The following is a 123056-nucleotide window of genomic DNA, read 5'->3' as shown; positions in this document are numbered from 1 at the left end:
ATTCCCATAACATTTGTGCCACAATTGCACCAGTGGGCATATCTTTCAGGCCGGTCCTTATTGTAGCTAATGTCATTCACAGCTGGGTGACACTGTTAATTCCTTTTCTAATCCAGTATTGTGTATAGCTCCTTCTATTACTGTGAACACTATTCTATAACATGATGTTTTTACAATATGAAGATAGATATATTAATGAAGGAGGATTAAAAACAAAAATTATTGATTTTTATTGAGATCTACATTTTTCTCTGCTCCCCTCCCAGCCTCTCCACTCCCCTTCAACCCTCTCCCAAGTTCCGCATGCTACGTATTACTCAGGAGACCTGTCTTTTTCTACTTCCCATGCAGATTAGATGTATGTATGTCTCTCTTAGGGTCATCATTGTTGTCTAGGTTCTCTGGGATTGTGAATTGCTTTGCTTTATATTTTCTTTTGCTTTATGTTTAAAAAATACTTAAGACTCGAATCCCCTAAACTTTCTGGCCATTCAGCAGGGGCTTCTCTCCTGGCTACTGCCTTTCTGTTCTTATCCAATCCCCGATTGCCCTCAGGCACCCCTTTCCATCTGTGGGGTCATAGAATCCCCCAACTCAACATACTTCAGGGCTGAGAGTATGGAGACAAATTGGTGAGTGCAACTGCTGCATGAGTTTCTTTGTTCCACTGAGCCTGCACCCAGTCCTTTTGTCTGCGAGGTCCCTAGAGAGCAAGTGGCCCTAATCCTGTACTAGAAGATCCCTCCAGAGGGCCTACTTCAGGGGGGAGAGAATCCAAGAGTCAACTCCAGTGCTGAGAGGACCTAAGAGAGGGCAGACCAAGAAAACCCCCCAATTACACAGGTATCCACAGCAAAGATCGGACCAAGCCGCCAAGACTCTCCTAACAGCATTTGAAGGAAGAGATGGGCAGGAGTCAATGCAAAAATTCCTCTAAGAATCTGAAAAGCAACATGATAACACCAGAATCCAGTGAACATACAATAGGAAGACTTGAACACTCTAATCCAGAAGAGGTAGAAGAAATAGACTTTAGATGTAAATTATGAAAATGTTAGAGACCATTAAACAGGATGTGAAAAACTCCTTTAAAGAAATTGATAAGAAGACTAACAAAAAGTTGGAAGAAATGAATAAATCCTTTAAAGATACCCCAAAAAACCAAGAAAAAGCAACCAAACAGGTAAGGGAAATAGTTCAAGACTTGAAAACTGAAATGACGACAATGAAGAAAACACAAATCAAGAAATGGCAGGACATGGAAAATTGGGATAAATGAACAGACACTACAGAGATAAGTAAAACCATCAGAATACAAGAGATAGAAGAAATAATCTTAGATTCTGAAAATACTATAGAGGAAATAAAAACAAAGATTAAGAAAACAGCATATCCAACAAATTCTTACTACAAAACATCCAGGAAATCTGGGCACCATAAAAAGACCAAACCTAAGAATAATAGGGGTAGAAGAAGGAGAAGAATTACAGCTCAAAGGCCCAGAAAATATATTCAACAAGATTATAGAAGAAAACTTTCCCAACCTAACGAAGGATATTCTTATGAAGGTATAAGAAGCATACAGAACACCAAATAGAATGGATCAAAAAAAAAAAAACCATCCAGTCGTCATATAATAATCAAAACACAAAACATACAGAATAAAGAACGAATATTAAGAGCTGCAAAGGAAAAGGGTCAAGTAACTTATAAAGGTAAACTACACCTGACTTCTCTATGGAAACCATGAAACCTAGAAGATCTTGGATAGATGTGCTGTAGAAACTAAGAGACCATGGATGCAAGCCCAGACTACTATACACAGCCAATCATTCTTTCACCATCATTGGAGAAAACAAGAAATTCCAAGATAAAAACAAATTTAAACCATACGTAGTCACAAACCTTCTTACAGAAAGTAATAGAAGGAAAATCACAACCCAAGGAACCCAACAACACCCACAATAAGACAAGCATCTGACAACCCTCCACCAGCACAACTCAAAGAAGGGAAACACAAACTCTACCACCAAAATAAATAAACAAATAAATAAATAAATAAATAAATAAATGAATAAATGAATAAATAAATAACCAGAGTTAACAGCCATTGGTCATTAACATCACTTAATATCAATGGACTCAATTCACATATAAAATGGCACAGGTTAAGAGATTGGATGCAAAAACATGAGCAACATTCTGTTGTTTACAAGAAACATACCTCAAGCACAAAGACAGACATTTACTCAGAGTAAAGGGTTGGGAAAAAGTTTTTCAATCAAACGGACCTAAGAAACAGGCAGTCATGGCTATACTAATATCTAACAAAAGTGACTTCAAACTAAAATCAATCAGAAGACATGGAGATGGACACTTTATACTCATAACAGGAACAATTCATCAGGATGAAGTCTCAATCCTGAATATTGATGCCCCTAATATAAAAGCACCCACTTATGTAAAAGAAACATTACTAGAACTCAAGGGAGACATCAAAACCCACACACTAATAGTAGGATTGATGTGGGAGTGTCATATATCAATCTGTTGATTTCATTGGCTAATTAATAAAGAAACTGCTTGGCCTGATAGGTTAGAATATAGGTGGGTGGAGTAAACAGAACAGAATGCTGGGAAGAAGGGCTCTCCGGGTTAGACATGATGAAGATCCAGCCCAAGATGGATGTCCGTTAGAATCTTCCTGGTAAGACACCACTTCATGGTGCTACACACATTATTAGAAATGGGTTAGTCAAGATGTGAGAGTTAGCCAGTAAGAGGCTAGAGCTAATGGGCCAAGTAGTGTTTAAATGAATACAAATTGTGTGTTGTTATTTAGGGGCATAAGCTAGCCAGGCGGCTGGGAGCCGGGCAGTAGAACACAGCCCGCAGCTCCTTCTACATAGGATACTTCAACACTCCTCTCTCACCAATGGACAGGTCAACCAGACAGAAATCTAACAGAAAAATAAGAGAACTAATGGAAGTAATGAATCAAATGGATTTAATAGACATCTATAGAACATTCCACCCAAATAGGAAAGAATATAACTTCATCTCAGCATCTCATGGAACCTTCTCAAAAATTAAACACATACTTGGTAACAAAGCAAACTTCCACGGATACAAAAAAATTTTAGTAACCACCTGTGTCTTATCGGATCACTATGGAATAAAATTAGAATTTAACAACAATTCTACCCTGAGAAAGCCTACAAACTCATGGAAACTGAACACTCAACAGAACCACCCCTGGGTCAGGGAAGAAATAAAGAAAGAAATTGAAGTCTTCCTTGAATTCAATTAAAATAAAGACACAACATACAAAAACTTATGGGACACTATGAAAGCAGTTCTAAGAGGAAAGTTCATAGCTCTAAGTGCCCACATTAAAAACACGGAGAAAGCTCACATTAGAGACTTAACAGCACAGCTGAAAGCTCTAAAAAAAAAAAAGAAGCAGATTCACCCAGGAGGAGTAGAAGACTGGAAATAATCAGACTGAGGGCTGAAATAAACAAAATAGAAACACAGAAAAGAATGAATGAATCAAAGAACTGGTTTTTTTCAGAAAGTCAACCAGATTGACAAACCCTTATCCAAACTAATCAAAAGGCAGAGAGAGAACACACAAATTAAGAAGATCAGAAATGAAAAGGGGGATATAACAACAGACACTGAGGAAATTCAGAGAATCATTAGGTCTTACTACAAAAGCCTGTATGCCACAAAGTTGGAAAATGTAAAAGAAATGTTTTTAGATAAATACAATATATCGAAATTAAATCAAGACCAGGTGAACAATTTAAATACACCTGTAAGTCGTGAGAAAATAAAAGTTGTCATAAAAAACCTCCAAAAAAACCAAAAAAAAAAACCCCACAAGACCAGATGGTTTTAATGCAGAATTCTACCAGAAATTCCATGAAGAGCTGATACCTATACTCCTTAAGGTGTTTCATATAATAGAAACTGAAGAGTCATTGTCAAACACTTTTTATGAAGCAACAGTTACCCTGATACCAAAACCACACAAAGATTCAACCAAGATAGAGAATTACCGACCAATCTTGCTCATGAACATCAATGCAAAAATTCTCAATAAAATACTGGCAAACCGAATCCAAGAACACATCAAAAAAAATCACGCATTATGACCAAGTAGGCTTCATCCCAGAGATTCAGGGTTGGTTCAACATACGAAAATCTATCAGTGTAATCCAGCATATAAATAAACTGAAAGAAAAAACCATATGATCATTTCATTAGATGTGGAAAAGCATTTGACAAATTTCAACACCCATTTATGATAAAGGTCTTGGAGAGGGTAGGGATACAAGGATCATATCTAAATATAATAAAAGCAATATACAGCAAACCAACAGCTAATATTAAATTAAATGGATAAAAAAAAACCAAAGCCATTCCACTAAAATCAGGAACAAGACAAGGCTGTCCACTCTCTCCATATCTCCAACATAGTACTTGAAGTTCTAGCAATAGTAATAAGACAACATAAGGAGATCAAGAAATTTTCGAATTGGAAAGGAAGAAGTCAAACTTTCATTATTTGCAGACGATATGATAGTGTACATCAGTGACCCCAAAAACTCTACCAAAGAACTCCCACAGCTGATAAAAACCTTTCGTAATAAGGCAAGATACAAGATCAACTCAAAAAAATCTATAGCCCTCCTAAACACAAAGGATAAAGAAGCAAAAAGGGAAATCAGAGTAGCATCACCTTTCACGATAGCCACAAATAGCATAAAATATCTTGGGGTAACACTAACCAAGGATGTGAAAGATCTGTTTGACAGAAACTTTAAAGCTCTGAAGAAGGAAATTGAAGAGAACACCAGAAAATGGAAGGATCTCCCATGCTCTTGGATGGGTAGGATCAATATAGTAAAAATGGCAATTCTAGTAAAGGCAATCTGTAAATTCAATGCAATCCCTTTTAAAATCCCAAAAACATTCTTCACAACCTTGAGAGAACAATAATCAACTTTATGTGGAAAAACAAAAATCTCAGGATAGCCAAAACAATCCTATACAATAAAGAAGCTCCCAGAGGCATTACCATCCCTGACTTCAAACTCTATTATAGAGCTACAATAATGAAATCAGCTTGGTATTCACATAAAACAGAGATATTGACCAATGGAATCAAAAGAAGACCCGGATATTAACCCACAACCCTATAAACAACTGATTTTTGACAAAGGAACTAGAAGTATACAATGGAAGAAATGAAAATAGATCCATATCTATCACCATGCACAAAAGTCAAGTCCAGATGGATTAAAGACTTCAATATAAATCTGACCACACTGAACCTGATAGAAGAGAAAGTGGGAAGTAGACTGCAACACACGGGCACAGGAGACCACTTCTTACATATAACCCCAGTAGCACAGGCAATAAGAGCAACAGTGAATAAATGGGACCTCCTGAAACTGAGAAGCTTCTGTAAAGCAAAGACAAAATTTCTTAAGACACAAAGGCATCCTACTGAATGAGAAGATCTTCACCAACCCCACATCAGACAAAGGGCTTATCTCCAAAATATATAAGGAACTCAAGAAACTAGACATTAAAATTTTAATTATCCCAATTAAAAAATGAGGTACTGAACTGAACAGAGAATTCTCCACAGAAGAAATTCAAATGGCCAAAAGACATTCAAGGTCGTATTCAATCTCCTTAGCGTTCAGGGAAATGCAAATTAAAACAACTCTGAGGTACTATCTTATGCCTGTCAGAATGGCTAAAATCAAAAACACCAATGATAGCCTTTGCTGGAGAGGATGTGGAGTAAAGGGAATACTCATCCATTGCTGGTGGGAATGCAAACTTGTACAACCTCTTTGGAAATCAGTATGGCAGTTTCTAAGAAAATTGGGAATCAATCTACCTCAGGATCCAGCAATACCACTCTTAGGAATATACCCAAGAGATGCCCAACCATACTACAAAATTATTTGTTCATCTATGTTCATAGCAGCATTATTTGTAATAGCCAAAACCTGGAAACAACCTAGATGCCCCTCAATGGAAGAATGGATAAAGAAAGTGTGGAATATATACGCATTAGAGTACTAATCCGCGGTAAAAAACAATGACATCTTGAATTTTGCATGCAAATGGGTGGAAATAGAAAACACTATCCTGAGTGAGAAAATTCAGACCCAAAATGATGAACATGGTATGTACTCACACATTAATGGAATATAGCTATGAACAAAGGACATTAAGCCTATAGTTCACAAGCCTAGAGAAGCTAAGTAATAAGGTGAACCCAAAGAAAAACATATATAGATCCTCCTGGAAATTGGAAGCAAACAAGATTGCCAGGCAGAAGTTGGGAGCATGGGGGTGGGGTAAGGGGTGGAGGTGAGATTGGGGAAAAGGGAGAGGGGGAGAGAGAAGGGAGAAGATAAAGACTGGGGAGAGCTTGGGGGAATGGAAGGGTGGAGATGGAGGAAGGGCTGATATAGGAGCAGGGAAAAAGATATCTACATTAAGGGAGTCATTTTTGAGTTGGCAAGAGACTTGGCTCTATAGGGGAGCCCAGGTGTCAATGGGGTTGTTCCTAGCTAGGTCCTTGGGCAGCAGAGGATAGGGTGCCTGAACTGTCCTTGCCCCACTAACACACTGATGATTATCTCGAATATCACCATAGAATCTTCGCTGGCAATGGATGGAGATAGTGACAGAGACCCTCATCAGAGCAAGGACTGAGCTCCCAAGGTCCAGCTGAAGGGCAGAAAAAGGGAGAAGAGGAGCAAGGAAGTCAGGACCGAGGGGTTGGTCCACCCACTGAGGCAGTGTGCATGTTCTAATGGGAGCTCACCAAATACAGCTGTACCGGGACTGAACGAGCATGTGATCAAACTGGACTCTCTGATTGTGGCTGACAATGGGGGCTGACTGAGAAGCCATTGATAAAGGCACTGTGACTTGTTTTTATTGCATGTACTGGCTTTTTGGGAATGTAGTCATTTGGATGCACAGCTTCCTAGGCCTGGATGTAGGGGGGAGGGCCTTAAACTTCCCACATGGCAGGGTTCTCTGACCTTTCTCAAGTGAATGAGGGAGTGGGAAGAGAATGAGAGGAGGCGAGGAAGTATAAACTTTTTAATGGAAAAATAAAAATTAAAAAAAAACACTTAAGAGTGAATAATGTGGTAATTGTCTTTCTGTGTGGTTTACTTCATTCAAAATGATAAAACAAAATACTTTTTAAAATATAATTAAATATTAGACTATAAGGAATTTCATGCATACATACAATATATTTTGTTCATATACATTCTCTACTCCCCCATTCAAATTCATTTGGAAGCTTCTTTTCTGTTTATAACCTGCTAAGTTGGCACAGACCTTTAATCCCAGCACTTGGGAGACAGAGACAGGTAGGCCTCTGAGTTAAAGACCAGTCTTGTCAACAGAGTGAATTCTAGGACAGCCAAGGATATATAAACATTCATATATATTAAATAAAAATTTTAAAATATTAAAAGTTTTTAAAATTTTTATTTATTTCTCTATTTCTCTCTGTGAATGTGCATGAATACCATGCTTTGTCTGTGGAGGTCAGAGGACAACTTGTGGGCATCGGTTCTATTTTTCCTCTTTGTGGGTTATCGGGGATAAGCTCAGATCATCAGACTCAGCATCAAGCTCCTTTACCCACTGATCCATCTCTATGGACCATAAACTAGATATTTGAGATCCAAGAAGGAAACATTATTTTCCTATAGACAGAAATATTCTGCCCTGTAGGCCAGAGCCAGAGACCACTGCAGGTCCGGGCATGAATCTGGGAACTTTGAGGGAGTAATCCTGAGCCAGGAACTCTAAGGGTCTGGGCATGAGTGTGGGACCTCTGAGGGAATAGGCAGAAACCAGAGATCTCAGGAGTAGATCAAAGTCAGAGGGACCAACTCTAAGCCAGGGACTTCTGCTGGAGTGGATCCAGACTAGGGGCATTCATAGAAAGAGGTCTAAGCCAAAAACCTACACTAGAGTAGGCCTGAGACAGCAAACTCCACAGGAGAGGAGCAAAGCCTGGGAGTGCAACCTCCAGGAACAGAGTGTTCGATGGGGTAACTAGAACTGTGGCACTGACTGTATCATGAAGGACAACCATCTGAGCTTTGGATTCACTGGAAACTAGAAGGTTAATAACCAGAATAACAAACAGCCTCAACTAAACCAATTAGAGGAAAAGATGAGTAGACAAGGTAAGAACACACACCACACCACAAAGAACAACACAACCTAACATAAAGACCCTACAACAGCAAGACTTGAACAACCAAATACAGATGAAGCAAAGGAAAATGACCTAAAAAATAACTTCAGGAAGCTGGGCAGTGGTGGCACACGCCTTTAATCCCAGCACTCGGGAGGTAGAGGCAGGCGAATCTCTCTGAGTTCGAGGTCAGCCTGGTCTACAAGAGCTAGTTCCAGGACAGGAACCAAAAGGCTACGGAGAAACCCTGTTTCAAAAAAAAAAAAAACTTCAGGAAAATGTTTGAAACTCTTAAAGAGAAAATGAGAAATTCCCTCAAAGAAATGGAGGAAAAGACAAAGGAAAAATTGGGAGACTTCAGAAAATCCCTTAAAGAAAACCAAGAAAAAGCATTCAAACATATGAATGAAACTATTCAAGACTTGAAAACTGAAATATAGACAATAAAGAAAACACAAGCTGAGGGTATTACAAAAACAAAAATCATGAGAAAATGACCAGGAACCACAAATACAAATATAAACAGCCAAATAAAAGATATGGTAGAGAGAATCTCAAGTGCTGAAGATACAGTAGAGGAAATAGACTCATCAGTCAAAGAAAACATTAAATATAACAAAAGCTTAACACAAAATATGAAGGAAATATGGGATGCCACGAAAAGACTAAACCTAAGAATAATAGGTATAGAAAAAGGAGAAAAAGAGATGGCTCAGTGGTTAAGAGCACTGCTTGCTCTTCCACAGGTCCTGAGTTCAATTCCCAGCAACCACATGGTGGCTCACAACCATCTGTAAGGAGGTCTGGTGCTCTCTTCTGACCTGCAGACATGCACACAGACAGAATATTGTATACATAATAAATAAATAAATAAGTATTAAAAAAAACACAGAAAATATATGTAACAAAATCACAGAAGAAAACTTTCCTGACCTAAAAAAAGATATGGCTATGAAGATATAAAAAGCTTACAGAATACCAAATAGACTGGATCAAAAAAAAGTACTCTTGCTACATAATAATCAAAATACTAAACATACAGAATAAAGAAAAATATTAAGAATTGCAAAAGAAAAAGGCCAAGAAACATATAAAGGCAGACCTATCAGAATTACATCTGACTTTTTTTTATTCTTTTTTAATTAATATTTCCACCTGCTCCCCGTTTCCCATTTCCCTCCCCTCCTCCCAAATATTGCCCCCTCCCCCCACTCCCCTCCCCGTATCCCCACTCCTCTTCTCCATCCCCCACACTATTCCCCCTCCCTTTTGATACTGAAGAGCAGTCCAAATTCTCTGCCCTGCGGGAAGACGAAGGTCTTCTATCTACGTCCAGGAAGGTGAGCATCTAAACAGGCTAAGCTCCCACAAAGCCAGTTCATGTATTAGGATCGAAACCTAGTGCCATTGTCCTTGGCTTCTCATCAGCCTTCATTGTCCACCATGCTCAGAGAGTCCAGTTTCAACCCATGCTTATTCAGTCCCAGACGAGCTGGCCTTGGTGGGCTCCCAATAAATCAGATCCACTGTCACAGTGGGTGGGTGCATCCCTCGCGGTCCTGATTTCCTTGCTCATGTTCTCCCTCCTTCTGCTCCTCATTTGGACCTTAAGAGCTCAGACCGTTGCTCCAAATTGAGTCTCTGTCTCTACCTCGATCCATCGCCAGATGAAGGTTCTAAGGTGATATGTAAGACATTCATCAGTATAGGATAGGGTCATTTCAGGTTCCCTCTCCTCAGTTGCCCAAGGTACCAGCTGGGGACATCTCCCTGGACACCTGCAAACCCCTCTAGAGTCAAGTCTCTTGCCAACGCTAAGATGGCTCCCTTAGTTAGGATATATACTTTGCTGCTCCCGTATCCACCCTTCCTATATCCCAACCATCCCAATACCCCGAGCTCCTCCCATCCACCCCTTCTCATGTTTCTCATCCCATTTCCCCTTTGCCCCATGCCACCTCACCGCAAGTTCCCAGTTTTTGCCCTGCAATCTTGTCTACTTCCCCTCTCCAGGCGGATGATTATACGATTTTTTTTGGGTTCACTTTCTTATTTAGCTTCTCTAGGATCACAAATTATATGTTCAATATCCTTTCTTTATGGCTAGAAACCGATTATGAGTGAGTACATCCCATGTTCCTCTTTTTGGGTCTGGCTCACCTCACTCAGGATAGTGTTTTCTATTTCCATCCATTTGCATGCAAAATTCGAGAAGTCATTGTTTTTTACCGCTGAGTAGTACTCTAATATGTATATATTCCACATTCTTCATCCATTCCTCCATTGAAGGGCATCTAGTTTGTTTCCAGGTTTTGGCTATTACAAACAATGCTGCTATGAACATAGTTGAACAGATACTTTTGTCATTTGACGGGGCATGTCTTGGGTATATTCCCAATAGTGGTATTACTGGATCTTGGGGTAGGTTGATCCCAAATTTCCTGAGAAATCGCCACACTGATTTCCAAAGTGGTTGCACAAGTGTGCATTCCCACCAGCAATGAATGAGTGTGCCCCTTTCTCCACAACCTCTCCAGCAAAGGTTATCATTGGTGTTTTTGATTTTGCCATTCTGACAGGTGTAAGATGGTATCTCAAAGTTGTTTTAATTTGCATTTCCCTTATTGCTAAGGAGGTTGAGCATGACCTTAAGTGTCTTTTGGCCATTTGAATTTCTTCTGTTGAGAATTCTCTGTTCAGTTCAGTGCCCCATTTTTTATTGGGTTAATTAGCATTTTAAAGTCTAGTTTCTTGAGTTCTTTATATATTTTGGAGATCAGACCTTTGTCTGTTGCAGGATTGGTGAAGATCTTCTCCCAGTCAGTGGGTTGCCTTTTTGTCTTAGTGACAGTGTCCTTTGCTTTACAGAAGCTTCTCAGTCTCAGGAGGTCCCATTTATTCAATGTTGTCCTTAATGTCTGTGCTGCTGGGGATAAACGTAGGAAGTGATCTCCTGTACCCATATGTTGTAGAGTACTTCCCACTTTTTCTTCTATCAGGTTCAGTGTGTTCAGACTAATATTGAGGTCTTTAATCCATTTGGACTTGAGTTTTGTGCATGGTGATAGATATGGATCTATTTTCATTCTTCTACAGGTTGACAACCAGTTCTGCCAGAACCATTTGTTGAAGATGCTCTCTTTTTTCCATTGAATACTTTTAGCTCCTTTATCAAAAATTAGGTGTTCATATGTTTGTGGGTTAAAATCAGGGTCTTCTACTCGGTTCCATTGATCGACTTCTCTGTTTTTATGCCAATACCAAGCTGTTTTCAATACTGAGGCTCTGTAATAGAGTTTGAGGTCAGGGATGGTAATGCCTCCAGACGATCCTTTATTATATAAGAATGTTTTGGCTGTCCTGGGTTTTTTGTTTCTCCATAAAAAGTTGATGATTGTCCTCTCAAGTTCTGTGAAGAATTTTGATGGGATTTTAATGGGGATTGCATTGAATCTATAAATTGCCCTTGGTAGAATTGCCATTTTTACTATGTTGATCCTCCCAATCCAAGAGCAAGGGAGATCCTTCCATTTTCTGGTATCCTCCTCAATTTCTTTCTTCATAGACTTAAAGTTCTTGTCAAATAGATCCTTCACTTCCTTGGTTAGAGTTACCCCAAGATATTTTATGCTATTTGTGGCTATCGTGAAGGGTGATGCTTCTCTGATTTCCATCTCTGCTTCCTTATCCTTTGTGTATAGGAGGGCAACTGATTTTTTGGAATTGATCTTGTATCCTGCAACGCTACTAAAGGTGTTTATCAGCTGAAGGAGTTCTTTGCTGGAGTTTTTGGGGTCGCTTATGTACACTAACATATCATCTGCAAATAATGAAAGTTTAACGTCTTCCTTTCCAATTTGAATCCCTTTGATCCCTTTATGTTGTCTTATTGCTATTGCTAGAATTTCAAGCACTATATTAAAGAGGTATGGAGAGAGTGGACAACCTTGTCGTGTTCCTGATTTTAGTGGAATAGCTTTGAGTTTCTCTCCATTTAATTTGATGTTAGCTGATGGCTTGCTATAAATAGCTTTTATTATACTTAGGTACGACCCTTGTATTCCTAATCTCTCTAAGACCTTTATCATAAAGGGATGTTGAATTTTGTCAAATCATTTTTCAGCATCTAATGAAATGATCATATGGTTTTTTCTTTCAGTTTATTTATATGATGGATTACATTGATAGATTTTCGTATGTTGAACCACCCCTGCATCTCTGGGATGAAGCCTACTTGATCATAATGGATAATTTTTCTAATGTGTTCTTGGATACGGTTTGCCAGTATTTTATTGAGTATTTTTGCGTCGATGTTCATGAGTGAGATTGGCCTGTAGTTCTCTTTCTTGGTTGTGTCTTTGTGTGGTTTTGGTATCAGAGTAACTGCAGCTTCATAAAAGGAATTTGGCAATGACTTCTCTGTTTCTATATTGTGAAATACATTAAGGAGTATAGGTATTAGGTCTTCTTGGAAGTTCTGGTAGAATTCTGCATTGAAGCCGTCTGGACCTGGGCTTTTTTTGGTGGGGAGGTTTTTTATAACAACTTCTAATTCTTTGCGACTAACAGGTCTATTTCGATTGTTCACCTGGTCCTGGTTTAACTTTGGTATATGGTACTTATCTAAAAAGTGTCCATTTCTTTTACATTTTCCAGTTTTGTGGCATACAGGTTTTTGTAGTAAGATCTAATGATTCTCTGAATTTCCTCTGTGTCTGGTTATGTCTCCCTTTTCGTTTCTGATTTTGTTAATTTGCGTATTCTCTCTCCGCCGTTTGATTAGTTTGGATAGGGGTTTATCAATCTTATTGATTTTCTCCAAGAACCAGCTTTTTGTTTCATTGATTCTTTGGATTGTTTTCTGTGTTTCTATTTTGTTGATTTCAGCCCTCAATTTGATTATTTCCAGTCTTCTACTTCTCCTAGGTGAGTCTGCTTCTTTTTTTTCTAAAGCTTTCAGGTGGGCCTTTAAGTCTCCAATGTGTGCTTTCTCCGTTTTCTTTAAGTGGGCACTTAATGCTATGAACTTTCCTCTTAGCACTGCTTTCATAGTGTCCCATAGGTTTGAGTATGTTGAGTCTTCGTTTTCATTGAATTCAAGAAAGACTTTAATTTCTTTCTTTATTTCTTCCTTGATCCAGGTGTGGTTCAGTAGTTGACACACCAGTTTCCATGAGTTCATAGGCTTTCTGGGGATAGCATTGTTGTTGAATTCTAACTTTAATCCATGGTGATCTGATAAGACACAGGTGGTTACCGATATTTTTTTGTAGCTGTGTAAGTTTGCTTTGTTACCTACCGAGTATGTGGTCTATTTTCAGGAAGGTTCCATGAGCTGCAGAGAAGAAGGTATATTCTTACTTATTTGAGTGGAATGTTCTATAGATGTCTGTTAAGTCCATTTGATTCATTACCTCCCTTAATCCTCTTATTTCTCTGTTAGGTTTCTGTCTGATTGACCTGTCCATTGTTGAGAGGAGTGTTGAAATCTCCTACTATTAGTGTGTGTGGTTTGATGACTGCCTTGAGTTTTAGTAACGTTTCTTTTACATAAGTGGGTGCTTTTATATTAGGGGCATATATATTCAGGATTGAGACTTCATCCTGGTGAATTGTTCCTGTTATGAGTAAAAAATGTCCCTCTCCATCTCTTTTGATTGATTTTAGTTTGAAGTCAACTTTCTTAGAAATTAGTATGGCCACACCTGCTTGTTTTTTAGGTCCGTTTGCTTGATAAACCTTTTCCCAGCCCTTTACTCTGAGTAGATGTCTGTCTTTGTGGTTGAGGTGTGTTTCTTGTAAGCAACAGATTGTTGGATCCTGTTTTCGTATCCAATCTCTTAGCCTGTGCCTCTTTATAGGTGAGTTGAGTCCATTGATATTAAGTGATATTAATGACCAGTGGTTGTTAACTCCGGTCATTTTTCCTTTCTTTCTTTCTTTCTTTTGGTAGTAGAGTTTGTGTGTTTCCCTTCTTCAAGTTGTGCTGGTGAAGGGTCATTAGATGTCTGAGTTATTGTGGGCATTGTTGGACTCCTTGGTTTGTGATTTTCCTTCTATTACTTTCTGTAAGGCTGGATTTGTGGCTACGTATTGTTTAAATTTGTTTTTATCCTGGAAAATTTTGTTTTCTCCATTTATAGTGAACGAAAGCTTGGCTGGGTATAGTAGTCTGGGCTTGCATCCATGGTCTCTTAGTTTCTGCAGTACATCTATCCAGGACCTTCTGGCTTTCAAGGTTTCCATAGAGAAATCAGGTGTAAGTCTGATAGGTTTACCTTTATAGGTAACTTGACCTTTTTCCTTTGCAGCTCTTAATATTTGTTCTTTATTCTGTATGTTTTGTGTTTTGATTATTATATGACGAGGAGATGTTTTTTTTTGATCCAATCGATTCGGTGTTCTGTATGCTTCTTGGACCTTCAAAGGAATATCTTTCTTAAGGTTGGGAAAGTTTTCTTCTATAATTTTATTAAATATATTTTCTGGACCATTGAGCTGTACTTCTCCTTCTTCTATCCCTATTATTCTTAGGTTTGGTCTTTTTATTGTGTCCCAGATTTCCTGAATGTTTTGTGTTGAGAATTTGTTGGTTATGCTGTTTTCTTTGATCAGAGTGTTTATTTTCTCTATGGTATCTTCAGTGTCTGAGATTCTTTCTTCTATCTCTTGTAATCTGTTGGTGGTACTTTTCTCTGTAGTTCCTGTTTGTTTATCCAAATTTTCCATCTCCATCCTTCCCTCGGTTTGTGTTTTCTTTATTACTTCCACTTCATTTCAAGTCTTGAACCGTTTCCCTTACCTGTTTGATTACTTTTTCTTGTTTCTCTTGGTTTTCTTGGGTATCTTTGAGAGATTTATTCATTTCCTCTATCTTTTTGTTTGTAATCTCTAATTGATTATGGCAGTTTTCACCTCCTGTTTAAGGTCCTCTATTATTTCATATAATTCACTTTTGAGTCGAATTCTTCTAATTCTTCTGGATTAGGGTGTACACTTCATATTTCGGGATTCCTGGATTCTGGTGATGTCACATTGCCTTTCAAGTTGTTGGGGGAATTCTTGCATTGGCGCCTGCCCATCTCTTCCTTCAAATGGAGCCAGGAGAGGCCTGGTGTCTTGGACCAGTCTTTGCTGTGACTAACTCTCTGGGTGTATCTCCTCAGTGTAGGGGCAGGAACCGTTCCCTACCAGATGAACTCCTCAACACCAAAACAGGGATGCCTGGTATTCCAATGACCTGCGGAAAGAAGGGCAAATGCAGGGGGTAGGGCGGGGTCGAGTAGAACACAGGCGACTCTGCAGTAGAAGCTGGAGGTGCCTGCGCTCCCTTTCGGGGGTTGCTGAGGCCTGCCCGCTAGGCAGGCACTCACTGCTCTGGTTGGGTAGCCTTAGTGTAGGGGGGTTTGTGCTCTCTACCGGGACAGTCCGCCCCAGGATAGCACACACTCACCTGTCCAGATGGAGCTTCTCAGCACCTACACAGGGACTCCTGGTAGCCCCAATGAGCCAGGGATCAAGGGAAGTAGGGCGCAGGCAGAGCTGCAGCAGGAGCTGGGGGAGGGGCGTTTGTGCTCTCTACCGGGACTGTCCGCCCCAGGATAGCACACACTCACCCATCCAGATGGAACTTCTCAGCACCTACACAGGGACTCCTGGTAGCCCCAATGGGCCAGGGCAAGAACTTTAAGTCTTTTTTTTTTTTTTTTTTTTTTTTTTTTTTTTTTTTCCCGTTATTTTTTTATTATTATTATTTTTATTCTTTTTTAATTAAAATTTCCACCTGCTCCCCGTTTCCCATTTCCCTCCCCTCCTCCCAAATATTGCCCCCTCCCCCCACTCCCCTCCCCCTATCCTCACTCCTCTTCTCCTCCCCCCACACCATTCCCCCTCCCTCTCGATACTGAAGAGCAGTCCAAATTCTCTGCCCTGCGGGAAGACGAAGGTCTTCTATCTATGTCCAGGAAGGTGAGCGTCTAAACAGGCTAAGCACCCACAAAGCCAGTTCATGTATTAGGATCGAAACCTAGTGCCATTGTCCTTGGCTTCTCATCAGCCTTCATTGTCCGCCATGCTCAGAGAGTCCAGTTTCAACCCATGCTTATTCAGTCCCAGACCAGCTGGCCTTGGTGGGCTCACAATAAATCAGTTCCACTGTCACAGTGGGTGGGTGCATCCCTCGTGGTCCTGGTTTCCTTGCTCATGTTCTCCCTCCTTCTGCTCCTCATTTGGACCTTAAGAGCTCAGACCGTTGTTCCAAATTGAGACTCTGTCTGTACCTCGAACCATCGCCAGATGAAGGTTCTAAGGTGATATGCAAGATATTCATCAGTATAGGATAGGGTCATTTCAGGTTCCCTCTCCTTAGTTGCCCAAGGTACCATTAATGGTTCACATGAGCATTGTTCAACTTCCATTTGTTTGTGGGCTTTCTGGAATTGACAATGCTGTTGAATTCTTTTTTTTTTTTTTTTTTATTCTTTTTTAATTAAAATTTCCACCTGCTCCCCGTTTCCCATTTCCCTCCCCTCCTCCCAAATATTGCCCCCTCCCCCCACTCCCCTCCCCCTATCCCCACTCCTCTTCTCCTCCCCCCACACCATTCCCCCTCCCTCTCGATACTGAAGAGCAGTCCAAATTCTCTGCCCTGCGGGAAGACGAAGGTCTTCTATCTACGTCCAGGAAGGTGAGCTTCTAAACAGGCTAAGCTCCCACAAAGCCAGTTCATGTATTAGGATTGAAACCTAGTGCCATTGTCCTTGGCTTCTCATCAGTCTTCATTGACCGCCATGCTCAGAGAGTCCGGAATCAACCCATGCTTATTCAGTCCCAGACCAGCTGGCCTTGGTGGGCTCCTAATAAATCAGTTCCACTGTCACAGTGGGTGGGTGCATCCCTCGTGGTCCTGATTTTTTGCTCTTGTTCTCCCTCCTTCTGCTCCTCATTTGGACCTTAAGAGCTCAGACCGTTGCTCCAAATTGAGAATCTGTCTCTACCTCGATCCATCGCCAGATGAAGGTTCTAAGGTGATATGCAAGAAATTCATCAGTATAGGATAGGGTCATTTCAGGTTCCCTCTCCTTAGTTGCCCAAGGTACCAGCTGGGGACATATTCCTGGACACCTGCGAACCCCTCTAGAGTCAAGTCTCTTGCCAGCCCTAAGATGGCTCCCTTAGATAGGATATATACTTCGCTGCTCCCGTATCCATCCTTCCTATATCCCAACCATCCCAATCCCCCGAGCTCCTCCCATCCTCCCCTTCTCATATTTCTCATCCCATTTCCCCTTTGCCCCGTGCCACCTCACCCGCAAGTTCCCAGTTTTTGCCCTGCAATCTTGTCTACTTCCCCCTCTCCATGCGGATGACTATATGATTTTCTTTGGGTTCACTTTCTTATTTAACTTCTATAGGATCACACATTATATGCTTAATGTCTTTTATTTATGGCTAGAAACCGATTATGAGTGAGTACATCCCATGTTCCTCTTTTTGGGTCTGGGATACCTCACTCAGGATAGTGTTTTCTATTTCCATCCATTTGCACGCAAAATTCGAGAAGTCATTGTTTTTTACTGCTGAGTAGTACTCTAATATGTATATATTCCACACTTTCTTTATCCATTCCTCCATTGAAGGGCATCTAGGTTGTTTCCAGGTTTTGGCTATTACAAACAATGCTGCTATGAACATAGTTGAACAGATACTTTTGTCATTTGATGTGGCATCTCTTGGGTATATTCCCAATAGTGGTATTACTGGATCTTGGGGTAGGTTGATCCCAAATTTCCTGAGAAATCGCCACACTGATTTCCAAAGTGGTTGCACAAGTTTGCATTCCCACCAGCAATGAATGAGTGTGCCTCGTTCTCCACAACCTCTCCAGCAAAGGCTATCATTGGTGTTCTTGATTTTAGCCATTCTGACAGGTGTAAGATGGTATCTCAAAGTTGTTTTAATTTGCATTTCCCTTATCGCTAAGGAGGTTGAGCATGACCTTAGGTGTCTTTTGGCCATTTGAATTTCTTCTGTTGAGAATTCTCTGTTCAGATCAGTGCCCCATTTTTTTATTGGGTTCATTAGCATTTTAAAGTTTAGTTTCTTGAGTTCTTTATATATTTTGGTGATCAGACCTTTGTCTGTTGCTGGGTTGGTGAAGATCTTCTCCCAGTCAGTGGGTTGCCTTTTTGTCTTAGTGACAGTGTCCTTTGCTTTACAGAAGCTACTCAGTTTCAGGAGGTCCCATTTATTCAATGTTGCCCTTAATGTCTGTGCTGCTGGGGATAAACGTAGGAAGTGATCTCCTGTACCCATATGTTGTAGAGTACTTCCAACTTTTTCTTCTATCAGGTTCAGTGTGTTCAGACTAATATTGAGGTCTTTAATCCATTTGGACTTGAGTTTTGTGCATGGTGATAGATATGGATCTATTTTCATTCTTCTACACGTTGACAACCAGTTCTGCCAGCACCATTTGTTGAAGATGCTCTCTTTTTTCCATTGAATACTTTTAGCTCCTTTATCAAAAATTAGGTGTTCATAAGTTTGTGGGTTGAAATCAGGGTCTTCTACTCGGTTCCATTGATCAACTTCTCTGTTTTTATACCAATACCAAGCTGTTTTCAATACTGAGGCTCTGTAATAGAGTTTGAGGTCAGGGATGGTAATGCCTCCAGACGATCCTTTATTATATAAGATTGTTTTGGCTATCCTGGGTTTTTTGTTTCTCCATATAAAGTTGATTATTGTCCTCTCAAGATCTGTGAAGAATTTTGATGGGATTTTAATGGGGATTGCATTGAATCTATAAATTGCCCTTGGTAGAATTGCCATTTTTACTATGTTGATCCTCCCTATCCAAGAGCAAGGGAGATCCTTCCATTTTCTGGTATCCTCCTCAATTTCTTTCTTCATTGACTTAAAGTTCTTGTCAAATAGATCCTTTACTTCCTTGGTTAGGGTTACCCCAAGATATTTTATGCTATTTGTGGCTATCGTGAAGGGTGATGCTTCTCTGATTTCCATCTCTGCTTCCTTATCCTTTGTGTATAGGAGGGCAACTGATTTTTTGGAATTGATCTTGTATCCTGCAACGCTACTAAAGGTGTTTATCAGCTGAAGGAGTTCTTTGCTGGAGTTTTTGGGGTCGCTTATGTACACTATCATATCGTCTGCAAATAATGAAAGTTTAACTTCTTCCTTTCCGATTTGAATCCCTTTGATCCCCTTATGTTGTCTTATTGCTATTGCTAGAATTTCAAGCACTATATTAAAGAGGTATGGAGAGAGTGGACAACCTTGTCGTGTTCCTGATTTTAGTGGAATAGCTTTGAGTTTCTCTCCATTTAATTTGATGTTAGCTGACGGCTTGCTATAAATTGCTTTTATTATATTTAGGAACGACCCTTGTATTCCTAATCTCTCTAAGACCTTTATCATAAAGGGATGTTGAATTTTGTCGAATGCTTTTTCCGCATCTAATGAAATGATCATATGGTTTTTTTCTTTCAGATTATTTATATGATGGATTACATTGATAGATTTTCGTATGTTGAACCAGCCCTGCATCTCTGGGATGAAGCCTACTTGATCATAATGGATAATTTTTCTAATGTGTTCTTGGATTCGGTTTGCCAGTATTTTATTGAGTATTTTTGCGTCGATGTTCATGAGTGAGATTGGCCTGTAGTTCTCTTTCTTGGTTGTGTCTTTGTGTGGTTTTGGTATCAGAGTAACTTCAGCTTCATAAAAGGAATTTGGCAATGACTTCTCTGTTTCAATATTGTGAAATACATTAAGGAGTATAGGTATTAGGTCTTCTTGGAAGTTCTGGTAGAATTCTGCATTAAAGCCGTCTGGACCTGGGCTTTTTTTGGTGGGAAGGTTTTTTATAACAACTTCTAATTCTTCGCGACTAACAGGTCTATTTAGATTGTTCACCTGGTCCTGGTTTAACTTTGGTATATGGTACTTATCTAAAAAAGTGTCCATTTCTTTTACATTTTCCAATTTTGTGGCATACAGGTTTTTGTAGTAAGATCTAATGATTCTCTGAATTTCGTCTGTGTCTGTGGTTATGTCTCCCTTTTCGTTTCTGATTTTGTTAATTTGCGTATTCTCTCTCCGCCGTTTGATTAGTTTGGATAGGGGTTTATCAATCTTATTGATTTTCTCCAAGAACCAGCTTTTTGTTTCATTGATTCTTTGGATTGTTTTCTGTGTTTCTATTTTGTTGATTTCAGCCCTCAATTTGATTATTTCCAGTCTTCTACTTCTCCTAGGTGAGTCTGCTTCTTTTCTTTCTAAAGCTTTAAGGTGGGCTATTAGGTCTCCAATGTGTGCTTTCTCCGTTTTCTTTATGTGGGCACTTAATGCTATGAACTTTCCTCTTAGCACTGCTTTCATAGTGTCCCATAGGTTTGAGTATGTTGAGTCTTCGTTTTCATTGAATTCAAGAAAGACTTTAATTTCTTTCTTTATTTCTTCCTTGATCCAGGTGTGGTTCAGTAGTTGACTGTCCAATTTCCATGAGTTCATAGGCTTTCTGGGGATAGCATTGTTGTTGAATTCTAACTTTAATCCATGGTGATCTGATAAGACACAGGTGGTTACCGATATTTTTTTGTAACTGTGTAAGTTTGCTTTGTTGCCGAGTATGTGGTCTATTTTCGAGAAGGTTCCATGAGCTGCAGAGAAGAAGGTATATTCTTTCTTATTTGAGTGGAATGTTCTATAGATGTCTGTTAAGTCCATTTGATTCATTACCTCCCTTAATCCTCTTATTTCTCTGTTAGGTTTCTGTCTGATTGACCTGTCCATTGGTGAGAGAGGAGTGTTGAAATCTCCTACTATTAGTGTGTGTGGTTTGATGACTGCCTTGAGTTTTAGTAACGTTTCTTTTACATAAGTGGGTGCTTTTATATTAGGGGCATAGATATTCAGGATTGAGACTTCATCCTGGTGAATTGTTCCTGTTATGAGTAAAAAATGTCCATCTCCATCTCTTTTGATTGATTTTAGTTTGAAGTCAACTTTCTTAGAAATTAGTATGGCCACACCTGCTTGTTTCTTAGGTCCATTTGCTTGATAAACCTTTTCCCAGCCCTTTACTTTGAGTAGATGTCTGTCTTTGTGGTTGAGGTGTGTTTCTTGTAAGCAACAGAATGTTGGATCCTGTTTTCGTATCCAATCTCTTAGCCTGTGCCTCTTTATAGGTGAGTTGAGTCCATTGATATTAAGTGATATTAATGACCAGTGGTTGTTAACTCCGGTCATTTTTCCTTTCTTTCTTTCTTTCCTTCTTTTTGTAGTAGAGTTTGTGTGTTTCCCTTCTTCAAGTTGTGCTGGTGAAGGGTCATTAGATGTCTGAGTTATTGTGGGCATTGTTGGACTCCTTGGTTTGTGATTTTCCTTCAATTACTTTCTGAAGGGCTGGATTTGTGGCTACGTATTGTTTAAATTTGTTTTTATCCTGGAAAATTTTGTTTTCTCCATTTATAGTGAATGAAAGCTTGGCTGGGTATAGTAGTCTGGGCTTGCATCCATGGTCTCGTAGTTTCTGCAGTATATCTATCCAGGACCTTCTGGCTTTCATGGTTTCCATAGAGAAATCAGGTGTAAGTCTGATAGGTTTACCTTTATAGGTAACTTGACCTTTTTCCTTTGCAGCTCTTAATATTCTTTCTTTATTCTGTATGTTTTGTGTTTTGATTATTATATGACGAGGAGATGTTTTTTTTTGATCCAGTCGATTTGGTGTTCTGTATGCTTCTTGGACCTTCAAAGGAATATCTTTCTTAAGGTTGGGAAAGTTTTCTTCTATAATTTTATTAAATATATTTTCTGGACCATTGAGCTGTACTTCTTCTCCTTCTTCTATCCCTATTATTCTTAGGTTTGGTCTTTTTATTGTGTCCCAGATTTCCTGAATGTTTTGTGATGAGAATTTGTTGGTTATGCTGTTTTCTTTGATGAGAGTGTTTATTTTCTCTATGGTATCTTCAGTGTCTGAGATTCTTTCTTCTATCTCTTGTAATCTGTTGGTGGTACTTGTCTCTGTAGTTCCTGTTCGTTTATTCAAATTTTCCATCTCCATCCTTCCCTCGGTTTGTGTTTTCTTTATTACTTCCACTTCATTCTTCAAGTCTTGAACCGTTTCCCTTACCTGTTTGATTACTTTTTCTTGTTTCTCTTGGTTTTCTTGGGTATCTTTGAGAGATTTATTCATTTCCTCTACCTTTTTGTTTGTAATCTCTAATTGGTTGTGGCAGTTTTTCACCTCCTGTTTAAGGTCCTCTATTATTTTCATAAAATTCACTTTTGAGTCGAATTCTTCTAATTCTTCTGGATTAGGGTGTACACTTCTCATTTCGGGATTCCTGGATCCTGGTGATGTCACGTTGCCTTTCAAGTTGTTGGGGGAATTCTTGCATTGGCGCCTGCCCATCTTTTCCTTCAAATGGAGCCAGGAGAGGCCTGATGTCTTGGACCAGTCTTTGCTGTGACTAACTCTCTAGGTGTATCTCCTCAGTGTAGGGGCAGGAACCGTTCCCTTCCAGATGAACTCCTCAACACCAAAACATGGATGCGTGGTATTCCAATGACCCGCGTAAAGAAGGCCGAATGCAAGGGGTCGGGCGGGGTCGAGTAGAACACAGGCGACACTGCAGTACAAGCTGGAGGTGCCTGCACTCCCTTTCGGGGGTTGCTGAGGCCTGCCCGCTAGGCAGGCACTCACTGCTCTGGTTGGGTAGCCTTAGTGTAGGGGCGTTTGTGCTCTCTACCGGGACCGTCCGCCCCAGGATAGTACACACTCACCCGTCCCGATGAAACTTCTCGGCACCTACACAGGAACTCCTGGATGCCACAATGAGCCCGGGACCAAGGGAAATAGGGGGCAGGGAGAGCAGGTCCAGGAGATCACAAGCAGAGACTGCAACCCCAGCAGCAGGGGCCCGCTTCCCCTGGTGGGGACCTTGAGGCCTGCCCTCTAGTCAGGCACTCACTGGTCTGGGCTGGTAGCCTTAGTGAAAGGGCAGGAAACTGTTCCACAGCTAAGGACCTTGCAGACAAGGCAGGCTTGGGGGTGGGGGTGGGGGCGGGTGTGTAGGAGAGAAAGCCCTGCAGCAGGAGCTGGGGGAGGGGCGTTTGTGCTCTCTACCGGGACCGTCCGCCCCAGGATAGCACACACTCACCCGTCCTGATGAAACTACTCGGCACCTACACAGGAACTCCTGGATGCCCCAATGAGCCAGGGACAAAGGGAAGTAGGGCGCAGGCAGAGCAGGTCCAGGAGATCACAGCAGAGACTGCAGCCCCAGCAGCGGGGGCCCGCTTTCCCTGGCGGGGACCTTGAGGCCTGCCCTCTAGTCAGGCCCTCACTGCTCTGGGTTGGTAGCCTTAGTGAAAGGGCAGGAAACTGTTCCACAGCTAAGGACCTTGCAGACAAGGCAGGCTTGGGGGTGGGGGTGGGGGGCGGGTGTGTAGGAAAGAAAGCCTTGCAGCAGGAGCTGGGGGAGGGGGGCGTTTGTGCTCTCTACCGGGACAGTGCGCCCCAGGATAGCACACACTCACCCATCCAGATGGGACTTCTCAGCACCTATGCAGGGATTCCTGGTGGCCCCAATGAGCCCGGGACCAAGGGAAATAGGGGGCAGGGAGAGCAGGTCCAGGAGATCACAAGCAGAGACTGCAACCCCAGCAGCAGGGGCCCGCTTCCCCTGGTGGGGACCTTGAGGCCTGCCCTCTAGTCAGGCACTCACTGGTCTGGGCTGGTAGCCTTAGTGAAAGGGCAGGAAACTGTTCCACAGCTAAGGACCTTGCAGACAAGGCAGGCTTGGGGGTGGGGGTGGGGGGCGGGTGTGTAGGAAAGAAAGCCTTGCAGCAGGAGCTGGGGGAGGGGCGTTTGTGCTCTCTACCTGGACAGTGCGCCCCAGGATAGCACACACTCACCCATCCAGATGGGACTTCTCAGCACCTATGCAGGGATTCCTGGTGGCCCCAATGAGCCCGGGACCAAGGGAAATAGGGGGCAGGGAGAGCAGGTCCAGGAGATCACAAGCAGAGACTGCAACCCCAGCAGCAGGGGCCCGCTTCCCCTGGTGGGGACCTTGAGGCCTGCCCTCTAGTCAGGCACTCACTGGTCTAGGCTGGTAGCCTTAGTGAAAGGGCAGGAAACTGTTCCACAGCTAAGGACCTTGCAGACAAGGCAGGCTTGGGGGTGGGGGTGGGGGCGGGTGTGTAGGAGAGAAAGCCCTGCAGCAGGAGCTGGGGGAGGGGCGTTTGTGCTCTCTACCGGGACCGTCCGCCCCAGGATAGCACACACTCACCCGTCCTGATGAAACTTCTCGGCACCTACACAGGAACTCCTGGATGCCCCAATGAGCCAGGGACAAAGGGAAGTAGGGCGCAGGCAGAGCAGGTCCAGGAGATCACAGCAGAGACTGCAGCCCCAGCAGCGGGGGCCCGCTTTCCCTGGCGGGGACCTTGAGGCCTGCCCTCTAGTCAGGCCCTCACTGCTCTGGGTTGGTAGCCTTAGTGAAAGGGCAGGAAACTGTTCCACAGCTAAGGACCTTGCAGACAAGGCAGGCTTGGGGGTGGGGGTGGGGGGCGGGTGTGTAGGAAAGAAAGCCTTGCAGCAGGAGCTGGGGGGCGGGGGGGGGCGTTTGTGCTCTCTACCGGGACAGTGCGCCCCAGGATAGCACACACTCACCCATCCAGATGGGACTTCTCAGCACCTATGCAGGGATTCCTGGTGGCCCCAATGAGCCCGGGACCAAGGGAAATAGGGGGCAGGGAGAGCAGGTCCAGGAGATCACAAGCAGAGACTGCAACCCCAGCAGCAGGGGCCTGCTTCCCCTGGTGGGGACCTTGAGGCCTGCCCTCTAGTCAGGCACTCACTGGTCTGGGCTGGTAGCCTTAGTGAAAGGGCAGGAAACTGTTCCACAGCTAAGGACCTTGCAGACAAGGCAGGCTTGGGGGTGGGGGTGGGGGCGGGTGTGTAGGAGAGAAAGCCCTGCAGCAGGAGCTGGGGGAGGGGCGTTTGTGCTCTCTACCGGGACCGTCCGCCCCAGGATAGCACACACTCACCCGTCCTGATGAAACTACTCGGCACCTACACAGGAACTCCTGGATGCCCCAATGAGCCAGGGACAAAGGGAAGTAGGGCGCAGGCAGAGCAGGTCCAGGAGATCACAGCAGAGACTGCAGCCCCAGCAGCGGGGGCCCGCTTTCCCTGGCGGGGACCTTGAGGCCTGCCCTCTAGTCAGGCCCTCACTGCTCTGGGTTGGTAGCCTTAGTGAAAGGGCAGGAAACTGTTCCACAGCTAAGGACCTTGCAGACAAGGCAGGCTTGGGGGTGGGGCGAACTTTAAGTCTTTGAAGAAAGAAATCGATGAGGACACCAGAAAATGAAAGGATCTCCCTTGCTCTTGGATTGGGAGGATCAACATAGTAAAAATGGCAATTCTACCAAAAGCAGTCTATAGATTCAACACAATCCCCATCAAAATCCCATCAAAATTCTTCACAGATCTGGAAAAGACAATAATCAACTTTATATGGAAAAACAAAAAACCCAGGATAGCCAAAACAATCTTATACAATAAAGGATCATCTGGAGGCATTACCATCCCTGACCTCAAACTCTATTACAGAGTCTCAGTATTGAAAACAGCTTGGTATTGGCATAGAAACAGAGAAGTCGACCAATGGAATCGAATAGAAGACCCTGGCTTTAACCCACAAACCTATGAACACCTGATTTTTGATAAAGGAGCTAAAAGTATACAATGGAAAAAAGAGAGCATCTTTAACAAATGGTGCTGGCAAAACTGGATGTCAGCCTGTAGAAGAATGAAAATAGATCCATATCTATCACCATGCTCAAAACTCAAGTTCAAATGGATTGAAGAACTCAATATTAGTCTGAACACACTGAACCTGATTGAAGAGAAAGTGGGAAGTACTCTACAACACATGGGCACAGGAGAACACTTCCTACGTACAACCCCAGCAGCACAGACATTAAAGGCATCATTGAATAAATGGGACCTCCTGAGACTGAGAAGCTTCTGTAAAGCAAAGGACACTGTCATTAAGACAAAAAGGCAACCCACTGACTGGGAGAGATCTTCATCAACCCCACAACAGACAAAGGTCTGATCTCCAAAATATATAGAGAACTCAAGAAAGTAGACCGTAAAGGGCTAATCAACCCAATTAAAAAATGGGGCACTGAGCTGAACAGAGAATTCTCAACAGAAGAAGTTCGAATCCCCATTATTTAAGGTCATGCTCAACTTCCCTAGCGATCAGGGAAATGCAAATCAAGACAACTTTAAGATACCATCTTACACCTGTCAGAGTGGCTAAAATCAAAAACACCAATGATAGCCTTGCTGGAGAGGTTGTGGAGAAAGGGGTACACTCATCCATTGCTGGTGGGAATGCAAACTTTTGCAACCACTTTGGAAAACAGTGTGGAGGTTTCTCAGGAATTTCGGGATCCACCTACCCCTGGACCCAGCAATACCACTCTTGGGAATATACCCAAGAAATGCCCTATTATACAACAAAAGTATATGCTCAACTATGTTCATAGCAGCATTGTTTGTAATAGCCAGAACCTGGAAACAACCTAGATGCCCTTCAATGGGAGAATGGATGAAGAAAGTATGGAATATATACATATTAGAGTACTACTCGGCAGTAAAAAACAATGACTTCCTGAATTTTGCAGGCAAATGGACGGAAATAGAAAACACTATCCTGAGTGAGGTGAGCCAGACCCAAAAAGAGGAACATGGGATGTACTCACTCATATTTGGTTTCTAGCCATGAATAGGGGACGTTGAGCCTATTATGTGTGGTCCTAGAGAAGCTAATTAAGAAGGTGAACCCAAAGAAAAACATTTAGCGATGAAAGGAGACAGAGACAAAGACCCACATTGGAGCACCGGACTGAAATCTCAAGGTCCAAATCAAGAGCAGGAGACAGAGCACGAGCAAGGAACTCAGGACCGCGAGGGGTGCACCCACACACTGAGACAATGGGGATGTTCTATCAGGAACTCACCAAGGCCAGCTGGCCTGGGTCTGAAAAAGCATGGGATAAAACTGGACTTGCTGAAAATAATGGACAATGAGGACTACTGAGAACTCAATAACAATGGCAATGGGTTTTTGATCCTACTGCACATACTGGCTTTGTGGGAGCCTAGGCAGTTTGGATGCTCACCTTACTAGACCTGGATGGAGGTGGGTGGTCCTTGGACTTCCCACAGGGCAGGGAACCTGGATTACTCTTAGGGATGACGAGGGAGGGGGACTTTATGGGGGAGGTGGAGGGAAATGGGAGGTGGTGGCGGGGAGAAGGCAGCAATCTTTAATAAATAAATAAACAATAAAAAAATAAAGTTCTTGTCATACAAGTCTTCCACTATTTTGATTAGAGTTACTCAGAGATATTTTATGCTATTTGTGACTATTGTGGAGGGTGTTGATTCTCTGATTTCTTCCAAAGCCCTTTTATTATCTGTGTGCAGGAGGGCTACTGATTTTTTTTGAGTTAATCTTGTATCCTGCTACATTGCTGAAAGTGTTTATGAGTTGTAGAAGAATTTTTGGGATCACTTATGTAAACTAGCATATCATCAGCAAACAGTGAGAGTTTGATGTTTTTTCCAATTTGTATCCCCTTGATCTCCCTTTGGTGTCTTATTTCTCTAGCTAGGACCTTAAGACCTATATTGAATAGATATGGAGAGAGTGGACAACCTTGTCTTGTTCCTGATTTCAGTGGAATTGCTGGGAGTTTCTCTCCATTTAGTTTGATGTTGGCTGTTGGCTTGCTGTATATTGCCTTAATTATGTTTAGGTATGTTCCTTGTATCCCAGCTCTCTCCAAGACCTTTATCATGAAGGGATGTTTTATTTTGTCAAATGCTTTTTTGACATCTAATGAGATGATCATGTGGTTTTTATTTTTCAGCTTGTTTATATAGTGGTTTATGTTGACAGATTTTCGTATGTTGAACCATCCCTGCATCTGTGGGTTGAAGTCGACTTGGTCATGGTGGATGATGGTTCTGATGTGTTCTTGGATTGATTTGCTAGTATTTTTGCATCAATGTTCATGAGTGAGATTGGTCTGTAATTCCCTTTCTTAGTATTGTCTTTCTGTGGTTTGGGTATCAGGGTATTTGTAGCCTCATAAAAATAGTTTGGTAATGTTCCCTCTTTGTATTGTGTGGAATAATTTTTTTTAAACATTTTTATTTTTTGTTTTTTTTTTAAAGGATTTACTTATTTATTATATATGCAGTATCTGCCTGTAGGCCAGAAGAAGATGCCAGATCTCATTATGGATGGTTGTGAGTCACCATGTGGTTGCCAGGAATTGAACTCAGGACCTTTGGAAGAACAACCAGTGCTCTTAACCACTGAGCTGTCTCTCCAACCTCCCGTGTGGAATAATTTGAGGAGTATTGGTATTAGTTCTTCTTTGAAAGTCTTGTAGAATTCTGAGCTGAAACCATCTGGTCCTGGGCTTTTTTTGGTTGAGAGACTTTTGATGACTGTTTCTATTTCTTCAGCAGTTATAGGTTTGTTTAATTTGCTTATTTGATCTTGATTTAATTTTGGTAAGTGGTATTTATCCAAAAAGTTGTCCATTTCCTTTAAGTTTTTCAATTTTGTGGAGTACAGGTTTTCAAAATATAGCCTGATGATCCTCTGTATTTCTTCCATGTCTGTTGTTATGTCCCCATGTTCATTTCTGATTTTGTTAATTTGGATATTCTGACTCTGCCTTTTGGTTAGTATGGATAAAGGTTTTTCTATTTTATTGATTTTCTTGAAGAACCAACTCTTTGTCTCATTGTTTCTTTGTATTGGTTTCTTTGTTTCTATTTTGTTTATTTCAGCTCTCAATTTGATTATTTTCTGCCATCTGATTCTCTTAGGTGAGTTTGCTTCTTTTTGTTCTAAAGTTTTCAAATGTTCTGTTAATTCACTAGTTTGGGATTTTTCCAGCTTCTTTACGAACTTGTCTCTTAACACTGCTTCCATTGTGTCCCCTAAATTTGGGTATGTTGTGTTGTCATTTTCATTGAATTTTAGGAAATGTTTAATTTCTCCCTTTATTTCTTCTTTGACCCTTTGATGATTCAGGTGAGCGTTGTTTAATTTCCGTGTGTTTGTGGGTTTTCTGGAATTAGTACTGCTGTTTACTTCTAGTTTTAAAGCATGATGGTCTGATAAGGTACTTTTTTTTTTGTATTTGTTGAGGTTTGTTTTGTTACTGAGTATGCAGTCAATATATGAGAAGGTTCCAGGAGGTGCTGAGAAGAAGGTATATTCTTTTTTGTTTGGATGGAATATTCTATAGATGTCTGTTAAGTCCATTTGAGCATAACATCTGTTAGTTCTCTTATTTCTCTGTTCATTTTTTGTCTGATTGACCTGTCCATTGGTGAGAGGGGAGTGTTGAAGTCTCCCATTAGTGTTTGATGATGGAGGTGGGTCATCTTTCTATCTGTTGTTTCATTGGTTAAATAATAAAGAAACTGCCTAGGCCCATTTATAGGCCAGCCCTTAGGTGGGTGGAGTAAACAGAACAGAATGCTGGGAGAAAGAAGCCGAGTAAGTGAGTCGCCATGATTCTCCCACTCCAGGCAGACGCAGGTTAAGATCTTTCCTGGTAAGCCAGCTCGTGGTACTACACAGAATATTAGAAATGGGTTAGATCAATATGTAAGAGCTAGCCAATAAGAGGCTGGAACTAATGGGCCAGGCAGTGATTAAAAGAATACAGATTCCGGTGTAATTATTTCTGGGCATAAGCTAGCCATGCGGGCGGCCGGGTGCCGGGGACACAGCCCTGCCGCTCCATATTACAACAGTTTGAGTTTTAATATATGATTTAAGCTTTAGAAGTATTTCTTTGACATATGAGGGTGCCCTTGTATTTGGGGCATAGATGTTCAGTATTGAAATTTCCTCATGATGGATTTTTCCTGTGATTAATATGAAATGTCCTTCTTTGTCTCTTTTGACTGATTTTAGCTTGAAGTCAATTTTGTTAAATATTAGGATAGCTACACCTGCTTGTTTCTTAGGTCCATTTGATTGGTATATATTTTCCCCAAACTTTTACTCTGAGATGATGTCTGTCTTTGAGGTTGAGATGCATTTCTTGTATGCAGAAGAGGGATGGATTCTGTTTTCATATCCAATCTGTGCCTTTTTATGGTTGAGTTGAGTCCATTTACATTAAGAGGTATTAATGACCAGTGGTTGCTATCTCCTATTAATTTAGTTTCCGTCATTGGTGATGTTAATTTGTGCGTTTTTTTCTTCTTCGGGATTTTCTGTAATGAGATCATCAATTGTTTGTGTTTTTGTTGGTGTAGCCATCTTCCTTGGGTTGGAGTTTTCCTCGTAGTATTTTATGTACGAATGGGTTTGTGGCTAGATATTGGTGAAATCTAGATTTGTCATGGAATATCTTGTTTTGTCCTACTATACCCAGACCGTTTTGCTGGGTACAGTAGTCTGGGCTGGCATCCGTGATCGCTTAATGTCTGCATAATGCTTGACCATGACCTTTTGGCTTTCATTGTCTCCACTGAGAAGTCAGGTGTAATTCTGATAGGTCTGCCTTTATATGTTACTTTGCCTTTTTCCTTTGCAGCTTTTAATATTCTTTCTTCACTCTGTATGTTTAGTGTTTTGATTATTATGTGACGAGAGGACTTTTTTTTGGATCTAGTATATTTGGTGTTCTGTAAGCTTCTTGTATCTTCATAAGCATATCTTTGTTTTGGTAGGGAAAGTTTTATTCTATGATTTTGTTAAATAAATTTTCTGTGCCTTTGAGTTGAACTTCTTCTCCTTCTTCTATACTTATTATTCTAAGATTTGGCCTTTTTATGGTGTCCCAATTTCTTCAAAGACTCAAAGTTCTTGTTATACAGATCTTTCACTTGTTTGGTTAGAGTTACCCCAAGATATTTTATGTTGTTGTGGCTATTGCAAAGGGTGATGTTTCTTTGATTTCTTTTTCAGCCTATTTATCATCTGCATGTAGGAGGGCTACTGACTTTATTTATTTACTTAAAAATTCCCACCTTTTCTCTTCCTTCCATTTCTCTCCCCCTCCTGCCCTCCCCCTCCCCTTCCTTCTCCCTCTCCAGTCCAAAGAGCAGTCAGGGTTCCCTGCCCTGTGGGAAGTCCAAGGTCCTCCCCCCTCCATCCAGGTCTAGGAAGGTGAGCATCCAAATAGACTAGGCTCCCACAAAGCCAGTACATGCAGTAGGATCAAAACCCAGTGCCATTGTCCTTGGCTTCTCCTTGTCCGACACGTTCTGAGAGTCTGGTTTGATCATATGCTCCATCAGTCCCAGTCCAGCTTGCTTTGGTGAGCTCCCATTAGATCAGCCCCACCGTCTCAGTGGGTGGGCACACTCTTTGCGGTTCTGACTTCCTTGCTCATGTTCTCCCTCCTTCTGCTCCTCATTTGGACCTTGGGAGCTCAGCTACTGACTTTTTCAAGTTAATCTTATATCTTGCCACATTTTTTGTCAGCTATAGGAGTTTGTCAGCTATAGGAGTTCCTTTGTAGAAATTTTGGGGTCACTTATGTATACTATAATATCATCAGCAAATAACAAAATTTTGTTTCTTCCTTTCCAATTTGTATCCGTTGATCTCCTTTTGTTTGTTGTCTTATTGCCCTAGCTAGACTTCCAGTTCTACAGAGAATAGATATATAGAGAGTAGACAGCCTTGTATTTTTTATGATTTTAGTGGAATAGCTTTGAGATTCTCTCCATTTAGTTTGATATTGACTGTTGGCTTACTGCATATTGCCTTTAACATATTTTGTAGTGTTTCTTGTATCCCTGATCTCTTCAAGACCTTTATCAAAAAGGGGTGTTGGATTTTGTCAAAGGCTTTTTCAGCATCTAATGGGATAATCATGTGGGTTTTTTTCAGTTTTTTTTTAATATTGTGGGTTATGTTGACAAATTTTCATTTGTTGAACCATCTCTACATCTATGGGATGAAGCCTACTTGATCATGGTGGATATGTTATTGAATTCAGTTTGCTAGTATTTTATTGAGTATTTTTACATCAATGTTCATGAGGGATATTAGTCTGTAATTCTCTTTCTTAGTTGCATCTTTGTGTGGTTTGGGTATCAGGGCAACTGTAGCCTCATAAAAGAGTTTGGCAATGTTTCTTCTATTTCTATTGCGTGGAACAATTTTTAGGAGTATTGTTTGAAATTCTGGTAGAATTATGTGCTGAAACCATCTGGCTTTGAGATATTTTTTTGGTTTGAGAAGCTTTTGGTGACTATTTATCTTTCTTTATGGGTTATAGGTCTATTTAGTTTGATTATTTAGTCTTGATTTACTTTTGGTATGTGGTACTCATCTAGAAAATTGTCCATTTGTTTTAAACTTTCCAATTTTGTGGAGTATAGGTTTTTGAAGTATGACCTGATGATTCTCTGGACTTCCTCAGAGTCTGGTGTTATGTCCTCCTTTTCATTTCTGATTTTGTTAATTTAGATATTTTCTCTCTTCTTTGGTTAGTTTGGATAAAGGTTTGTCAATCATGTTGATTTTCTCAAAGAATCAACTCTGTCTCATTGATTCATTATATTTTTTTCTTTGTTTCAATTTTATTGATTTAAGCCCTCAATTTGATTATTTCCCAACATCTACTCCTTCTGGGTGAGTTTGCTTCTTTTTGTTCTAGAACTTTCAGGTGTTTTGTTAATTCGCTAGTGTGGGATTATTCCAGCTTCTTTATGTAGGCATTTAGTGCAATGAACTTTCCTATTTGCACTGCTTTAATTATGTCCCATAAATTTGGCATATGCTGTGCAGTCATTTTCATTGAATTTTAGGAACTATTTAATTTCTTTCTTTTTTCCTTGACCCAGGTGTGATTCAGATGAGTATTGTTCAATTGCCATGTGTTTGTAGGGTTTCTGATATTAGTGTTGCTGTTGAATTCTAACTTTAAAACATGGTGATTTGATAAGATACATGGGGTTATTCCAATCTTTTGTATCTGTTGAGGTTTGCTTTGTTATTCAGTTTGGGGTCAGTTTTTAAGAAGGTCCCTTGAGGTGCTGAGAAGAAAGTAATTCTTTGTGTTTGGGTGGAATGTCTGTTAAGTCCCTTTGAGTCATCACATCTGTTAAGTCCTTTATTTTTCTGTTAAGTTTCTGTCTGGCAGTCCTTTCCAATCATGAGAGTGGGATGTTAGTCTCCCACTATTAATGTGTGGGGCTTAATGTATGAGTTAAGCTTTAGTAATTTCTTTTTTCAAATGTGTGTGCCCTTGCATTTGGGGAATAGATGTTCAGAATTGAGACTTCATCTTGAGGGATTTTTTTCCTGTGACGAATATGAAATGTCCTTCTTCATTTCTTTTGATTGATTTTAGTTTGAAGTCTGTTTTGGTAGATACTTGGATGGTTACACCAGCTTGTTTCTTAGGTCCATTTGATTGGAGAATTTTTTTCCTAACCCTTTACTGTGAGGTCATGTGTATCTTTGATGTTGAGGTGCGCTTTTTGTATGTAGCAGAAGGATGGATTCTGTTTTTGTATCCAATCTGTTAGTCTGTGTCTTTTTACAGGTAATGAATTGAGTCCATTTATTTTTTTCCTTTAGTCATTTTTATTGTACTATACATTTTTCTCTGTTCCCCTCCCTGTTTCTCCCTTCCCTTCCAACCCTCTCCCAAGGTCCCCAAACTCCCAATTTACTCAGGATATCTTGACTTTTTCTACTTCCCATATAGATTAGATCTATATATTTCTCTCTTAGGGTCCTCATTGTTGTCTAGGTTCTCTGGGAGAGTCCATTTATATGAAGAGATATGAATAACTGCAGTGTTGGCATATCCAGTCGGTACAATAAATAACCAGACCAGCTTAAGAACAACAGTTATGCCGAGCGATGGTGGTGCACGCCTTTAATCCCAGTACTCGGGAGGCAGAGTTCGAGGCCAGCCTGGTCTACAAAAGCTAGTTCCAGGACAGGAACTAAAAGCTACGGAGAAACCCTGTCTCAGCCGGGCGGTGGTGGCGCACGCCTTTAATCCCAGCACTCAGGAGGCAGAGGCAGGCGGATCTCTGTGAGTTCGAGACCAGCCTGGTCTACAAGAGCTAGTTCCAGGACAGGCTCCGAAAAAAAAAAAAAAAACCGAAAAACTAAAAAACAACAACAACAAAAACCCAAACAAACAAAAAACAACAGTTATATTTTTAATATTGAAAAAGGGGGAAACTCACGCTACTAGAGTGGGAGGTCCGAAATCCGAAATGGTCCGAAGAGCACAACGTGGAGAGCACGAGTACCTATCTACCCGTTTTTCTACCTGGGCTCTAGGCAGCCACACCCTAGCCAGATGTGATTGGCTGATCTTCCCCATCAAATAACCCTTAATTATTAAGGGATATTAATAACCCTTAATTATTAGGGGATATTAATAACCTTTAGTTATTAAGGGATAGTAATAGCCCTTAATTACTGTTTCCTGTTATTTTTGTTTTTGTTGTAATGATGGTGGCATTGTTTGTGTTTCCCTTCTTTGGGATTTTCTGCTGTAATAGTATCTATTACATGTGTTTTTGTGGATGTAGCTAACTTCCTTGGGTTGGAGTCTTCTTTGTGCTAACTTCTGCAGGACTGGATTTGTGGATAAGCATTGTTTAATCTGGTTTTGTCATGGAATATCTTGTTTTCTCTATCTATGGTGATCGAAAGTTTTGCTGGGTAGAGTAGTCTTGACTGGCATCCATAGTCTTTTAGTGTCTACATAACACTTGTCCATGTCATGTGTATTATTTATTTATTTATCTATTTATCTATCTATTTATTTATTTATTTATTTATTTATCATGTGTATTTTTATAGGTTTGCTTTTATTTGTTACTTGGCCTTTTTCGTTTGCAGCTCTTAAAATTCTTTCATTATTCTGTATGTTTATGTTTAGTGTTTGATTATGTGGTGAGGGGTAAGGAGGCTTTTTTTTTGGTGCAGTCTATTTGGTGTTCTGTATGCTTCATGTATTTTCATAGGCATGTCCTTCCATAGGTTGGGAAAGTTTTCTTTTATGATTTTGTTGAATATACTTTCTGTGCCTTTGAGTTGTACTTCTTCTCTTTATTCTATCCCTATTATTCTTAGTTCAGGTTCTCTATCCCCCTTCTAAATGAAAAAACAGCAATATCAGCAGTGGCCTCAGCAGGTGCATAGCAACTGGTGTCCTGGATTGGATTCTTCATTTTATCTCATAATTACTGTATACAGATTTTATATATCAATAAAAAGTAATATGATCCCCTGATTTCTCCTTTTCACCATAAAAAAATAAATAAAAAGAACTTCACACCAATAGAAGATAAATATAGATAAATAAATAAATAAATAGAGATTATATCTTCCTGATCACTCTGTAAGAAAACGAAGAAAACCCAAGTTTGGGTGGCATATGCTGTAAATCCCAGCACTGTAGTGATATTTTATTTGTGTTCTAACAAGTAAAGCTTGCCTGAAGATCAGCATGTAGAGTTAAGTTACTAGAGGTTAAGCAGTGGTGGCATACACCTTTAATATAAAAACTTAGGTGATTAGTTCAACACCATTCTGGTCTACACAAAAATGATCCATCCGGTCTAGAAGAGAAACTGAATTCACACAAAGGTGATCCCAACACTTGGAATCACACACTTTTAATCCCAGCATGATGGAGGTGAAGACAGGAGTGATGTGGCTGGGCAGAGAGAGAATATAAAAGAAGACAAGACAGGAGCTGAGTGTAGTCTGAGGGACAGTGCAGTCTGGAGCAGGCAGTCTGAGGGCAGCATCACCCTTTTAGTCTGAACATTGGTAGAGGTAAGAACTTTTTTGTGGCTGGCTGCTGTGCTTTTCTGATCTTCATTATTAACCGGTATATCTGACTCTGGATTTTTATTATTAATACCAATTAGAATTTGTGCTACACAGCATACAGGAGGCAAAGGCAGGTGAATATTTGTGAATTCAAGGCCAACCTGGTCTACATAGCAAGTTCCAGGCCAGCCATGAACACAATGAGAGACAGAGTGAGAGAGAAAGAGAGAGACACACATGAACAGAGAGACAGACAGAGACAAAGAGAGATGGAGCAAGGCAGAGAGAAAGGTGGGTGTGTAGTGTTTAGAGGCCATTCTCTGTCCTCAGTCAGCATTCCTAGCATTCTTGCAGAGTTTGTAAAACAAAGAGCCTCACTTGCACATCTCTGAGTCACTGGACTCTTACTAAGAAGTGAGGATCATTGTTTTTCATGTGCACTAAAAGCTTCTGAGGGTTTATTAGGAAAAAGAAATTATATATTGAAATTGAAAATGCTGTGTTTTGGTTCTACTTCGTCCCATGAGATTGGTATATTGGCACTTTTGTTCCAAATCTGATGATATTAAGAGATAGTGAGGCATTGAAAGAGGTGAAGCCTAAGGAGAAACCATTCCTGGGTGTCCCTGAGCTGTGATCTCCTGTTTTACCCAAGGGACACCTGGAGATTCAGGTCCCTAACTTCCCATCTCATCAATATTGACTTAAGTGTAGTTGGTGTGGATGGCGGATAGAGGTGTCTACATGGTATTGGATCTGTCAAAATTACAGACTGCAAGAACATTAGAGTCATGTGGGCTTCCACTTAAATTCCTTTTTTTTTCTTATTTTCTTTTACCTTTTCCTCCACTTTTAATTCTATTTAAAAAAACTATCTTATCTCATTTTACATGCCAGTTCCATTTTCCACTATATCTCCTCCTCCTGCTCCCTCCACCCTTTCCCTCCCATCCTCTCCTCAGAGAGGCTAAGTTTTCCTATGGGGAGTCAACAAAATCTAGCACATTTCTTTGAGTCAGGAAAAAAGCCCTCCCCACTATGTCTAGGTGAGCAAGGTATCCCTGCAGAGAGAATGGGTTTCAAAAGCCAGAACAAGCAATAGGGTAAATCCTGGTCTGCTGCCAGTGGCCCCACAGTCTGCCCCAGTCATAGAACTGTTATCCCCATTCTGAGGGCCTAGTTTGGTCCTAGGCTGGTTCCCTCACTGTCAGGCTGGAGTTGGAAGGTTTCCATTAGCTCAGGTAAGCTGTTTCAGTGGGTATCCCCATCATGGTCTTAACCTCTTTGCTTGTATTCTCGTTCCTCCCTCTCTTCGACTGGACTTTAAAAGCTCAGACCAATGCTCCTCTGTGGTTCTCTGCATCTGCTTCCATCAGTTGCTGAATGTAGGTTCTATGATGACATTTAAGATAGTCACCAATCTGACTATAGAGCAAGGCCAGTTCAGACACCCTCTCCTCTATTGCTTAGGGTCTCAGCTGGGCTCATCCTTGTGGATTCCTGGGAATTTCTCTAGTGCTAGGTTTCTTTCTAGCCACATAATGGCTCCCTTAATCAAGATATCTCTTTCCTTGCTCTTTGTCCTCCTCCCATCTCGACCCACCATTCCTTCTCATTCTCTTCCCCCTCCCCTTCTTCCCTCTTCCTCCCCCTCTGTCTTCTCTTCTCCCCCCACCCCCACACTCCCAATTTTCTCATGAGGTCTTGTCTATTTCCCCTTCCTAGGGGTACTCAGAAATCTGAAATGCCCTGTGACTCAGATTTGCTTTGGCATTTGTTTTCTTTGAGAAGCCTTAGCTAAGAGGTATTATGTGGAGATTGACTTGCTAAGGTACAAGTTGTATAACAATAGAAAAGGACTTTTGTGAGGCAACAGTCAGTCAGTCAGGTCCCCAGCATCTGGCTCCCCTGCTGCTTCAAAAGCAAAAATTCTTCACAGAGTGACCCTCTTCCTTCCATGGATCCACATAAAACTGAACATTAACAATTCCCTAAGGTGCTATTAGCAGTTAAAGATGTCTAGAGGAGTATTTTATCCAGTGTGTAGTAACTGGTCGGTTGCCCATGCCTACTTTCCCAGGAAATAGCATTCCACTCACACTTAGGCTAGAAACTCTAAATAAACTCAGTGGGTTGCACTCACAAAAACAGACAGGGAAGTGGGAATTGGCTAGGGAGGAAGAAGAGCCTCAGCAGGAGATGGTGAAAGAGGGGAATTGGAGAGAGAAATGATCAAAATTCTTTATATGCAATGTAAGAAATAATCAAAGAAAGCAGTATGGATAGATACTATTTGTAAAATATTGTGTTTATCTTAATAGTCACACATGCATATTTTATTATTTATTATTATTTTTATTTTTTGGCAATTTCATACCTGAGTATTGTATTCACATTATTCCCAACTCCTCCTCTTTTTTGTCTTTTTTAAAATTTATTTTTATTGAGCTCAACATTTTTCTTTGCTCCCCTCCTTGTTTCTCCCCTCCCCTTTGGCCCTCTCCCATGGTCCCTATGCTCTTAATTTACTGAGGAGATCTTGTCTTTTTCTTCTTCCCATGTAGATTAGATCCATGTATCTCTCTTAGAGTCCTCATTGTAGTCTAGGTTTTCTGGGATTGTTATTTATAGGCTGGTTTTCTTTGCTTTATGGTTAAAAACCACTTATGAGTGAGTACATGTGATAATTGTCTTTCTGGGTCTGGGTTACCTCATTCAATATGATGTTTTCTAGCTCCATCCATTTTCCTGTAAATATCAAGATGTCATTATTTTTTTTTCTGCTGTGTAGTTCTCCATTGTGTAAATATGCTACATTTTCCTTATCCATTCTTCAGTTGAGGGCATTTAGGTTGTTTCCAGGTTCTGGCTATGACAAACAATACTGCTAAGAACATAGTTGAGCACATGTCCTTGTGGCACGGTTGAGTATCCTTTGGGTATATACCCAAAAGTGATATTGCTGGGTCTTGAGGAAGGCTGTTTCCTAATTTTCTGAGATATTGCCACACTGACATCCAAAGGGGTTGTACCAGCTTGCATTCCCACCAGCAAAGCAGAAGTGTTCCTTTTACCCTACAACCTCTCCAGCATAAGTTGTCATCAGTGATTTTGATCTTGGCTATTCTTTCAGGTTTAAGATGGAATCTCAGAGTTGTTTTGATTTGCACTTCTCTGATGACTAAGGATGTTGAACATTTCGTTTAGTGTCTTTCAGAACTTTGAGATTCTTCTGTTGAGAGTTCTCTGTTCAGGTCTGTATTCCATTTTTTTATTGGGTTATTTGTTCTTTTGATGACCAATTTCTTGAGTTCTTTGTGTATTTTGGAGATCAACCCTCTATCTGATGTGGGGTTAGTAAAGATCTTTTCCCATTCTGTAGGCTGTTGTTTTGTCTTGTTGACTGTGTTCTTTGCTTTACAGAAGCTTCTCAGGTTCAGGAAAGTCCACTTATTAATTGTTTCTCTCAGTGTCTGTGCTACTGGGGTTATATTTAGGAAGTGGTTTCCTGTGCCAATGTGTTCAAGAAAATAAAAAAAAAATAGTATGGATAGATTCTATTTGTAAAATATGGTATTTAACTTAATATTCACACATGCATTTTTTTGCTTAGTTTTTACTTTTTGGTAATTACATACCTGAGTACTGTATTCACATCACTTCCAGATCCTCCTCTACACCCCTACTCTTTCTATGTCCCCACCACTCCCTCTCATGTTCATGACCTCTTCCTCTATACTCACTGTTGTTTTGCAGACATGCGCACACACACACACACACACACACACACACACACACACACACACACGTACATAAATCCTAGTAAGTCCATTTAGAGTTGCTGGTTTGCATACATATTTATGACTGACAAATTCTGATTGGACGACCTATCAGGGGGCTTAACCCTTGAGAAGACTGATTTTTCCCTCTCAGCAGCTACTGATAGCTACCTGTAGCTCTTCATCTAGCGTGTACAATCTTCCCCCATCCACAAGGGATGTTAGATGATGTTGTTGTTATTCAGATCTTGTTAAGGAAGCTTCATGGTTGAGGTTTCATAGGTACAGCATCCCTGTCATGTCTAGAAGAAACTATGTAGCGTCAGTCGTCCTGGTCCTCTGGCTCTTACATTCTTTCTGCCTCTTTTACTGTGATGCTTCTTGGACCCCAGATGTAGAAGTTGCAATAAATGTAATATAAGTATAAAATATAAAACCAACTTGGGATGGGCACCCTATGGTCACTTACTCTGCATTTAACATGTTGTGCATTTCTGTAGTAGTGCCCATCTGCTGCAAAAGAAGCTTTTTCTGATGAGGGGAGAAAGCTACACTTAGCAGTGGGTGTAAGCACTGTTAACCCATGAGCCTTCTCTCCAGTCCAAGTTTATGCTATTTAATGTAATTTGTAATGCCAGCTTTAGAATATCAACTGCACTGTGAAGGGAAAAGATTGGGAGGACAAACAGCTTCCATTTCCCTGGGTGGCCTGCTGAACTTCCTGCTATGTTTAAGTTGTAAGGTAATGAGGGCTTTTAAGACCATGGCTTTTCAGCTCAAAAGAAGTCAATGTTGTAAACACAGAAGATTAAGGTGGAAATATGAGGGGGGGTAGAGCAGCCATAGGTCAGATAAATGGTATGGTGACTCATGGATGATATGAGCAAAACAAAGAAAGGGAGGCAGGAAAGTGTTCAGGGCATGAGACATCTGGGAAGGAACAAAATTTTGCATCTGGCAGCTTTCTCCCATGTACCTGCTGTTCCCTAATCCTGCCATGTGAATGCATTAGTGCAAAGGGAACACCTGACACAGAAACTCAGGGCAGAATATTTCTGTCTATAGAAAAATAGTGTTTCCTTCTTGTATCTGAAATAATCTAGTTTATGGGCCAGAGAGATGGCGCAGTGGGAGCTTGCTGCTGAGTCTCATGACCTGAGTTCAATCCCTGATAAAACACATAGAGGGAAGATAGAACCGATGCCCACAAGTTGTCCTCTGACCTCCACAGACACAGCATGGTATTCATGTGTATTCACAGAGAGAAATAAAGAAATTAATAAAAATTTAAAAACATTTTTAATATTTAAAAATTTTATTTGATATGTATGAATGTTTGTATAGCCTTGACTGTTCTAGAATTCACTCTGTTGACAAGACTGGTCTTTAACTCAGAGGCCCACCTACCTATGTCTCCCAAGTGCTGGGATTAAAGGCTTGTTCCACCACCACCCAGCCAATTTATCAGGTTATAAACAGAAAAGAAGACATGAAGTTGGCAGGGAATTGTGGGAGGGTATCCAAAGGAATTTGAGTGGGGCAGTAGAGGAAGTATATGAACAAAATATATTGTGTGTATGCATGAAATTTCCCATAGCCTAAGATTTAATTATATTTTTAAAATATTTTGTTTTGAATCCTCCTTCATTAAGATATCTATCTTCCCTTTTAGTACATATAAAAACATCATGTTATACGGTAGTGATTCCAGTACTAGAAGGAGCTATACACAATACTTGATTAGAAAAGAAATTAAGAGTTTCACTCAGCTGTGAACCATGTTAGCTACAATAAGGACCTTCCTGAAAGATATACCCATTGGTGCAATTGTGGCACAAATGCTATGGGAGTAACTAACCTATTTTAAAATTGTATTTTAGGCCCATTCAATGAGATGGACCCCATAACCAACACAGAGTTCAATGTGGCCAAGAACCTGAGACTAGAGGAAAATGAGTTTTAAGAGAATACCTACTACTAGTAATCTATTAAATGAATATAGCAATAAAAAGATTCCTAATGACATAGTGGTATATCAATAGAATATGGCATTAATTGATAGTATTAATATCATGATAGGCAAAATTGACTCCATATTTAAGGGTACTAGAAAATTGCTCAACCCTCATTAGAAACTCTTCTTCCTGTAGTAGACTGTAACTAACAAGAAAACCTACCACTTGTCAACATGAAGTGAGAAAGAGACTTTGGCATGCTCGGCTCTGCCCAGGATGTCTATGTCACACCTCACTCCTCAAGGCTCAAGGATCCATGTGGAATAGAAGGTAGAAAGAGTCTAAGAGCCAGAGGTAGTGGATGACTTCAAGGAAACAGCATTTTCCAGATGCAGCATGGCAGATGCACATATGAACTCCCAGAGACTGTGACAGAATTCACAAGATCTGCGTGAGCGCAAACTAGACAAAAACTGAGTGTAGAGACGCTCAGAATCCTCCCCCTAGCCAAGGAGATATTGTCAATCAATAGGTCCTGAGAGAAGGTAAGCCAGTTTTCATCAATGGGGTGACACTGGGTTTGTCAACTGCATTGTAGGGCAGGAATTGTTATCTACTTGAACTGGATTCCATAGTTCGTTTTGTTTAGATTAGTTTTGAAACAATGAGAGATAATATAGAGCTGGATAAAAAGGGAGATGGGGAAAGATCTGGAGAAGTTACAGAAAAGGAATTAAATGACCAACATATATTGTATGAAACACTCAAAGAATATAAAATATGTTTAAATAGGACTTTTAAAAAAAGATTTTTATATTTTCAGTGTAATATTGTAGAAGATTGGAGGCACAACATATTATACTAATTTTACAATTAGTGTTGTTGCAATAATTCACATTTTCATCAAAAATTTAATGATCAATTCTAGAGACATGGTTACTCTCCAAAAACCTCAATCTAATTGATGGAGACAGCAAGAATTGGATGGAGATGATCCCATGAGGACCAGAGCAGATGAATTTCTCATTCTCTTAGCTTCCTTAGCCATTTCCTTTACATTAGATGATACTCTATTTTGGTGCTGCGGGAGCTCCTTCTGTTCCTTCAGTCAATAGCCTTTAAGATATCAGCCCAGTTGGGCATGGTCTCTTTGGCTTGAAAAAGCAGTGGTATCTGTGTGCTCCCTCTCTTGCTTTAGACTCCACTTCCAGCTACCAGACTCTTTTCCTGGTCATGCAGAGGGCTGTTGTCTTGGACAGTGATCTGTAAGTTTTTCCTTTTAAATAAATAGCCCTTTTAAAATCATAATTCCAAACTGCTGTGGGATTGTTTTGTGACTTATTCCTTTACCTGGCACCCAACATTTGGTTTTAGAACCGCTCCCCCACCCTCCCCACCCCTCCATCGGCACCCCCTATCTCCCCCCACCCCCTTATGCCCCGGCTTGGCTGCCTGCCAAGCGCTGCTTGGCTTAAACCCTCCCTCAGTCATAGACTGGTGGAGCCATCAGTTCAATATAGAATCTCGCGCATTGGCTCTTCTTGCTGCAATTCTTTACATGCCTCAGATTGGCTTCAAGTCCCCATGTGCCCTATCATTTGCCTTCCAACATGGATTTAAACTCCATGTCTCCCGGAATCCATGGGCCTGGACAGTCTCTGCCTACCTGATTTGATCTTTTCTGAGCTGTTTTTAAATCCCCCCTTGCAGTGCAGCACTTAGGTAGCACGAGTCAGAGTGCAAGCTCAAGTGGTTGCTGAATGTTGCTAACCCCTTGGGGCAAAAACTCCCTGTGAAGTCCCTGCAGCTTAAATAGACATGCTGTTTGAACTCCCCACCACAACTGAGTGGAGTGCTGCCACAGCAGCATTTGCAGCATGACCTTTTGTCCCAGCATAGGATGGAGCAGCAGGGTAGGCTCCTGGGACAAGCTGTGCTGTTTATCCGCTGCTAGAAACTCCCTGGGTTTTTGTGCCCTGTGCCTGAACTCTGGGTTTTCTCCCTTTGTATACTACATCTAACCTCTTGAATGACTCATTTTCCCCAATATTTAAAGAAATATCAGGGCAGATTTTAAAACAGGATTTGTCCTGACACTGTTGTATTGGTTACAGTCATAACTCGGAAACAGCGCCATCTGCTGGTTAACAGGTAAAATGGCAGGTTTCGTTTTTTTTTTTTTTTTTTTTTTTTTTCAAGGTCTGATCATTTATTTGTTACCCTTACAGACTTATTTTTGACTGGACTCAGACTTAGAAGTAGAAGCTCTCAGCGAGGACAGTCTTCGCCTCTTGGCAATCTGTTCCTGGCGCTTTTCTTTGGCTTCCTTCATTCTCTTGGCCAAAAGTTTAGCATATTCTGCAGCCTCCTCCTTGTTTTTCTTTGTTCGTTGCTTCTTCAGAGCAATATGCCGGCGTTTGTGTTGCAGGACACGTGGAGTCACAAGACGCTGAATCTTGGGTGCCTTGGTCCTGGGCTTCTTACCTTCTTTGTTTAAAGGCTTTCTGACAACGTACTGGCGGACATCATCTTCTTTAGAAAGATTAAAAAGCTTTCGGATTCTGCTAGCTCTTTTAGGTCCCAACCGACGAGGCACAGTAGTATCTGTCAGCCCAGGAATATCCTTCTCTCCTTTTTTTACAATAACCAAGTTGAGAACACTCAGATTGGCATCCACAATGCATCCTCGGACAGATTTGCGCTTCCTCTCTCCGGTTCTCCTTGGTCTATAACAAGAATGCCCTTTACTCAACAGCAGGCGCACTCTGCCATGGGTCAGGACACCTTGTTTCATGGGAAAACCTTGTTTGTCATTGCCGCCACTGATTCGGACCACGTACCCCTTCCACTCTTCACCCAGGGCATCGGAAGCCACTTCCGTGGCCATGCGCTTCTCATAGAAGGTCCGAAGCTTGCGTTCATCATCCACTTCGATGAGTTTCTGGCAGCCGGTGGCAGGGAAGGAGATATTCAGCTTCATCTTCGCACAGCCGACCGCCTAGGAGGCGCCACGAAAAAAAAACCAGGTTTCGTTTTTAAATGGAACTCTTGCGGTGGTTTTTGCTGCCACCACGGAAGAAATCACGAGAGGCCTGTATGCCTATGGAGATACCTCAATTTACTGGTTATTAGGTTTCAGTTTTCTTCTTCATATTATATCATTATGGAAGTATATGGCATTAATTGATAGTATTAATATCATGATAGGCAAAATTGACTCCATATTTAAGGGTACTAGGTACTTACCTGAGAGGGTCTAGGCTGTTGAATTTGACATTCAGAAATTATCACAGAGTTTTGATAAGGTAACAGACAGAATATACCTCCAGAATGGCAATTTGCACGATGTTTAAGAGTGTTTCAAGGAGGAGATGTTATCTTTGAAAGGAAACATTAAGACCTTGGAATCACAGGTGCAGAATGGGGACCAGAAAATTGATACCATAGGGAAATCACTAGAAACATTTGCAGGTCAGGAGATTCAGGCTTTATGAGAGATTATGATTAAGAGATTTGAAATGATTGAGGAAATTATTGGAGCTGATGATCAGGGTGAGAAGACACAAGGGAAGGATACACTGTCACCACCAGTTGTCAGATCTGGTCTACCCAGGATTTTAGTGGCATACCCTGTAATTTACTCTGACAAAGCATCAATTCTAAAGGACCAAAGGGAGCCAAAGAAGGTAGATGGACGCCGATAGGGATGAATGATCTGAAGGAAATTAAGCACGCCATCGTTACTTATGGCTTGCACTCTACGTTTGTTAAGGAAATGATAAACACTTGGGCTTCTAATGTCAGGGCTATACCCCATGATTTATCCCAGTTAGCATCTGTGGTGTTGGACCTTCCTTGTTGTTTGAAATTCATTTCAGAGAAGAATCCAAACATATGGAACAGCAAGGGAGAGCAAAGGGTGTGGAGGTTTCCCAGGATTCTTGGTGTAGGAGCATATACTGATCCACAGGTCCAAGCTCTTTATGACAAAGAAGTATTGTCCCTACGCCAAAAGCAGCCTTGAATGCTTGGGATAGAATACTAGAATCAGGGAAAAGGATCGAGTCATATACCAGGGTTAGGCAGGGACAGGGAGAACCCTCTACTGACTTTTTGCAAAGATTAGTTAAGTCTCTGAACATAGGAGTAACAGACCCAGAAGTTATATGTATAGTTCTTGAATTGCTGGCTTTTGAAAATGCAAACTTAGAATGCAAAAAGATAAGTGGGCCTTTAAGGTCTAGATTAATGGATTCAGCATACCATGAATTTTCAGACATTTAACTATGATGATGAATTTTGGTTAGGGGAAGCGATTTCCAAAGCAATGAGGGGACATCAACCTGCCAAATGTTTTAATTGTGGTAAATTAGGACATCTGAAAATGGGTTGCAGGCAAGGAATTTCTAGGAATAATACCTCATCTGGGAATGGCAAGAATAGGAAACCTTGGCCTTCTGGTATATGTAGGAGGTGTGGTAAAGGATGACATTGGACCAATAAATGCAGATCAACAACAGACAGACAAGGCAACCCGATACCATCGGGAAACTCCCTGATGGGCCTCTCACAGGCCCCCAAGCCAAAAATGGCCCAGTCATTCTTAGTAATCATGGAGGACATGTCATACCAAGAAAATTGAAAACTCTAGAACCTTCTGTGCAAGACTATAAGGTTCTAAATGATTGTTCAAATTTGGAGGATAAGTCAGAAATTCAAATAGGAAATAAGAAGCATATATTTTGGCAAACCTCTATAAATGATCAGAGACCAAACCTGAGAGTACGTATAAATGGAATTGTGATTGTTGAGTGGATGTGAGTATCATCACTCCAAAATCTTGGCATCCAAATTGGCCTCTTCAAGAGGCAGATGTTTAATTACTAGGAATTGGAACCATATCTCAAGTTAAACAAAGCACGAGATGGGTTGACTGTATTGGGCCAGAAGATCAAAGAGGAAAGCTAATATGTAGCTGATGTTGCAATATATTTATGGGGCCATGACCTGCTACAGCAATGGAATACCCAGATTAACATTCCTGCAATACCAGGAACTCATAATTCTGGGAAGGATGTAATAAGGTACTATGCACAAAGTTCACCAGCCATCCAGGCTGTACAAGAACATAAAGCAACTAACAAACCTTTAGAGGTACCAACAACCCTACTTTTAAGATGGCTAACTGAGAAGTCAATATGGGTAAAGCAATGGCCTCTAGCTGAAGATAAATTGCAGGCTTTAGAACAATTGGTACAGGGGCAATTAGATGCTCGACATATTGAGGAGTCAACTAGGCCTTAGAATTCTCCTGTGTTTGTTGTAAAAATGAAATCTGGTAAATGGGGAATGATGACAGATCTAAGGGTTGTCAACAAGGTAACTCAACCGATGGGCCCTCTACAGTCTAGAATTCCTCTGCCTTCTCTGTTACCAAAAGGATGGTCTCTTTTAGTTATTGATTTAAAGGATTGCTTCTTCACTATATCTTTACAAGAAAAGGATAGAGAAAAATTTGCCTTCACAGTGCCTACTTACAATAACGCTCAGCCTACTAGGAGATACCAGTGGACTATCCTCCCACAGGGGATGCTCAATAGCCCAACCCTGTGTTAATACTTTGTGAGTCAGCTGTTGGAAATAATACGTAGGCAATTTCCTAAGTCCATAATTTACCATTACATTGATGACATTTTGCTATCTGATTCAAGCATAGATACTTTAGAAAGAATATTTGAGGAAATAAATATAGCTTTGCCTAAAAGGGGATTAAAAATTGCTCTTGAAAAGATTCAAAGAGGAGATTTTGTTAATTACCTAGGTTACAGAACAGGTTTACAGACAATTAGAACATAAAAGGTACAAATTAGGAGAGACTGATTATAGACTTTTAATGACTTTCAAAGATTGTTAGGAGACATTTCCAGTCTATGACCAGCTGTTGGAATAACACCTGATTTAATAATTTACTTAAACAAAACCTTAGATGGTGATAAAGATTTGAATCATCCCAGAGAATTAACAGCTAAAACAGAAAAGGAATTGACAATGGTTGAGGAAAAATTACAGGAGGAACATGTGGATAGGGTGAATCTAAATCTTAGTTGTATTCTAGTCATATTGCCTTCCAGAATTTCTCTTACAGGAATTTTAATGCAGAGGGAAGATATTTTAGATGGATCTTTTTACCACAGAAACCAAGTAAAAAATTAAAACGTTATGTGGAAAAGGTCTCTGAATAAATTATAAAAGGTAAACTGAGGCTTAATCAACTAGCAGGTATAGATCCAGCAGAAATTATAGTGCCTTTCACTACTGGTGAAATAAAAAAGTTAATTTTAAAGAACCTCTTGATATAGTTACTGATTCACAATATGCAGAAAGAGTTATCTTGTATATTGAAACCACTGAATTTATACAAGATAATACAGAATTGATTTCATTGTTTATCCAGGTACAAGACATAATCAGAAGTAGGCTTTGTCCTATATACATAACACACATCTGATCCCATATGAGTATGCCAGGTCCTCTAGCACAAGGTAATGCAGAAATTGATTAATTATTGATTGGAAGCATGTTGCAGGCCTCAGAATTTCACAAAAAATCACATCAGTAGCAAAGTTTTAAAGAAAGAGTTTTGTATTACATGGCAACAAGCTAAGTAGACTATAAAGAGATGCCCTACTTCCTCTTTCTATAACCAAACACCACTAAATGCAGGGACTTACTCGAAGGGTACTCAAAGAAATGAAATTTGGCAGATGAATGTCTTCCACTATGCAGAATTTGGAAAACTAAAATATGTACATCACACCCTTGATACTTATTCAGGCTTTCAATGGGCAACTGCTTTAAGCTCAGAAAAAGCTGATTCAGTAATCACAAATTTATTAGAAGTTATGGCCATCATGGGTATACCTGCACAAATTAAAACAAATAATGGTCCAGCTTATGTCTTTAGGAAAATGAAATGGTTTTTTGCTTAAATATTAAGCATTTTACAGGTATACCACACAATCTTACAGGTCAAGCAGTCATAAAAAGATTAAGTTGAACTATAAAGGATATGTTAAACAAACAGAAAGGGGTGGAAAATGCCCCCAGAAATAGATTACATAATGCCTTATTAACCTTGAATTTTCTTAACGCTAATAAGGAAGAAACAACAGCAGGAGAAAGACATTGGATAATGGAAAAGTCCGCTGAACTAAATCAACCAGTTTATTTGAAGGATGTGCTGACCTCACAATGGAGGCCAGGAGATGTGTTGTGTTGGGGAAGGGTTTTTGCTCTTATTTCCAAAGAAGAATAAAAATTGTGGATATCATCAAAATTAATAAAGGTTTGGTTTGAAGAGGAGAAACCTCTTAGAAGGAGAAATGACAACTCATCCACAATGATGATATTCCTACAGGTGGTAAGAAAACATATAGAAGGGGGGCAGGGTCCTGTTCTTATCCCTGCAGGAAAACACTCATCTTCAAAATATTCAAGGGACCCTGTATATTTGAATACTGACAGATGGGAAAAATTACTACCCAATATTGATCACCAAGAAAATCTAATAGGTTCCATAAGTAACAATGTGTGTGTGTGTGTGTACATATATATACCTTTTTATTTATATTCATAAGTATATAGATCTGGTTTTGGAGTTGAAAATCTGATTCAGTCCCTCTCTAATTCCAAGCCTGTTGTTAAGAGAAAAACCCAGAGTTTCTGTCTCATGTCAAGAGCCATGATATAGGACGGAAGGCAAAAAGAATTTAGAAAACACCTTTACTTTTCTTCATATCTATCATGCCTTTCATTGAATATATATGTCTGTTTATGCCTATATAATTAATGTTCAAGTTTTCCACAATGAATAATGAATTTTCCTGCAGTAATCTTTGAAGTTTCCAGGAAGAAGATGGGGACCCATAACAACAACTCCACCTGGTTGATATGATGTCATGATACTGATAGCGCCGCTACAAGACCTGTTTTGAGTACCAGCTGCACAAGACGGTTCTTACTTGGTTAGCTGACATGGTGCACATCTTTCACAACATTCTGGACAGACCTCCACAAAATACTCAGAGACTATTTGCAGTCCTACCAGACATGAATCTTGAAATTTAATCATCATTTTGCTTTCACAGGATCCCCTAGAAAGAACATTGCCTCCATGACAACTAGAAGTAATTTTAGAGGACAATGTCCCCTCTCCCAGCAAAGTTTGTCAGGTTTAGGGACATCATTTAGGGGTTGATTATAATTGATATATGGTTGAGAGTTGGGGGAGGAATTTTATTAGCTCAGGGATCTTTTTAAAAAAAAAGAGGGAAAATTGGATAATGGGATAATAGATTGGTATTTGTGCGTTATTATTTATAGACAATTACATTGGCATAGATTCTTGTATATAAATACAAAGTTAAATTATATTGAATATTGTATCTATACATGCTTTTACCTCTGTTTAAAACATTTATATATATATATTTACCATATTCAGTGTACATTTCTACCTCTGATCAAGATATTTGTACATTGTTTACATTTGGAGGTCATTGTCCTCATTTATTGCATAGTTGTTTACTGTCTTAGTCTTTAAGTTAGATAGGTATTATGAATTATAGAGCAATAGTCATCTATGTTTGTCATATTTATAGTTATACTAATCAGGTTTTTTTAGATACATAAAGATTATATTCCATATAAATAGATAATCTTCAGCCTCTTCAAAGAGCTGTAGAAAATGGCATATAATATAACTTAGAGTTATGTGGTAGTGAGACACAATCACTCCTGGCAACACCAATCTATTCCCAAGAGACTGTTGAGGACCCCAGATATTCCACTTGGAGCTTGTCTTCTTCTTGGCAAAACCAGCCTCTGGGCAAGAAACTGCCCATACCTCAACTACTGACAAAATACATAGTATCTGGAAATGCATAAGCAGAACTGTCAAATCTTGCTAAGACAGGGTAAGATGGTTTTGAAAAAAATCTTACCTTTAAAAATAATCTGTCAGTTATTCTAGGCCTTAGCCAAAGTTGGTTGTCTCAACGCTGCAAATGTGACTTTGGGTGATTGCCCAGGTAGCCAGTTGTCTCTGTGATTTGTTGCATGTTTTGGAAGTTGTTTGATTGCACTTCCTAATTTCTCAAATAACATTGTTTCCCTTCTCAGAACTTCGATGGGTAGAAGACTAGATAAATGTAGTTACTTTCCTCTCATGACTTGTCCAAGTTGTTTATTATACAAGACTTAAGCTAGTTAGAATAGGATATTTGCTCTTATTGTATATAATTTTGTAGTAGGTTTGGAACTCTCTTACTTAAACAAAAGAGGGAGGTGCTGCAGGAACTCCTTCTGCTCCTTTAGCCAATAGCCTTTAAGATACTAGCCCACTTGGGCGTGGTCTCTTTGGCTTGAAAAAGCAGTGGTAGCCATGTGCTCTCTCTCTTGCTTCAGACTCCACTTCTGACTACCAGACTCTTTTCCTGGTCATGCAGGGGGCTGAGGTCCAGGATGGTAATCTGTAAGTTTTCCCCTTTAAATAAATTACCCTTCTATTAATCATAATTCCAAAGTGGTGTGGGATTGTTTTGTGACTTTCTCCTTTATTTTGACAATGAGAAAGCTCAATGGATGTACTGAATCCTTAACCATGTACCAAGTCCAGTTGATTAATCCTCATCTTCATCTGTATTTTATTCATGAAGTAAATTAAAGATTCCAATGTTCTTGGACACCACCTGAAGAGGAACACTGCAGACTCCTTGAGGGGAAGTCACGCTCCAGTTATGAGCACATCCCGTGGTACAACCTTTAGAACAATGAGTTTTTCTGGTTTAAGAAGTGGTTTTCTGTGTAATTTCAAGGGAATCTGCAACCATGGAAAAAATATTGAGAATCAATGAGTGAGCCAACAACAATCCATATTGAAAAGTAAGAACCATTCCGAATGATGTTTTGAAGGTACATCTAAGCTGCATTTGAGGTCATATGCTTGGACTTCCTTATCTCCAAGCTGTGTCCATTAGATGGTGAAAAACATGCTTCCAAATATGCATAAGGCAATATATTTATTGAGACTCTATGGTAGACAGGGACTGAGATGAAGCCATGCTTATTTATGTTATTTCAGTTCTATACTACTTTAGAGTAAAACTGTTAAAATTTTTAAACTTTAATCTTTGCTTTGTTTTATTTTTTTCAAAACAGGGTATCACTCTGTACCCGAGTCTGCCCTGCATCTCATTATATAGACCAGGCAGGCCTTGAAGTCACAGAAATGAGTTCTGCCCGTGAGTGCTGGTATTAAATACATGAGCCACTAAGCCTGGCCAATTTTACATATTTGAGCCTGATTCTTAGTTACTATGTCATATTGTTTTTTTTAAGTCCTGAAAAGTTTTTTTTTGTTTGTTGACATTTGCAAACTAACCCTGAGAGGATACATTTCCACTCTATGAACAGTCCTCACAGCCTAGATCATATGTCACTAGTACAGTTGTGTCCATTCAGGTAAGTCTTTAAGAGGACAGATATTTGCTTGCTTTCCTAGCATCTATTACGGCTTTCAAAGATGGGGTAAATGAAGAATTCTGAGTCCTCCTGTGTTTTCAGTGGTGCTTTGGTCCTATGCTATTCAGAGACAGAGGGAAGCAGTGGAATAATGTTTTGTTTACAAGAGAAGGGAGGGGAACAAAGTTGTCATGGAGATAGAGATGAGTCAAATTTAAGATGACTGGAGCTTGCCAGAGCATCTGCCTTTAAAGATGTTCCATTGGCTCCCAAAACTTGAACTTTGCTTTGTCTGTCTATATCTCTGTACATGCTTATGATTTAAATGCTTTAGGGAGAAAGTAGTAAAATAAGTGAGGTTGTGGGTTGATAAATCTACATAACTTCCTTAAACCACAAATCAAAGAACAAATATTTCCATCCCTCTATTCATTCAATAAAACTAATTGACAAAGAGAAGCCACATTTCAAATACACAAATCTCTTAAGTTTTGACCATACCTTTGCATGAAACAGGAAGAAATTGTTCAGGAAAATGCAAATGCTTTCTCTAAATGTCCTATCACATTCTTTTAAAATTTTAAGTAGTATACATATGTTTTCCATGGAGGAATAAAAAAGATATGTGCATAAAACTTATACACAGTGTTATCTGTTATTTTAAAATTAGTTTTGATGTTTTTATGAAAGAATATTAAAATTGTAAGCTCTACTTCAAAACATTTAGTAAACGCTTTCAATGCACACATTCTCCACAAAGGATCATTGGAGTTTGTGGAAGGAATGATATGAGGTGGTATAGGAAAGATACAGAATATCCTTCAATACTGAGAGAAAAAGCACAACCAAACTGGAGGCTTTAATGACAAAGTATTAGCACAGGTGATAAATACAGCCTACAGAAGTCAAAAGTAGAATATAAAGCACATGAGGAAATACATCCAAGAAGAAGATTCATTTGCAGAATTAACAAGAACTTGAATATGAGAGAAGAATATGGAGGAAAAAAGAATACATTGCTTATGGAAACATGGCAGATGTTTGTTTCTGGTGCAGAGTTCCTGAGAAGTGAGGCAGAACCAGCAATATGTCCCATAAGGTTGAAAATCATCCATAACCATCAACTTTGTTAAGATTTATTTTTTATTGTATGTGTAGGAATGTTTTACCTGCACGTGTGTTTGTATACCACATATGTGCAGTCTCAGTGGAAGCCAGAAAAGAACACAAGCAGCCATGGAAGTGGATTTACAAATGGTTGTTAGCCAACTTGTGTGTACTGGGAAGTGAACTCAGGTACTTTGTAAGAGCAGCTAGTACTCTTAACCACTGAGCCATCACTTGAGCCCTATCATTTATGTTTACAATAATGAGTCTCAATTTAGCATCACATGGAAAGCCAGAGATGGGCTTTTAAAGCCATGCTCTGGTAAATTATTTTAGGATTTCAGACATGATCTCCAGGAATCATGAATTTCTGTTTTTGCTTTTGATATGGGGTATTCTGTAGCTCCTGCTGGCTTCAAATTCACTATGTAGCCAAGGATTACTTGAATTTTTGATCATCTTGCCTTGTCCTTTTGAGTACAGGGATTTCAGGTAAGTATGCTTCCCCAGAGCTGCTTCATGCATTTCTGGGGATGGGAACCAGGGCTTTGTGCATACTAGGTAAGTACTTTGCCATTTGAGAAACACATATGAGTTGTAAAGCTCCTCAGTGATTCTAATGCAAGCCAGTAGATGACAGGACTGTCAGAGAAGAGCTTCTGTGAGTTCTGGAAGAATAGTGCATCACTCAACAAACATGAAGTTATGATCACTGAATTGCTTTATAGTACATGGCATACCAATTTTCAGTGGACATGACTGGATCTACAAATAGAATGCACATAATCCTGTCGTACTGCCTGCACTAACTCTTCATAATGCTACAGCTGTACTCTATACTGACATAGCACCAGAGGCCCCTCAATTCTTCCCTGGATACAAATAACTCATTAGGCCATAAAAAGAGTTAGCAAACATCAAACTAGCAGATTCGATTTTATACACAGAAACTTCGATTGAAAAATGTCTTCCATAAAACATTATTTACAGAGATAGTTTTTTCCCTCACCTGTGTTTCCTTACAAGGCTGGAAGGAGAAATTCTGCAGTTTAGTGAGAGCAAGTTTCATGTTCATGAGAGCAAACCTCATACCAATGCAGTTCCTGGGTCCATACCCAAAGGGCATGTATACATAAGGATTGATCCTGCCCTTGTTCTCCTTGCTGAACCTGGAGACACACAGTAATGAAAAGTTAGCAAAGGATAGAAGCATAAGATCTACATACATGAATTTACCTTTAGACATCTAACCAGACATACAGGTAGATTAGGAAGGTTTCACTGAACTGATTCCAGGTATTTGGCTCTGAGAATTGTACACTAAAAGTCCTTTCTGTCCCCCTTGCCCTAAAAAAGTTTCCGTATCTGAGATAAGACAAAAGCTTTAGACAGAAAATGTATCCTATGTGCCCACTAGTGTTATGTGGTAGGGATAATGAACCACTGTCTGATTGGATCAGAGTTCCAATTTCCAGTGGTATTTAATGCCTGATACTGTAAATCTAGAGGTTATATGCACTAGGGTTGAATGTACTACTGTTCTTTTGCTAAGTGGACATGTATCAAACTGTCTTCTGAATATTCATGTTTATACACAAGAACTAGTGCTGCTATTAGTCTTGGTCAGAGAAGCTTCTGATTGCAGTGGAGACAGTTAACACATAGACTCATAACTGCTCAAAATGCTGAGAATGAGTGATGGTGGAGTGCTCAGTGTTTAATGGGACATCTGTATCATCCCCTCCAAGGCTCAAGAACATCTCAGAAGACAGGACAGAATGACATAAGAGCCAGGGAATTAAAGGGGTGCTGTGAAACACTATCTTCTGGACCTGACACAGCCATTGCACTCACGAATTCGCAACAACTGTGGTTGTTTACACAAGGCTAGACCATGTTGACACACTCCATCAAGGATTGGGGAGGGAACTGGTGAAACATCACCTCTGTGAAGAGCTGTTGACAACTAATGGTTCCTGGGGTAAGGGGATATTCTTTTTTATGGTGTAGCCTTGGTGATTTGTCCGTTCTGCAGTAAATTACTCCTAGACCTGCACTTATGCAAGCAACCCTAATTAAAATCACGATTCACAAGACAACAGGATGACATGAATAGAGGAGGAAGACTTGATGGGGACAAGCAGGGATTCAACAAGTGTGCAAGGGAGAAGTGATAGGAGGCGAAATGACAAAAATACCTTATACATACATGCAATTGTCAAAGAATAAAAAAATAACCAAAATACTCTTTACATACATGCTATTGTCAAAGAATAAAAGCAAATGGGGGAATACATGTCTTAAAAGTCTCTTCAAGATAATGCTGGGTTCCATCTCTGAAAAGCATGTGTCAGTTAGACTGAAGGAAAGCGGGTTCCTGCCTCACACTTAAGTTGGTCATTTGTTACTTGATGAAGGAGGATGAAAACACTGTATTTAAATTCTCATTTTTTCCGCCCATCTCTCTTCCCCTTTCCCTTTTCCCCTTTCTCTGTCATCCTCTTTACAGAATGCAAATGGATACTAAATCCCATTTAGATCATCTTTTCATAAGAGACACTATAGTATATACAGCCCAGCACAGTTAATAGTGGGTTCCCACTATTGGAATTCTAGTACCTTTCAGGGCGGAATTCTTCAGGCTCTGGCCAGTACTGTGGGTCACGGTGAAGAGAAAAAATTGGTACCATCACTACTGACCCCTTGGGAATAAACACACCACCCATTTCCATATCTTGTTTACAGACTCTCTCAAGTCTGTCAGAAATTGTGTATAATCTGAGCGTTTCACTCAGCACCATGTCGAGGTATTCCATCTCCATCACTTTATCATAACTGGGAGGTGCCTGAGAAGAAAGAAAAAAGGTTTGTTCTGGGATTTTAGATTACCTTTCAATCGATCTGTATTGTACTCTTGAGTTCTCAGTAGTCCAAAGTTGAGCCAAGCATTGCAAAGGTCATAGGCACTTATAATACATTTTAAAGGATTTTAAAATTGTTTTATTTTATGAGTGTAGCTGTTTTGTCTACATATGTGTATGTGTGCCACATAAGCACAATGTCCACAGAAGTCAGGAGAGGGCATTAGGTCCCTTGTGACTGACATTATATATAGTCAAGGATTGCCATTTGGATACTGGGAATTAAACCTAGATGGATTTTCTGAAAGAACAGCCAACGCTCTTAACCATTGAGCTAGCTATCCAGTCTCTTACAGAATCGTTAGAATAACTATCACTTGAGCTTTAAAGATATCTCAATTTATGAACTGTCTAGTATGCAATCCTGAGTTCAGATACATGTCATTGATAAAGCCAGACATAATGGCTAACATCTATAATCCCAGCAGGGTAGGGGAAGGGGCAGAGACAGGGCATGCCTGGTGATCCTTTTCCAGACTGCCTAACCAATTTGATGATCTCCAGATTTGGTGAGAATAACTGTGTCAAAAACCATGGTGGAGAGCGATTTAGAAAAATATCCAGTGCAGGTCTATGATCTATGCATACACACACACCACACACACACACACACGCACACGCACACACACATACAGAAGTTTTTGTGAAAAGAAGGTATGTCTTTTTCCCTTCTATTCCAAGCACCATCCATTCACCTTATTGGGCAGAGCCACATCGATCTCCTCCTGCAGTTTCTTCTGGATATCAGGGTGAGTATCCAGTAAATACAGGGCAAAGGCAAGGGTGCTGCTGGTGGTTTCATAGCCACCAAAAATAAAGATAATTGACTGGGCCATGATTTCTGTGTCAGACAGAACTGAAAGTAAGAAAACATTTCAGGAAAGTCAGCTCAGGGTGTACCAACACAGAAGAGATAAGGAGATAATCAAATAAGGCTCCTGTTTCGCTAGAGAGAAGTATGGAAAAGTCACCAGTCACCCTGGGACCGTTATCACTTTGACATCTATGTGACAGCCTGAGAAGAAAAAGATTGGTTTAGTCAGGATGTCCCAAGGTTTATGCTATGTTTCTCCTCATCATCAGTGGGCAGTTCCAAGACATGTAGCATATTCTGTTTTTAGGATTTATTTTTATTTTTTATTTATATATATTTATGTCTGTCTGGGAGTTTTGTTTGACTTTCAACTGAGTCTTTATTGTACTCTTGAGTAGTCAGTAGATGCAAAGTTGAACTTAGCATAACAAAGGATCTAGGCATTTGCAACACATTTTAATGAATTTTTAAGTTGTTTTAGTTTATGTGTGGAGGTGTTTTGCCTACATATATGTTTGTGTATGTGTATTTGTGTCTGTGGATGGGTGCCATGTGTGTGTTTGGTGTGGCTATGGTGTCCAGGAGAGAGCATCTGATTCCCTAGACATGGAGTTTTAGAAAATTGTGAGCTTTCAGAGGCAGGTGCTGGGAACTGAACTTCAGTCCTTTGCCAGAGGTTAAGAATTTTAATTAATTAATTAATTAAACATTTCCACCTCCTCCCATTTCCCTCCCACTCCCCCTACTCCCCCTTACCTCCCTCTACAGTTCTAAAAGAAGTCAAGGTGTCCTGCCCTGTGGGAAGTCCAAGGCCCTCCCACCTCCATCCAGGTCTAGGAAGGTATGTATCCAAACAGACTAGGCTCCCCAAAAGCCAATACATGCAGTAGAATCAAAACCTGGTGTCATTGGCTTCTCAGTCAGCCCTCATTGCCAGCCACATTCAGAGAGTCCGGTTTGATCACATTCTTGTTCAGTCCCAGTCCAGCTGGCCTTGATGAACTCCCATTAGATCAGTCCCACCATATCCGTGGGTGGACACACCCCTCACGGTCCTGACTTCTTTGCTCCTATTCTTCCTCCTTCTGCTCAACTAGACCTTGGGAGCTCAGTCCAATGCTCCATTGTGGGTCTCTGTCTCTATCTCTATCCATCACCAGATGAAGGTTCTATGGTGATATGTAAGATATTCATCAGTGTGGCTATGGGAGAAGGCCAGTTTAGGCACCCTCTCCACTGCTGCCCAAGGACCTAGCTGGGGAAATCCCCTTGGACACCTGGGAACCCCTCTAGAGCCAAGTCTCTTGCCAACCCTACAATGGCTCCCTTAATTAAGATATCTTCTCCCCTGCTCCCATATCTACCCTTCCTCCATATCAACCATCCCATTCCCCTAAGCTCTCCCAAATCCTCCCCTTCTCCCTTCTCTCTCCCCATCTCTTTTTCCCCCAACCCACCTTCACCCCCATGCTCCCAACTTCTGCCCAGCGATCTTGTCTACTTCCAATATCCAGGAAGATAAATGTATGTTTTTCTTTGGGTTTACCTTCTTATTTGGCTTCTCTAGGATCACGAGTTAAAGGCTCAATGTCCTTTATTTATGGCCTGAATCCACTTATGAGTGAGTACATACCATATTTATCTTTTTGGGTCTGGGTTATCTCACTCAGTAAAGTGTTTTCTATTTCCATCCATTTCCATGCAAAATTCAAGATGTCATTGTTTTTTACCTCTGAGTAGAACTCTAAAGTGTATATGTGCCACATCTTCTTTATCCATTCTTCCATTGAGGGACACCTAGGTTGTTTCCAGGTTCTGGCTATTACAAATAGTGCTGGTATGAACATAGTTGAACAAATGCTTTTGTAGTATGATTGGGCATCTCTTGGGTATAATCCCAAGAGTGGAATTGCTGGATCCTGAGGTAGGTTGACTCCCAGTTTCCTGAGAAACTGCCACACTGATTTCTAAAGTGGTTGCACAAGTTTGCATTCCCACCAGCAATGGATGAGTGTTCCCCGTACTCCACATCCTCTCCAGCATTGGCTATCATTGGTGTTTTTGATTTTAGCCATTCTGACAGGTGTAAGATGCTATGTCAAAGTTGTTTTCATTTGCATTTCCCCGATCGCTAAGGTAATTTTAATTCTTAACCTTTGGTAGGGGTTAAGAGTTTTTTTTTTTTTCATTTTTTTATTCTTTTTTAATTAAAATTTCCAACTGCTCCCCGTTTCCCATTTCCCTCCCCTCCTCCCACACATTGCCCCCTCCCCCCACTCCCCTCCCCCATCCCCACTCCTCTTCTCCTCCCCCCAGTCCATTCCCCCTCCCTCTCGATACTGAAGAGCAGTCCAAATTCCCTGCCCTACAGGAAGACCAAGGTCCTCCCACTTCCATCCAGGCCCAGGAAGGTGAGCATCCAAACAGGCTAAGCTCCCACAAAGCCAGTTCATGTATTAGGATCGAAACCTAGTGCCATTGTCCTTGGCTTCTCATCAGCCTTCATTGTCCGCCATGTTCAGAGAGTCCAGTTTCAACCCATGCTTATTCAGTCCCAGTCCAGCTGGCCTTGAAGAGCTCCCAATAGATCAGTTCCACTGTCACAGTGGGTGGGTGCACGCCTCGTGGTCCTGATTTCCTTGCTCATGTTCTCCCTCCTTCTGCTCCTCATTTGGACCTTAAGAGCTCAGACCATTGCTCCAATTTGGGTCTCTGTCTCTCTCTCGATCTATCGCCAGTTGAAAGTTCCTGTGCCATTCTCCTTGGCCTCTCGTCAGCTCTCATTGTCCGCCACATTCCGAGAGTCCGGTTTTATCCCATGTTTTTTCAGTAGCAGTCCAGCTGACCTTGGTGAGCTCCCAATAGATCGGCCCCACTGTCTCAGTGGTTGGGTGCACCCCTCATGGTCCTGACTTCCTTGTTCATGTTCTCTCTCCTTCTGCTCCTCATTATAACCTTGGGAGCTCAGTCCGGTGCTCCAGTGTGGGTCTCTGGCTCTATCTCCATCCATCGCTAGATGAAGGTTCTATGGCGATATGCAAGATATTCATCAGTATGATTATAGGATAGGTTCATTTCGGGTTCCCTATCCTCAGGTGCCCCAATGAACTAACTGGGGACATTGCCCTGGGCATCTGGTAGCCATTCCAAGTTCAAGTCTCTTGCCACCCCTTAGGTGGCTCCCTTACCTAAGGTATGAGTTTCCCTGCTCCCCTATCCAACCTTCCTTTATCCCCAATCACCCCGATTCCCCCAGTTCCCCTCATCCTCTCCTTCACACTTTTCTCTCCCCATCACCCCTCATCCCCATCACACCCCACCCCCAAGATTCCAATTTTTTGCTCATCAGTCATGTCTATTTCCCATAGCTGGGAGGATATCTATATGTTTTTCCTTGGGTTTACCCTCTTGTTTAGCTTCTTTAGGATCACAAATTATAGACTCAGTGGCCCCTATCCATGGCTAGAAACCAATTATGAGTGAGTACATCCCATGTTCTTCTTTTTGGGTCTGGGTTACCTCACTAAGGATCGTATTTTCTATTTCCATCCATTTGCATGGAAAATTCGAGAAGTCATTGTTTTTTTACCGCAGAGTAGTACTCTAATGTGTATATATTCCACACTTTCTTCATCCATTCTTCCATTGAAGGGCATCTAGGTTGCTTCCAGGTTCTGGCTATTACAAATAATGCTGCTATGAACATAGTTGGACAAATGCTTTTGTCATATGATAGGGCATCTCTTGGGTATATTCCCAAGAGTGGTATTGCTGGGTCCAGGGGTAGGTTGATCCCAATTTTTCTGAGAAACCGCCACACTGATTTCCAAAGTGGTTGCACAAGTTTGCAGTCCCACCAGCAATGGATGAGGGTACCCCTTTCTCCACAACCTCTCCAGCAAAGGCTATCCTTGGTGTTTTTGATTTTAGCCATTCTGACAGGTGTAAGATGATATCTCAAAGTTGTTTTGATTTGCATTTCTCTGATCGCTAAGGAGGTTGAGCATGACCTTAAGTATCTTTTGGCCATTTTAACTTCTTCTGTTGAGAATTCTCTGTTCAGTTCAGTGCCCCATTTTTTAATTGGGTTAATTATCCTTTTAAAGTCTAGTTTCTTGAGTTCTTTATATATTTTGGAGATCAGACCTTTGTCTGTTGCGGGGTTGGTGAAGATCTTCTCCCAGTCAGTAGGATGCCTTTTTGTCTTAATGAGAGTGTCCTTTGCTTTACAGAAGCTTCTCAGTTTCAGGAGGTCCCATTTATTCAATGTTGCCCTTAATGTCTGTGCTGCTGGGGTTATACATAGGAAGCGATCTCCGGTGCCCATATGTTGTAGGGTACTTCCCATTTTCTCTTCTATCAGGTTCAGTGTGTTCAGATTGATATTGAGGTCTTTGATCCATTTGGACTTGAGTTTTGTGCATGGTGATAGATATGGGTCTATTTTCATTCTTCTAAGGTTGACATCCAGTTGTGCCAGCACCATTTGTTGAAGATGCTTTCTTTCTTCCATTGTACACTTTTAGCTCCTTTATCGAAAATGAGGTGTTCATAAGTTTGTGGGTTAAAATCCGGGTCTTCTATATGATTCCATTGGTCGACATCTCTGTTTTTGTGCCAGTACCACGCTGTTTTCATTACTGTAGCTATGTAATAGAGTTTGAAGTCAGGGATGGTAATGCCTCCAGAAGTTTCTTTATTGTGTAAGATTGTTTTGGCTATCCTGGGCTTTTTGTTTTTCCATATAAAGTTGATTATTGTCCTCTCAAGATATGTGAAGAATTTTGATGGAACCTTGATGGGGATTGCATTGAATCTATAGATTGCCTTTGGTAGAATTGCCATTTTTACTATGTTGATCCTCCCAATCCAAGAGCAAGGGAGATCCTTCCATTTTCTGGTATCCTCTTCAATTTCTTTCTTCAAAGAATTAAAGTTCTTGTCAAATAGATCTTTCACTTCTTTGGTTAGAGTTACCCCAAGATATTTTATGCTATTTGTGGCTATCGTGAAAGGTGATGATTCTCTTATTTCCCTCTCTGCTTCCATATCCTTTGTGTATAAGAGGGCGACTGATTTTTTGGAGTTGATCTTGTATCCTGCCACATTACTAAAGGTATTTATCAGCTGTTGAAGTTCTTTGGTGGAGTTTTGGGGGTCGCTTAAGTACACTATCATATCATCTGCAAATAACGCAAGTTTAACTTCTTCCTTTCCAATTCGAATCCCCTTGATCCCCTTATGTTGTCTTATTGCTATTGCTAAGACTTCAAGAACTATATTGAAGAGGTATGGGGAGAGTGGACAGCCTTGGCGTATTCCTGATTTTAGTGGGATGGCTTTAAGTTTCTCTCCTTTTAATTTGATGTTAGCTGTCGGCTTGCTGTAAAGAGCTTTAATTATATTTAGGTATGACCCTTGTATCCCTAATCTCTCCAAGACTTTTATCATAAAGGGATGTTGAATTTTGTCAAATGCTTTTTCAGCATCTAATGAAACTATCATGTGGTTTTTTCTTTCAGTTTATTTATATGCTGAATTACATTGATAGATTTGCGTATGTTAAACCAGCCCTGCATCTCTGGGATGAAGCCTACTTGATCATAATGGATAATTTTTCTAATGTGGTCTTGGATTCGGTTTGCCAGAATTTTGTTGAGGATTTTTGCGTCGATGTTCATGAGTGAGATTGGCCTGTAATTCTCTTTCTTGGTTGGGTCTTTGTGTGGTTTTGGTATCAGAGTTACTGTAGCTTCATAAAAGGAATTTGGCAATGACTCTTCTGTTTCTATATTGTGAAATACATTAAGGAGAATAAGTATTAGGTCTTCTTGGAAGTTCTGGTAGAATTCCGCATTGAAACCATCTGGTCCTGGACTTTTTTTGGAAGGGAGGTTTTTGATAACAGCTTCTAATTCTTCACGACTAACAGGTCTGTTTAGGTTGTTCACCTGGTCCTGGTTTAACTTTGGTAAATGGTATTTATCTAAAAAAGCGTCCATTTCTTTTACATTTTCCAGTTTTGTGGCATACAGGCTTTTGTAGTAAGATCTAATGATTCTCTGAATTTCCTCTGTGTCTGTGGTTATGTCTCCCTTTTCATTTCTGATCTTATTAGTTTGCAAATTCTCTCTCTGCCGTTTGATTAGTTTGGATAGGGGTTTATCAATCTTGTTGATTTTCTCCAGGAACCAGCTTTTTGATTCATTGATTCTTTCAATTGTTTTCTGTGTTTCTATTTTGTTGATTTCAGCCCTCAGTTTGATTATTTCCAGTCTTCTACCCCTTCTAGGTGAGTCTGCTTCTTTTTTTTCTAGAGCTTTCAGGTGGGCTGTTAAGTCTCCAATGTGTGCTTTCTCTGTTTTCTTTAAGTGGGCAGTTAGTGCTATGAACTTTCCTCTCAGAACTGCTTTCATAGTGTCCCATAGGTTTGAGTATGTTGTTTCTTTATTTTCATTGTCTTCAAGGAAGAGTTTAATTTCTTTCTTTATTTCTTCCTTAATCCAGGTATGGTTCAGTAGTTGACTATTCAGTTTCCATGAGTTTGTAGGCTTTCTGGGGGTAGCATTGTTGCTGAATTCTAGCTTTAATCCATGGTGATCTGATAAGATACAGGTGGTTATTAATATTTTTTTGTAACTGTGGATGTTTGCTTTGTTACCGAGTATGTGGTCGATTTTTGAGAAGGTTCCATGAGCTGCAGAGAAGAAGGTATATTCTTTCCTATTTGGGTGGAATATTCTATAGATGTCTGTTAAGTCCATTTGATTCATTACCTCCATTAATTCTCTTATTTCTCTGTTAGGTTTCTGTCTACTTGACCTGTCCATTGGTGAGAGAGGAGTATTAAAGTCTCCTACTATCAATGTGTGCGGTTTGATGGCTGCCTTGAGTTTTAACAATGTTTCTTTTACGTACGTGGGTGCTTTTATATTAGGGGCATAGATATTCAGGATTGAGACTTCATCCTGATGAATTGTTCCTGTTATGAGTAGAAAATGTCCCTCTCCATTTCTCCTGATTGATTTAAGTTTGAAGTCAACTTTGTTAGAAATTAGTATGGCCACCCCTGCTTGTTTCTTAGGTCCATTTACTTGATAAGCCTTATCCCAACCCTTTACTCTGAGTAAGTGCCTGTCTTTGTGGTTGAGGTGGTTGTGGTTGTGGATGATTTTAATGCAGAATTTTTTCAGAACTTCCAAGAAGAGCTGATACTCCTTAATGTGTTTTACGTATTAGACACAGAAGAGTCATTTTCAAACTCTTTTTATGAAGCGACAGTCACCCTGATTCCAAAACCACACAAACAGCGAACCAAGAAAGAGAATTACAGACCAATCTCACCCATGAACATTGATGCAAAAATTCTCAATAAAATTCTGGCAAACAGAATCCAAGAACATATCAAAAAATTATCCATTACTATCAAGTAGGCTTCATCCCAGAGATGCAGGGTTGGTTCAATATAAGAAAATATATCAATGGAATCCATCATATAAATAAACTGAAAGAAAAAACCATATGATCATTTCGTTAGATGCTGAAAAAGCATTTGACAAAGTTCAACACCCCTTTATAACATAGGTCTTGGAGAGGTTAGGGATACAAGGTTCATGCCTATATATAATAAAAGCAATATATAGCAAGCCAACAGGTAATATCAAATTAAATGGAGAAAAACTCAAAGCCATTCCACTAAAATCAGGAATAAGGCAAGGCTGTCCACTCTCACCATTTCTCTTCAACATAGTGCTTGACGTTCTAGCAATAGCAATAAGACAACATAAGAAGATCAAGGGATTTGAATCAGAAAGGAAGAAGTCAAACTTTTGTTATTTGCAGATGATATGATAGTATACATTAGTGACCCCCAAAACTCTGCCAAAGAACTCCTACAGCTGATAAATACCGGCAGGTTACAAGATCAACTCCAAAAAAATCAGTTGCCCTCCTATACACAAAGAATAGAGAAGCAGAGAGGGAAATCAGAGGAACTTCACTTTTTATGATAGTCACAAATAGCAAGTATCTTGGGTAATTTTAACCAAGAAAGTGAAAGATCTATTTGACCAGAACTTTAAGGCTTTGAAGAAAGAAATTGAAGAGGATACCAGAAAATGGAGGGATCTCCCATGCTCTTGGATGGGTAGGATCAACATAGTAAAAATGGCAATTCTACCAAAGGCAATCTATAAATTCAATGCAATTCCCATCAAAATCCCAATAAAATTCTTCACAGACCTTGAGAGAACAATAATCAACTTTATATGGAAAAACAAAAAACCCAGGATAGCCAAAACAATCCTATACAATAAAGAAACTTCTGGAGGCATTACCACCCCTGACTTTAAACTCTATTACAGAGCTACAGTAATGAAAACAGCTTGGTATTGTCATAAAAACAGAGAAGTCGACCAATGGAATTGTATAGAGACCTGATTATTAACCAACAAACCCATGAACACCTGATTTTTGACAAAGGAGCTAAAAGTATACAATGGAAGAAAGAAAGCATCTTCAACAAATGGTGCTGGTATAACTGGATGTCAACCTGTAGAAGAATGAAAATAGACCCATACCTATCACCATGTACAAAACTCAAGTCCAAATGGATTAAAGACCTTAATGTAAATCCGACCACACTGAACCTGATAGAAGAGAAAGTGGGAAGTAGACTGCAACACATGGGCACAGGAGAACACTTCCTACATATAACCCCAGTAGCACAGACAATAAGGGCAACATTGAATAAATGGGACCTGCTGAAACTGAGAAGCTTCTGTAAAGCAAAGGACACTGTCATTAAGACAAAAAAGGCATCCTACTGAATGGGAGAAGATCTTCACCAATCCTGCATCGGACAAAAGCCTGCTCTCCAAAATATATAAATAACTCAAGAAATTGGACTTTAAAATTCTAATTAACTCAATTAAAAATGGGGAAGTGAACTGAACAGAGAATTCTCAACAGAAGAATTTCAAATGGCCAAGAGACACTTAAGGTCATGCTGCAACTCTTTACTCGCCTCAGATTGGCTTCAAGTCCCCACATACCCTATCATTTGCCTTCCAACGTGGATTTAAACTCCACACCTCCTGGAATCCATCGGCCCTGACTGTCTCTGCCTGCTTGGTTTGATCTTTTCCGAGATTTTTTTTTAATTTTATTTTTCCATTCAAATATTTACACTTCCTTCCCTCCTTCCAATCCCCTCCTGCTCCCCCCCCTCTGCTCTTCCCCCTCCCTCACTGCTTGAGAAATGGCAGGGAACCCTGCCCTGTGGGAAGTCCAAGGCCCTCCCCCCTACATCCAGGCCTAGGAATGCATCCATATAAGGATGGCATGTTTGAGCTGTTTTTAAACCTTCCGTGCAGTGTCACACTTAGGCAGCGCAAGTCAGAGTGCAAGCGTAAGCATTTGCTGACCGCTGCTAACCTCTTGGGGCAAAAATTCCTGTGAAGTTTCTGCAGCTCAAATAGACACACTGTTTGAAATCCTCACCGCAACTGAGTGGAGCACTGCCACAGTGGCATTTGCAGCGTGACCTTTTGTCCCAGCATAGGACGCTGGGTGCGCAGTAGCCGGCTCTAGCAGAGGCTGTGTCACAACCCACTATGGAGCAGCAGCGTGTGTTCCAGGGACAAGCTGTGCTGTTTATCAGCCACTAGAAGCTCCCTGGGTTTTTGCGCCCTGTGCCAGGATTCTGGGTTTTCTCCCTCTGTCTACTACATCTAACCTCTCGAGTGACTCATTTTTCCCCAGGTTTTAAATAAATATCAGGGCAGATATTAAAACAGGATTTGTCGTGACACTGTTGCATTGGTTCCAGTCATGACTCAGAAACAGCGCCGTCTGCTCATTAACAGGTAAAATGGCAGGTTTCGTTTCTTATGGGACTTTTGCCATGGTTTTTGCTGCCACTATGGAAGAAATCACAAGAGGCCTACATGCCTATGGAGATACCTCAATTTACTGGTTATTAGGTTTTCTTCTTCATATTATATCATTATGGAAGTATATGGCATTAATTGATAGGAGTAATACCATGATAAGCAAAATTGACTCCATATCTAATAGTACTAGGAACTTACCTGAGAGGGACCAGGCTGTTGAATTTGACATTCAGAAGTTATCACAGAGTTTTGATAAGGTAACCGACAGAATATACCTCCAGAATGGCAATTTACATGATGTTCAGGAGCATTTCAAGGAGGAAATGTTATCTTTGAAAGGAAACATTAAGACCTTGGAATCCCAGGTGCAGAATGGGGACCAGAAAATTGATACCATAGGGAAATCACTAGAAACATTTGCAGGTCAGGAGATTCAGGCTTTATGAAAGATTATGATTAAGAGATTTGAAATGATTGAGGAAATTATTGGAGCTGATGATCAGGGTGAGAAGATGATGGAGAAAGGTCATTGGTTAAATAATAAAGAAACTGCTTGGCTCTCATAGGTTAGAACATAGGTGGGTGGAGTAAACAGAACAGAATGCTGGGAGGAAGAGGAAGTGAGCTCAGACTCGACAGCTCTGCTCTCTGGAGCAGACGCCATGCTTCTGCTCTCCAGGGCAGACACCATGAAGCAAGCCGCCAGGTCAGACATGCTGAATCTTTCCTGGTAAGACTGGTGCTACACAGATTATTAGAGATGAGTTGATCGGGATATGAGAATTAGCCAGTAAGGGCTAGAGCTAATGGGCCAAGCAGTGTTTAAAAGAATACAGTTTCTGTGTAATTATTTCGGGTATAAAGCTAGCCGTGTAGGCGGCCAGGAGCCGGGCAGGATGAAAAGCAGGCCCACAGCCCCACACAACAAGAAGACACAAGGGCAGGATACACTGTCAACACCGGCTGTCAGAACTGGTATACCCAGGATTTTAGCTACATATACTGTAATTTACTCTGACAAAGCATCAACTTCTAAAGGTCCAAAGGAAGCCAAAGATGGTAGATAGATGCTGATAGGGATGAATGACCTGAAGGAAATTAAGTACCCCATTGTTATTTTTACTTAATAAATTTTGTTGTCTGACAACCTGTATATAATGAATTCTGGCTAATTTTCCCCACTCTCACTTATTTCCCTCCCAACCTTGTCAATCTTCCTTCCTCCCTGCAAATCTCTTTCCCATATTCATGATTTCTTCTGATCCTACAGGCTTTAACTAGTGCCATCAGTGTGTCCGTGGTTTTAGAACTGTCCATTAGAGCCTGTGGACTCACCACTCACCAGTGGGCTAACACACAAATGCATACAATGCCTCCCTCTCACCCAGGACCTGTTAGGTGTCAACAGTATTATGGATTTGCTGCGGGTCCCGGCAGCTTGCTGCAGAGTCGAGACCAGCGGCAGGTCAACAAACAAAGGTGGCTGGTCCCCTGGACGTCCCCAGCGGCTGACTAGCCATGTGGGTGGCAGGTGGGCAAGGGACAGACAGATAGGCACACCATGCAGATGGGTTTCCTAAAAGCTGCTGGGATCCTCAAAGCGGCCAGTTCCAAGCAGGGATGGCACAAGAGACCACGTGGCAGGTCTCCATGTGACTGTGGCAGTTGGGCGAGAGAGACAGATAAACATACCATACAGAGTAAAGTTAAAGTTAGATATTTATTAGGTGGATTATGGAGGGGAAGGAATAAGGGGAGGGAGGAGAGAGAGAGAGAGAGAGAGAGAGAGAGAGAGAGAGAGAGAGAGAGAGAGAGACTGCCTCTCCAAGAGAGGAGACAGGAAGAAGAAAAAGTGGGGCTCTGAGATTGCAAGCAGGAAGGGAGTGGGCTTGTCTTGTCTCTTAAAGAGACCGAACAATCATTACAAACAGTTCAGCAGGAAGTGGTAAGGTCTGTCTCATCTCACAATGACCACTAGCATGGAGCAGCAGATACTGAATTTTGGTATGTTGAAGGAGTCGAAGAATTTGGTTTTGTTGGTGGTTTGTGTTCCCTAAGACAGGGTGTCATGTGCCCCAGGCTGGTCTCAAACTTCTTATGCAGCTTTCAATTTCCTCTTTGAATTGGGGTCCCCCTGCCTCTACTCCCTGAGTTCTGGGATTACATAAGTGCACCAGCAATTATGTGGTGCTGGGGATGGAGCCAGGGCTTTGTGACTGCTGAGCTGTCACTCTCCCAGCTGATTCTTATAACTACTCCTGGATTTTCTTCTTATCAAACAAACAAATATCATTGGTCTCAAATAAAAATAAAAATTTAAGCAATACATCAGATTTAAGCAATTCATCAGAATATGAATACACACATATTCATACACTGCATGATTTATCCATTCACAGAGTAATTTTCAATGTTTTACATGTGGTTCTATGTGGTTATACAAGCTACACAGGCAGTGAGTTTTAGAACATTCTCATCACTCAAAAAAAGGTCTCCTAACGTTTACTAGAAACTAATCAAAGACATTTTAACACATATTTGGAACCTGCTCGACCCAACACCTCTCCCTGCTCAAGTTGACAGGACTGAGTTACCACTCTATTACATATTGGGTGACTGCTGCCAGAATATTCTCACAATCTAGTAAAGTTTCTGTACGGGAAGACCCTCAGTGCTAGGCTAGAGGGAAGGAGATGCATGTGAAGGAGACATACCTCAGGAGAAGTGGTTGTATTTCTTAGGGGCACAGGTTAGGACAGATTCAAAGAGACTATTTTTTTTCTAAGTTGAGTTCTGAAAAATAACGAAGTATCTTACAGGGAAGGAGAAAGACATTCTCTAAAGATCTGTACACAGATAGAACAATTTTGGCTTTATATCATGTGTTTTTGAAATAAACGGTCCTTGATGAAAGGGAATTTCATGTCAATAAATTTGCTTGAATTTTTGATTTAAAAAAATAACCTTTGGTCTTCCTGAAATGACAACATTGTGTATTGACTACACACAGAATGTTAACTCACAGAAGATCAAAATAGGATATGATGAACTTCATGATCTATCCAGGAGACCAAAGTCCCGGCCATTCAAAGACCTGGACCGCATCTTCTCAGAGTATAAATACCCCAGGCTGGGCACACTTCAGCACCATTAGTGGAAGAGAGGCCCTGCAAAGGGTAGCACACAGCTAGAGGGAGAAAACAGAGGGGCACATTGCTGACACCAAGCAACGATGGACCTGACTTCAATTCTCTCACTGGAAACCTGGGTGCTCCTGGTAATCAGCCTGGTGCTCCTATACCGGTGAGTAACCACCAAAGTTCCTCTTCCACCGTGTCCTCTGGTTGGGGTTGTATTCAGACCTGTATTCTGGTACTGAGTGCAAGGTCAAAAGTGACAAGGAAAGCAGGGGCTGGAGAGATGGCTCAGTGGTTAAGAGCACTGATTGCTCTTCTAGACGACCCAGGCTAGAATCCTGCTATCCACATGTGGCTCACTTCATCTGTAACTACAGTCCCAGGGGACCTAATGCCTTCCACAGGCACCAGAATACAATTATAAAACATGATAACAGAAGTTAAAATTAACTCTTGTAAAAAAACTTTGAAATTACATGCTTTTAATTATTGAGAAAAGAGGCAGCACATGAGACGTGTGTGTGTGTGTATGTGTGTGTGTGTCTCTGTGTGTGTGTGTATGTTATAGAAAATTTTGGGGAGTCTTTTCTTTCCTACTATGTGGATCCTGAGGGTCAAACTAAGGTTGTCAACTTTGGCAGCCAGTGCCTTTACCTGTGCAGTCATCTTGAAGGCTTGAGATGAAATAATTGTGTTCATTTTGCATTTTCATTTTTGGCAGAAAGAGGTCTCAAACCAGAGCCTATATGTGCTAGTCAAGCACTCTACTACTGTACTAAAGCCCCAGTGACACTAACTATTAAAGTTCATATTTATGTTATGCAGATCTGCTGGGCACACATACACACTTTCAACTCCCTCTTGCTGAGCTGAGGGGGTTTCTGATAAGATTTAGTCTTGGTCTGACCTGGGTGACTTTCAGGTTACACCTAGAGCCACCAGAACTCAGTAGGAGTGTATACAAACCATGGGCTGCCATGTACACTGGACTCCTCACCCCGTCCCTAAGCTCTGGGATCTGAAGGGACAGCCAAGTTGTTGGTATGTTTCATGATGGCTTTGGTCATGTTTATCTCCTCTCTGCTGTATGTGTGGTCACAAGACTTTCTGTTTCACTCCATAGATACGGGACCCGTAACCATGATGTTTTTAAGAAACAGGGAATTCCTGGACCCAAACCTCTGCCATTTTTAGGAACTCTGATGAATTACTACGAGGTAAGTGTTGATTCCCGTTGGACAAAAATGGTTTAGTTCTGTTAAATGCTCCTTAATAGGAAATAATAACATGATTTCAGGCCCTCATACTGTGTATTCTTATGATACTAGAGAATGTTCAGTGATTTTTTTAGGGCTCTATTGCCAACTTAAAACTATCAAATGTTTGTGTGTGTGTTTATAGTGTGTATGCCTGTATTTACATGTGCATGAGTGCCCATATGTGTTCAGGTCCCTATGCATGGATATACGTGTGCATGTAGAGGCCAGAGGCTGTACTGGATGTCTTCTTGATTGCTCTTCACTTTATACTTTAAGGCAGGGTCTCTCACAAACCCAATTCTCTCTGACTTGACTAGTTTAGGTGGCCAGCTTGCTCCAGGGATCCCTTGTCTTGGCCTCGTGCAAGTGGGGATACTGGAGGACTTTAACCCTGATTTGTCGTTTATGCAGATATTGGGGATTCAACCTCTCTGGCTTTTATGGTGTGCTCTTCCCACTGAACCATTTCCACAGCCCCCATTGTCAACTTTCTCCCATATTTATTAATTTTGGGGTGAATGTGTATTGCCACAGCATGCATTTGTAGGTCAAGGGACAATTTGTGGGAGTCAGTTTTCTCTTTCCAGCATCTGAGTCCTAGGGATGAATCTCAGGTTGTCAGGGTTGGTGGCTAGTGCCTTCTCATCGGAGCCATCTCACTGGCCCTGATGTCAGTTTTTGAGCCTCAGGTTTGTCTTTGGTGAAATGCAAAGATCTCCAACCCATTTAATCTTGATATTCATGAGCTCAGACATTGTGAGCAGGAAAAGAAGTTTATTTCTTACCCAGGGCAGGTTCCAGGAAGGCACTTTTGTATTTATTTGAAGAAAATCTTGAGGGAGTTTCCAGTTTCTAGGACATCAACCTGTATGAACTAAATAAAATTCTCTTTGTATCCAACTCATGGGCATCATTTTCTCCTTTTGCTGAATAGTTCTGAAGCATCAGGTTATCAGAGACATAAATACACACCTTTGGGGGACAATTCGTGTACTTGGGTTCTCTGGTAATTATTGAACCCCTAAAACAACTTCTATACCTCTAGTCTCACCATTTACTCTTCACGACATGGTGGTGGTTCTTGAGTCTAGCGTATTTTGCTTTCGTCTCTTTTGTAAGAACTAGGGTCCAGGTTAGTGATTGTTTCTTTTAGAAAGAAGATTTTATACATATCCACGTGGGTTTATGCACATAAGTGAAGTATGTACAGAGGCCAAAAGAGGACACTGGATTCCCTGGTGCCAGAGAAACAGATGAATGTGAGGTGTTGGGTGTGAGTTCTGTGGACAGAACTTGTACCCTCGGGAAGATCAGCAAGTGCTCATAACTGCGGTGTCATGTCTCCAGCCCTAAAGACAGGTTTTCTGTCCTGTTTCGATTTTGTGGTGCTGAGAATGGGATCCAGGGATATAGACATGCCAGCAAGTGATTTAACACAGATGTGAACCTACCTTCTCTTCCTTTAAAGGCAGCAGTCTGTGCATGAGTTTGAGCAGCAAGTGTGTAACCTGAGACAGGATGATGGCTGTCTCACAGTATGTTACCTCACATACTGGACTGCACAATATACTTTGTATTTTCATTTAAAGATATTAAAGGCAAAACTACTGGGAAAAGTAAGATTCAACAAAACAAGTGAAGTTAGAAACTTCAATAATAAGCATGTCATGTGCCACATTTAAATCTATTTGTGATGAACCTGCTTTGACACCTGGCCTATGGTCAGTCCACAACAGACATTCCCAAGCTCACGTTCAGAGGGCTAGTGGCAAAGCTCACACTGCCATCAGCTCAGATTTTTTTGTCGATGTTCTATGTTTTGATTGCAAATTCTGCGAAACAATTTCATTATTCTTATTAAGATTATTATTATTATTTTGTGTGTATCTGCTGCTGTGCACATGTGTATGACTATGACTGTGCATGCAGAGTCCACAGGAAGGTGTCAGATGTTCTGCACTGTCACTCAGCCTTCTCCCACTGAAACATCTTGCTGGTGCCACTAAATATTACTGAAGAACTTTTCCCTGTCAGAAACAGTAAACTTCATTTCATGGGATTTGAGGGTTTGGTTCCCTGGCTACAGAAGGGTTGGTACATACAGGACAATAATGGATTTCTTGCTATTTCTCATTCCAGGGTATATGGAAATTTGATGCTATGTGCTATAAAAAATATGGAAAAATGTGGGGGTGAGTATTCTGGAAAGTCCCATGGAGTTGACTCTTTTTAGGGGGATGTACTCTACTTGTGCAGGACAACGCTAGCCCAGAACTGTAGTAATGGCCCTGCTGTTGTTAAGGTGATGCCATATGTCATGAAGTGCCATGGTTCACAGGACTAATTATCTTGAGAACATTGTATATTGTGGCCTTTTAAAAGGCTTTGATGTTCCATGGACTCTGGACTTCGTGTTTTTGTTATTTTGTTTTGTTACATTTTTGAGATGGGGTTCTCTGTGTAACAGTCCTGGCTGTCCTGGAAGTCACTCTGTAGACCAAACTGATCTCAAACTCACAGAGATGCACCTGTCTCTTGTTCCTGAGTTCTGGAATTGCAGGCATGCACCATCACCATCTGCTGCCAAGACTTTTGATAGAAGTGTATATCATTGTGTACTGTCTTGTTGAAATGACTTTGGAGATTCAATGTATTTAAAAACCAAAATGAGGCGGGCAGTGGTGGCATATACATTTAATCCCAGCACTCGGGAGACAGAGGCAGGCAGATCTCTGTGAGTTCGAGGCCAGCCTGGTCTACTAGGGAAAAAAAAAGAATTACAACTTTTCTCAAAGCATCTATTTCATTGAATACCTTTTATCTATTTTATTTTGCTAAGTCCAAAGTTCTGCAGCATGTTTATGCCACACTTTAATCAATTCAGCAGTCTGAATTACCTCATGAAGGGCTAGTCCAGGCAGGACAACAGTTACAATCAATACAATAATTTCCATACCACAGCAACCATCAATCCAATCATCCTATGAGTTCTTCTTAATATTCTTTGAGAGAGTTTCTGGACTGGAATCATCATAGGTGAGCTTGCAATGGTGTCAACAACTCATTGGCATCCAAACCATTGGCCTTGCTCTAAAAATAAAGACTGTCAGAAATGGCATCTAAATGACATCTCTTTTAAAGTGTGATTAGAACTTCCAACAATTGTTTGTCCAGGTGTATGTGCTATCCCCGTATTGTGTTTAGTTATAATTACACAAGATGTTTCATTTTACTGAAAATGTAAAAAGGTGCTTATGTTTAATTTGCATTGATTTCCCCTTTATAGTCATTGTTTCTAATAAAGGAATAATTACAGAATCAGCCTTTTAAGAACTTGGGCAGATACTCATTGAAATCCTGAGTATGTATCAATAGTATGATGTATATATTTTAGTTTTTACAAATTCTGTTAAGTGAAATATATAAAATTTCCAAATTTCATTTCTTTGATTATCCTTCAGACTACTTCTTACAGGTAAAGGAATTGAACTATACCAAAAAAAGTAGGATAATTTTTTATACTTTCTTTTGCTTATCACCAGGTAATATAAATTTTTACTTTATACCTTTACTAGTAACATGATGTTTTATGAAAATCAGAAGATTATAAAATAATTTCTATTAATATTTTATCAATTTCTTCTCTGGGCATAGGAATGTAACTTATTCATTTTTTGCTTTATGTCTAATATCCACTTATATGTGACTATTTATCGTGTTGGTTTTCTGTGTCTGGGTTAACTAACTCAGGATGCTTTTTTTCTAGTTCATCCATATGCCTGCAAATTTCAAGATGTCATTGTTTTTTACTGTTTAATAGTTCTTCACTGTGTAAATGTACCACATTTTCTTTATTCACTTTTCAGTCGAGGGGCCTCAAGGGTTTTCCATGTTCTAGCTATTATAAATAATGCTGCTATGAACATAGTGGAGCAAATACCCTTATGGTATGATTGTTCATCCTTTGGGTATATGACTAAGAGTGGTATGGTATGGTCTTGAGGTAGGTTGATTCTGAATTTTCTGAGAAACTGCCATACTGATTTCAAAAGTGGCTGCATGAGTTTGCATTCCCACCAGCAATGGAGGAGTTTCCACTTACATCCTCTCCAGTATAAGCTGTCAACAGTATTTTTGATCTTAGCTATTCTGACAGGGTTAAGATGGTATCTCAGAGTTGTTTTGATTTGCTTTTTTGTGATAACTAAGGATGTTAAAAAATCTTTAAGTGTCTTTCAGTCATTTTAGATTCTTCTGTTGGGAATACTATCTTTAGATCCATACACCAGTTTTCAATTAGATTACTTACTATTTTGATATCTAGTTTCTTCAGTTCTTTATAAATTTTGGAAATCAGTCCTCTCCAATGTGGGGTTGATGAAGATCTTTCCCCATTTTATAGGCTACCATTTTGTCTTTTTGGCCATGTCCTTTGCCTTACAGAAGCTTCTCAGTTTCAAAAGGTCCCATTTATCAATTGTTCCTATGAGTGTCTCATCTTTGTTACCTTGACCCTCCTCACTTTCTTCTTTCTCTGAAACAACATTCCCGTCTTTCTGTGAGGAAACATCCTCCTCTGCTGACTGACAATTGCTAGCCTGAATGTTTTCCTTTTTACTTTCCTGTTCAAATTCAGATGGACCTTTCTGTGATTCCTCACTCTGCCTGCATCCAGAGTGTTTGAGGTCAAATTACATAAAGAGCAAATCTTGACTCCTCTCTGGGATATATAGGCTCCTCTCTCACATGAGTTCATTAGGTTCTCAACACTCGCTTCCGTACCCCAAGTTTTCATTGAAGGGAGTTGCATGAGACCAATAACAATGTCTGGTAACTATTACCAACAGTTCTGTAAGCTGTTTTCTCTCACATTCACTCCATTTCCTTTTAACAAACACTAAGTAACCAGCGTATTGCTGCACCTGAGATGGGGAAATCCCCAAGTCCTGATCCTATACTGGAGAACTGCCTGCTCTGAGCATCCTCTATCACCAGTACCTGGAGTATCGAGACCTCTCTCATCTCTGAATTCATGACACTGGGCACCAAATGTCTGGTGCTTTCTGTTGTGTGGGATGTTCAAAGGAAAGAAATTCCAGAATTTAATTTTAGGCTCACTTGCAACAGGGAGGAACAGTTTTTGTGAACTAAACCTCAAATCTCGGTTAAGAAATGTATTTATTGATACTACACAAAGGTTGTGTTTGGGGTACAACAAGTTTCTCATGCCAAAGCTGCTTTGATTTATTCTATATTTTCTATGAAAGAAATAATCACACCCCTGCAATTCCAGTCCCTATTGTGCATTGTTGCAGTAGCCAATATTCAAGCCCTCCAAGCGTGCCTGGTAGTACTGTGACAAAAGACATGCAATGAATGGAAATCCCATAGAGAAAACAACTATAACTCATAGAAAACAATCACTGTTCCCGACTATGATTTCTTCAAGGTCTTGGAGCCTTGAACAAGAAACTAATATATTCTGCCATTATCATACATACAGTGAGAAACAACTTTTTCATCCTAATGTTTACCCAAGATACAATGACTCTACGAGATTCCCACTACAAATTGTTTTGTCTTTAAGTGACTCGTTGTGTCTTCAATGACATCACCTGTCACTTTACAAAGACTCCATGGGTCTGTGGTCAGACTCCCTAAGCTGGACTTGGAATTAGTGTGACAACATGTTGTATAACCAGAGTGAGGGTCATGTAACATTGGAATCAAAGTGAGGATTTGGGGTTCCCACTTCAGAAACTGGCTTCAGTTAATCAGCTGTGTTCTTTGCACAGGTTACATGATGGTCAAACACCTGTATTAGTTATCATGGACACAGAGATGATCAAAAATGTACTAGTGAAGGACTGCTATTCTGTGTTCACAAACCGACGGGTAGGTAACTTTTTTAATTTAAAAAATTTAAAGACTTGTTTTTGCTATTTTTATTTATATGTATATATGTATGTCTGTTGACAGAGGTTCTATCCTGCCCGGTCCTATAGCTGCACAGTCCCAAAGAAACACACAGAGGCTTACATTAATTATAAACTGGTTGACATATTATCTCAGGCTTCCTTGTTAACTAATTCTTACACCTTACAGTAATCCATAATTCTTGTCTGTGCTAGTCACATGGCTTGGTAACTTCTATTAGTAAGGCAGTCTCATCCTGCTACCTCTGTGTCTGGGTGAGGAATGCAGACTGAGTCTTTCCTCTTCCCAGAATTCTCCTCTTCTTGTCACCCCACCTCTACTTACTGGCTGGTTGCTACCACTATACTTTCTACCTGACTACTGACCAATCAGCATTTTATTAAACCAGTACAACTGACAACCTTTAAAGAGTACAAGACCATTGTCCCACTGCATGTGTCTATAAAAGTAAATGCCATACATGTGTAGGTTCCTGTGGAGGCCAAAAAGGTGGAGATCCATTAAAGCTAGTGTTCCAAGCAGTTGGAGGGGCCTGTCATGGGTGCTGGGACCTGGCTCTTCCTGAAGACCAGCAAGCACTCTTAACTGTGGAACCATTACCCAAGACTCTCCCTTTTAAGAATTCAAACCTTTAATTTTTCCTATTTAAATTTTTTTGTTTGTTTTCTTTGGTTTTTTAGAGACAGTGTATCTCTGTGTAGCTCTGACTAATCTGGAACTTACTCTGTCGGTGTAATGATGTAAATGAATGCAGGCAGATTATAAAAATATATACATCTTTAATGGGGAAATAGACTTACAGGACCACAGGTTCCCGTGGAGAACAGGAAAGCAGAAAAAAGGGAGCTACTGGGATGATGCCCTGCAGACTTATCAGTAAACATTAGCCCGAGGCGAACACGCCCCCTAATGGGTGGGGCTTATCCCTACATCTCCCCCTTTTGTCTAAATAAGACAGAACTAAACCAAATACAACTATATACAATAATAACAAATAATAAATATAACAAACAATATTGAGAACAAAACTTTTGCTAAACATTCTATCTCAAGGAGTCTAAATAACATAGAGGGTAACTACAATTATATAATCTTCAACTCCATCAAAGATCTGAGAAGGGAATAAATATTATTTAACAAACGAGAGATATCCAAATTGTGCAACGATTGACAGAGACAACTGACTACCTGGGCAATCACCCAAAGTCTTGTTTGCAAAGTTGAGTCAACCAACTTTGGCTAAGGCCTAACATAACTAACATACCATTCTTAGAACTATCCTACCCTGTCTTTGCAGGGTAAGACAATCCTGTTTCATCCACTTAGGGATATTCTGTATCTTTGTCAGTGAGGTATGGGCTTTTCTTTTTCTTTTTTTATTCTTTTTTAATTAAAATTTCCACCTTCTCCCCGTTTCCCATTTCCCTCCTCCCAAATATTGCCCCCTCCCCCACTCCCCTCCCCCTATCCCCACTCCTCTTCTCCTCCTCCCACACCATTCCCCCTCCCTCTCGATACTGAAGAGCAGTCCAAATTCTCTGCCCTGCGGGAAGACGAAGGTCTTCTATCTATGTCCAGGAAGGTGAGCGTCTAAACAGGCTAAGCACCCACAAAGCCAGTTCATGTATTAGGATCGAAACCTAGTGCCATTGTCCTTGGCTTCTCATCAGCCTTCATTGTCCGCCATGCTCAGAGAGTCCAGTTTCAACCCATGCTTATTCAGACCCAGACCAGCTGGCCTTGGTGGGCTCACAATAAATCAGTTCCACTGTCATAGTGGGTGGGTGCATCCCTCGTGGTCCTGGTTTCCTTGCTCATGTTCTCCCTCCTTCTGCTCCTCATTTGGACCTTAAGAGCTCAGACCGTTGCTACAAACTGAGACTCTGTCTCTACCTCGATCCATCGCCAGATGAAGGTTCTAAGGTGATATGCAAGATATTCATCAGTATAGGATAGGGTCATTTCAGGTTCCCTCTCCTTAGTTGCCCAAGGTACCAGCTGGGGACATCTCCCTGGACACCTGCTAACCCCTCTAGAGTCAAGTTTCTTGCCAACCCTAAGATGGCTCTCTTAGTTAGGATATATACTTCGCTGCTCCCGTATCCTCCCTTCCTATATCCCAACCATCCTAATCCCCCGAGCTCCTCCCATCCTCCCCTTCTCATGTTTCTCATCCCATTTCCCCTTTGCCCCTTGCCACCTCACCCGCAAGTTCCCAGTTTTTGCCCTGCAATCTTGTCTACTTCCCCTCTCCAGGCGGATGACTATATGATTTTCTTTGGGTTCACTTTCTTATTTAGCTTCTCTAGGATCACAAATTATATGCTCAATGTCCTTTATTTATGGCTAGAAACCGATTATGAGTGAGTACATCCCATGTTCCTCTTTTTGGGTCTGGGATACCTCACTCAGGATAGTGTTTTCTATTTCCATCCATTTGCATGCAAAATTCGAGAAGTCATTGTTTTTTACCGCTGAGTAGTACTCTAATATGTATATATTCCACACTTTCTTCATCCATTCCTCCATTGAAGGGCATCTAGGTTGTTTCCAGGTTTTGGCTATTACAAACAATGCTGCTATGAACATAGTTGAACAGATACTTTTGTCATTTGATGGGGCATCTCTTGGGTATATTCCCAATAGTGGTATTACTGGATCTTGGGGTAGGTTGATCCCAAATTTCCTGAGAAATCGCCACACTGATTTCCAAAGTGGTTGCACAAGTTTGCATTCCCACCAGCAATGAATGAGTGTGCCCCTTTCTCCACACCCTCTCCAGCAAAGGCTATCATTGCTGTTTTTGATTTTAGCCATTCTGACAGGTGTAAGATGGTATCTCAAAGTTGTTTTAATTTGCATTTCCCTTATCGCTAAGGAGGTTGAGCATGACCTTAAGTGTCTTTTGGCCATTTGAATTTCTTCTGTTGAGAATTCTCTGTTCAGATCAGTGCCCCATTTTTTTATTGGGTTCATTAGCATTTTAAAGTCTAGTTTCTTGAGTTCTTTATATATTTTGGAGATCAGACCCTTGTCTCTTGCAGGGTTGGTGAAGATCTTCTCCCAGTGAGTGGGTTGCCTTTTTGTCTTAGTGACAGTGTCCTTTGCTTTACAGAAGCTACTCAGTTTCAGGAGGTCCCATTTATTCAATGTTGTCCTTAATGTCTGTGCTGCTGGGGATAAACGAAGGAAGTGATCTCCGGTACCCATATGTTGTAGAGTACTTCGGTATGGGCTTTTCTTAACCCAAAGGCCAGTTCTGCCAAGAAGACAAGCTCCCAGTGGAGTGTCTTTAGTGCTCAATGTTCTCTCGGAAGTAGAGTGGCATTGCCAGGAGTAATTGTGTCTCGTTGGACAGAATTTTAGGTTAGATTAAAGGCCATTTTCTACAGCTCTTCGAAGAGGCTGAAGATCATACTATCTATACTAAATATAATCTCTATGTATCTAAAAGACCTGATTAACCTAAAAATAAATATGACAAACATATAATTCTCAATACCTATCTAACTTGAAGACTAAAAGAATAAACAGCTGTGCAATATATGAAGACAATGATCTTCAACTGTAAACAATGTCATTATATAAATAGTATCAGAGGTAGAAATGTACATTGTAATATGGTAGATGTATCAATACAATATAGACAAAGTTATAAGCATACTCATACAAAAATAGAGGTAGGAACAGTCACATTCAATATTCAATATATCAATATACAAGAAACAGTACCAATACTATTTTCTATAAACAGTAATTCACAAATACCAATCATCTCATAAAACCAGTTAATCCCCCTTCTTTTGTTTAAATACCCCTAATTCCATAAAATATCACCCCATTCCCTCAACCCTAAACCAACCACTAAAGATGTCCCTAACCCTGAGGGCAAACTCTGTTGGGAGAGGGGATGTCGTCCTCTAAGATTGCTTCTAGCTGACATGGGGGCAATGTTCTTCTTAGGGGTTCCTGTGAAAGCAAATGATGGTAAAATTACCAAATTAACCTTTGACCTAAGAAAATTGTAACTAGTCTCTGAGCATTTTGAGAAGGTCTGGCCAGAGTGTTGTCAAAAATGTGCACCATTCGAAATTGTCTTGTGTAGTTGGTACCAAAAAACAGATCTAATATTAGCGCTTTAAAAAAAATTCATGACGTCATAAAAACCAGATTGAGTTGATGTCATGGGGCCCCATCTTCATCCTGGAAATTTCAAAGATTACTGTAGGAAAATTTGTTGCTTGTTATGGGAAATTTAAACATTAACAACAAGGACATATACTGACATATAAAGAAAGACACAGATATGAGGAAAGACAAAGAAAGGTTAAAACATATATATATATATATATATATATATATATATATATATATATATAAATTAATACTTACAGAACATGTCCCTCCATCAGTAATTAAATATTCAGGGTCCTTTAAATTCTTTGAAGATGAGTATTTTCCTGTGGAGATAAGAAGAGAACCCTGCCCCCAACCTATCTGTATTACTTACCATCAGTATGATCGCCACCCATGTGATTGAATTGTTATTTATCTCTTCCAAGAGGTTTCTCTTCATCAAAACGAACCTTTATTAATTTTGATGGTATCCACAATTTTTCCTCACCTGTGGAGACAAGAGCAAATCTCCTTCCCCAACACAGCACATCTCCTGGCTTCCATTGTGAGGTCAGCACATCCTTGAAATAAACTGGTTGATTTAGTTCAGTAGACTTTTCCATTATCCAATGTTTTTCTGCAGTCGATGTTCCCTTCTCATTAGCGTTGAGAAAATTCAAGGTTAACAAAGCATTATGTAACCTATTTCTAAGACTGTTTTCCACCCCTTTCTGTTTGTTCAACATATCCTTTATAGTTCAATTTGATCTTTATATGACTGCTTGACCTGTAGGATTGTATGGTATACCTGTAACATGCTTGATATTGTAATAGTCAAAAAACCGTTTCATTTTCCTAGAGACATAAGCAGGACCATTATCTGTCTTTATTTGTGTAGGTATACCCATGATAGCCATGACTTCTAATAAATGAGTGATTACTGAATCAGCTTTTTCTGAACTTAAAGCCGGTGCCCACTGAAAGCCTGAATATGTGTCAGTGGTGTGATGAACATATTTTAATTTGCCAAATTCTGCAAAGTGGAGCACATCCATCTGCCAGATTTCATTCCTTTGGGTGCCCTTTGGATTAGCCCCTGCAGGCAGTGGCGTTTGGTTATAGAAAGAGCAAGTAGGGCATTTCTTTACAATCTCCTTAGCTTGTTACCATGTAATAGAAAACTCTTTCTTCAAGCGTTTGCTATTAACATGATGTTTTTATGAAATTCAGAGGCTTGTAGCACACTACCAATCAATAATTGATCAATTTCTGCATTACCTTGTGCTAGAGGACCTGGCAGACAGATGTGTGTTATGTACATAGGGCAAAGCCTGTTCCTAATCAAATCTTGTACCTGGATAAACAATGAGGTTAGTTCTGTATCATCAGGTATAAATTCAGCAGTTTCAATATGTAAAATAACTCTTTCTGTGTATTGTGAATCAGTAACTATATTAATAGGTTCTTTAAAATCCCTTAGCACCACAAGAATGGCATATAATTCTGCCTTCTGGACAGAATCATAAGGACTTTGTTCCACCTTACCCAAGTCTTCTGATTTGTAACCCGCCTTCCCTGATTTATTGGCATCGGTATAGAATGTATGAGCTCCAGTTATTGGAACATCACGGACGATTCGAGGAAGGATCCAAGAAGTTCTCTTTATAAAGTTAAACCTCTTGCTTTTTGGATAGTTGTTATTAATGTCTCCCAAAAAATTAGCACAAGCTCTTTGCCATGGTTCATTATCTTCCCATAATTTCTTTAGTTCATCAGCAGTGAAAGGCACTATAATTTCTGCTGGGTCTATGCCTGCTAGTTGACAAAGTCTCAACTTGCCTTTTATAATTAACTCAGAGACTTTTTGTCATAAGTTTTCAGTTTCTTACTTGGTTTATGTGGTAAAAAGATCCATTCCAAGATAATGTCATCTCTCTGCATTAAAATTCCTGTAGGGGAAATTTTTGATGGTAGTATGATGAGAATACAATCGAGCTCTGGATTTACCCTGTCCACATGTGCCTGTTGTAATTTTTCCTCAATCATCGTCAGTTCCTTTTCTGCTTCAGCTGTTAATTCTCTGGGACTGTTTAAATCTTTTTCACCATCCAAGGTTTTGTTCAAATGAATTATTAGATCAGGTGTTATTCCAATAGCTGGTCATAGACTGGAAATGTCCCCTAACAGTCTTTGAAAGTCATTAAGAGTCCGTAGGCGATCTCTCCTAATTTGTGCCCTTTGTGTCTTAATTTTTTGCAAACCTATTTTATAACCTAAATAATTAACAGAATCTCCCTTCTGAATCTTTTCAGGAGCATTTTGAAATCCCCATTTAGGTAAAAGTATCTTCATTTCTTCAAACAGTCTGTTCAAGGTATCCATGTTTGAATCGGATAACAAAATGTCGTCCATGCAATGATATACTATCGATTTTGGAAATTTCTTGCATATTATTTCCAATGGTTGACTCACAAAATATTGGCACAGGGAGGGGCTATTTAACATACCCTGGGGGAGGACGGCCCAGTGGTACCTCCTCGAAGGTTGAGAATTATTATAAGTAGGCACTGTGAAGGCAAATTTTTCTCTATCTTCTTTTTGTAAAGGTATAGTGAAAAAATAATCTTTTAAATCAATAACTACGAGAGGCCATCCTTTTGGCAATAAAGAGGGCAAAGGAATTCCAGATTGCAGAGGGCCCATAGGTTGAATAACCTTGTTGATAGCCATGAGATCTGTCACCATTCTCCATTTACCTGATTTTTTCTTAACCACAAATACAGGAGAATTCCAAGGGCAGGTAGATTCTTCTATATGTCCAGCTCTTGTACCAGCTGTTCTAAAGCCTGTAACTTTTCCTCAGCTAAAGGCCCATTGCTTTGTCCATATTGGTTTCTCAGTCAACCATTTTAGAGGCAAGGCTGTTGGTATCTCTGAAGGGACATCAATTGCTTGTTCTTGTAAAGCCCGAATGGCCGGTTTTCTATGTTTGTAATATCTTTCAATATTATTCTCAGAAATATAGGCTCTAGAAGTAGCAGGAATGTTAATTTAGGTATTCCATTGTTGTAATAGGTCACGACCCTATAAATTCATTGCAATATTGGCTACATATGGCCTTAATTTTCCTATTTGTCCCTCTGGTCCTATACATTCAACCCATCTCATGCTCTGCCTTACTCGAGATAGGGTTTCAGTTCCCAGGAACTGAACATTTACATTCTGAAGAGGCCAATACGGATGCCAAGATTCTGGGGTAATGATACTTACATCTGTACCTGTGTCCAGCAGACCAGTAATAAAAATGTCATTTACACACACTCTTAGCTTTGGTCTTTGATCATTTATAGAAGTTTGCCAAAACACACGGAATTCATCTTTCTGATCATTATTACTTGTAACAGTAGGCATGGGGCTTCCTAATTGTCCTGACGAGGCAGATTCTCTGCAGTAACTGGAAATGACTGAACCATGTTTGCCATGGGGGCCTGTGAGGCCCGTCCTCTCACATTTCCGGTCTGTATCAGAATGCCTTGTCTATCTCTTGTAGACCTGCATTCATTCGTCCAATGTCTGCCTTTTTCACATCTTCTACATAAACCTGAAGGCTGAGTCCTCCTTTTTCTGTTATTTCTAAAAGATGCATTATTATTATTTCTGAAAATCCGTTGTCTACAATTCCTTTTCATATGACCCATTTTGCCACAATTAAAACATTTGGTATTCTGATGTCTCCTTTTACCATTGGAAATTGCTTCTTCTACCCATGCTTCAGTGCCATAGTCAAATGTATCAACATTCAGTGTATTCAAGACCCATTCTTCTAATGGCGCTGATCTGAGCTTTAAAGGTCCCAAAACCCTTTTGCATTCCACATTCGCATTTTCATAAGCCAAAGACTCGATTATTATACATCTTGCTTCTGGGTCAGATATCCCTATTTGTACAGTTTTAGTTAGTCTTTGTAAAAAGTCACTAAAGGGTTCTCTCTGACCCTGTTTAACTCTGACAAATGATTCCATTCTCTGTCCTGGGTCTTGCACCCTGTCCCAAGCCCTTAAGGCTGCTGTAGTACACATGGAGTGTGTGTTTTCATCCAAATTAGCTTGTTACTGAGGGTTGGAAAAGACCCCCTCTCCTAGAATTTGATCTAGGGAAATCTCAATTCCCTTTGCTCTTTCCTGCTGTTCTAAAAGTCTAGCCTCTTGCCTGAATAAGCATTTCCATTTCAATTGCAGTCCACTCTCAAGTACAGCAGAACTCAGCTGTAACCTGTGTGAGGGAGTTGCTTTTCTTGTCGTGGCCCAAGATTTTAGCATCTCTTTAACAAAAGAGGCATGCATCCCAAAAGTCATTACAGCCTGTTTAATTTCTTTGAGATCACTCATACGGACAGGTTCCCATGTATCTTCCTTGATGACCCTAGGGTTTCTGGAACCAACTACTTTCTCTGTTGTCACTACTGGAAAGGCAGGTAGAACTGTAGGTAGAGCTTTGTGGGAATTGTCCCAGAGAGATTTACCCACAGATGTAGTTAAAATTTGCCTTTCTACCCCTTGCTCTTCTTCATCAGAATTTAGAAATTCCTCAATCTTTTCAATTCTATTCACCATTGCCTTCTGCAATGTCTGAATCTCCTGTCCAGAATTATGTTCCAAAGCCTTCATTGAGGATTCTAAAGTATGAAGTTTGTCCATTAGAGATAGCATCTCATCTTTGGGCGTAATTTTTATAGCATAAACCGTGCCTTCTTGTATTGACAATCTTTCCGCCAATCTGTCATAAGCTTTAGACAAAATCTGATTGTCACATTCAGCAGTTTTGATTCTCTCAGTTAATGTTTCAGTTCCTACTGAAAGGGACTGAAGCTTACGATTCAAATCAGCTGTTCCCTCTTCCATAGTAATGAATTTCTCCTTAATATCAGCCGTTAATGTTTCAGTTCTTACAGAAAGGGACTGAAACTTACAATACAAATCAGCTGTTCCCTCTTCCATAGTAATGAATTTCTCCTTAATATCAGCCTGTACCTCTTCTAAATTTTGTTCAGTTTGTCGAGTTGTGTTAAACAAAGATCTGTTCTCTGCCTGGAGAACTTCAAACTGATTCTTGAGAAGATTGTTGTCATTCTCAATTTTTTTTATGTGTTCAACCTTGTCTAGTAAAGAATTTATCATATTTCTATTATCAAACCATATAGTACCAAAGAAAACTACGAATCCCAGAAAGATCCATATTTGTGGGTTGACAGACACTTTTTGTTAAATCTCCCACATGGTACAATCGAAAAGGCTGTTAAAGTCTTGAATGGTAATGTTTTCAGACATTTTTCTTATTCATAAAAGAAAATTATTTACCTGTAATGATGTTTTCCTGCCAGTGGTGGCTAAAGAAATGCACCTGAGTCCACGTGGTCTAAGCCGGAGCTGGTCTGAAACAATTAACTCAAAACGAAAATTATTGTACTGCCTGAGAAGTTAGATTGGTCGCGGAAGGGGTCACTTTGTCTGCTGCTGTGGCGGTTTTTGCTTCAAATCCGCAGGTCCTTCCGTTAATTCAGGCAGTGGGGCTTAGCCAAAGTAGGCAGAGAGCTTTTAATGTGCTCTGGCCCCAGTAAGTCTGAAAGAAGGGGCAGGCCCACAGGCTAGGCATAAGGGGCCAAGTGGGGGTCGCTGCTCTGTGACTGGTATTGTGGCTTGGAGTGGGGGAAGGGAAAGCGAGCCGGGAGCGTGCTGTGAAAGCTAGCAGGCTATGCTTGCCCAATCGTACTTCCTGAGCTCCGGTAGATAACTTGCTCACAAAGGCTGAGAAAGAGCGAGCTGGCGCCCCCCTCCCCCGTGCCGGGGTGGGGACAAAATAGCCCGACGTTGGATGCCAAATGTAACGACATAAATGAATGCAGACAGATTATAAAAATATATACAGCTTTAATGGGGAAATAGACTTACAGGACCACAGGTTCTTGTGGAGAACAGGAAAGCAGAAAAAAAGGGGCTGCTGGGATCAAGCCTGGCAGATTTATCAGTAAACATTAGCCTGAGGCGAACACGCCCCCTAATGGGTGGGGCTTATCCCTACATGTAGGCCAGGCTGTCTTGAACTCATAGAGATCTGCCTGTCTCTGCCTCCTGATTGCTGGGTATAAGAGTATGCACTGCTACCTCTTTGGCTACTTAGTGAATTTAAAAAAGAAATAAATGTTGATTCACAGTGGTTTCCACAATAATATACAAGCAGGGTCTGGGTATTCATTTTACTAGTGAGGAAGTATAAATGTACTATATTATTGTATTCTACTTGTAGATGTACACTGTTGTCACCTAGATTGTGTTTACATTTTCTATTTCATGGGTCCTTTCTTATGTCTGTGTGGTACAGTGCAGTTTTTCACAGATCTAGATTCGTGCAGTGGCAAACACACAGAATAGAGTGTGGCTCCTTGCCCTCCATGTACAGCCTGCCTTCTTCTCTCATTTTGTATCCATTTTCCTTCTCAGTGTATTGTGTGGACAGTGTCAAGTTGATGACTAGTCACCTGGCCCTTTTGTGTGGATTTTCTTGTGTAAAAAAATATCATTTTGAGATTAGCTCTTAAATCTATGATTTTATTTATGGTAAATTTTCATGAGGTATGACACTTAGTTCAATGTTCTCTCTTTTTAAATCATGGCTATCCCACTGTTCTCTCTGGAGAAACCTTGTGTTTCCCTCTTTCTACCCCCTGCATCCTGGGGAATGAACTCAGGTTGTTGGGCTTGGCAGCAAGCACATTTACCTACTGAGTTATCTCTCTGGTCCTCATTCAGCTTTTGGTCATGTGGTGGAGTTGGCTGAAGGCCTAGTTTACAGCTGCCCTTCATCAAGGGAAGCCGGTTCCACTTATTCCTGTTGTGCTGAGGGCTTTGATATGACAGCAGTTGTGAAGCTCCACATTAATATATAGTATAAATGTGGAAAATAGAACAAAGTTCTCACCAGGGAAATAGAATTATATTTTCCCTTTTACCATTGAAGAAAAAAATTAAGGAAAAATGATTCCTACAACACTATTCCTAAACAAACAACCCCAAACCAATAAACCAGGGTCTAGAGAGATGACATAGTGGCTGAAAGTTTTAGAAGAGGATGGGGGATTGGTTGCCTACATCCACATCCAGCAGCTCAAATCACCTGTAACTCCTGCTTTAGGCGATCCAACTTACTCCTCTGACCTCTGATTACACTGCATACATATGTACATACATTCATACACACATGCATACATACATACAAACAATACTAAAATAAATGTAGAAAAAACCCAAAGATCAAATCTTTAAATTGTCTCAGGCTAGGGAAATGGCTCTATTGGTAAAGGACCTGAGTGTAGATCCCCAGCATCCATATAAAACCTGGGTGGAGCAGCATGTGTGTGTTTTTTCTGAGCAGTATTTAGAAATAGGTGGGTCCTAGGGACTTGCTGAATGGCTACTCTAGGCAACCCAGACCCTTCTGTATTCATTGAGACACCCTGCCTAAAAAGTACAGTAGAAGTATGCAGGAAGATGTCAGACCTCTGTTCTCCAAATGAGAATGCACACCAGTGTTGTACTCTACACACACACACACATACAGACACAGACAAACACATACATGAGCATGCATACACGATAACACACCATATCAAGGCATCAATTTTCACATTGTCTATGTTGTAAATATGGAGTTGGAGAAATAGTGTGATACAAAGTCTAATTTCTATTTATCCCCAAGTCATTTGCCATCTACATAACTCTGGAGAATCTACTATGTTTTGTTCCTGTCTTCTCTACCCCCTCCCCAACCCTGAAACTAATTTTTAAACCACAGGGAGACTTAAATTTACAAGGATCATGGAATAAAAATGTTTAAAAGTTCAACAGGCAGCCCAGTGAGCACCTGATGTCTTAAAGGTTGTGAAGAAATTCTGACCACTTTTGTCTCTAGGATGAGGCTTGATCCATAGTAAACAGTCACAATCAAACTGTTATACATCAATATTTACCTAGCACTTTGCAACTATGGAAAGGTCTGTACTTACAGAGAACAATATTTATATTTTTTGATTCTAGAGTTTTGGCCCAGGGGGGATAATGTGTAAAGCTGTCACATCAGCTAAGGATGAGGAGTGGAAGAGAATTCGAGCCTTGCTGTCTCCCAACTTCACCAGTGGAAAACTCAAAGAGGTGACTAAAAGGACTGTTAGTTGAAATGTTTGTGTGACTTGAGTCTTCACACCTAACAACCATGGGTGCCTCTGTGTTTTGTGCTTAGATGTTCCCCATCATTGAACACTATGGAGATATTTTGGTAAAATACTTGAGAAGAGAGGCAGAGAAAGGCAAGCCTCTTATCTTGAAAGAGTGAGTAGTGGTACATTCACTGTGGTTCTGGGAGAGGAAGGGCAGCAGGGGCAGAAGGGTCATTTTTCTGTGTGTTCCACATGTCCATCTACTCCTTCTTCCTCTTTTAGACACTAGTTGACAAAATGTACAATTGAGAAAGAAATGTAACAGTATCAAGTTCACAAGGGTAAAGGGTGGGTAGTAGGGGAAGATGCTTGGCCAACTGAGGTGGTTTCACCAGTCTTGCCAAAGAATATAAATTATTTAAGGCTTCTTGCTGAATGTGGTAAATTCCTACATCTTTATCTCCTCAGAGTGTTAGGGGCCTACAGCTTGGATGTCATTACAAGCACAGCATTTGGTGTGAACGTCGATTCCCTCAACAACCCAAATGATCCTTTTATGGAAAAGACCAAGAAGCTGTTAAATTTAGATTTTTTTGAGCCATTATTTATGTCAATAGGTATGTATGATGGTTCTTCTGCCTTTTGACCCAGTGCACTTGTCTGTAGCAATGTTTGAAGTTCTTTCTTTCTCTTCCACACTTACCAAAGCTAACAGCTCTATTGGTGTATAATTCACCTGACATGTAATTCACAAGCTTATCATGTTGTGTACATAAAGGCACAATAATATTCAAGGCAGTAAGACATGTATATCCTTACTTTGGTTTTTGAACTTAATTTTCTTTTAGAGAGAGTCTCAATGTGTAGTTCAACTTGTCTGGAAGTTGCCGTGTAGACCAGGTTGGCCTTGAAATCACAGTGATCCCATTACTTCTACCTCCTGAGTGCTGGGATTAAAGGCTTAACACACTACTCCTCTCTATTTTTTTTTTTTATTTATTTTTTAACCTTTTCAGGATGATCTTTTATTTCTTTGGTGAGAAATGAAATAAAACAAGAGGAATGATTACATTACTAAAATTCAATTTAATCAAAGACATACAACCAAAGAACAAAGTCATAGTTGATTCAGTGATTCTCCTTTGCATTAAAGGTACATCCACTTTGAAAAAGATTTAAATTGCTTTAGTTTTATATAAAGGAAATAGCTGGTACCAATTCTATGTTTTATTGTTTGCTTGTATTTCTATGTTAAATATTTCTATAAGCTAAACTCTAGTCAAACTCAAAAGATTTAGGATTCCTTTAGTATTAGGAGCTCACTTTTTATTTCTTTTTTTTTTATTTATTTATTAAAGATTTCTGCCTTCTCCCCGCCACTGCCTTCCATTTCCCTCCCCCTCCCCCAGTCAAGTCCCCCTCCCTCATCATCCCTAAGAGCAATGAGGGTTCCCTGCCCTGTGGGAAGTCCAAGGACCACCCACCTCCATCCAGGTCTAGTAAGGTGAGCATCCAAACTGCCTAGGCTCCCACAGAGCCAGTACGTGCAGTAGGATCAAAAACCCATTGCCATAGTTCTTGAGTTCTCAGTAGTCAGCATTGTCCGTTATGCTCAGCGAGTCGGGTTTTATCCCATGCTTTTTCAGACCCAGTCCAGCTGTCCTTGGTGAGTTCCTGATAGAACATCCCCATTGTCTCAGTGTGTGGGTGCACCCCTCACGGTCCTGAGTTCCTTGCTCGTGCTCTCTCTCCTTCTGCTCCTGATTTGGACCTTGAGATTTCAGTCTGGTGCTCCAATGTGGGTCTCTGTCTCTGTCTCCTTTCATCGCCTGATGAAGTTTAATATTCAGGAGGATGCCTATATGTTTTTCTTTGGGTTCACCTTCTTATTTAGCTTCTCTAGGATCACGTATTATAGGCTCAATGTCCTTTATTTATGGCTAGAAACCAAATATGAGTGAGTATATCCCCTGTTCCTCTTTTTGGGTCTGGCTCACCTCACTCAGGATAGTGTTTTCTATTTCCGTCCATTTGCCTGCAAAATTCAGGAAGTCATTGTTTTTTACTGCCGAGTAGTACTCTAATATGTATATATTCCATACTTTCTTCATCCATTCTTCCATTGAAGGGCATCTAGGTTGTTTCCAGGTTCTGGCTATTACAAACAATGCTGCTATGAACATAGTTGAGCATATACTTTTGTTGTATGATAGGGCATTTCTTGGGTGTATTCCCAAGAGTGGTATTGCTGGGTCCAGGGGTAGGTTGATCCCGAATTTCCTGAGAAACCACCACACTGTTTTCCAAAGTGGTTGCACAAGTTTGCATTCCCACCAGCAATGGATGAGTGTACCCCTTTCTCCACAACCTCTCCAGCAAAGGCTATCATTGGTGTTTTTGATTTTAGCCATTCTGACAGGTGTAAGATGGTATCTTAAAGTTGACTCGATTTGCATTTCCCTGATCGCTAAGAAAGTTGAGCATGACCTTAAATGTCTTTTCGCCATTCCAACTTCTTTTGTTGAGAATTCTCTGTTAAGCTCAGTGCCCCATTTTTTAATTGGGTTGATTAGCCCTTTACGGTCTAGTTTCTTGAGTTCTTTATATATTTTGGAGATCAGACCTTTGTCAGTTGTGGGGTTGGAGAAGATCTTCTCCCAGTCAGTGGGTTGCCTTTTTGTCTTAGTGGCAGTGTCCTTTGCTTTACAGAAGCTTCTCAGTCTCAGGAGGTCCCATTTATTCAATGATGCCTTTAATGTCTGTGCTGCTGGGGTTATACGTAGGAAGTTTTCCTCTGTGCCCATGTGTTGTAGAGTACTTCCCACTTTCTCTTCGATCACGTTCAGTATGTTCGGACTGATATTGAGGTCTTTAATCCATTTGGACTTGAGTTTTGAGCATGATGATAAATATGGATCTATTTTCATTCTTCTACAGATTGACATCCAGTTTTGCCAGCACCATTTGTTGACGATGCTCTCTTTTTTCCATTGTATACTTTTAGCTCCTTTATCAAAAATCAGGTGTTCATAGGTTTGTGGGTTAAAGCCAGGGTCTTCTATTCGATTCCATTGGTCAACTTCTCTGTTTCTATGCTAATACCAAGCTGTTTTCAATACTGTAGCTCTGTAATAGAGTTTGAAGTCAGGGATGGTAATGCCTCCAGAAGTTCCTTTATTGTATAAGATTGTTTTGGCTATCCTGGGTTTTTTGTTTTTCCATATAAAGTTGATTATTGTCTTTTCCAGATCTGTGAAGAATTTTGATGGGATTTTGATGGGGATTGCATTGAATCTATAGATTGCTTTTGGTAGAATTGCCATTATTAGTATGTTGATCCTCCCAATCCAAGAGCAAGGGGGATCCTTCCATTTTCTGGTGTCCTCATCGATTTCTTTCTTCAAAGACTTAAAGTTCTTGTCAAATAGATCTTTCACTTCCCTGGTCAGAGTACCCCAAGATATTTTATGCTATTTGTGGCTATCGTGAAAGGTGATGTTTCTCTGATTTCCTACTCTGCTTCCTTATCCTTAGTGTATAGGAAGGCAACTGACTTTTTTGGAGTTGATCTTGTATCCTGCCACATTCCCAAAGTGTTTATCAGCTGTAGGAGTTCTTTGGTAGAGTTTTTTGGGTCGCTTATGTATACGATCATATCATCTGCAAATAATGAAAGCTTAACTTTTTCCTTTCCAATACGAATCCCCTTGATCCCCTTATGTTGTGTTATCGCTATTGCTAGAACTTCAAGCACTATATTGAAGAGGTATGGAGAGAGTGGACAACCTTGTTGTGTTCCTGATTTTAGTGGGATGGCTTTGAGTTTTTCTCTGTTTAATTTAATGTTGGCTGTTGGCTTGCTGTAAATAGCTTTTATTATATTTAGGTATGATCCTTTATCCCTAATCTCTCCAAGACCTTCATCATAACGGGGTGTTGAATTTTGTTGAATGCTTTTTCAGCATCTAATGAAATGATCATATGTTTTTTTTCTTTCAGTTTATTTAGATGTTGGATTACATTGATAGATTTGCGTATGTTGAACCAGCCCTGCATCTCTGGGATGAAGCCTACTTGATCATAATGGATAATTTTTCTAATGTGTTCTTGGATTCAGTTTGCCAGTATTTTATTGAGAATTTTTGCATCAATGTTCATGAGTGAGATAGGCCTGTAATTCTCTTTCTTGGTTGAGTCTTTGTGTGGTTTTGGTATCAGGGTAACTGTAGCTTCATAAAAGGAATTTGGCAATGACTCTTCTGTTTCTATATTGTGAAATACATTAAGAAGTATAGGATTAGCTCTTCTTCGAAGTTCTGGTAGAATTCTGCATTGAAACCATCTTGTCCTGGGCTTTTTTTGGAAGAGAGATTTTTGATAACCGTTTCTAATTATCGTGACTAATCTGTCTATTTAAGTCATTCACCTGTTCGTGGTTTAGCTTTGGTATATGGTACTTATCCAAAAAATGTCCATTTCTTTTGCATTTCCCAGTTTTGTGGCATACAGGCTTTTGTAGTAAGATCTAATGATTCTCTGAATTTCCTCTGTGTCTGTGATTATGTCCCCCTTTTCATTTCTGATCTTATTTATTTGTGTGTTCTCTCTCTGTCGTTTAATTAGTTTGGATAGGGGTTTGTCGATCTTGTTGATTTTCTCCAAGAACCAACTTTTTGTTTCATTGATTCTTTGGACTGTTTTCTGTGTTTCTATTTTGTTGATTTCTGCCCTCAGTTTGATTATTTCCAGTCTTCTATTCCTCCTGGGTGTTTCTGCTTCTTTTTTTCTAGAGTTTTCAGGCGTGCTGTTAAGTCCCCAATGTATGCTTTCTCCGTTTTCTTTAAGTGGGCACTTAGTGCTATGAACTTTCCTCTGAGCATTGCTTTCATCGTGTCCCATAGGTTTGAGTATGTTGTCTCTTTATTTTCATTAAATTCAAGGAAGACTTTAATTTCTTTCTTAATTTCTTCCTTGACCCATGTGTGGTTCAGTAGTTGACTGTTCAGTTTCCATGAGTTTGTCGGCTTTCTGGGGGTAGCATTGTTGTTGCCTTCTAACTTTAATCCGTGGTGATCTGATAAGACACAGGTGGACACTGATTTTTTTTTCCGTATCTGTGGAGGTTTCCTTTGTTTCCGAGTATGTGGTCAATTTTCGAGAAGGTTCCATGAGCTGCAGAGAAGAAGGTATATTCTTTCCTATTTGGGTGGAGTGTTCTATAGATGTCTGTTAAGTCCATTTGCTTCATTACCTCCAACAATTCTCTTAATTCTCTATTAGGTTTCTGTCTGTTTGACTGTCCACTGGTGAGAGAGGTGTGTTGAAGTCTCCTACTACTAGTGTGTGTGGTTTGATATCTGCCTTGAGTTTTAGTAATATTTCTTTTACATAATGTGTGCTTTTATATTATGGGCCATAGATTTTCAGAATTGAGACTTCATCCTGATGAATTATTCCTGTTATGAGTAGAAAATGTCCCTCTTCATCTCTTCTGATTGATTTTAGTTTGAAGTCCGTTTTGTTAGAAATTAGTATGGTCACACCTGCTTTTTTCTTAGGACCATTTGCTTGAAAAACCTTTTCCTAACCCTTTACTCTGAGTAGATGCCTGTCTTTGTGGTTGAGATGTGTTTCTTGCAAACAGCAGAATGTTGGATCCAATCTTTTAGTCTGTGCCTTTTTATAGGTGAATTGAGACCATTAATATTAAGTGATATTAATGACCAGTGGTTGTTTACTCCGGTTATTACTATTGTTTTTGGTAGTAGAGTTTGTGTGTCTCCCTTCTTTGAGTTGTTCTGGTGAAGGGTCACTAGATGCCTGAGTTATTGTAGGCAGTGTTGGCTACGTTGATTCCTTGTGTTGTGATTCACTTCTATTACTTTCTGTAGGGCTGGATTTGTGGCTACGTATTGTTTAAATTTGTTCTTATCCTGGAATGTCTTGTTTTCTCCATTGATAGTGAACGATAGCTTGGCTGGGTATAGTAGTTTGGGTTTGCATCCATGATCTCTTAGTTTCTGCAGTTTTATCCAGGACCTTCTGGCTTTCATGGTTTCCATAGAGAAGTCAGGTCTAAGTCTAATCAGTTTACCTTTATAAGTAACTTGCCCTTTTTCCTTTGCAGCTCTTAATATTCTTTTTTTAATCTGTATATTTTGTGTTTTGATTATAGTATGGTGAGGGAATGTTTTTTTTGATCCAGTCTGTTTGGTGTTCTATATGCTTCTTGAATATTCAAAGGAATATCTTTCTTTATGTTGGGAAAGTTTTCTCTATAATTTTGTTAAAAATATTTCCTGGGCCTTTGAGTTGTGACTCTTCTCCTTCTTGTATCCCTATTATTCTTAGGTTTGGTCTTTTTATTGTGTCCCATATTTCCTGAATGTTTTGTGATGAAAATTTGTTGGCTTTGCTGTTTTCTTTGATCAGTGCATTTATTTTCTCTATGTTGTCTTCAGAATCTGAGATTCTTCTATCTCTTGTATTCTATTGATTATGCTTGTTTCTGTAGCCTCTGCTCGTTGACCTAGATTTTCCATATCCAGCTGGTCCTCATTTTGTGTTTTCTTCCTTGCTTTGATTTCCGTTTTCAATTCTTGAACTGTTTCTATTACCTGTTTTATTGTTTTTTCTTGGTTTCCCAGGGTATCATTTATGTATTTACTTATTTCTTCAAGCTTTTTGTTATCCTTCTCATCCATTTCTATAAGGGTGTTTTTTACATGTTGTTTAGGGGACTCTATTGCTTTCATAAAGTCAATTTTTTCCACTTCTTCTGTGATACGGTGCTCAAGTCCTTCTGTTGTAAGATCATTGGGTTCTGGTGTTTTCATGTTGTTTTTCAGATTGTTGGGTGAATTCTTGCCTTGGCACCTGCCCATCTCCTCCTATCAATGCTATCTAATGGGTCTTTTAAGTCAGGAACAGGTTTCCCTGCTGGCCAAGAGCCCCGCTTACAAAGTGTTCTCGCTCTGTTTCCTGGCTCCCACCGTGGGCCAAGATCTCTCTCACCACTCAGAAGGATCTTCAGGACCAGGACCAGGCTCCCCCATTCGCTAGGGAACTCGTCCACAAAAGGTCTACCCCTCTGTAGGCCATCCACCAAAACAGAGAAACTCCTGCTGCCCTCTGCCCCGAGCTCCTGACCCAGTGCCCAAACAGGCTATACTGGGTGATCCCGCGGCCTGCAGAAGGGAGGGGCAGTGAAGGAGGGCCCTGGGCACAAGCTGGGATGTGCCAGAAATAGAGAGGTCACAGCAGAGGAGGAGCAGCCCCAGTAGAGGGTATCAGCCCTCACAGGCTAACGGGGGGGGGTGAAGGGGGTCTGGTAATGCTCCTGCTCCGTTTCCTGTGTCCTGGCATCGGCCTAGAACACTCTCCCCACTCAGGAGGGTCTTCAGGGACAGGACCAGGCTCTCAGTTCACCCATGGACCTTGCCAATAAAAGGCCTCCCTCTCTGCAGGCCAAGCCCCCCAAAACCTACTTGATTTAATTGTAGTGGGGCGATCTGCTCTCAGGATGGGCTTCACTATTTCATGCCTGGACTATCCCCCATCCACCGCTTCCGTCTGCGCCTCCTCTCTTTATTTTATAATTATTTTATTTATCCTTTGACAATGTCATAAAGGTATACAATCTATCTTGATTATACCTTCCCTAATTTTCAGCCCCACTTCCCACAGTCACCCCAACACACCTTTCTCTCAATTTAATGCCCCATCTCTTTTTTTTGGCCAAACAGTAAGTCCAGCAAATTCTGCCTGCTAGGATGTTTACCGATATTATTGGTGTGATCTCATGCAGGTGATTGTAGCGGCGTAAATGAACGACAGACGGAAATTATAGTAAAATATTTAGCTTTAATTAGGGAAAGACTCACAGAAACCAAAGTTCCAGCAGAGAACAGGAAAGCAGAAGGGAAGGCGGGGAGCACACCTGCAATCTTTATAAGTAAAAAATATCCTTGGGGGACCCCGCCCTACAAGCAAGGTGATTGACTGGGTCTCCCCTACAGGTGATAAGTTCAAGAGTGGTCCATGCTGTGTCCAGGATATGGTATTTCACACTGTAAACGGAGACTGCTTGTTGGTTTCCTGGCTGCACAGATTCAAGTAATGACACAGAAATCATATTAATTACATTACTTCTTGGCCTATTAGCTCTGGCCTATTGTTGGCTAGCTGTTAAATCTTAAATTACCCATTTCAGCCATTCTGTATTTAACTACAAGGCTATGGCTTACCATTTAAACTTCTAGCATCTGTCTCCTTTGGCACATACATGGCGTCTCCCTGACTCTGCTTACCCTCTCTATATATCTCTGTTCAGATTTCTCATCTGGCTACATTCTGACCCAAAGAAGCTTCTTTATTAACCAACGGTAATAAAACATTCATAACACACAGAACAGAACCCCACATCATCACAACACCTGTCCCGGCCCTTATTTTACCCCCACATTAGTTTTCATGATGTTCCTTCAGCCTGGAGTGGTGGGGATATTGATATAGATGCTCCATGTAGGACTCAGCACTCAACAGTCACTTATTCTCAGCACTTTGATCAGTCAGGGGTCTGCACTGACTGATGATCTACCAATGTCAACTGCAGAAGACTTTGTTCTAGCCATGCTGCAAATTTGCACCATTGTCCTTCAAGCAGCCTTGACCTAAGCAACCACTAATTCATTTTCTCTATATATGCATATTACACATGGGATCATAGACTATACAGTCTCCGTGACAGGCCTCTGTCATGTAGAACACTATTAAGTGACACTACTGTAACTGTCTCCTATGTCTATGAATGAGTAATATTCTATATTAGTTTATAGACATTGAAGTTAGTTTTATATGTTTGCCATGAATTTTGCTGCTATGAGCATTTCAATACAAGGTTACGTTTAAATATTTGTTTTAATGTTCTGAGATATATTCAAAATCATTGTTCCTGCATTACAAAGTAACCCCATTTAAACATATTAAACAACTAAACATATGTTTTCCACGGTAGATGCAGCTTTTTATATGTCTTCTGGAAATGCAGGAGAGTTCCAAGTTCCCCATGTCCCACCCAACACTTGGCTCTCCTATGACTTTAATCATTGCTGCTTATTGGATATGCTGCAGGCTGGACCTGTGGTTTTGATTAGAATTTCCTTGGTCCTATTGCAATTAAAAACCTAAGCTAGGTATGCTAATGTCTGCTTTTAGATCATCTCTCTTATATAGCTGAATTGCTTTAACATTTTTAGAAGATTTACTTATTTTTATCTTATGTGTATGGGTGTTTTACCTGCATGCATGTATACCACATGAATTAAAGGCCAGCCCAGGCCATAAAAGGGCATTGAATCTCCTGGATTTGAAGTTATGCATGCTTAAGAGAAGCTACATTGGTGTTGGGAATCAAATCCTGGTCCTTTCTAAGTGCAGCCAGTTCTAACTGTAGAGCAATCTCTCTAGGTCCTGTAGTAATATTTTGGTGTGTGTATGTTCTGGGTACAGTTAACGGTTGCCTCATTTGGGGTTTTAATATTTTCTCTGTCAATTACTTTTCCATACACAGCACTTTTGTCCTTTTCCCTACATTCCATCCTCAACACCAAGTATCATCCTCTCCTTGTCTCCTTTTGAGCGTTATCCTATAACTACACTTATACCTTTCACATATTTGCATTTTTCATTATAGGCTAGACTCTGGAACTGAGGGAGATCATGTGATTTTTTTTTTCTTTCTATCTGAGATTGGTCACCTGTCTTTGACCTTGGCTTTACAGAGGTGCTGGGTATTAAACTCAGATCTGGTCCTTGCACAGCAAATATTTTACCAATGAGTCATTTCTCCTGCCCTGGAGTTAGTTGTTTTAAAATTTTATTTCACACTATAAAGTCTGATATTTGAGATGTAAAAAATTAAGGCTGTAAGCCTGTGGCTGGACTTTATGTGGACCACCAGAACACAAGTAATGACATGGAAACTTCTTATTAATATGAGAGTTTGGCCTTAGTTTAGGCTTGTTTCCCACTAGCTCTTATAACTTAAATTAACCCATTTCTATTAATCTACCTTCTACCACATGGTTCATTACCTTTACTTCATATGTACATCTGACTTCCAATTCCAACCCCTGCCCCCACACCTTGCTGGTGAATTTCACCTCTCTTCTTCCCAGATGCCTCTCTCCTACTGGAAGTTCTGCCTATCCTCTCCTGCCTAGCTATTGGCGACTGAGCTCTTTATTAAACCAATCCAAAAGTGTCTTAGCAGAAAGACATCTTCACATTGTTCCAAAAGATTATCCCACAACATAAACCTCGCCATACCTTTTCTCTATCTGGTCTTGGTTTATTTCATACTTGTTGTGAAGAGCAGCAGCGGGCTACATTCCTGGCATCCGGCTGCCCGCATGGCTAGCTTTACCCAAAATAATTACACAGAAACTGTATTCTTTTGAACACTGCCTGGCCCATTAATTTCAGCCTCTTATTGGCTAGCTCTTACATATTGATCTAACCCATTTTTAATATTCTGTGTAGCACCACGAGCTGGCTTACCAAGAAAGATCTTAGCCAGCGTCTGTCTGGAGTGGAAGAATCATGGCGACTGCCTGACTCGGCTTCTTTCTCCCAGCATTCTGTTCTGTTTACTCCACCCACCTAAGGGTTGGCCTATCAAATGGGCCTAGGCAGTTTCTTTATTAATTAATCAATGAATGCAACAGATTAGAAAGAAATCACTCCCACATCACATACTCTCTCGAGACATTTTGTATTCTTTTTTTTCAATTTTTTATATATTTATTTATTAAAGATTTCTGCCTCCTCCCTGCCACCGCCTGCCATTTCCCTCCCCCTTCCCCAATCAAGTCCCCCTCCCTCATCAGCCCAAAGAGCAATCAGGGTTCCCTGCCCTGTGGGAAGTCCAAGGACCACCCACCTCCATCCAGGTCTAGTAAGGTGAGCATCCAAACTGCCTAGGCTCCCACAAAGCCAGTACATGCAGTAGGATCAAAAACCCATTGCCATTGTTCTTGATTTCTCAGTAGTCCTCATTGTCCGCTATGTTCAGCGAGTCCGGTTTTATCCCATGCTTTTTCAGATCCAGTCCAGCTGTCCTTGGTGAGTTCCTGATAGAACATCCCCATTGTCTCAGTGTGTGGGTGCACCCCTCACGGTCCTGAGTTCCTTGCTCGTGCTCTCTCTCCTTCTGCTCCTGATTTGGACCTTGAGATTTCAGTCTGGTGCTCCAATGTGGGTCTCTGTCTCTGTCTCCTTTCATCGCCTGATGAAGGTTAATATTCAGGAGGATGCCTATATGTTTTTCTTTGGGTTCACCTTCTTATTTAGCTTCTCTAGGATCACGTATTATAGGCTCAATGTCCTTTATTTATGGCTAGAAACCAAATATGAGTGAGTACATCCCATGTTCCTCTTTTTGGGTCTGGCTCACCTCACTCAGGATAGTGTTTTCTATTTCCGTCCATTTGCCTGCAAAATTCAGGAAGTCATTGTTTTTTACTGCCGAGTAGTACTCTAATATGTATATATTCCATACTTTCTTCATCCATTCTTCCATTGAAGGGCATCTAGGTTGTTTCCAGGTTCTGGCTATTACAAACAAGGCTGCTATGAACATAGTTGAGCATATACTTTTGTTGCATGATAGGGCATCTCTTGAGTATATTCCCAAGAGTGGTATTGCTGGGTCCAAGGGTAGGTTGATCCTGAATTTTCTCAGAAACCACCACACTGCTTTCCAAAGTGGTTGCACAAGTTTGCATTCCTACCAGCAATGGATGAGTGTACCCCTTTCTCCACAACCTCTCCAGCAAAGGCTATCATTGGTGTTTTTGATTTTAGCCATTCTGACAGGTGTAAGATGGTATCTTAAAGTTGTCTTGATTTGCATTTCCCTGATCACTAAGGAAGTTGAGCATGACCTTAAATGTCTTTTCGCCATTTGAACTTCTTCTGTTGAGAATTCTCTGTTAAGCTCAGTGCCCCATTTTATAATTGGGTTGATTACAGGCTCACAATTTTAGGCCTCCACAATGAGCAGAAGTTTTAACACATATATTCATACTGTTTCTCTCCAGTATGTGTTCTTTTATGCCTTGAAGTTGACTGTGGTATGCCAAACTTTTACCACACTGATAAAATTCATAGGATTTCTCTCCAGTGTGTGTCCTTTTACGCTGTTGAACAGTACTATGATGACCAAATCCTTTACCATAATGATTACAAGCATAGTCCTTCTCTCGAGTTATGTGTCCTTTTATGCTTTGAAAGAGTGCTGTGATGGGCAAATGGCTTTACAACACTGATTACATTCATAGGGTTTCTCTCCAGTATAGGATCTTTTATGCTTTTGAATATAACTGTGACATGCAAAGGCTTTCCCACACTGATTACATTCATAGGGTTTCTCTCCAGTATGTATTCTTATATGAATGTAAAGATAACTCTGCCTTGTAAAGGCTTTACCACACTCATGACATTTATAGGGTTTCTCTCCAGTATGTGTTCTTATATGCCTTTGAAGATCACTGATACATGCAAAGGCTTTACCACACTCATGACATTCATAGGGTTTCTCTCCAGTGTGGGTTCTTTTATGCCTTTGAAGATGACTGTGACATACAAAAGCTTTACCACATTGATTACATCTGTAAAGTTTTTCTCCAGTATGCATTCTTTCATGTGTTCGGAGACTTTTTTGACTTATAAAGGCTTTCCCACACTGATTACATTCATAGGGTTTCTCTCCAGTATGTGTTCTTATATGCCTTTGAAGATCACTGATACATGCAAAGGCTTTACCACACTCATGACATTCATAGGGTTTCTCTCCAGTATGGGTTATTTTATGCCTTTGAAGATGACTGTGACATACAAAAGCTTTACCACATTGATTACATTCGTAAGGTTTTTCTCCAGTATGCATTCTTTCATGTGTTTGGAGATTTTTTTGACTTACCAAAGCTTTCCCACACTGATTACATTCATAGGGTTTCTCTCCAGTATGTGTTCTTTTATGAATATGAAGATAACCCTGCCTTGCAAAGGCTTTCCCACACTGATTACATTCATAGGGTTTCTCTCCAGCATGAGTTCTTATATGTCTTTGAAGATCACTGATACATACAAAGGCTTTACTACACTGATTACATTCATAGGGTTTCTCTCCAGTGTGTCTCATTATATGTCTTTGAAGTTCACTGATACATAAAAAGGCTTTACCACACTCATGACATTCATAGGGTTTCTCTCCAGTATGGGTTATTTTATGCCTTTGAAGATGACTATGACATACAAAAGCTTTACCACATTGATTACATTCGTAAGGTTTTTCTCCAGTTTGTCTTATTATATGCCTTTGAAGATGACTGATACATGTAAAGGCTTTATCACATCCATATGCTTTCTCTCCAGTATGTGTTCTATTAGGCATTTGAAGACGACTGTGATGTACAAAGTCTTTATCATACTGATTACATCCATACAGTTTCACTTCAGAATTTGTTCTTTCATGCCTTTGAAGATGACTGTCATATCCAAGGGCTTTAAGACACTGAGTAGATAAAGAAGGTTTCTCTCCAGTTTGACTTTTTTTCTGCCTTTCGTACCCTGTAGAATGTTGCCAATGTTGTTCAATAGTATTGTATTCCCAATAGTATCCTATAATAGTGAGGTTCCTGTAGGTCTCTAGCATCACATCTTTGTAGAGATTCTTCTGGGAAGGTTCCAGCAATGCCCATTCTTCCCAAGTGAAGTCAACATGCACATCACCATAGGTAACTGCATTCTTTCATATCTTCTAGACCATTGAGAATGATTTTCAATATTATGGTCTTCCCAAGTGTATCCTATAATAGTGAGATTCCTGTAGGTCTCCAGTATAACATCTTTGTAGAGATTCTTCTGGGAAGGATTCAGCAAAGTCCACTCTTCCCAAGTAAAATCAATATGCACATCATCATAGGTCACTGCATTCATGTCGCGGTTTCCTTGTTTTCCCAAGCGCTCCACGTAGTTTCCTGGAGGAGTTTTAGTTGAACAGCACACAGGACTGGTTCCACTTCCACTTCCGACATTTTGTATTCTTTTGCTACTTGAAGGAGATCACAAGATCTCGTGCATGCTAGACAAGTACTCTGACCCAAAACTGTATCTCAATAAATTTTCCAGTTTCTTGCTGGATTTCTTAAACTGTTGGTTATTTAGTAAGATTATTATACGATAAGGATATTTATATAATTAATTTGCACAGACATCTAATTTTCCAAATATCCTTTCTGGTGCTAATTTTGTTTTTATCATGCCAACTGAAAAACAAATGCTACCTTGGCTGTTCTTTCTTTACTACTTATCAGCTAATAAGAAATCTACCTATTTATCTACTTGTTTGTTTATTTATTGCTTAAAAAGAAATTTATTGATTTATTTGTCTATGTTTGTGGACATCCTTTGATGTTTATATGGCATGTGTTGATTCTCTACTTCCACAGCGTGGGATGCAGGGATCAAACTCAGGTTGTTAGGCTATTCTGTAGGTCCCTTCAGCTGTTGAACCATGTCAATGGCCCTGTCTGTATTTTGGATCCACACAAACTACAGGAGCAGAGTTAAATCCAAGGGTCAGAATTGTTCCTTTCACTACTCCTCAATGCAGAAGGAACATTATGGTGGTGACCCAGTGTGAGCAACGTCACAGAGAGAATGGTTTGGTTGAGACACTGGTGACTTATTCTTTAGACTGTTTCATGGTTTCACTACATAAAACCTGTATTTCCACTAAAATTTATTATTTGTCTATCCTTTTCAGTACTCTTTCCATTTCTTACACCAATATATGAGATGCTAAATGTCTCCAGATACCCAAAGGATTCAATAGCATTCTTCAAAAAATTTGTGGATAGAATGAAGGAAAACCGGCTGAACTCTGGTGAGAAGGTAAAAAGTGATGATCTCCTGAGAGGTACAGGGTATGTAATATGTTGGGCTGTGAACATGTGAGCTGTGTGCTTCACTTCATCTATCACTAAAAGTAGATAGAAAAGGTTATGTTTAGAGAGAGAAAATGATATTTTTATTTTTGTGAGAGGAAAATTTGGAATTTTGAAAAACTGGTTGAGAATAAGTCAGGAATTAACCCTTAACAAAACAAATAAAATCAAGAGCACACTGTGTAAGGATTGGAATTAAGAAAAAATGACAAGGCACAAGACCAGCACAAGATAACACCAACAAATCTCCAACATAGATGATGGAGGACCTCTCCAAATCCCATACCTCCATGAGTGTAGTGATGAGCAGAGCAGGCCTGCTTTTCATCCTGCCGGGCTCCCGCACAGCTAGCTTTACACACAAAATAACAACACACAAATTGTATTCATTTAAACATTGCCTGGCCCATTAGTTCTAGCCTCTTACTGGCTAACTCTCACATCTTGATTAACCCATTTCTATTAATGTGTATCGCCACTTGACTGTGGCTTACTGGCATGAGTCTAACCATCGTCCCTCTTGGGTAGGAGAAGCATGGCATCTGCCTGACTCTGTTTTCTTTCTCCCAGCATTCTGTTCTCTCTACTCTGCCTATCTAAGATTCTGTCCTATCAAAAGGCCAAGGCAGTCTTTTTATTTAATCAATGAAAGCAACACATAGAAAGAAGACCATCCTACACCACATGAGGAACTATTAGAACTTAATGGCTGCAGAGAGAGGGTGTAGCCACCAATAGGTTTCCCATGTACCAGTGAATGACCCAACAGACAGGGACATATGGGCAGCACTTGGACTCAAAGGGTTATTTTTTTTTTATTTAATGAAAGTTGCAGGTCCATAGAAACAACTGATGCATAAGAGCACAGAATATAATAGGGTTTCAGGAATTGAAGAGTAGTTGGTATTCTGTTTTTAATAAATATATAAAATATTTCACTTGGTCTGTCGAAATAAAAAGTTTGGAAAGTGGTAAAAATTTGAGAGAGGTTCTGGAAGACTTAGAGAGGTTTTTTTTTTATTTGATTTGAGTACCAGTTTATACAGACACGAAAAGTCATGAGGTTTGGAAGAAGAAATGTTACAAGGGATCTAGAAGGAATCTAATGGAAGAAAAGGTGGGGTGGGTATGACTATATCTCATTGTATACATCTATGAAAACCTCTAAGAACAGATAAAAATGATTAAAACAAGGGAAATACTATTTTCATCTCCTACAAAAACATTTTCCAAAAAATCAATGTTATTTTTTAAGTTTATACCTATTGTAATTTATTGTAAAATGATTGATAAATCAGCTAGATTTCTTCTGGTTCAGCTACAGTTGCTTTTGTTCTTTAAGGACTCAAGCAACACTTACCACATTTGTGAATTTAAGGGAGCTACATTCTCAGAAAGAAGGGCGAGCTTCTGCACTCCTGATCTACCTCTGACCTTTGACCACACCACTGACCTTCTATTTTTGCAACTTCTCTTTCTGTTTCCAGCACCGAGTGGATTTTCTTCAGCTGATGATGAACACTCAAAATAATTCCAAAGACAAAGAGTCTCATAAAGGTAACCAGGACTCCCTAGTCTACGAACAAGGAAGCTCTCAGGGAGTGGTCACATCACTCAGAAAATGAGGGGGAAGGTTTTCTAGCAGAAGAATACCTCTGTCAGGTTACTGAAAGAAGGACATGGCTATCATCTACATGGAATTGTCTAGAAGCACATGGGCACAAATTCGTTCCAAAGGGTAGCCATGATGGGAGTCTTCAGTGGCCTCTGTGTGTCACCTAGCTCTACACAGGTGCTATTTCAGTCTTTCCCAGCACACTGACTGGGAACTTGACCCAGACATCTAAATTTAAACATCCATTTAAGAGGCATGTACACAAATGGTGCTTATGTTATCTAGGAACCCCTGCTGTGCATGTGTTCTCTACCTTATTCTATAGTGATTGTTTACATCTCTTTGTATGTTAAAAACACTGCATCTGGGGAAAACCTCTTTGTAGAAACACACTGGTTCTCTTCATTCTTCCATACTTAAAAATTACTTTTTGTCCTCTTTGGATATTATATGCATGCGTGCATGAGTGTGTACACATGTTTACACCCCTATATCTCTGTGGATACCAGAGGAAGGCACGAAGTATCTTCTTCAATCACTCTCTGCCTTATTTCCTCCAGACGGAGACTCTTATTGAACCTGGAGTTAGGCTGGAAGGCAGAAGGTCTCTATGATCCACAGAGCTGAGGCCACAGGAGTGTGTTACAACACAGGATTTGACATAGGGACTGAAGGATTCAAACTGAGGTTCTCAGGCATGTGCAACAAGTACACATACTTATTGAGCCATCTCTCCAGTCTCCCATCTATGTTTATGTTTTAATTTAAAATTTAAAACTATTATTACTATCTTGGTTGTTAATTTCCAGACTTTATTCTAGATGTGAACATCAGAAGTTAATGTAAAGGGAGTCTTCCATTCTTACCTATTTCCTTATTTCTAGTGCACACAATTGCTTATATATAGCAATATGATCTTCTAGGTCCCCAAATTTGTGTTTTAAAGTCATCATGTGTTTTGTTTGGAATTCTCTCCAGTTTATCCACTTTAAACACTTTCATGTGATCAACTAACTTCAAATTGGTCTGTATGTCCTGCTCCTTTTCAGACCAGGTCTCATGTAGGCCAGGCTGGCCTCACATTTATAGTGTGCCTGAGAATGACCTTTTAACTTCTGTCCTACCATGCCTAGTTTATACAGCACTGGGATTGAGCCTATGGCTTTATTCATGCCAGGCTAGCTCTCCACTTACTGAGCTATATATCCTCTGACCTGTTTATTTTCGAGTTCTAAAATAGATATTAACTTTAAAAATGCCCACTGACTGTGGGCTTATAGTCCAGTTTCAATGTTGTAGCAAGGACTTATACTAATTGGGAAAAAAACTTTGTCAACAGCAGAGTCACAGCACTCTTGGCAAAAGGTTTACAACTGCATGTAACTCTAGCTATATGGACTCCAATGCCATGTTCTGCTCATCATGGGAACTTCTACACATGTTAGTACACATACATAAATAATTAAAAATAAAATTAAAATTAAAACTTTTAACCTCTACCAAAGGTGAAGAATTAAAATTAAAATTGTTAACCTCCAACAAAGGACTGGAGTTCAGTTCCCAGCACCTACCTCTGAAAGCTCACAATGTTATAAATGTTATAAAACTCCATGTCTAGGGAATCATATACTCTCTTCTAAACACTATAGCCACAACAAACACATACATGGCACCCACGCACAGATACAAATACACATACACAAGTATATATGTAGGCAAAACACCTACACACATAAACTAAAACAATTTTAAAACACATTAAAATGTGTTGTAAGTGCCTAGGTCCTTTGTTATGCTAAGTCAACTTTGCATATACTGACAACTCAAGAGTACAATAAAGACTCAGTTGAAAGTCAACCAAAACTCCAAGACAGACACAAATATATGTAAATAAAAAATAAAAATATATCTTAAAAAACAGAATATGCTACGTGTCTTGAAACTGCCCACTGAGGAGGAACATAGCATAGACCTTGGGAGAATCCTGACTGAAGCAAACTTTACCTTCTCTGGCTGTCACATGGATGTCAAAGTGATAACGGTCCCAGGGTGACTGAGGGACTTCTCCATATTTCTCTCTAGCGAAACAGGAGCCTTGTTTGATTATCTCCTTATCTCTTCTGTGTTGGTACACCCTGACCTGACTTTCCTGAAATGTTTTCTTACTTTCAGTTCTGTCTGATGCAGAAATCATGGCCCAGTCAATTATTTTTATTTTTGGTGGCTACGAAACCACCAGCAGCACCCTTGCCTTTGTCCTGTATTTACTGGCTACTCACCCTGATATCCAGAAGAAACTGCGTGAGGAGATTGATGTGGCTCTGCCCAATAAGGTGAATGGACAGTGCTTAGAATAGAAGGGGAAAAGATGCAGCTTCTTATCACAAAAATTGGTGTGTGTGTGTGTGTGTGTGCACGTGCAAATACACACACATATAGATAGTAGACCTGTACTGGGTATTTTTCTAAATCACTCTCCACCATGGTTTTTGACATAGGTATTCTCACTGAATCTGGAGATCATCAAATTGGTTAGGCAGTCTGGAAAAGGATCACCAGGCATGCCCTGTCTCTGCCCCTTCCCCTACTTTGCTGGGATTATAGATGTGAGCCATTATGTCTGGCTTTATGAATGATACGTATCTGAACTCAGGATTGCATACTAGACAATTCAAAAATTGAGATATCTTTAAAGCCCAAGTGATAGTTATTCTAACCATTCTGTAAGAGACTGGACAGATAGTTCAATGGTTAAGAGCGTTGGCTGATCTTTCAGAAAATCCATCTAGGATGGATTCCCAGTACCCAAATGGCAACCCTCGACTGTATATAATGTCAGTCACAAGGGATCTGATGCCCTCTCCTGACTTCTGTGGACATTGTGCTTATGTGGCACACATACACATATGTAGGCAAAACAGCTACACTCATAAAATAAAACAATTTTAAAATCCTTTAAAATGTGTTATAAGTGCCTATGACCTTTGCAATGCTCAGCTCAACTTTGGACTACTGAGAACTCAACAGTACAATGCAGATCGATTGAAAGGTAATCTAAAATACCGGAACAAACCTTTTTCTTTCTTCCCAGGCACCTCCCAGCTATGATAAAGTGATGGAGATGGAGTACCTAGACATGGTGTTTAGTGAAACCCTCAGATTATACTCAATTTCTAACAGACTTGAGAGAGTCTGTAAACAAGATGTGGAAATGAATGGTGTGTTTATTCCAAAGGGGTCAGTAGTGATGATATCAACTTTTTCTCTTCACCGTGACCCACAGTACTGGCCAGAGCCTGAAGAATTTCGCCCTGAAAGGTACCAGAATTCCAGTAGTGGGAAACTGCAATGAACTTTGCTGGGCTGTATATACTATAGTGCCTCTTATGAAAAGATGATCTAAATGGGATTTAGTATCTATTTTCATTCTGTGAAGAGAATGACAGAGAAAGGGAAAAAGGGGGAGGGTAAGAGAGATGGGAAGAAAAAATGAGAATTTAAATACAGTGTTTTCATCCTCCTTCATCAAGTAACAAATGACCAACTTAAGTGTGAGGCAGGAACCCGCTTTCCTTCAGTCTAACTAACACATGCTTTTGAGAGATGGAACCCAGCATTATCTTGAAGAGACCTTTAAGACATGTATTCCCCCATTTGCTTTTATTCTTTGACAATAGCATGTAAGTAAAGAGTATTTTGGTTATTTTATTTTATTTTATTTTTTTTTTTGGAGTTTTCGAGACAGGATTTCTCCGTAGCTATTTTTTGGTTCCTGTCCTGGAACTAGTTCTTGTAGACCAGGCTGGCCTCGAACTCACAGAGATCCACCTGCCTCTGCCTCCCAAGTGCTGGGATTAAAGGCGTGCGCCACCACCTCCCGGCTTGGTTATTTTTTTATTCGTTGATAATTGCATGTATGTATAAGGTATTTTTGTCATATTCGCCTCCTATCACTTCTCCCTTGCACACTTGTTGAATCCTTGCTTGTCCCCATCAAGCCCTCCTCCTCTATTCATGTTGTTCTGTTGTCTTGTGAATCATGATTTTAATTAGGGTTGCTTGCATAAGTGCAGGTCTAGGAGTTATTTACTGCAGAATGGACAAATCACCAAGGCTACACCATAAAAAGAATATCCCTACCCCAGGAACCATTAGTTGTCAACAGCTCTTCACAGAGGTGATGTTTCACTAGCTCCCTCCCCAGTCCTTGATGGAGTGTATCAACATGGTCTAGCCTTGTTATGCAACCACAGCTGCTGGGATTTCATGCGTACAATGGCTGTGTCAGGTCCAGAAGATAGTGTTTCACAGCACCCCTTTCATTCCCTGGCTCTTACCTTATTCTGATCCCTCTTTTGAGATGCTCTCTGAGCCTTGCAGGGGATGATACTATGTCCATTAAGTGCTGAGCACTCCACAATCACTCATTCTCAGCACCTAGACCAGTTATGAGTCTCTGTGTTAACTGTCTCCCACTGCAATCAGAAGCTTCTCTGACCAGACTAATAGCAGCACTAATTTTTGTGTATAAACATGAATATTCAGAAGACAGTTTGATACCATGTCCACTTAACAAAACAACAGTAGTACCCTAGTGCATATAACCTCCAGAATAACAGTATCAGGCATTAAATACCACTGCAAATTGGAACTCTGATCCAATCAGACAGTGGTTCATTATCCCTACCACATAACCCTAGTAGACACATAGGATACATTTTTTGTCTAAAGAATTTGTCTTATCTCACGGAAATTTTTTTAGGGCAAGGGGGACAGAAAGGACTTTTAGTGTATAATTCTCAGAGCCAAATACCTGGAATCAGTTCAGTGAAACTTTCCTAATCTACCTGTATGTCTGCTTAGATATCTGAAGGTAAATTCTTGTATGTAGATCTTATGCTTCTATTCTTTTCTAACTTGTCATTACTGTGTGTCTCCAGGTTCAGCAAGGAGAACAAGGGCAGGATCAATCCTTATGTGTACATGCCCTTTGGGTATGGACCCAGGAAATGCATTGGTATGAGGTTTGCTCTCATGAACATGAAACTTGCTCTCACTAAACTCCTGCAGAATTTCTTCTTCCAGCCTTGTAAGGAAACACAGGTGAGGGAAAATACTATTTCTGTAAATAATGTTTTATGAGAGACATTTTTAAACTGAAGTTTCTGTATAAAAAATTGAATCTGCTTGTTTGAGGTTTGCTAACTCTTTTTATGGCCGAATGAGTTATTTGTATCCAGGGAAGAATCGAGGGGCCTCAGGTGCTGTATCAGTATAGAGTACAACTGTAGCATTATGAAGAGTTAGTGCAGGCCAGTATGACAGGATTATGTGCATTCTATTTGTAGTTCCAGTAATTTTCCACTGAAAATTGGTATGCAATTCAGTGATCATAACTTCATGTTTGTTGGGTGGTGCACTATTCTTCCAGAACTCACAGAAGCCCTCCTCTGACAGTCCTGTCAACTACTGGCTGTATATTAGAATCACTGAGGAGCTTTACAACTCATATATATTTCTCAAATGGCAAAGTGCTTACCTGGCATGCACAAAGACCTGGTTCCCATCCCCAGAAATGCATGAAGCAGCTATGAGAAAGTATACCTGCAATCCCTGTACTCAAAAGGACAAGGCAAGATGATCAGAAATTCAAGTAATCCTTGGCTACATAGTGAATTTGAAGCCAGCAGGAGCTACAGAATACCCCATATCAAAAGCAAAAACAGAAATTTATGATTCCTGGAGATCATGTCTGAAATCCTAAAATAATTTACCAGAGCATGGCTTTAAAAGCCCATCTCTGGCTTTCCATGCGATGCTAAATTGAGACTCATTATTGTACAACATAAATGTTAGGGCTCAAGTGATGGCTCAGTGGTTAAGAGTACTAGCTGCTCTTACAAAGTACCTGAGTTCACTTCCCAGTACACACAAGTTGGCTAACAACCATTTGTAAACCCACTTCCAGGGCTGCTTGTGTTCCGTTCTGGTCTGGCGAGACTATACATATGTGGTATACAAACACTTGTGTAAGTAAAACACTCCTACACATACAATAAAAAAATAAATCTTAACTAAGTTGCTGGTTATGGATGATTTTCAACCTTATGGGATATCTTGATGGTTCTATCTCACTTCTCAGGACCTCTGCACCAGAAAACAAACATCTGCCATGTTTCCATAAGCAATGTATTCTTTTTTCCTACACATTCTTCTCTCATATTCAAGTTCTTGTTAATTCTGCAAATGAATCTTCTTCTTGGATGTATTTCCTCATGTGCTTTATATTCTACTTTTGGCTTCTGCAGGCTGTATTTATCACCTATGCTAATACTTTGTCATTAAAGCCTCCAGTTTGGTTGTGCTTTTTCTCTGTATTGAAGACATCCCATATCTTTTCTATATCACCTCATATCATTCCTTCCACATTCCAGTGGTCCTTTGTGGACAATTTGTGCATTGAAAGCCTTTAGTAAATGTTTTGAAGTAGAGCTTACAATTTTAATATTCTTTCACAAAAACATCAAAACCAATTTAAAAATAACAGATAACACTTGTGTATAAATTTTATGTACATATTTTTATGCCTTCGTGAAAACACATGTATACTACTTAACAACTTAAAAGAATGTGATAGGACATTTAGAGAAAGCATTTGCATTTTTCTGAACAATTTGTTCCTGCTTCATGAAAATGGATAGCTAAAATTTATGAGATTGGTGTATTTAAAATGTGGCTTCTCTTTGTCAATTTGTTTTATTGAATGAATAAAGGGATGGAAATATTTCTTCTGAGATTTGTGGTTTAAGGAAATTATCTAGATTTGTCAACACATGACCTCACTTATTTTAACTTTCTCCCTAAAGTATTTAAATCATAAGCATGTACAGAGATATAGGCAGACAACCAAGGGTCAAGTTTTGAGAGCCACTGGCACACCTGTCAAATGGCAGATGCTCTGGCAAGCTCCAGACATCTTAATTTGGCACCTCTCTATCTCCATGACAACTTTGTTCCCCTCATTTTCTTGTGATCACAAGATTACTGCACTGCTCCCCTCTGTCTCTGAACAGCATGGGACTAAAGCGCCACAGAAAACACAGGAGGACTCAGAATTCTTCATTTATCCCATCTTTCAAAGCCGTAATATATGCTAGGAAAGCAAGCAAATCTCCATCCTCCTAAAGACTTATCTGAATGGACACAACTGTACTAGTGACATATGATCTAGGCTGTGAGGACTGTTGATAGAGTGGAAATGTATCCTCTCAGGGTTAACTTGCAAATGTCAACAAACAAAAAATAACTTTTCAGGACTTAAAACAAAACAATATGACATAGTAACTAAGAATCAGGCTCAAATATGTTAAATTGGTCAGGCTTAGTGGCACATGCATTTAATACCAGCACTCAGAGTGCAGAACTCATCTCTGTGAGTTAAGGCCTGCCTGGTCTACATAATGAGATGTGGGGCAGACACAGCCACAGAGTGAAACTCTATCTTGAAAAAATAAAACAAAACAAAAATTAAACTTTAAAAATTAATTTAATTTAAAAACTAAAACATTTTTACTTTAAAGTAGCATAGAACAGAAATAACATAAATGAGCATGGCTTCATCTCAAGCCCTGTATACAGTAGAGTCTCAATAAATATGTTGCCTTATACATATTAGAAGCATACTTTCACAATTTAATGGACACAGCTCAGAGAAAGGAAGTCCAAGCATATGACCTCAAATGCAGCTTAGATGTACCTGCAAAACAGCATTCTGAATGGTTTTTACTTTTCTTTATGGGTTGTTGTTGGCTCACTCATTGATTCTCAATATTTTTTTCTTCCATGGTTGCAGATTCCCTTGAAATTACACAGAAAACCACTTCTTAAACCAGAAAAACCCATTGTTCTAAAGGTTGTACCACGGGATGTGCTCATAACTGGAGTGTGACTTTCCCTCAAGGAGTCTGCAGTGTTCCTCTTCAGGTGGTGTTTAAGAACACTGGAATCTTTCATTTACTTCATGAATAAAACCAACATGATGAGGAGGATTAATCAACTGGACTTGGTGAATGGTTAAGGATTCAGTATGTCCACTGAACTTTCTCATTGTCAAAATAGAGTATCATCTAATGTAAAGGAAATGACTAAGGCAGCTGAGAGAATGAGAAATTCATCTTCTCTGATCCTCATGGGATCATCTCCATCCAATTCTTGCTGTCTCCATCAATTTCTTTGAGCTTTTTGGAGAGTGACAATGTCTCTGGAATTGATCAATAAATTTCTGATGAAAATGTAAATTATTGTAACACTAATTATAAAATTTAAATCATATGTATTGACTCCATATTCTACAATAATATTACACTAAAAATATAAATATCTCTTTCTTTAAAAATCCTATTCAAATATATTTTATATTCTTTAGGTTTTTCATACAATATATTTTGGCCAATTAATTCCTTTTCTGCAACTCCTCCAGATCTTTCCCCATATCCCTTTTTATCCTGGTCTATATTATCTCTCATTGTTTCAAAACTAATCTAAACAAAACAAACCATGGAGTCCAGTTTAATTAGATAACAATTCCTGGGTGTGAGGCCTGCCCTGGAGTGCAGTTGACAAACCCAGTGTCAGCCCATTGATGAAAACTGGCTTTCCTTCTCTCAGGACCTATCAATTGACAATAGCTCCTTGTCTAGGGATAGGATTCTCTGATCCTCTACACTAAGATTTTGTCTGGTTTGTGTTCATACAGATCTTGTAACAGTCTCTGGGAGTTCACATGTACATCTGCCATGCTGTGTCAGGAAAATGCTATTTCCTTGAAGTCATCTACTATCTCTGACACTTAGAACCTTTCTGCCTTCTATTCCACATGGATCTTTGAGCCTAATGGTAGAGGTATGACATAGTCATGCTGGTCAGAGCCGAGCATTCCAAAGTCTCTTTTCACTTTATCTTGACAAGTTGTAGGTTTTCTTGTTAATTACTGTCTACTACAGGAAGAAGCTTTTCTGATGAGAGTTTAGTGATGCACTATGTCATTAAGAATCTTTTTATTGCTATATTCATTTAATATATTAGTAATAATAGGTATTCATCTAGTCTCAGGTTCTTGGCCTCAATGACAGTGTTAGGTATGGATTCCATCTCATGGAATGGGCCTGAAATTCAATTAAAAAGTGGTTGGTTATTCCCATAACATTTGTGCCACAATTGCACCAGTGGGCATATCTTTCAGGCAGGTCCTTATTGTAGCTAATGTCATTCACAGCTGGGTGACACTGTTAATTCCTTTTCTAATCCAGTATTGTGTATAGCTCCTTCTATTACTGTGAACACTATTCTATAACATGATGTTTTTACATCATGAAAATAGATATATTAATGAAGGAGGATTAAAAACAAAAATTATTGATTTTTATTGAGATCTACATTTTTCTCTGCTCCCCTCCCAGCCTCTCCACTCCCCTTTAACCCTCTCCCAAGTTCTGCATGCTACATATTACTCAGGAGAAGTGTCTTTTTCTACTTCACATGCAGATTAGATGTATGTATGTCTCTCTTAGTGTCATCATTGTTGTCTAGGTTCTCTGGGATTGTGAATTGTAGCCTGGTTTTCTTTGCTTTATGTTTAAAAAACACTTAAGACTCCAATCCCCTAAACTTTCTGGCCATTCAGCAGGGGCTTCTCTCCCGGCTACTGCCTTTCTCTTCTTATCCAATCCCAGATTGCCCTCAGGCACCTCTTTCCATATGTGGGGTCATAGAATCCCCCAACTCAACCTACTTCAGGGCTGAGGGTATGGAGACAAATTGGTGAGTGCAACTGCTGCACAAGTTTCTTTGTTCCACTGAGCCTGTACCCAGTCCTTTTGTCTGCGAGGTCCCTAGAGAGCAAGTGGCCCTAATCCTGTACTAGAAGATCCCTCCAGAGGGCCTACTTCATGGGGGAGAGAATCCGAGAGTCAACTCCAGTGCTGAGAGGACCTAAGAGAGGGCAGACCAAGAAAACCCCCCAATTACACGGGTATCCACAGCAAAGATCGGACCAAGCTGCCAAGACTCTCCTAACAGCATTTGAAGGAAGAGATGGGCAGGAGCCAATGCAAAAATTCCTCCAAGAATCTGAAAAGCAACATGATAATACCAGAATCCAGTGAACATACAATAGGAAGACTTGAACGCTCTAATCCAGAAGAAGTAGAAGAAATAGACTTTAGATGTAACATTATAAAAATGTTAGAGATCATTAAACAGGATGTGAAAAACTCCTTTAAATAAATTGATAAGAAGACTAACAAAAAGTTGGAAGAAATGAATAAATCCCTCAAAGATACCCAAGAAAACCAAGAAAAAGCAATCAAGCAGGTAAGAGAAATAGTTCAAGACTTGAAAACTGAAATGAAGACAATGAAGAAAACACAAACCAAGAAATGGCAGGATATGGAAAATTGGGATAAATGAACAGACACTACAGAGATAAGTAAAACCATCAGAATACAAGAGATAGAAGAAAGAATCTTAGATGCTGAAGATACTATAGAGGAAATAAAAACAACGATCAAAGAAAACAGCATATTCAACAAATTCTTACTACAAAACATCCAGGAAATCTGGGACACCATGAAAAGACCAAACCTAAGAATAATAGGGGTAGAAGAAGGAGAAGAATTACAGCTCAAAGGCCCAGAAAATATATTCAACAAAATTATAGAAGAAAACTTTCCCAACCTAACGAAGGATATTCCTAGGAAGGTATAAGAACCATACAGAACACCAAATAGAATGGATCAAAAAAAAAAATCCAGTCGCCATATAATAATCAAAACACAAAACATACAGAATAAAGAACGAATATTAAGAGCTGCAAAGGAAAAGGGTCAAGTAACTTATAAAGGTAAACTTATCAAAATTACACCTGACTTCTCTATGGAAACCATGAAACCTAGAAGATCTTGGATAGATGTGCTGCAGAAACTAAGAGACCATGGATGCAAGCCCAGACTACTATACACAGCCAATCATTCTTTCACCAATAGTGGAGAAAACAAGAAATTCCAGGATAAAAACAAATTTAAACCATACGTAGTTACAAACCCAGTCTTACAGAAAGTAATAGAAGGAAAATCACAACCCAACGAACCCAACAACACCCACAATAACACAAGCATTGACAACCCTCCACCAGCACAACTCAAAGAAGGGAAACATACAAACTCTACCACCAAAATAAATAAATAAATAAACAAATAAATAAATAAATGGAGTTAACAGCCATTGGTCATTAATATCACTTAATATCAATGGACTCAATTCACATATAAAATGGCACAGGTTAAGAGATTGGATGCAAAAACATGATCAACATTCTGCTGTTTACAAGAAACATACCTCAAACACAAAGACAGACATTTACTCAGAGTAAAGGGTTGGGAAAAAGTTTTTCAATCAAACAGACCTAAGAAACAGGCAGGCATGGCTATACTAATATCTAACAAAAATGACTTCAATCTAAAATCAATCAGAAGACATGGAGATGGACATTTTATACTCATAACAGGAACAATTCATCAGGATGAAGTCTCAATCCTGAATATCGATGCCCCTAATATAAAAGCACCCACTTATGTAAAAGAAACATTACTGACAGACCAGTGAGTGCCTGACTAGAGGGCAGGCCTCAAGGTCCCCACCAGGGGAAGCAGGCCCCTGCTGCTGGGGTTGCAGTCTCTGCTTGTGATCTCCTGGACCTGCTCTCCCTGCCCCCTATTTCCCTTGGTCCCGGGCTCATTGGGGCCACCAGGAATCCCTGCATAGGTGCTGAGAAGTCCCATCTGGATGGGTGAGTGTGTGCTATCCTGGGGCGCACTGTCCCGGTAGAGAGCACAAACGCCCCCCCCCAGCTCCTGCTGCAAGGCTTTCTTTCCTACACACCCGCCCCCCACCCCCACCCCCAAGCCTGCCTTGTCTGCAAGGTCCTTAGCTGTGGAACAGTTTCCTGCCCTTTCACTAAGGCTACCAGCCCAGAGCAGTGAGTGCCTGACTAGAGGGCAGGCCTCAAGGTCCCCGCCAGGGAAAGCGGGCCCCTGCTGCTGGGGCTGCAGTCTCTGCTGTGATCTCCTGGACCTGCTCTGCCTGCGCCCTACTTCCCTTTGTCCCTGGCTCATTGGGGCATCCAGGAGTTCCTGTGTAGGTGCCGAGAAGTTTCATCGGGACGGGTGAGTGTGTACTATCCTGGGGCGGACGGTCCCGGTAGAGAGCACAAACGCCCCTACACTAAGGCTACCCAACCAGAGCAGTGAGTGCCTGCCTAGCGGGCAGGCCTCAGCAACCCCCGAAAGGGAGTGCAGGCACCTCCAGCTTGTACTGCAGTGTCGCCTGTGTTCTACTCGACCCCGCCCGACCCCTTGCATTCGGCCTTCTTTACGCGGGTCATTGGAATACCACGCATCCATGTTTTGGTGTTGAGGAGTTCATCTGGAAGGGAACGGTTCCTGCCCCTACACTGAGGAGATACACCTAGAGAGTTAGTCACAGCAAAGACTGGTCCAAGACATCAGGCCTCTCCTGGCTCCATTTGAAGGAAAAGATGGGCAGGCGCCAATGCAAGAATTCCCCCAACAACTTGAAAGGCAACGTGACATCACCAGGATCCAGGAATACCGAAATGAGAAGTGTACACCCTAATCCAGAAGAATTAGAAGAATTCGACTCAAAAGTGAATTTTATGAAAATAATAGAGGACCTTAAACAGGAGGTGAAAAACTGCCACAACCAATTAGAGATTACAAACAAAAAGGTAGAGGAAATGAATAAATCTCTCAAAGATACCCAAGAAAACCAAGAGAAACAAGAAAAAGTAATCAAACAGGTAAGGGAAACGGTTCAAGACTTGAAGAATGAAGTGGAAGTAATAAAGAAAACACAAACCGAGGGAAGGATGGAGATGGAAAATTTGAATAAACGAACAGGAACTACAGAGACAAGTACCACCAACAGATTACAAGAGATAGAAGAAAGAATCTCAGACACTGAAGATACCATAGAGAAAATAAACACTCTCATCAAAGAAAACAGCATAACCAACAAATTCTCATCACAAAACATTCAGGAAATCTGGGACACAATAAAAAGACCAAACCTAAGAATAATAGGGATAGAAGAAGGAGAAGAAGTACAGCTCAATGGTCCAGAAAATATATTTAATAAAATTATAGAAGAAAACTTTCCCAACCTTAAGAAAGATATTCCTTTGAAGGTCCAAGAAGCATACAGAACACCAAATCGACTGGATCAAAAAAAAACATCTCCTCGTCATATAATAATCAAAACACAAAACATACAGAATAAAGAAAGAATATTAAGAGCTGCAAAGGAAAAAGGTCAAGTTACCTATAAAGGTAAACCTATCAGACTTACACCTGATTTCTCTATGGAAACCATGAAAGCCAGAAGGTCCTGGATAGATATACTGCAGAAACTACGAGACCATGGATGCAAGCCCAGACTACTATACCCAGCCAAGCTTTCATTCACTATAAATGGAGAAAACAAAATTTTCCAGGATAAAAACAAATTTAAACAATACGTAGCCACAAATCCAGCCCTTCAGAAAGTAATTGAAGGAAAATCACAAACCAAGGAGTCCAACAATGCCCACAATAACTCAGACATCTAATGACCCTTCACCAGCACAACTTGAAGAAGGGAAACACACAAACTCTACTACCAAAAGAAGGAAAGAAAGAAAGAAAGGAAAAATGACCGGAGTTAACAACCACTGGTCATTAATATCACTTAATATCAATGGACTCAACTCACCTATAAAGAGGCACAGGCTAAGAGATTGGATACGAAAACAGGATCCAACATTCTGTTGCTTACAAGAAACACACCTCAACCACAAAGACAGACATCTACTCAAAGTAAAGGGCTGGGAAAAGGTTTATCAAGCAAATGGACCTAAGAAACAAGCAGGTGTGGCCATACTAATTTCTAAGAAAGTTGACTTCAAACTAAAATCAATCAAAAGAGATGGAGATGGACATTTTTTACTCATAACAGGAACAATTCACCAGGATGAAGTCTCAATCCTGAATATCTATGCCCCTAATATAAAAGCACCCACTTATGTAAAAGAAACGTTACTAAAACTCAAGGCAGTCATCAAACCACACACACTAATAGTAGGAGATTTCAACACTCCTCTCTCACCAATGGACAGGTCAATCAGACAGAAACCTAACAGAGAAATAAGAGGATTAAGGGAGGTAATGAATCAAATGGACTTAACAGACATCTATAGAACATTCCACTCAAATAAGAAAGAATATACCTTCTTCTCTGCAGCTCATGGAACCTTCTCGAAAATAGACCACATACTCGGTAACAAAGCAAACTTACACAGTTACAAAAAAATATCGGTAACCACCTGTGTCTTATCAGATCACCATGGATTAAAGTTAGAATTCAACAACAATGCTATCCCCAGAAAGCCTATGAACTCATGGAAATTGGACAGTCAACTACTGAACCACACCTGGATCAAGGAAGAAATAAAGAAAGAAATTAAAGTCTTTCTTGAATTCAATGAAAACGAAGACTCAACATACTCAAACCTATGGGACACTATGAAAGCAGTGCTAAGAGGAAAGTTCATAGCATTAAGTGCCCACATAAAGAAAACGGAGAAAGCACACATTGGAGACCTAATAGCCCACCTTAAAGCTTTAGAAAGAAAAGAAGCAGACTCACCTAGGAGAAGTAGAAGACTGGAAATAATCAAATTGAGGGCTGAAATCAACAAAATAGAAACACAGAAAACAATCCAAAGAATCAATGAAACAAAAAGCTGGTTCTTGGAGAAAATCAATAAGATTGATAAACCCCTATCCAAACTAATCAAACGGCGGAGAGAGAATACGCAAATTAACAAAATCAGAAACGAAAAGGGAGACATAACCACAGACACAGACGAAATTCAGAGAATCATTAGATCTTACTACAAAAACCTGTATGCCACAAAATTGGAAAATGTAAAAGAAATGGACACTTTTTTAGATAAGTACCATATACCAAAGTTAAACCAGGACCAGGTGAACAATCTAAATAGACCTGTTAGTCGCGAAGAATTAGAAGTTGTTATAAAAAACCTTCCCACCAAAAAAAGCCCAGGTCCAGACGGCTTTAATGCAGAATTCTACCAGAACTTCCAAGAAGACCTAATACCTATACTCCTTAATGTATTTCACAATATTGAAACAGAGAAGTCATTGCCAAATTCCTTTTATGAAGCTGAAGTTACTCTGATACCAAAACCACACAAAGACACAACCAAGAAAGAGAACTACAGGCCAATCTCACTCATGAACATCGACGCAAAAATACTCAATAAAATACTGGCAAACCGAATCCAAGAGGACATTAGAAAAATTATCCATTATGATCAAGTAGGCTTCATCCCAAAAAAGCAGGGCTGGTTCAACATACGAAAATCTATCAATGTAATCCATCATATAAATAATCTGAAAGAAAAAAACCATATGATCATTTCATTAGATGCGGAAAAAGCATTTGACAAAATTCAACATCCCTTTATGATAAAGGTCTTAGAGAGATTAGGAATACAAGGGTCGTTCCTAAATATAATAAAAGCAATTTATAGCAAGCCGTCAGCTAACATCAAATTAAATGGAGAGAAACTCAAAGCTATTCCACTAAAATCAGGAACACGACAAGGTTGTCCACTCTCTCCATACCTCTTTAATATAGTGCTTGAAATTCTAGCAATAGCAATAAGACAACATAAGGGGATCAAAGGGATTCAAATCGGAAAGGAAGAAGTTAAACTTTCATTATTTGCAGACGATATGATAGTGTACATAAGCGACCCCAAAAACTCCAGCAAAGAACTCCTTCAGCTGATAAACACCTTTAGTAGCGTTGCAGGATACAAGATCAATTCCAAAAAATCAGTTGCCCTCCTATACACAAAGGATAAGGAAGCAGAGATGGAAATCAGAGAAGCATCACCCTTCACGATAGCCACAAATAGCATAAAATATCTTGGGGTAACCCTAACCAAGGAAGTAAAGGATCTATTTGACAAGAACTTTAAGTCAATGAAGAAAGAAATTGAGGAGGATACCAGAAAATGGAAGGATCTCCCTTGCTCTTGGATAGGGAGGATCAACATAGTAAAAATGGCAATTCTACCAAGGGCAATTTATAGATTCAATGCAATCCCCATTAAAATCCCATCAAAATTCTTCACAGATCTTGAGAGGACAATAATCAACTTTATATGGAGAAACAAAAAACCCAGGATAGCCAAAACAATCTTATATAATAAAGGATCGTCTGGAGGCATTACCATCCCTGACCTCAAACTCTATTACAGAGCCTCAGTATTGAAAACAGCTTGGTATTGGTATAAAAACAGAGAAGTTGATCAATGGAACCGAGTAGAAGACCCTGATTTCAACCCACAAACTTATGAACACCTAATTTTTGATAAAGGAGCTAAAAGTATTCAATGGAAAAAAGAGAGCATCTTCAACAAATGGTGCTGGCAGAACTGGTTGTCAACGTGTAGAA

The 123056-nt window shown here is 40.1% G+C and overlaps 3 protein-coding genes and 1 pseudogene across 3 annotated transcripts; 1 reads left to right on the top strand and 3 right to left on the bottom strand.

Moving 5' to 3' along the window:
* Positions 1-44111: 44111 nt before the first annotated feature.
* On the bottom strand, positions 44112-44922 carry LOC130870856 (40S ribosomal protein S6-like). The gene has a single exon (XM_057763763.1). The coding sequence runs from the start codon at positions 44895-44897 to the stop codon at positions 44148-44150; it is 750 nt and encodes a 249-aa protein (XP_057619746.1). The 5' UTR covers positions 44898-44922; the 3' UTR covers positions 44112-44147.
* Positions 44923-51701: 6779 nt separating this feature from the next.
* Positions 51702-67402, bottom strand: LOC130871372 (cytochrome P450 3A31-like). Its single transcript, XM_057764712.1, has 5 exons — positions 67372-67402; positions 57162-57322; positions 56165-56391; positions 54555-54714; positions 51702-51797 (listed from the first exon to the last, which is right to left on the bottom strand). The coding sequence occupies exons 1-5, from the start codon at positions 67400-67402 to the stop codon at positions 51702-51704; spliced, it is 675 nt and encodes a 224-aa protein (XP_057620695.1).
* Positions 67403-70336: 2934 nt separating this feature from the next.
* LOC130871370 (cytochrome P450 3A11-like) lies at positions 70337-114405 on the top strand. Its single transcript, XM_057764711.1, has 13 exons — positions 70337-70476; positions 71434-71527; positions 73709-73761; positions 77365-77464; positions 89713-89826; positions 89915-90003; positions 90300-90448; positions 104662-104789; positions 106330-106399; positions 108630-108790; positions 109549-109775; positions 111398-111560; positions 114310-114405. Exons 1-13 carry the CDS (start codon positions 70406-70408, stop codon positions 114403-114405), a joined length of 1515 nt encoding a protein of 504 aa, XP_057620694.1. The 5' UTR covers positions 70337-70405.
* LOC130870827 (zinc finger protein 431-like) lies at positions 101867-103832 on the bottom strand (annotated as a pseudogene).
* Positions 114406-123056: the final 8651 nt, after the last annotated feature.

The sequence above is a fragment of the Chionomys nivalis genome, chromosome 3 (genome assembly GCF_950005125.1).
Source record: "Chionomys nivalis chromosome 3, mChiNiv1.1, whole genome shotgun sequence".
NCBI lineage: Eukaryota > Metazoa > Chordata > Mammalia > Rodentia > Cricetidae > Chionomys > Chionomys nivalis.
Note: the sequence above shows the minus strand (reverse complement) of the source record. Positions and strands in the feature narration are given on the sequence as shown.

Bases quoted from the DNA above. Each gene is read 5' to 3' on its own strand.
- LOC130871372 (XM_057764712.1), bottom strand. From the start codon at position 67,402: ATGTCAAATTCAACAGCCTGGTCCCTCTCAG. The intron at 57,323-67,371 runs GTAAGTTCCTAG...TCTTACTTTCAG, and splicing joins AACAGCCTGGTCCCTCTCAG to TTCTGTCTGACACAGAAATC. The intron at 56,392-57,161 runs GTGAATGGATGG...CTTTCTTCTCAG, and splicing joins ATGTGGCTCTGCCCAATAAG to GCACCTCCCAGTTATGATAA.
- LOC130870856 (XM_057763763.1), bottom strand. From the start codon at position 44,897: ATGAAGCTGAATATCTCCTTCCCTGCCACCGGCTGCCAGAAACTCATC.
- LOC130871370 (XM_057764711.1), top strand. From the start codon at position 70,406: ATGGACCTGACTTCAATTCTCTCACTGGAAACCTGGGTGCTCCTGGTA. The intron at 104,790-106,329 runs GTAAAAAGTGAT...TTCTGTTTCCAG, and splicing joins GGCTGAACTCTGGTGAGAAG to CACCGAGTGGATTTTCTTCA. The intron at 111,561-114,309 runs GTGAGGGAAAAT...CCATGGTTGCAG, and splicing joins AGCCTTGTAAGGAAACACAG to ATTCCCTTGAAATTACACAG.